Source organism: Chenopodium quinoa, unplaced genomic scaffold (assembly GCF_001683475.1).
Source record: "Chenopodium quinoa cultivar QQ74 unplaced genomic scaffold, ASM168347v1, whole genome shotgun sequence".
Lineage (NCBI taxonomy): Eukaryota > Viridiplantae > Streptophyta > Magnoliopsida > Caryophyllales > Amaranthaceae > Chenopodium > Chenopodium quinoa.
The window spans coordinates 2572838-2717016 of NW_018743175.1; the positions used below are offsets into that span (position 1 = coordinate 2572838).

The 144179-nt window shown below is 34.0% G+C and overlaps 7 protein-coding genes and 1 long non-coding RNA gene across 10 annotated transcripts in view; 3 read left to right on the plus strand and 5 right to left on the minus strand.

The window, feature by feature from the left end:
* Positions 1 to 1144: 1144 nt before the first annotated feature.
* LOC110732447 lies at positions 1145 to 1890 on the plus strand. Its single transcript, XM_021912390.1, has 2 exons — positions 1145 to 1403; positions 1500 to 1890. Exons 1-2 carry the CDS (start codon positions 1333 to 1335, stop codon positions 1612 to 1614), a joined length of 186 nt encoding a protein of 61 aa, XP_021768082.1. The 5' UTR covers positions 1145 to 1332; the 3' UTR covers positions 1615 to 1890.
* An 854-nt stretch (positions 1891 to 2744) lies between these two features.
* LOC110732446 (beta-amylase 3, chloroplastic-like) lies at positions 2745 to 5403 on the minus strand. Its single transcript, XM_021912389.1, has 4 exons — positions 4824 to 5403; positions 4502 to 4712; positions 3902 to 4012; positions 2745 to 3788 (listed from the first exon to the last, which is right to left on the minus strand). Exons 1-4 carry the CDS (start codon positions 5342 to 5344, stop codon positions 3000 to 3002), a joined length of 1632 nt encoding a protein of 543 aa, XP_021768081.1. The 5' UTR covers positions 5345 to 5403; the 3' UTR covers positions 2745 to 2999.
* A 17333-nt stretch (positions 5404 to 22736) lies between these two features.
* LOC110732448 (poly(U)-specific endoribonuclease-B-like) lies at positions 22737 to 27210 on the minus strand. The gene is given in 8 exon segments (XM_021912391.1): positions 22737 to 23199; positions 23951 to 24022; positions 24287 to 24895; positions 25554 to 25622; positions 25709 to 25774; positions 26603 to 26678; positions 26680 to 26708; positions 26812 to 27210. Coding segments are annotated over 8 exon segments (1299 nt in total). The 5' UTR covers positions 26956 to 27210; the 3' UTR covers positions 22737 to 22965.
* Positions 27211 to 28855: 1645 nt separating this feature from the next.
* On the minus strand, positions 28856 to 74311 carry LOC110732449. Of its 2 annotated transcripts, none has more exons than XM_021912393.1 (64): positions 73933 to 74311; positions 71696 to 71799; positions 69887 to 70021; positions 69744 to 69797; positions 69398 to 69492; positions 69207 to 69324; positions 68947 to 69048; positions 68673 to 68861; positions 68432 to 68592; positions 67363 to 67533; positions 66524 to 66610; positions 66100 to 66418; positions 65901 to 66005; positions 65718 to 65810; positions 65090 to 65157; positions 62301 to 62421; positions 62018 to 62224; positions 61598 to 61798; positions 61331 to 61440; positions 57858 to 57960; positions 57600 to 57698; positions 57005 to 57169; positions 56847 to 56921; positions 56345 to 56770; positions 55919 to 56263; positions 55671 to 55802; positions 54968 to 55081; positions 54707 to 54891; positions 54486 to 54594; positions 53527 to 53670; positions 53103 to 53393; positions 51936 to 52535; positions 51645 to 51830; positions 50954 to 51057; positions 50004 to 50293; positions 49836 to 49920; positions 49435 to 49755; positions 48805 to 49158; positions 48234 to 48723; positions 47370 to 47533; positions 46434 to 46596; positions 46005 to 46274; positions 44835 to 45035; positions 44196 to 44238; positions 43463 to 43581; positions 42854 to 43363; positions 41216 to 41998; positions 41043 to 41116; positions 40596 to 40932; positions 40413 to 40511; positions 40172 to 40327; positions 38958 to 39136; positions 38193 to 38699; positions 37522 to 37693; positions 37285 to 37421; positions 36922 to 37048; positions 35298 to 35519; positions 34855 to 35214; positions 33855 to 34013; positions 33455 to 33739; positions 33164 to 33379; positions 33029 to 33081; positions 29975 to 30083; positions 28856 to 29560 (listed from the first exon to the last, which is right to left on the minus strand). In XM_021912393.1, the coding sequence occupies exons 1-64, from the start codon at positions 74027 to 74029 to the stop codon at positions 29216 to 29218; spliced, it is 12945 nt and encodes a 4314-aa protein (XP_021768085.1). In that variant the 5' UTR covers positions 74030 to 74311; the 3' UTR covers positions 28856 to 29215. The 2 variants fall into 2 exon arrangements, with proteins under 2 accessions (XP_021768085.1, XP_021768084.1); XM_021912392.1 differs by having other exon boundaries at positions 41216 to 42013.
* Positions 74312 to 82017: 7706 nt separating this feature from the next.
* Positions 82018 to 83396, minus strand: LOC110732450 (M-phase inducer phosphatase-like). The gene is made up of 2 exons (XM_021912394.1): positions 82921 to 83396; positions 82018 to 82691 (listed from the first exon to the last, which is right to left on the minus strand). Exons 1-2 carry the CDS (start codon positions 83301 to 83303, stop codon positions 82499 to 82501), a joined length of 576 nt encoding a protein of 191 aa, XP_021768086.1. The 5' UTR covers positions 83304 to 83396; the 3' UTR covers positions 82018 to 82498.
* Positions 83397 to 99518: 16122 nt separating this feature from the next.
* Positions 99519 to 104151, plus strand: LOC110732451. Its single transcript, XM_021912395.1, has 2 exons — positions 99519 to 99804; positions 101503 to 104151. The coding sequence occupies exon 2, from the start codon at positions 101553 to 101555 to the stop codon at positions 103905 to 103907; it is 2355 nt and encodes a 784-aa protein (XP_021768087.1). The 5' UTR covers positions 99519 to 99804; positions 101503 to 101552; the 3' UTR covers positions 103908 to 104151.
* Positions 104152 to 120794: 16643 nt separating this feature from the next.
* Positions 120795 to 125455, minus strand: LOC110732452 (BOI-related E3 ubiquitin-protein ligase 1-like). Of its 2 annotated transcripts, none has more exons than XM_021912397.1 (4): positions 124791 to 125455; positions 122313 to 122422; positions 121845 to 122221; positions 120795 to 121703 (listed from the first exon to the last, which is right to left on the minus strand). In XM_021912397.1, the coding sequence occupies exons 2-4, from the start codon at positions 122335 to 122337 to the stop codon at positions 121173 to 121175; spliced, it is 933 nt and encodes a 310-aa protein (XP_021768089.1). In that variant the 5' UTR covers positions 122338 to 122422; positions 124791 to 125455; the 3' UTR covers positions 120795 to 121172. The 2 variants fall into 2 exon arrangements, with proteins under 2 accessions (XP_021768089.1, XP_021768088.1); XM_021912396.1 differs by lacking the exon at positions 124791 to 125455 and adding an exon at positions 122533 to 123374.
* Positions 125456 to 143311: 17856 nt separating this feature from the next.
* LOC110732232 overlaps positions 143312 to 144179 on the plus strand; it is a 3313-nt gene continuing 2445 nt past the window's right edge. The window contains exon 1 of the long non-coding RNA XR_002513453.1: positions 143312 to 143611. This is a non-coding gene — a long non-coding RNA (uncharacterized LOC110732232). The remainder of the gene's footprint in view (positions 143612 to 144179) is intronic.

The window sequence follows — 144179 nt, forward strand, 5'->3', positions numbered from 1 at the left end:
CTATAGAGAGTATTGTCTTATTGAGGTTTTAGGGTTATTAATGCAGAGTATTATTTTTGGGTTGCGAGCTATTTATACAACTTTACAAACTTGTTATAACAAATTAATCGAAACAGTTGAACTCCTTTAGCTACGATCACTTGATCAACCTGTTTAGACAAACTTGATTGCTCACCATTAAGGACAAATTCCAAAATAGATCGTCGCAGGGCCACCATAAGAAAAAGACATGACCACAAACACAAGTAGCACAACAAAACAACACATATCAGCTAAAAGATGAGTAATCACCACTGATCAAAATTCAAAGAACAGTAGAATAATTAATATAATTAACTCAGTTAAACAATGTAGTTCGAAACTACATTACACAACCTGGTTCTGATACCATTTTGTAACACCCCCGATTTATTAACTAATAATAAATAAGAATTAAAGGAAAATAAACAACCTTTAAATAAATTGCGGAAGCATATACAATTAAATCAAAGGTATCACCGCCACACTTTACAACTTGTCAAGTGTTAAGGCTTACAAAATCCCAATTATTACAACTCAATAAACTAAGTGAGTTATTTATACAACTTTACAAACTCGTTATAATAGACTAATTGAAACACTTGAGCTCCTTTAGCTACAATCACTTGATCAACCTGTTTAGAAAAACTTGACTGCTCACCATTAAGAACAAATTCCTAAATAGATCGTCGCAGGGCCACCATAAGAAAAAGACATGACCACAAACACAAGCAGCACAACAAAACGGCACACACGGCAGCAAAAAGTTGAGTAATCACCACTGATCAAAATACAAAGAACGATAGAATAATTAATATAATTAACTCACTTAAATAATGTAGTTCGAAACTATAAAAGGGTTATATAAACAATTTTGTTATAGAATAGGGGAGAAAAAATAAAAGGGTGTCAAGGTATAGTGTGGAAATGAATAAAATATTGGGGGTTTGACTTCCTCTGAACATTTGGCGCGCTTCCCCATGCCACGTCAGCTCCGTCTTAATTACCTAATGTCAGTTAACCAAAGCTAAACTATACTTGGGTTAATTTTAATTAATTATGGCCTGAAATTAAATGTTAGGTCGTTAAAGGTGAAAAAAAAGTAGAAGGTTCTTAAAGGTGAAAGATACGAAATGTCAAGTCGCGTATTTATGCTTAACTCGATTATGGCTCAACTAATATACCTAAATGGTGTTTACAAATAGGCAAAATTGCATCAATAATCCTAATTGTTGACCCAAAACCCGCCATTTCTAAACCCTCACAAATCACAAAACCCCAACTTTCTCCATTTCAGTCTACTTGAAGCAATCAATGATGGAGAGAAAATTCACTCTTCTCCACACCGTCGCAACCGCCGGCCTCTTCTCCGCCGTATCCTTCTGGTAATTTCTACTTTCTCTCTCCTCCAATTTCTTCATCAATGGCTGCCAATTCAATTTTCGATCAATTCTTGCTGAAAATTTGATGGAATTAACTAGGTATGGCTTCATGTTTGGAAGAGAATCAGCTCGGAAAGAGCTTGGTAGTCTCATTGATGATCTTCGCCTCTCTAATTCCAATTCCGCCTCTTCGCCTACTCCTCCTCAATCTTGATTGTGTATTTTCTCTCTCCTCTTTGTAGTTGTTGTTTTTGTAAAACTAATGCTTTGATGAATTAATTCACTAGTTGCTGATTTTAATTTCAAGTTATCAGCTCCTTATTTGTTGGTGCTGAGTTAATTTTTGATTGTTTCTCCTCATTATATGTGTGATTGTGTTTGTTATTGTTATCATTGGCTTTGATGTTTCTTCGGATACATGGAGTACTTAGAACTTAATTATGGAATCGATAAAAAGTTTTCGTTTCTGCTCGATTGATCGAGTTAATAAGTATATTTTTTTCAGTAGTTTTATGGATTATTTTGATGTGGTTTGACATGTTTCAATCAGTTGCTTAGTGTACAATATGGCATACTAGTCATGAGATCCATCTTTGGTTTGGAAAAATAATGTCCTAGTAAAGGTTGTTGGTCTGTTGGAACATCGCTCAAGGCTGCTGCCGTTGGCAATCAGTTGGTGCACATAGAAAACCAGGACCATGCATGGTTTTGTTTGACAGTTTTTTCTTTGGGATTTATGTAGTTGGGCAAGGTTTTAAGCGATGAAGTTTTTTCTTTTCTTGTTTTTGTCAATCATGGAATGGTCCTAACTCATGGTTGAATATAGTTGATACCGTGTTAACTTGTTTGTAACTTCCAATTTTGGGGGAAGCCTGAACTATGGGGGCATGATAAGTGTTGTATGATCTTAGACTAGTCCTTTAAATGCTTTAGCTGTTTGTTTAATTGAAAAGCATTTACATTTCGCTAGTTGTAGATTGGCTCAACAAATACATCTGTTTGATTCCCAAAATGCTTGGCATTTTCAAGAGGCTGATTCAAATTAAGCTCTGCAGATTCTAGTATTTAAGGGAAGTATAAAGGATAGGCAGTCTCCCTGGTACAACTTATTCAGGGGGAGTGTCAAGTTACTTTAGGCTAAAAGTTGATGATTGGTGTCAAGTCTCTTGGAAAAGATGGGTCTGAAGTTAGTTTTATTTGATCTCTGAGTGCATAATTTAACTGGGTTGCTTTTGATAGCCGGGATGGCCATGGCAATGGAAGACTCTTAGGTCGTTTTTATTTTGAGGACATCTCAGTTCATTGTGTTTCTATTGTCTTCTGCTATCTAAGAAAGCTAGGATGTATAAGGCTTTACTCTTATTTATCTCTTGAAATTGCCTTGAAATTGACATGCATACATTGTAAAAATCGTGCTCTATACTACTTGAAGCTAGGATGTATAAGGCCTCACTCTTATTTATCTTACGAAATAGCCTTGTAATTGACATGCATATCTTGTATAATTCATGCTCTATATACTATTTGATCAGTATGTACCCTTCCATCGTATAAGAGTATGCTAGTTTGCACCAATAATTATTGCAGTGCTTGTAAAATTTATACTAAAGCTTGCTCATTTTTCTGAATGCTCTTCTCTTTCAAAAATCCTACATAAAGGCCTGTCCTGCTTAAGTCTTTTGCTGAGTGTCTCTCGTTTTGACCACCTTCAGACATGCTCTTCACAAACTCTACCAAATGCCTCCAATTATCTCCTTCAAATAATCTTTTATTCATCCTTAAATATGTAAAAGCACTCAATCCACTTCCCGTTTGAGACTTGCTGGTTGCTAAAACTTGCCCAAATGCACTTGTATCATATCTCTCCAGTGCATTTTCACCAGCAAGGTCAGCTCCAGCTGTTTGAGTTGCCAATTTTACTTGCTGCACTAGACCTTCAGGAGAACAGTTTGCATGATCTGGTTGCTCCCCATCCTTCATTTCCATGCATGTAAAGTTGAGTACGACTTCATACTTCGCAAACATTCTAGCTATTGGTAGGTAGCCATTTCGATCTCTTGTATTATAATATCCAGCTGTTAATTCAGCGGCATGTGATCTGGTTTTGTAATGCCAATGGATTCCTGCTACTTTCCCGGACAGTTTTGCCCCAGTATCCTTAAATATTCCATGAGCAGCTCCTAGAATGCTCTCACCATGCTCAATTAGTTTTGCACTGTACCACTCTAGGAAGAACTGTCCATATGGTGTTTTCCATGTTCCTTCTCTACGAAAGAATCCTGTGTCTTCAGGATACTGGTGGTACTGGCCTGAATCATGCGGCCCATTTCTTCCCCATTCTTGCTGTCCAAATGCCTCAGCTGCTGCTTGCAATGATGCTTTCATATACTGTTTGAATATAAGAAAAACGAAGTTGAGTCCATTGTCCGAAAGATTCTATTGGCACGTTAATCATTGTCCGAAACATTACAGTAGGTTTAGGGCTCGGTCTAAGATTTTACCTTGTCATAACACTGAAACTCTCCAATCCCTGGAAATCTCCAAGTGCCATTGCTTTCTGGGTAAGATGGATATCTTAGCTCTCCACATGGTCCCATCCCTACTTGAATTTCCTGCAATAAGCATGGAAGTTGTATTAGTAAAGCTAGCAGAAGATATTTCTGGTTATTATCAAGAATTCAAGATATGGTTTTTCTGACCCAATTATTTTTGGATTTCAAACGCTTCTTGCAATCCTCCAATCTCTCTGCCACTGTCTCTTTTTGATTACATATATTGGCATATTTGGCATGTATTGCATTGTTTATATTATACAAAATAATTATCTTTATTTGATATTTTAATGATTTAGTATAATACTTATTCTTCTGTTACCTATCTGTCCAATTGGATCATCCTTTTATCTGAATATATTTACATATTAAGATAGATAAAAACAGAACAGAAATATTGTTTTCCTAACTGATAGCCTGATAGATGGGATCTGTACCCATTTTGTTTCCAGAATATGTTAATTGGTGGTTTTAGGTCATATAAAGCCAATTAGTGATTTGAATTATTTATAGATTTGGGGGAAAGTGCTAGGTAGCTTTGAGTCTTACCACAATAACTTTGCCCAGATAATCTTTGAATTTCTCACGGAAGCTCCTCATGTAGTCAGAGTAGACCTGAATGGGTGTTCTTCCTTTGAGCACTGGCAGCGAATCGCAGCCTAAGGAGATATACTCTGGATTCCTCCTGCCTGATTTGTCTGTGTAGACAAGGTCAGGGTTATTGTCGATTTCTTCTAGTACCCATGGGGGTAAAGGAATACTGCAAGTTGAAATTTGCAAAAATTTTAGTCTAAGACGATTTAGTTCTGTAATCTACTATGATCCTAAAAGAACAGCTAATGAAACACAATAATTATTAGTATTTCCATACCTGCAGGAGTCGCCCACATTTCCTCCGCATTGATGGAAAGACATAACTACTTGTAGCTTTAGACCATGCCTTTGGACCATCTGCACTAGCTCAACATACCCATCCCAATTATACTTCATAGGTCCGTCCTTTTCGACCAACCCCCACCATGCGTCTACCATTACTCCTTCAACACCAGCAGTTTTTAGCGCCATCAGACTGGCATTCATTGCCCGTGGCTTGTTTAAGCTTCCACCAGTAGATATAGTGTCTAAAGGAAGCATCACAAACACCGGCACCTTCGAATCATTCGTGTGAAGATGACCTGTCAATTCATGTAGTTTTTCCCATTTATCACTACACCTGCCTTCTAACACCATCTTCTCAGGCGTAAAATGCTCTGCCTGTAAGGAACTGATTGCCCGAACACGATACGACGGTCTGATTCTTGCAATACATACGAGATTCGGGAATTCTTCAGAAGCTTTAAAGCTTCTGAGACCCTTAAGGAAAGAATTTGTAGAACGTAGAGTTAAAGTCATTTTTGATGGTTGTGAAAAATGAGTTCTGAGGATGAAGAAAGAAAGATGAAGGAAAAATGATGATTTAAGCGCACTATTTATAAGGTGAATCCTACCTTTATTTGCCAAGTTGGGGCCCATCGTATAAACTATTTAGAAAAAAGCGCTTAAAATCGAGATTAGTCAGCTTAGCTTTTCCAAGTCAGCTTCTACGCATCTACTTTCAACCTTATCATAAAATATGGGGATCCGAAATTATTATAGAAGTACATGTTTTAATTAGTGAGTTTTTAAAAATTATTTTTAGTGGCCATTTTTATGTGTAAATCTTAACCACTCGTTTTATCACTAAAGTTATCCGGGATTGGAATTTTAATACTTCATATATTAAGTGCACTTTATTACCAATATTAGGTTATTTTTATAGTACTTTTATAGTGTAACTATTTTCCATTTCATGCTGACTGGGAAGATTTGGTAATTATTAGAAGCCAGTCTGGGAATGATTGCCTTATTATCCAGACACCCAGTAACTATTAATGCATTTTTTTTGGATAGGGTTACTAATACGGAGTAATACTTTAGTTACTGTTGAATTCACTTACCCGTTCAATAACTCAAAAAATAAGCTGTACTTGTATCTTAATTTATGATCAGACCGGACTATTTAAGCTAAATATATTAGATTTCGCCATAAAAATTATGAAAATTTCTTATTTAAAAAATACACATTGATACAAATATAACACCTTTATGTTTTTTTATAAATTGAGATGAAGTTTAGTTGAATTAGAAAATTAGATCATACAGAGTATCAGCCAACAGTTGATATGGTGAATTGAGCACAATCATAACCTATACCCTGTATTCCATAGTAAATGTCAACTGTCATGTGCGTTGTGAATTACTCATTAACAAAATCACACGTATGTCCGACGTGTATATTGCCATTATTTGTGGATCATGTGAATTCAATTTATTGTTTTATCATTAGAGTTTGGAATAGTGGAAGGTATTGTGAAGATTCTCTAAAGTATTAAGTACTTCATATTTCCTCTGTTTTTTTTTTGTTTTTTTTTTCCCTAAAAAATTTACACCGTATAATTTTGTTCTGTTCTCCTGTAATGTTCAAGATTTTAATTGGCTTTGATTTACTTTTGTTAATTTCTCTTGATATTGGATGTGAAGCTGTATACTTTCTCCTTTACAAATTCTGCCATTTATAAGTTATGTGATGAAGATACCCCAATGTTTTTCATTTACTCTAGCCTTTCCTATCGTAACTGTATAACAAATACATGTTGTTTCGGGTGAAAACAATGGGACCTTGTCGAAGGTCCGATGAAGTGGAGAAGACTGAATTCGGTCCAAGTGATGTTGGGCCGAAGGTTTCCTGCACAGTAAACACACGTAAACTAGCCTCGGGGGTGTTGCCGAGGAAGGCCCCTCCGATGCTAAAGTCAGTACAGTGTGTAGAAAGAGAACACTATGCAAGAGAATTAATTGCTTGAGGCTTTGCTTGAATGAATGTACAAATGTAATATTGATGGCTTTTATACCTTTGCATATATGGAGAAGTTGGGCCTTAGCCCAATTGGCTTGCCTTGAGGACTGATCTTTGACTTTAGCACAATTGGAGAGATGAACCTTGACCTTGGGCTTTTAATTGGATCATTTAATGCCTAGGCCCAATTGGACTAAATTGGACCCAAACAACTTGCCCCCCAGACCCGATTTGGAAGGATGACGGGTCGGGTTTGATTTAATCAGAAAAGGAGGGAAGTGAATGATTTAATTAATCCAAAAATTTGAATTTAAACCGTAATTAAACCGTAATTAATGAGATAACAACAGTTAAGGCGGATAATTGTGAAAGTTGGACGGATAATGGGCAGTTTAATCGCAAGGTCGTGTGTTTAACGGTTACTTAGTGGGGTATTTAAGAGAAATTGAAACGCGGACTCCCCGTATTCCCATTTCTGGAGATATACTTAGAGGCGCGTCATCTCTCCTCACTTATTCACCAACACAAACCCAGAATTCTCGAGAGAACCCAAGAACCCGCATCAAAACTTCGCAAATTCCCCGAGCATTAAGCTTAGAAACTGAGACTCGCTACTACCAATTCGTAAATCGGCAACTTTCGCTTCAGATTAAGGTAAATTCCTTTGGTTTTAGTTTATTTTTCTTCGAATTCGAACTCCTTCCCCTTTTTTCGACTTTTTTCTTCGAACCTTAATCAACAGAATATCTTCGGCAAGCTGCCGAACCGGGGGGGCAGCGGCCGAATGCAGCATATCCCGGAGACTTGGCTCCCCGATACGCATTATGTTTTCCAAGAGAACATGCTAGCAGCTGTCGGCCTCAGCCGAAAGTTTAAGGATGGTAAGCTTCTTCGGCTGGGGCCGAGGCCTTTTAATTATCTCTTTTTCTCCTCTTTCACTTCGCTTTTTATGCTGTGCCAACCTAACTGAACTGACCTTTCCCCTTTTCTTTTTCAGAGCGGGACGAGACCAACGTTAGCATTAACTACGCTCGTCTTGGCGTCAACCGAGAACGAGTTGTAACTGATCGGGCCCCGTCTATCACTGAACCGAGGCATAGAGAAGTTCATCTAGACTCTTCCCACTTCCAAATTGAGGCTGTTGCTCTGTATCAGAGGCAGAAGCCTTGGTGGAAGAAGAGAGATCCCTGGTTTCAGCTGCTGGACGAAGAAGCTGAAGCTGCCCGTACGGCCGAAGAGGTTGCACGGGTTATTGAAACTTGTGAAGGAGGAGAAGGGTCCTCCAGGGCTGCTGAAGAAGAAGCTGCAGCTAGGGCAGCTGAAGAAGACGAGGCTTTGCTGAAGACCTCGGTGAGCTTTCAGACTTAATTTTGTCTGTTTCTGTTTGTTTTTTTTTTTTTTTTTTTTTACTCACATTCTTCCTCCCCCCCTGTCTTTTACAGTCTGAAGAGAGTAATAGACACAGAGAAGGGAAAGCCCCTGTTCATCCCGAAGACCAGATACAAGAAGAGTCCTCATACTCAGACATGGACGAGCAGCCGCTTCAGAAAAGGCGCCGAAGAATGGCCATCATCGGCCCCCATGACTTTCAGCGGAGGCCGATGACCATCGGCGTCGAAATAAGGGAACCCGAGGAAGGTAATGGATCGCCGAGGGTTCCCCGGCCACCACCTCAATCACCTCCAAAGACCCCTCCGCCACCTCCCGGGATGGAGGTGGATCAGAAAACTCCCGAACCTAAGGGAGGGGTCCAAGAAGAAGTTCAAGAGAGTGCTGCTGAGCACAAGAATGAGGATGCCGTGATGCCCAGTGCTGAGGGTTTCACGGCAGACATTGCAAGAGAGGTTGAGGCCTTCATCCTCACCCCTGAAGAAGAAGAAGTCATAATAATTGACTCTTCTGAGAAGAAGGAGGATGCTGAGCCATCCAAAGTTAAAGAAGCTCCATCGTCATCCTTTCCTTCCTTCCAGACTCTGCAATCTGGAGAAATGGGTTTCTCGGCCCCCCGAATTCCAATCCCAGATCACATCTGGGACCTCATATGGGGTCAGAACCGAGAAGGTGCTGCAGCCTACTTCGGCGATTTTGCTGGCATGTCCGAAGTAGATAGGGCAAGAATCTGGTCGCTGAAGGCCACTGCTGGGATGGGCGAATCCAGCAGATCAGTTCCTGACCCAGCCAGGTCTAACCAACTGCTGATGATGCAGGTGATTTTCCTTGCCTTTATCTCCTTTAAAATTCAGCTCTTCAATTATCATTATTATTATTATTTTTTATTTTAACTTGTGCTCCTGTTTTCAGTTCGTGCACAATCAGACTCTCACTGTAGAGCTGATAGATACCCTACAAGATAGGGTGGACGCTGCCGAGCACGACAAAAAGGTAGCCGAAGAGGAGTTAAAGCTTGCTAAGCTGAAGCAAGCAGCAGCTGAAGAGAAGCAGCAGAAGGGTGAAGAATATGAGAAAAAAGCTGCTGAAGCCCTCAAAACCTTCTGCGACGCTATGGAGAAGGAAGTTTTTCCCCCACTGATGGAAGGGGAAAAATTCCTCCAAGAGCACATGGGAGAGGACGTCTCCAAATTCAAGGCTGCCATTGAGAGCCGAATTCAGGAAGGAGCTGCTGCACAAGCTGAAGTGCAGCAACGGCTAGAAGCTCTTGAAGCCAGCAGAATGGCTGCTGAAGAGCTGCTCCAAGCCGGGGATGTCCAACTCTCAGAGGCTGCTGCTGCTGCTGAAACTCAGAGAGCTAAGCTCCAAGAGGCTGAGGATAAGCTGATGGCTAAAAAGGAAGAAGTGGCCCAGGCTCAGACAGAGGCTTCCCAAGTTCAGCAGGAGCTGAATGAGCTGAAAGGTTCCTCCTCCAAGCTCGCCGATGAGCTGAAGAAATCCAAGGAAGACTTGGAGGAGACAAAGAAGAAGTTGGCTGATGCTGAGGCTCTACTCAAAGTCCGTGTCTATACCCAGGAAGAATATGAAATGGGTTTCAGAAACGGGTTCAGAGTGTGCCGAAGAGTCTGCCTTCATGCTGAGCCGAAGTTGGACTAGTCCAAATGTGCTGAATGGGTCCAGGATCTCGAAGACCCTCATATGAAGTATGCAACTCCTGTCGAAGCTGAAATCCTTAAGGCTGAGGAAGCCGAAGAAGAAGCTGGGAGAATGGAGTTGGAGGCTGAACAGAGGGAAAGGGAGGCTCGGCAGAGTGCAAAGCCTGCTTCTTCTGCTGCTGGGGATGAGACCACCATGGGGCCCAACAATGCTGATCAGTCTGATCCTCAGGCTGAAGCATAGGAACTCGGGCAGTCGTCTTCAGAATCTTGCGGTTCATCATGCGCTCAACTTTAGACTTGCCGCTTTCTGAATTTTTGCCTTGTTTGTTTTTTGCTTCAGCTTGCCTTGTCGTACAAAACAGTTTATTTTTTTGCTTCTGTACGTATTTCGGCAGCTGTTATTTTCCGCTTGTGGGCGGCTGCCGATATAGTTTTTTAACTTATTTGAACTTGTAGCTCAATTTCTGAGCATGAATTATTAATTTGATGTTCTTTTCTTCAGCTGCTTTGTTTTTGAATGCTTTACTGTTTCTTCAATTCTGCTGAACATAAACTTGCACCGGTAGTGCTTCTTGCCCCCCCTCCAGAAATTGAAGTATGGCTTCAGCTGAATAAACAATTTCTTTATTTCTTAAAAATGGGTATTCGAAACACATGGCCAACTGAAGGCAATGCTTCGGATAATGGCTTTCTGGGATACAAGGCTCAGTTAAGGCAATATCCCAGAATTGTCCATGGACTCATGCCTTTGGAGAACAAATCTTACTGAAGCTTGACCTCAGCTGAAAGACTAGAGTTCTTTAAAAAGACGAGTTTGTCAGCAATCTGAAACCCAGTTACCCGAAGGCGAAGGTTTCAGACGAGGCTGAATAAACAATTTCCAACAGTTGCTGTTATCCTTGATTTTCTGTCTATCATTGAAAAATGGATATCCGAAACACAAGGCCAACAGAAGGCAATGTTTCGGATAATGGCTTTCTGGGATACAAGGCTCAGTTAAGGCAATATCCCAGAATTGTCCTTGGACTCATGTCTTTGGAGAACAAGTCTTACTAAAGTTTGACTTCAGCTGAAAGACCAGTGTTCTTTAAAAAGACGAGTTTTGTCAGCAATCTGAAACCCAGTTACCCGAAGGCGAAGGTTTCAGACGAGGCTGAATAAAAAACCCTTAAAGAGTAGATAGAACCAAGAAAACTTTGAAAGGATAAAAAGTTGCAAATATTTATATAAATGGTGGCTCCAAGGCCTTTCATTAATTCAAAATGTACTTACAAAGATTGTTCTGCCCCGAAGGGTTTACACATGATATTTTTTCAGTACATCAGCGTTCCAGTGATTTTTCAACTCAGTTCCATCCAACTGCCGAAGTCGGTATGTCCCTGGCTGAAGCTCATCACAGATTTCATAAGGCCCTTCCCATGCAGCTGAGAGTTTCCCATGGATTCGGCCTTTCTGAACTGCACCAGCATTCCGAAGGACAAGGTCTCCAATTTTAAGAGGCCTTGCATGGACCCTTCGGTTATAAAATTTGCTGATTCTCTGCTTATAAGCAGTCATTCTGTCTCGGGCTGAGTCTCTTACTTCGTCGAGGAAATCGAGAGATTCCTTCATCAGTCGCTCATTCTCAGCCGAGAAGTGGTGCACTCGTAGGCTCTCAGAGCCAATTTCCACTGGAAGAACGGCTTCGGCACCATACACCAGTTCAAAAGGTGAATAGCCCGTTCCCTCTTTTCCAGTTGTCCGAAGGGACCAAAGGGTTCCAGGGAGCTCCTCCAGCCACTTGGACTTTTGATCTTCCACCCTCTTTTTGAGGGCATTTAGGATCTGTTTATTTGCAGCTTCGGCTTGTCCGTTACTTTGCGGGTGGCATACCGCTGAATATGCCAGTTTGATGCCGAACTGATCTGTATACCGCTTCAGTGGTAAGTTATCAAATTGCCTCCCATGATCGAAGACAAATACTCTCGGGATGCCAAAACGAGTGATGATATTCTGCCAGATAAATTTTCTGACAGTTTGCTCTGTAATGTTCGAGGCTGCTTCGGCCTCGATCCATTTACTGAAGTAGTCAACACCAACTATCAGCCATTTTTTCTGGTACACAGCCTCTGGAAATGGTCCTAGTATATCCAGTCCCCATTGGGCAAACGGGAGTGGATTAAGGATCGGCTGAAGATCCCTTGCTGGCTGGTGGATAACTGGAGCGTATTTTTGACATTTTTTGCATTTCCGGACCAGCTCCTTAGCATCTGCGATCATGGTGGGCCAGTAATATCCAGCCCTCAATGCCTTGTGGGCTAAGGTCCTTCCCCCAATGTGGTTCCCACAGATGCCGAGGTGAATCTCCCGTAGGATATAATCTGCATCTGTTGGTCCCACGCATTTCAGCAATGGGGCTGAGAAGGACTTTTTCAGAAGTTCCCCCCTGAAGACAATGAACCTTGAGCTGGTTCTCTTCATCTTGGAGGCCAAAGCTTTATCTTCGGGAGTTTCTCCCCGAAGTTTGAAAGCTAGGATGGGGTCCATCCAACTAGGCTCTGGGTCAGCGCAGCACACTTCAGGTGCTTCGTCGACACTTCTCTCTCGACGCACTTCTACATATACAGATCTGTTCAGCTCGGTAAGAGTTGAACTGACAAGTTTGGAGAGTGCATCGGCTTGAGTATTCTGACCCCTTGGGATCAGCTGAACCTCAAAAGTTTTCAGCTTTGCAATGACTGATTTGGTCTTGGCAAGATAAGCTATCATGGAGGGCTCTTTGGCCTCGTAGCTGCCGCTAATCTGATATGCAACTAGCTGAGAGTCTGTTTTCAGGCAGACAAGATCGGCTTCCAGGGAGATGCACAATTCCAGGCCGGCGATTGCTGCCTCATATTCGGCTTCGTTGTTCGAGGCCTTAAAAGAAAATTTTAGTGCATACTCGAAGGATTTGCCTTCGGGAGAAGTTATCACTACTCCTGCCCCCGAACCGTTTTCGGTGGAAGATCCATCCGTAAACACGGTCCAGACTTTCTTTTCATTGTCTAGCGCTTCTTGGTATGAGCATTCGGCCAAGAAATCCGCTAGAGCTTGAGCCTTAATGGCAGCCCTCGGACGGTAGCTGATGCTGAATTCGGTGAGCTCAAAAGCCCACTTGGCTAGCCTACCAGATTTTTCAACCTTGCCGAGAACTTTTTCCAACGGCTGATCAGTTAAGACCACTATCTGATGGCAATCAAAATAGGGCCTCAGCTTCCGAGCAGCTACTACTACCGCGAAAGCGACTTTCTCGAGTAGAGGGTAGCGAGTCTCGGCATCCGTCAGTGTATGACTGACAAAGTAGATCGGTTGCTGACTTTTGCTTTCTTCCTTCAGCAGTACTGCACTGATGGTGGCTGGGCTAACGGTCACATACAGGTACAAAGTTTCTCCTTCTGCTGGGCTAGCCAACGTTGGGAGTTGAGCCACATGCTCCCGAAGCTGTTTAAAGGCGTCTTTTTGCTCTTCCTCCCAAACGAGCTCTTTTGTTTTCGGGAGTTTCAGGGATTTGAAGAAAGGTAACCCCTTATCCGAAGCTCTGGAAATGAACCTCGAGAGGGCTGCCATTCTTCCGGTGAGTCGCTGAACATCCCGCTTTGTTTTCGGCTCAGGAAGGTCGAGCGCTGCTTTGACTTTGGAGGGATTGGCATCAATCCCCCTCTTGCTGACTATGAACCCAAGGAATTTCCCTGACTTCACGCCGAAGACACACTTCTTCGGATTCAACTTCATTTGATGCTTTCTTAAGGTGGCGAAAGTTTCAGCCAGGTCCTTAACATGGTCCTCAGATTTTTTGCTTTTGACGATCGAATCGTCGACATAGACTTCCATGTTTCGGCCCTTTTGATCGGCGAAAACTTGATCCACCAGCCTTTGATAGGTTGCCCCCGCATTTTTCAATCCGAAGGGCATCATTTTGTAATTGTACACCCCAGCGTTCTTGACGAATGCCGTCTTTGCTCGATCGTCGGGGTGCATGAAGATCTGATGATACCCCGAGAATGCGTCCATGAAACTAAGCAAGGCATGGCCACTTGTCGAATCGACTAGCTGAACGATCCTCGGCAAGGGATAGAAATCCTTCGGACAAGCCTTATTTAGGTCCGTGAAGTCAACGCACATCCTCCAGGTACCATTGGCCTTCTGAACCATCACCACATTTGCCTGCCATTCTGGATATTGACAAGGCTCGATGAAGCCTGCCTCCAGCAATTTTTTGACCTCGGCTGCGATGTCTCGGTTCTTATTAGCGGAGTAATTCCGCTTCTTTTGCTTAATTGGTCGACACGTTGGGTCAACATTAAGCTTATGGGAGATGAGGTCTGGACTTATCCCGGGCATATCAGCTGCCGAGAAAGCAAACACATCTCTGTTGTCCCGAAGGAGCTGAATAAGTTCACAACGGGTGTTCGGATCAAGGTCCATCCCGATTGTTACACATTTCTCAACGTCTCCTTCGGCCAACTCAACTGTTTCAGTCTGTTGGTCCATGTCCATTGCTGATGGACTGGACTCTTCAGAATCTGGCCTGCTGCCTATGTCAGTAGGTGTCCCAGTCTTTTTGTTCTTCGGCTGGCTCTCTGAGTCTTGCTGTTCAGCTGAAGAGCTAGCCTTTTCCCTTTCGGGCCCTTTATCTTTGGGTACAGATCCTTGGGCCGAAGCACTTAGGCCTTTCGGCTTTTTTGTGCTTGGCTCTCTTTCTTTTTCTTTCTCCTCCTCATCCTTGTCGTCATCTGGGCGACTACTGGATGGCTTGAGGTAGTTGCACCTTCGGGCGTCGTGAGGGAACGTTACCCCCCGGCAGTCGGCGGCTGTGAACGTCATGTTCGGCACCGGCGATTGGGGAGACTGAATGTCAGCGTTGTTCACCTGGTGAGTCAAAGCCCTAAGGTGTCGCTTGTGCTCCCTCCGAGAGCATATTCCTCCCGAGATAACATTGATCGGAGAGAATTTCCCCTCTGGCTTTTTACTGTTCTTCCGGGGGAAGTCGAGGTCTTGCCGAGAGTCCTTTGCTGACTTCTCGGACACTTTTTTCTCGCGGTGATCCGCGATGTATTTTTTCAAGTATCCCTTCCGGACCATGTCCTCTATCTGGTCCTTCAGTTGGATACACTCCTCAGTGTTGTGTCCCGGAGATTCGTGGAACTCGCACCACTGATTTTTATTTTTTCGCTGATACCACTCTGGGAGTGGTCTCGGCTTTCGGTAACTCTGCTCCTCCTTCGTCACGCTGTAAATTTTGGCGCGTGGAAGAGAGAGCGGAGTGTAGGACTCGTATCTGCCTGTGCATGAGGCAGATTTTTCCTTCTTTGGGTCGCTGGCCGAAGATTGCTCCAAGGCCTTTGACTTTCCCTTTGCCTTATGGCCTTGGCCTTCAGACAAGGGTATTTGTTTTTGTTTCCCTCCCCCGAATTGAGGTTGGGTTTTCGCTTTGTTCCATTCTTCTGCTCGGATGAACTTATCCGAGGCATTCAGAGCTTCCTCCAAGGTCTGCGGGGTATGCATGACCATGAAGTCTAGGGACTTCCCGGGCTGAAGGCCATTCTGCATTGCAAAAACGGCTAGCCCCTGGTCCAGCTGAGAGACGCTGGATGACTCGTTACTGAAACGGGTCAGATAGTCTCGGAGGCTTTCGGTTTCCCCCTGTTGCAGACTCATGAGTTCTGCAGTAGTCTTCTCTCGGCGGTTTGCCGTGGAAAACTTGCTCCTAAATTTGGAGGACAGATCATCCCACCCTGTTATGGAGCCTTGCTTTACTCCCTTGGAGATCCACGCTTGCGCGACCCCCTTGAGAGTGGTTGGGAAATATTTGCACCAAGTCGCTTCGGATCTGGGGCAAAGATGCATATGAGTCTCATACGAGGCCACGTGGTCCTTCGGATCCGAGGTCCCGTCATATGTGATGTGCGACGGTATTTTAACCGTGGGCACGTGCTCTTCCAGTATCCATTGCTCGAATGGCGAACTGGCGGGTAGCATAACGGCCTTGCCCTTGTTCCTGGCCGAAGGGACCGCGCTCCGCCCTCTTAGAGAGGTAGGAGTGGTTTTCGTCCCTGGATGGGAAGTCTGGGCCTCGGCCGCAGGGAACGAGAGGCGACTGTGCACGCTCGGTTCCTTGCCGCCGAGTCGGTCGAGGACGCTTCGGCGAACAGTCTCAGGTTGTTCTCGGTGAGTAGATTCTGGCCGAGAAGCTGAGCTGCTGCTCTTATGCGTTTCTGGTCGGGAGGTTGAGGATCATTTGAAAAATTGAGGGTTCTTTTTCCTCTCTTTTTCAGTTTTCCAGGTATCCTCTTCCCACTCTTCCAGTTCCCGGAAGGAAGGAAGCTTCCCACCATCATGGTCTAGCTTCCTCCGTTGATGCCGGGTATGCAGAGGAGTTCGATCACGAGGTGGTGGCATATTTTGTGCCCTCATTGCCTCCATGAGCACTGCCAGCGCTCTTGCCACCTCCTCCGAGCTGGGCCCCGTCAAAGGGGTCCTCGGCCGAGTATGGGAATGAGAGCGCACAGTCGATGGTTGGCTTTGGGGCACTGAATGTGTCCTATGATCACCCCTGCTAGACCGAGAGTGACTCGGCCCTGATGAGAGTTATGAATTACGGGAGAAAGGGAATCCTCCCTGTATGATCCTCCCCTCGAGCTGGCACCCTTGGGAGAGTTCCGGTCCGGCGAGGGTGATGGTGTAGGGGTTTTAGGCTTTTCGCCTGCTCCTTGACGGAGGCCTTTGCTCTTGCGGTTCTTAGCCATGCTACTAAGATAATTGCAAGATGGTTAGAAATTTGGCTTAAAGATTTTTGAAAGTCCTCCCCACAGACGGCGCCAAATTATTTCGGGTGAAAACAATGGGACCTTGTCGAAGGTCCGATGAAGTGGAGAAGACTGAATTCGGTCCAAGTGATGTTGGGCCGAAGGTTTCCTGCACAGTAAACACACGTAAACTAGCCTCGGGGGTGTTGTCGAGGAAGGCCCCTCCGATGCTAAAGTCAGTACAGTGTGTAGAAAGAGAACACTATGCAAGAGAATTAATTGCTTGAGGCTTTGCTTGAATGAATGTACAAATGTAATATTGATGGCTTTTATACCTTTGCATATATGGAGAAGTTGGGCCTTAGCCCAATTGGCTTGCCTTGAGGACTGATCTTTGACTTTAGCACAATTGGAGAGATGAACCTTGACCTTGGGCTTTTAATTGGATCATTTAATGCCTAGGCCCAATTGGACTAAATTGGACCCAAACACATGTTTTTGTTACACTTAGGGTTAAATATAGAAAGATTATCCATTCAAGTCAAATATGACTTGTTAAATGCTCCGTGTTATCTTAAAATTTTTGATATTGTTTTCAAATACTCCGTATTCAGAAGTAAACATATTTATGTATAAATGTTTTCTTTCTATCTGTCCTATATATTCCTTTTAGTGATAATAATTGGGTGGCATTGTTTTGCCACAAGCATTACTTCTAACATTCCTGTCCCACAAAAAAGTGCAGTGGACACTTTTGCTTCTGGTGTGTTATTGTTTTTCGTCACATGTATTTATGTGGAGGCTAAATGTGTTGCAAACTTCTATTATCTTTGGTCATTGCTAACTATGGATAAGGGGATTGAGGGTTTCAGTTGTAATGGTAAAAGGCATGTGGGGTTGTTTTGGCTCCATTAGAGATGCTAAGTTGATTGGTGTTGCGAATTATTCGTTGCGTGACTTGCGTCGGTTTGAAGTCTTTTCTGTTCACATGGTGTTGATAGGCACAATAGAGGAGGGATACTTTGAACTTTTCTTGTTAGAAAATGACATAAAATTTTACCCAATTCAAGTCTAAAATATCAAGGTTGTGCCTCTTTTGACTCATTTATTTACTCCCACTGTCCCATAATTTCGTACCTATTTCTCAAAAAACACGGTAATTAAGGAAAATGGTGGAATTAGGGGAATATTCTATTGGAAAGATAAAAAGTAGAGAATATTGTATGAGAATAATAAAAAGTAGAGAATATTATATGAAAAAGATTAAAAGTAAGTAATGATTTTTTGGGTATATGTGTATTTTGTATGGAAAAGATAAAAGGTAAGTAATAATTATATGCTATTTTTAGAAGCATGTACAACATTTTAGGACACTCAAAAAGAAATACAGGCACGAAATTATAAGAGGGAGGGAGTAGATATTTGTGTAGTTTATGCTAGTAGTAACAATTGTCATTGTTGTTACCATAGCTGCTACATTCGTTTTTCTCTTCTGTTGAGGACTTGAGGGCCTTGCCCTTGTGGCACAAGGTAGTTCAGCTGATAATTTACCTCCATGAGCCAACATATGCCCTCGGACTGAATCTCATTGCCTGGAGGCGGGGAATTCATAGTTTATGCTAAGCTAGTAAAAAAATGAGCATAATTGGCTTTTAGACTTGTTAACCTTCCTGAATATCTGAAATGTAGCTTGGTCAGATAAGGTTGATATGCTTTGTTATGTAGCGTGAAATTTGGGTCAGATGGGTTTAGACTTTTCGAACAATTTAAATTAAGGCTGGTAACCTCGGAAATTAAGAGCAAATTGGCTATGTTTTTGAATCCTATTCTGAGCATTATTTCAAGTTGGTCCTTTTGGCGCGCTGTATGATTCTGATGCTTGTTGATGCAGATTTTAGTGGAGGTAATTGAACCTTATCTTTTTGGTGACTCACTTCCTTATTAGCCTCGCCCCACCTTAAGGAGAAATGGAAACCTGTTTTTGTTTTCCTCTGAGAGGACATAGATGTAACAACTATATTCTGCCAAATTTCATAAAGAGCCCGTAGCAAACAAGCTGTCATCTTGGACCCATTTTTTTTTTTTTTTTTTTTTGTTGTCTGGCTAGGTTTATTTTACTCTTATTAATTTTACTCTTCCTTACGCTCCTTCCTTATGAGGAAGGGGGGGGGGGGGGGTGTTGGCCGTGTTGCTGCAAGGCAGGGTTTTGTTCGCGGTAAAAAGAATAGGCAAAAGTGATACTGATGGTAAAACTAAATGTGATTTAGATTAGGTTATACAAAGTATGTAACTAGATTATCTTCAGATTCCATTTTTGAAATACTTGGTGAGTACGCATGTCATATTGTTATGGTTAAACAATTTATGAATGAATGAGTCTATGCAATGCATGGCTCTTGGGTTTGAGTGTGTTTTACAATGCCTACCGTTGTATATGGAGGACTTGATCTAGTTGATTCCCCTTGTTCTGTAACTATAATGAAATAATCGATTGATCTAATGATTTGTTTTAGAATGATTTCTTACACCGCGTTTGTTGCAGTACTGAACGCATATGTGTTATTTGTGTAATGTAGTTGGATACTTTTAATGTGTTTATTAACATTAGTGTTATCCTCCGTTACATACTATGCAATGGGAGGTGGAGTTTAAACTTATTTCTGCCTTTCACTTGTTGGGTTTTTGCTCTCCTTAGCACTCGTGTTGAAGGGGGTTCTTACTTCTGAGTACTCTTTTTGATGCGGAAGGTGACATTTGATACGAAGTAATACTCTCTTAATTTGTTTCCTTATAATGAATCAATTTCTACGTCCACTTTCGACCTCAGCAAGCCAATCTTTCACTCTCTACTAGTTTACTGGTCTATGTCAACAATTTCTGTAAATGAATGCTTTTTTTGATGCAAAATTAACTTTTTTGAATGAATGTGAAATTTTTAGTGTGTGCTTTATAATCTCTTTGAATGCAAACTTTATCTTATGAAAATTAAAATAAATCAAATTATCAAGTACAGTAGTACTTTATACTCTCTCTATCCCTATTTGTTTATTCTATATTCCATTTTGAGATATCCTTTAAAGATTGCCCCTTTTCCTAATATAGTAATATGCCTCCATCACTAAATCCACTTTTATACACTCATAAAAGTGAAAAAGACAAATACACCCTCATCCACTAGCAATCTTTTGGTTCAGTTCTTATTAAAGCACATTTTACCTATGGAGCAAACAAATAGGCACAGACGGAGTATATGGTTTGCATATGCATGAATATTTGGAGGGATCTTGCTAACAAGCGTCCCAGGGCGTTAGATAAAAGATTAATATATTATTTAAAATAGTATTAAGTTCGGAATGCATAACAAAATCACGCGTCGATCGGTGTAATTAATGTTAATTTTACTATAATATTTTCATATTTAGCTCTCTTATCTAATGTTCCGTGGACGCTCGTTAACTTTTGCCTATTTGGAGTTCCTACTTCCTAGACATTTTTTTGAAATTAAAACAAATAAATTATTGTAATAGGAGATTGTCTCTTTTGAAATAATAAGGGTGCTGAGTCACATGAACTACTTCTATATAATAATATGCACATGACTTGCCTATTTTTCCATTTTTTGAATCATGCTGATTGCCGAATTATCCGATACAAAATACTTTATAATTGGTACAAACAGTTCATGTGCTTGAGAATTGTTTTTGAATTTTTTTTGTCTTTAAAGGGACAGAAGAAAATGTGGATATAATCCATTAATTTATTGAGGTATTGATAATGTTTCTAGTCAATCTTTTCATGACAATGGTTTGGATTTAATTATAGTGTACTAAGATGCTTAAAGGAAGCCACATTCAAGTTGTGCATAAATAAAGTGTCAGTCATGTAAAATGAGAGTCGTCAATGCATGTACATTATGTTACAAACCTATTGCGCAGTTTTGCACACCCGATTAACTCAAGTGTACTAAATTAGATGGGCAAGTGTGGCAATGTATGACATCCACATTAGTGAAGGGGTTATCATACTACAAGTATCAAAAGAGTTGGTCTGTATTTGTTGGTATATAATAAGGGTATAATGATTAATTAGTATAATAATAAAAGGTGATGGGACTACATTTTGTCACTTTATTTTTCAAATTATAGTGTACCACTGTGATAATGTAGTCATTTTACAATCATTTATAATATCATTACACCATCAATATCACGATTTTCTAATCTAATACTCATAGTACATTTATTAGCTTCAAAAGTATACCATTGTAACAATCTTTAGTACTATCATAACCATTTACAGTACTATTCCACTATAAGTAACTTTCTCATTTTACTCGTTCTCTAATTTTACATTTTAATTCATTACTACTATCACAAGTATTACAGATGTTTGGACGAAGTTTGTTGCTTCCAAGATTCAAACATATAGTAAGTGAGGTGGAAGACTCATTTAATTGTCAAATCTCAAATCTCAAATACAATACAACCACTCTTGTTGTCTTGTGGCTTTTAATTTATTTATGAGCTTTTTGAAGGCCCTCTCTTGAGAATGATGATGGTAAGACGTTATTGTAAAAGTAAGGTTGTTGAGGAAATATCTTCCCAGATGGCAGTATAACAGAAATATTTATGTTTTTATTGGTCAGTTGACATAGAGATATTTATAGAGCAACTAGTAACGGTTGAACTGATTATTTTTCTTTATACTAATATATTTTGATGTCAATCATAAAATCTTTTTCAATTGTATTCGTAGTAGTTAATACCGACTATTATAGAGTATGCCAAGATACTTTGTGTTTGCATTCAAATGTCCTTTTCGAGATTGTTTTAGATAGAAAGATCACAATGTAACATGTCGATCGGCTATTATTGCTTGCCAAATCAACAATTGAGTAAAAAAGTAACACGTAACTCTAACTATACCTGCAAAATGGGAAGACACGAGGAGTACACAAAGAGATGGACCAATTATGTATGACAATATGACCCCGTATATTTGTTCATTGTGTTTTTATTTGTGCATTATTTGTTGATTTTTGAGCTAAACGTTTCTCTTGTACACGATGTTAATGTAAAATTTTGTCTAATAATATATTTAATTATTAATAAGTAAAAGCTATAATAATTTATTAATAAACAATTGAATTAGACAATTTCAACGAATATCCACAAGACTAATTTTATTTACATGTATACTAACGTTACTCAAAGTGGATTAGGTGAATAATGTAAAAATTAAAAATGTTTTACTTGCAAAATTACGTAGGGAGTAAATCCAATCAACTCACATTTTTATTTTATTATGCTTCTTTGTTAGGATAATTTTTGGACAAATAAAAAGGGAATTATGCTTTGTCGCAACAGTCTCTAATGCCATCTAATAAATTGTATTTTGAGAGAAAATATCCTACTTCGTATTTTTAAGGTGCCTTAAGTATATGGACCCAAAGTGCCATTAGATATTTTGGGAAAGACTTCAAACAAAAATAAAAAGTCTAATGGAATGTCGGTTGTGATATATTCCTTAATTCATTGAATTTTGGTCTTCTTAATAGTGCAAATTTGTGTCTTTATGAATAATGATTACTTGAAATTTCTTTTCTCAAAAGCCAAAAACAGAAATAGAAAAATATTGTTATTTAGGCTTTGTTTTTCTCACCTTATGTGTACTATGGAGTATTTATTTACTTTTCGTTTGATTATAACACAAGAATAAATTCATTATTCAATTAGCATATACTTGGTACTCCGTAGTAAATTCTTCACAATAATAATGATACTCAGTAATATATTCTTCAATTAGCATTTTAGCATTCTCTTGCATAAATTGTGAAGAACTATAAAATCAAACCTTGAGAAAAACACTCGACTCATATTATGAAAGTGGTGCATCAAAGGTCAATTCATATTTTTAAGCTTACTCTCTAAGAGCTGATAAATTAAAGAGATCAAAGTCTTTGGGGGTTGGTTTTTGTAGAGCTGATAAGTAGTACCCTAATTAGTTACAATAATTTGAAGACGAAAGGAGTAGCAAATAAGCAGTGGACAATAATTGTTTGATATATATCATTTAATGTTGATTAATTTGAACTGTGATGCATGCTAAGGAAAATTCTTAATACAAATGGAGTAATACACTTGAATAGCATAGTATAAGAGTAATAATTTACTTAGGGAGGCACATGCTTTCCTTCCTGTGAAACTGCTGCCATCAATACTTTGTAGCAGAATAATAGTGTATCAAATAGGGATTTCAAAATACAAGGGAGTTTTTAGCTTCTTAAGTACATTCAGAGTTTACGACTAAGTGCAGCGTTACACCCCTTCAGGCCTCAGCGATAGGAAATGCAGAACCAATTTTGTTTCCTAGACGATAACACTTGATATTAACTGGGTATGGACCGACCTCTATGTGGTTGTCCTCTCCTCCTGCAAAGAAACATAGTGTGTAGAGGGCAAGTTCAAACTCAGGGCTTACTCCTATGAACATGCTTGAGAGAGATTTGAGGACTCCATTCCATTCAAACTGAACAGTAAGCAACTGTGTCTCGGCATCTGGCTGCAGAGAGACATAAATAATTAGATATAGACAAATCACTATAAGTAAAGGAAACAAGAAAAAATGAAATACAATTCAGTATGTATCCAATAGTGAAGTTTGTGACATAATTAGCTAATCAAATTTGAGTATATTATCAGTCTAGGCACAATAAACTTAATATATATGAAAATTGAAGCCTTAAATCTTGAATGTATTAGAGCTTTGGACATTGTACTGTATTGAAATAATCAAAGACTTATGAAATAGAAATAGGAAGCAGTTTTCTTATATATGTAGGCACTTTTTAAAGCCATAAAGTGTAAAGTGTATATGACCTATACTGTTTCTTCTCCAATCAAGATTTACTAAGCTACATATTAACAAATACACATAAATATCACAAAAGATGAGCTCCACTTCTTACATTCACCCCTTAAGTGTCCTAAACACATGATTTTACTTATGCACATAAGCAAATCCGACCTATTGAATATATACTACTCTTTAGCACCCAGTAATATTGTGGTACTGAAGGTGGAAGAAAGTCCAGTCACACATGAATGATGGTCTTCTCGTAGGGAAATTTGTATGACAGTTTGTCACAAATATAATGAATTACGAGCAGAAAGTTCCCAAAAAAGTGATCAACAGACAACAGCATAGTGATTATATTGACTGAGAAATGTCATTTCTATTTCTTATATAAACCATATTTACTGCATCTTTGCTCCAAATGAAATCAAAGGACACCACAGTGTTAGTTACTTACAAACTGCCTATTTCTGCGAGGCAAGATATAGCCTTGATAGTCTGCCTTCCCCTTCGCCTCCTCAAGGTAAAACTGCAGAAGGAAAAAACAAAGTTTAATATTTAGTCAATACTGAAGTACAGACACCATTGGAAACAGAAAAATCGGTAGTTAATGGACCAAAACTAGTTAAGAAAGAAGGGGATACAGAAAGGCAACATATGATTGCATGTTAAAACACAATGCATATGACAAAAGAAAGTGCTTAACTAACATAAACATAAATGGAAATGCAACTTTATAAGAACTACTTCTGAACTCCTAGTTATGACTAGTGATTGCAGTACAGGCATGTACCTGAAGCCAGTTGTGGAAGCCTGAGACCTGTTGTTCTCCACGTGACTTGATTTGTCCAACAAAGACATGTTCAAAAGAAGATGAGCATCCAGAAGTACCACCTCGACCATAAAGCGTGAACCAGAGATCTTTTAGCATATTCTTAAATTCCTGGTAATTCTCAGTGAAGAGACCTGTGCTTGAAAGATACTTGTAAAGATACTTGATAGGCGCAGTCCTACTAATCTCTTCAATAAATGCAGCTTGTTCCCGTCTTTCTTCCTCTGATACTTTTTCCTTACATCCTTCATATGGGTTGTAGTTGTCAAGCAGGGCACAGAACCGAGAAAAAGTAGGTTTTCTGAAAACATTTTCATCAACCCATGTAAAGAGACTGGCTTCTGCCATGTCTTCCCTCTCATGGACCCTCTTCCCCTCACCAATATCAAGTTCATAGTCCTTTCCAGGATTCAAGCGGTTAAAATCGAGTTCCCAAAGCTTTGCGCAAGCACTTATGTAGTCAGAAAGCTCATTTTCAGATGGCTCCATTTCAGCAGCATAGTTGACTTCCTCAGAATATTGCTGCTCACTTGGAGAACTTTTATATGAATTCCAATGGTCCATATGAACCTGTTAATCGAGCTATAAAGTTAGACAAGAATTGAAGTGATCTATCTATAAGCAGATTTTTGGGACTAAGGCTTTGTTCTTGTTTGTTTAATTGTAATCATAATTGGGTATATCAATCAACGTTGTAAGGGAAACAGCAAACTGAGACAAGTAGCAGTCTAAGGTCATCAACTAAAGGAGGGAGTCTGGAGCCATCATCTTAAGTCTCTATCCACAGCAAACATTGGCACATTGCGATACACAAGGTATAAGAGGGGAAAGAGCAGTGGTGAGGTAAACGGTAAAGACAAGAACAGAAGGTCTCATCTTTGCTTCAAACTCCACCAATGCTAAGCATACAGTGAAAAATATCCATTTAAACTTAAAAGACCCCTTAACAATTTCCTTTTCCATTTCCTTACTGCCGTTCACAGTTCATTCCTACAAAAATAATGACTTCAAAAAGTATACTATTTTGTCTATTATTCTTGATCAATGTACGACACAGATCCCTCTTGCATCAAGTACCACCAGAATAGACTGCGATTGGTTATCTAAATCAATTCCCCTGAAAACTACTTTAGTGATCACCAAACTGATGAAAAGAGAATGTCTTTGCCACTAGCAAATCAAAATATGAAGTAGGGTAACATTAAGATAAATATTGGAGGTGTCATACCCTCTGAGGCCGCTTGTGATGCTTCTTGTGGGCAGTTTGCCAACCATCAGTGTTTTCCTCTTGTTCATTCTACACAGATCAAAACAGAACAGTTTACAACCACAAGATTGACTTCTTAAAATGAATGACACAATGAAGCTGCATACAAAACTAACCTCTTCATTTCGATTATTACTAGGCCTCTCATAATCATCATTTTGTTTATAATTCTCATGCGTAGCCTAGATGCCATCAAAGCAACACATTAGTACAAATGCATCCCCAAAATGACAGATTTTCGCGATTAGGAGTTATGGACTACACTCAACGCCGCAGACAGGCTGTGAAATATTGAAGGCTGAACATGTATTACTCAGTTTTTGTTTCTTCTAGCATACTCACATTATTAAAGTAAGATTCTGATCTCTAGACAACCTATATAAGTTGAACAAACATGCTGATATCCATAGCCAATAACAATGTACTGAAAACTCGATATCACTAGCATACTCGGGTTAACAAACTTAAAAGTACCATATCAGTACAACAAACAACACCAATAATAAGTGAAATCACACCGAAGAATAATAAGTTGAACTCTGTTTACACAATGATGTACATTTGGCAATGTTTGATACAATTGACGGTTAGAAATCACTAATTTACAAGTAAATTCATTCGACAACTATATCAACATTCGTACAGCATTTGACCATTCTGATCAACCCTAAAAATTAATAATACTTGTATGCAATAGAATTTATATGCCAGTACTTGAAATTAATGGTTCAATTTCAAAATTCTATAGCATGGATCATTCTGTATTCTGTTAAATCCATATTTTCAAAATCTAATATAGCAACAATTTCATCCATACTTTAATCAATATAATATCCCATATAGCAAGGATCATTGTCTTCCATCCATAATTTCAAAACCCCACATAACATAGATCATTATATTAAATCCACATAATTCAGATTATACTATACTCCCTAAAATTAAAATTCCCCATTATTCGGATAAAAACTTTATCAAATCAAAATCAAATAGATAAATAAAAAACATACATGCTTAACGTATTGAGATTGAGTTTGATAACTATGATCAACAGTAGCAGCAGCGGCATAAGAACTGTGTTGACCAGTTTGATAAATCCTGCTCCCCTGACACCACCTGCGCATTTTAGCCAATTCCCATCATCAGATCATAATTCATACATTACAAATTCCATTATAATTTTAAAGCAGTAAAGAAGGAAGAGGGTAATTCTGCTAACCTGCGCCCAACTGGATCTAGAACGTTCTTCTATTTCTTCAGAGTTGTTGTTGTTGTTGTTGTCGTCGTTGTTATCGTCGTCGTCGATGTTGCGACGATTGTGGCCGATCGCGACGTCGACGAGACCCTTGATCAAACCCTCCATTATTGATTTTTCTTTTTCTTATAAATGAAACCCTTTTTTTTTTTCCCTTCTGGGAATTATCTTCTTTTGATTGTACGACAAATGGAGAAAGTGACTATAATTAAAAGGGTGATCTTTATTTTCTTTTATTTGAAGATATAGAAAGAGAAAGAGAAAGAGAAAGAGAGGGAGTGACAGTTGAAAAGTAGGGATTTAAATAATGGATAAGAAGTAACGAAGAACGGAAGGTAATGTTAGTTGTAATAATTAATTAATTTATTGTCTATGCCGGGAAACGGACTCATCTCTATGCTTTATGCCGATACACCCGGATCCGAAAACATCATATCAAGGTGTCCACTACATAATCGAATTATTATTTGAAATCAAGTATGATATACTAAAAACTATTTGTATTTTTCATGATATATGATATATGTTAAATCGTTACCCATATACTAAATGAAGTGTATATAGTTGTCGTAGCAAATAATTGATTTATTGGTATATGCCGGGAAACGGACTCATCCCTATGCTTTATGCCGATGCACCCGAATCCGAAGACTTTATATCAAGGTGTTTATTATATAATCGGATTATTGGATTATTAATGTATAATTAAGTGTGATATACTAATATCTACTTGTATTTTACTTCCTCCTTTCTAATAATATTGCAATAAGGATAAAATTACGCATCCAAAATACATTTTATATGTTAAATATTTATAATTATGTAAGAGTAAAAATTATACAAAGTTGATATTGTGAAAGTATTTTATCAGACAAATCTAACAAAATTAATGTATAAATCATATTATATGGTCAAATAAGAATAATGAATAGTGTTCTTCAAAAAAATAATAATAATAATGAATAGTGCAGAAGTTCAATTGTTGCAATATTATTGGAATGGATGAAGTATACGATATAGTAGTATGTGAAATCGTTACCCATTTATAAAAGGAAGTGTAACGAAAAATGCTAATTTTGATTGGATAGTTTAAAGAGCAAGTGGACTGTTCCAAGTCTTTCAACAACCTTAATGGACTCTGGTGTCTTGGGGTATATCGAAATCTTATCAACCTATTTTCTTTTTGGTCCAAAAATGTCAAAAATTGTTCAAAACTAAATATTATATAATCAACGCTACTGGCCCAATATTGGAAATTTTTTCCAAAATTAAAGTGAATGTATGGGGGTGTTTCTTATGATCTTATAAGTTGATTTAGAACCATAAAAGACCTATACATAGATGATAGATCTATAAAGTCCAAAGAACGTGCTTAATACATTTACGTGTGTTGCAATCCAAGGTTGGTCATATAAACTTTTTTGGATTTCATATTATTACTCTCTCCATTCGTAATAAATAATAATCGCAAAATTTTCCTTTTATTTTTATTTTACAATACTTGCAACATTTTCCTTTTATGTTCGTTTCATAATAATTGCAACACTTTTCTTTTATATTCGTTTTGTAATAATTGCAACACTTCATTATTTCTCTCTGCTACCAACCCACTTATATTTTTTTTTTTATTTATCATTTTCTCTCCTACTAACAATTAAATATATCACCACTAATACTTTATATTATATTTCCATTTTAATTCCCACCCTATAATTATCTCAAAACTATGTGCAATAGTTAGTGTTGCGATTATTATAAAACGGAGGGAATTGTAGAGTGTAGTGGGAAAATGAAAGATAATGGCATGAGTATTAAGTATTGACTATTTGGCCGGATTTCGTGATTAACATGCTATTTTTACAAGAAATTTTAATTCAAGGTATTTTCACAAATTGACTTAAAACTTAGGTATTTTCTATAACTTTGCCTAATTAATTCAATAAAATTACATTACAATATTAATAAATATGGTAAATGCACAAGGTATTACATCACAATTACTATGAAATTTAGAAAGCTGAATCATATAGTTGCCACATGATATACAAATACGAAATATCAAATATACAGTGTATATGTAGCACTTTGGATTGACCAAAGTGTGTTCCATACATTTATTGATGTATGTATGTATTGTTTTATACTCATAAAATTGATTTACAAAAGCAACCCCTCACGTATTTATAAAAGTTTATCACACATTTTTTTTGCAGCTTTAAACATTACTCCATAATTTCTACGTGGACAAAATTTGCTATGGACAATGACTCCGGCCAATATATCACATGTACAATAAAAGAATCAATAGAGGGGTAAAACTGAAAAATTATTTTCAGATCAACATTTCAAATAGAATTACGTCAACTCCTTAAGTCTCAGATGAGTGTGATGAAGAAGCCGTATCCTCGCGCACCTTTTTTGGTATCCATCCAGACTCTTCCCTAGGCTGTCTTAAAGCTACAAACTGAAGAGCAGCACTCTGCACCTGATACAAGTGACATGCCCATGGATATGAATCCGGTGCAGACCAAATCTTTTCCCCTTCAAATTCTGCATCTTCAACTAATGATTCTGCCACACAATAAACTACATTGGTCTCAGGCTCATTAAACCCTGGCATAGCCACGCATCCTAGAGATACAAATCCTTCTGGAGCCCGTGGAAGCCATATAGATACTGGAGTTACATAATCGTCTGCACAGTTCCTCCATACCTACACCAACCCCAAAAGAGTATAGATAAAATATCAAATACTAGCAGGTGCTAATTCTGTAAATGATGAAATTCTAATATGGCCTAAAGGAAATGCATAAAAAGCCACAAATATGTGCCAATCTACTACTTTGGACCAAGAAGTTCGGTGATTTCACATTCTAAGGAACTAGATGTCAAAAGCCGTTGAAAGAAGTTGGTTCTGAGGTGTTGCTATGTACGGAGTATAGATGAAAAAAGTAGCAACTGCATACAAGGCTACAGCCAAAGTGATATGCTGAAAAAGATGTCATATACACCCCTACACCCAAAACTTTGCTGCATAAGATATTTCTAAAAGTTACGGATGTTTTCTACAATATGAGTCATTTAAACAAGAAGAGATACTGCAGTGTGATATGTAAATCATTCATACCAGGTCAAATCCCAGAGGAAGTGCAAACAATTGGTCATCATAAAGATAGACAGTGGCAACACTGGGTGGGTGACCACCAACATGAGCTATGTCACCAATGGACAAGTACCTGAAGAATAGAAGGATACATGAGAAATACATACAAAACATTGTAAAACTATAAGCAAGACGATTCAGATTGGCAGAAAATGAACTAGGCTTAAGAGCACAACTATGGATCCAACATACACTACCAAACAGAAATCCAGTCAGCATGAAATGAAACTAGAGTTCAATTTATTTCATCACTTCTCCATTGAAAGGGGCTTTGAGCAGGGATTAGATGGGTGGGTTGGGGAAGGTGTGTGCTAAGTGCTTATTGTACATAATTCTAGAGAATTTAGGGGGCGTTTATTTCAGCTATTTTTGAGAGTCCGCTATGACTTGGAGCCTATGAGATTGCAATCATTCCAGACTTCAAACGCACATGACGTTTGTTTTAGTCTATTCACCAAAAGATGGAATCTTGGAGAGTCATCCTTCAAACTCCCAAGGTATTGGGTTCCCAAATGCGTGGAGAAAAACCTCACTCTAGGAATCAGCGGAAATATAAAAGAGAGTACCATTTCAATTCATGCCTTTGCTTAACCATTGCCCCAATCTCTATCACCCACCTTAACCAACACCAACTGCAACACCCTCCACCAACCCCATTAAAACAATCATCTAGATCACGATAATCATCACCAAGCTGCCCAAATTGCCCCATTGCTGTCACCACCACCACCATCACAAGATTCAAAACCCATACTTTACGGAAGATGTGAGAAAGATCAATGTTTAAGAATACAAAAATTTATGCGATTCACTAGCACTGTTTGAGCTACATCCACAAGAAAGCGAGAGGAAAAATACAGAGTTTATATACCAAATGAAATAGGCCCAAACATTCCTTTTTTCTCTGTGTGTGTGTGTTTGGGGGGGAGGGGGGAGGCATGTTCTAACACCTAAAGCCAAATTCCTTTTTTATTTTTCCGAACATCCGCATATCCTTAATCACCCAACCACCATCGTAGCAACACAAAAACAAATGAAAAAACAAACCCAAAAAAAAGCTTCCATTCATGCATGATTTCCATCTTATTTCCATATTACTCCACTGTTTATTTTTTTTTTCAAATTTGTTTTTTTTTTCGCGTCTATGTATTGATTTAGGTAAATTTTAGATATTCAGAAATTAGTTGATGCAAGCATGGAAAATCTGGTGTAGTAAAGATCAAAGAAGTAAAGAGCTAGAACAAGAGAGCAGATGAATTTGTGTCAAAGAAGCACTACTTGTCTGTGTCCTAAAGCTTCAGTTTCTGCCCCAGCCCCCAGCAAGATCAGCTTGACACGTTCATGTCAGCATATCACATCTGGAAATTTTCAGATATCAGCAAAATCAACTTGACACATCCACATCCAAGAAAGGTGACATGAAGTGGCAGTTGAGTCTTCTTAGTAATCTTAATCTTAGGATTTTTTTTTTTTTTTATTCTGGCTGTCTTGACATGTCCGTGGTACTCTGAGGAGACATGGATGTGTTTGTGGGTCTTAAGGTGACTAGATTATATTTACTTAAATTTTCAATTGTAATAGTTTCACTAAAATCTTCAAGAAAGCTTAAAGTAAGAGAAAGAAAGTAAAGGAAATCCTAACAAGATGAAGACTATTAGGGGCCATTTGGTTCAAAGAGGGTAAAGGGAATGGAACCAGGAAAAGGGTTAGGGAGGGAAAAGAATTTGATATGCTATGTTGTTTGGTTTGAGTAGCTACAAAAATTCAGTAAATACATTCTCTTTGCCTACCATTTATACACCAAGTACCGATACCCACCATGGCCACCAACCTCTCTCCTCTCTCATCATTTCTCAATTAGCTTCTTTATTCCTAGCACATCCACCATATACCCTCGCTAGTGGTGTCGCAAAGCCACCATCGCTTCTGCCCCTATGTGTCTCTCTCATCTTTTAAAGTTTTTGATAGTTAACATAGGTTTTAATAGTCAAATTCGCCCATTAAAACTCCAAGAATTTTAGCAATTTTCTTATAAAGCTTGTTGAGGATATAAATCGTGACGAATCTAATAAGATTCCACAAGATTGATAAGCATTAAAGATATTAATCACCCATAAAAAATCTTTAATAATACCGCAAAATTCGCCCATTAAAGAAACGTGTTTTTATAATTTTGTTTTTTGAGTGGAAAAGGCAAAATGGGAAATGATGGTAAAAGATGAAGGCCCTACTCTTTAAGAGCACCAACACCCTATTGGATAGTTGACAAATACACAGTATTGCTAACAATCTAACTTTTCCTTGCAATTTTAGGTTTTTTGTTAGATATGAAATTTAACTCAAGGTGAAGTAACAATAAGAATCCCAATGAATGGTTTAATTGTTTTCTCGAAATTATCATGTGTCTAGTCAAAATTTTCATGTAATTATTGAATCACTTCGTACTTAAAAAATAATTCAGAGCAAAAATGATGCATATAGGATATAGCTAATACTTGACACTTATTACATTGATTTTGAGTTTTATAGTTTTTTGGCTGATTAAACTGCATTAGATTTTTGGGTATATTTTTCTTCTCCTCCTTTTTATTAGGATACTTGCAGTATTATTAAAGATTTTAGCAATTTTCTTATAAAGCTTGTTAAGAATTTTACTTTCTCAATGTTCTCATTGCTATCAGTAATTATGCTATGACTAAAATATTTCTGAAATTGCTTCCTTAATCATGCATGCTATTAGAGTTTCTCTTGTTATTTTCAATGAGATATTTAGTGAGAAATTTTCTTCCTAGGGCTTGTAAAAACCCCGAATATAGTTATGGTCCTTATAAATTACTCCTTCAGTCCCTTTTTGTTTGCACCATGGGCCCACTTTTTGTGAGAGCTTTTTGGGTCAAATGGTGCAAACAATAAAGGATGGAGGGAGTAGTAAATTAAATTGGGTTTTTCTTTTGAATAGTCATTGAATACTTTAGGATAGAATGGGGCCAGGGCCAGAGTAGGGAGTTCCTGATTTACCCAGAAGGACAAGCTGGTCTCCAGATGCTGCATATGCCATGATCCTCAATAGCCTGCATAAACAATAAATTACAAATAAATTCTCAATTAAGAAAAAAAAGGCACAGTAGAAGTAGCCTATTATCCTGTTCTCACCTTCTTTCTACACAGTGTGCATCTGCTTTTAGATTCTTGTTCACTACTCCAAATCTTATCAAAGTTGACGCTGTGTTCCACAAACCTCCTTTCATGGGATACACAACTAGATGATGATGCTTCCCTAGACATAACAATAGCTTTAGTCTGGCTCTGCATATCTCTCTTATCAGCTTCAGCCCAAGAGAAGTACACACGTTTCTGGCTTGAAGGTACCTGCTAATGTACAAATTCGTAAGGACAGATTGTAACCCAGAATGAAGGACCAGTGAAATAAAATCACTTTTTAACCTTTAAAGCTAAACTTTTCAAATCAGATTGATAGGCTTTCCACATCGTCCTCACTGTCGAGCAAATTTTAACTGCCAGAGGTTCTCCGCCTTCTGATTCTTCCTCGGGCTTGCATTTTATAACCCGAACAAATGGCTCAGATCTCTTGAAAGTTTTAAGATGAAAAATCAAATGAGAAGGTTGAAGTCTTCCAGGTTTGGCCAACTCAAGAGACAATAGCTCTTCCCATGGCACATCCCACATAATCTTGCTAGGTCTTTTGTCCATATTTTCTGAAGCTTTAAACTAGATCCAAAACACAAACACAGACACAGACACACACACACACACACATCCATTAGTCCTTTATATTGATAAGATAGTGCTAGAAGCCTAGAAGGGCCACTTTTCTCTTATATACCTGAAGAAGCATAACCCTTCTGTTTGAAACCAACAAAATCCTTTGCGGAGGCAACATGAAATGAGCTTCATAGTAATCAGACAAGGCGAATTTGGAGGGTTCTTTGAAGATTTTCGTGCATCCCAAATTATGACTTGCTTCTGCAAGCCATAGAATCATCTGAATCAAAACAAGAAAAGAACTTTAAATTAATTTAACTCCTTTTAAACTGAAACAGGAATCATCTAGATGATATCATATACTTTATAACTCCTTTGATTTTTTGCCAAATTAGAAAACTGTATGGAAGAGAAATAAGCCATAACACATGATGAGGAAATTTAGTTTTTAAGGGGAGAGCTTGGGCGGTAATTCTTTTCGGAACCTGAGTTACAAAAGATTTCTGAGGGGTTTTCTGTAAATGATTTAGAACCCTCATTTAGTCTAACAATATGATTAATGGCACAAAGATGTAAGATTCATTATAACATTTTAACAAAATCAAAGTTGAAACATTTGCTTTTACAATACAGCTATCAACAATCGAATAAACATAGATTTCTAATCCCCCTATCCCGGAATAAACGCCCCACTTCTCCAGAAATTCTAGCCCAAAAATAAAAGCCCCATTTCTAATTTGGGTAGGGTCCTTCGTCCATTAACTTCTTTAATTTATGCATAATAAATCTACAAAACCCCTTTAACCCCACAATATCTTTCACTTCCCCTAAAATAATAAATAATTTCCACCACCTTCCTTATTCAACATTATCAAAGTACCCCACTATAACTTCTCTCATAAAAACGTATTCCCAGGAAAATTGGGGTTTTATGAAAAGGGAGCAGATTAAATGTTTAGTGATAGCTTAGGGCCATAAATATATTTGTCTTAAGCCCTTTTTTTAAATAAGGGTGAAACCCCCTTGGTGTTTTTCGAATATAATTCTTGCACTAAACAAAATAATCAATTACAAATACCAAGGCTTGCTGATATCAGGTACAATATCAGATATTTTTGTACCTGTCCAAGAGCTTCTCTTTCATTGTATTCTCGAAGAATACCATCTGCATGTATAGCTCGTGGATTACGGACCCTTTGGAGGGAGGTTCTATTGTTTAAAACTTCAAAGCATCTGGCACAACTTGCACCAATTCCATCAACAGTCAATGAAAGGAAATCTAATGCACCACTCATTGGTTGGACTATAAATCCCACGAAAGCTCGCCCGAGCCCATGAGCAAGTCCTAGAACGCCATTCTGCCTAGCACTCTCAACAGGTTTCCTGACTACTCCTGACACACCAAATGCAAAACCTTGCGCCAGAGCTTCAGTTCCTTGGATAATTCCATCACCTACGCCTGTTATTTTTCTAGACCAAACCTGAAGAATTTTTCAATTAAGTTCAAGATATCCATATTAAAACCATAACCTTCATATGGATTAAAGAGAAATAAGGGAAGAACCTGCTTGGAACGTAACTGCAGGAACTGTCCATCTGTAGAAAGCTCAGCAAAACCTTTGCTTAGGGAGGCTAATGTAGATCTTGTCATGCCAAGTACATCCACTGAGAGGATTAAATGCAGAGGATTGTGTATTAAGTCCCTCCAGATCCGATTCGTAATGGCAGGAACCACAGCACTTTTTCGCATGAATCTGTCCCTGTGCATAACCTTCCGTAAGTGAATCTGCAAAATATACATATTACAAAGTTATGGCCATGAAATCATGTTAGGATGATTTATATAGTGTAAAGATCCAATTTCCAAGAATCCAGTAGTATCATGTTGCTTAAGCCTCCAGATCCAATGTGTTAAAGATTGGAATGACACACACATAAATTGTAGTATAATTTCAGAGTCCTCAAATTAAAGGAGGGCAATGCATTTCATGAGAAGCGTTCAAGTAGAATAAAACCCGCATGACTCTTGAATAAAGTAGTAATTTAACATCAACATGAATCTTATTATATGGTCTTGCTATAACATGCAAGACTTGGATGGTTAAGGGATGTTAGGAGTAAAAATCTAGATGGGACTCAGAAGGTATGCAAAGAACTGATTGGAGTGCAAGTAATTGCGAGGTAGGCCTAAAAGGAAAGGTGGAAACTTAGTTCTAAAACCTAATAATATGTATTATGTGACTAAAAATATTGATGAATATATACATGTGTTCTTTGCTTTGGTCAGCTGTGCAGTTTCGCCAATTGTGTTAGGTGACATATAATCTCCCACGTTGGGAGACATAAGCAATAGCGCTTATTGAAGTGCAAGAAATCACCAATCTAGGTCATGGGTTTCTTCATCCAAAATTAACCACGTCAAAGTAATTAATAAAGGCCTCAAACTATGAGACGCAACTGCTCCACCATATATTTAATCCATGGGCAAGACACTTAATAGCAAACCCTGGTCTTTCCCTTACCTGCCCTAGGAAGTAGCCTTACCAGGATTTATGGGTAATGCTGTAATGATATGGTAAAGATGCTAGATGCAGAGCTCCTACCTCCTCCATTCTCACTGTCTCTCCATTAATCAAGTTACTCAGAATTATAAAAAATCTGATCAAGCACTTTAAATCAGCTTGATTTTATAATGATGATAACTTTCACTAAGTGAATCAAATTTCAACTCACTAAGGCAATTTTACAAAAAAAAATAAAAAATAATAAATAATCCCTCAGTCCCAAGTACGTTGGGGTGGACACGTAGTTTAAGAAAACTACAAGTGGGTCCATTTAAAACATTTGTTTATTGTATAAAAGATTCTCTTTTTGTATTTTTATATTGCAAGAAAACAAGAGGGGTGGTAATGGGGTAGGTGAGGAGAGAGAAAATGTGGGAATTTTTTTTTTTTTTTATTAGTGGTCCCATTCCATATTTAGTAACGTGTCAAGTATTGTGGGACGGACGAAAATGGGAATTGTGTCAAGTATTCTGAGACGGAGGGAGTAATAATTATGAATTGTAAATTTTTTTCTTGGGAAGCTCTGAAGTGGTTGAAACCTGAAAGTAATAATCATACAAAAGATGCATTCACAACGAGAAAGCTTTAATCTGCAAGTTACTAATTCCAGTCAAGCAAGCTCACCTGAATTTTAAATGCACTGCCAATGGCTGACAATAAGGGGCTCCATACTCCCAGCACACCATGTGGTCTTTGAGCTGGTGCTGTTTCCAGTGCGACTTTCAATCTTACTTCTGAAACATCTATGAGGCTGCACCGATTTTATAAATGTCAGCATCTCTTAGTTGAGAATATGTAACAAGTCCAAAACTATAACAAAGTGTGCTAATGGAAGTAATAAGTTAAATCATCATGCAACTAAAAGTCACCATAGTAACGTCAGACGCAAGTTCCAAAGTTGATCAGCTCAATACTTTAAGCGACCATAGATAGGGTTTAAACAAGGCAACCAGACACATAAGTGATGCCAAAAATTTGAATTCTTACTCAATACGTATCTCTGGATCAACTTGTGTGACATTTGGATTTTCCGGAAGACGATCAAGCCGTAGCTTATTGTAGAAATCCATTGCAGCCCAAATAATTGGTTCATGAATATTTAGCCTCCACCAGTTCTCGGTTACCTGCCGAGTCATCAAATTCATCAGAAATGGATACAGACTTCTTATGAAAAGGGAGGGGTATTTTTTTTAAAAACTAAAAAAAATAAAATTAAAAAATTACCCTTATGTACACTTCTGGATATACTTGGATGCCATCAGTATTCTCATTTAAGACGGTCAGGGTTATTTTGAATACTGGTTGCTGACCAATATGCTCAGGTGCCAATAATACAGGCATCGATGTCAAGGGAAGCTGATTGTCAAGCTGCAAATGACCCAAGCTCATCTTGAACCTGGATTACATGAAGGTTATCCAATCAGCTCATGAGATACACTAAACTAAGCTGTCAATTCTAAAGAATTTGGAGATCGGAAATTAAAAGATTAATTTGTATCAACCCTGCAGTTACAATAAGTATTTATCATATAGTTAATGATACTTTTTCAAGCCTCTTTAAGTCTTGATTGAAATGTGAATAAAAAAATATATTGTTATTACCACTCCTGCACCCCCAATCTCTGGAAACCAAATATAGGAATGCAGTACATAATTTGTAAAACTATCAGGACACTTTCTTCAAACAGTCCCATCAGAGACTGAATAATTTCTTTTGCATAATAGTTCAGTTTTTATTCCATCTATGGAGCACTGATTGTGCCAGAGTGGCTTCTTATAAGATAAAAGATCTCACTAATTTGAGCTAATTTAAGACCAAGTGATCATCTTATGTCTTAATTGCATTATATAAGACAAACATAAAGATACAGACAAATGCGATTGCAAAGCCTCACTTGTTTGTAGTCCCATCATCACAGCCAGTGGAATATGCTACATAAACCCTCTCCAAGAATAAATAGGAAAGTTCTTTAGGTCTGTGATCGATAACAGAAAGACCAAGGACCCCAAGCTCAACAGTGAGTTCAAATGGTGGAACACTATTTCGCATTTTTTTCTGCATCTGAACACTCTCCTCATCATCAATCATTGCCTGGTCATCTCCTTGTGCATTCAACCTGGATGGCTGCTCCTCTGTGAATCGAGCGACTGTGATATTACCAGTGTCCATCAGTTGAAACTGCACTCCTGCTCCTTCTAGTGAGCACATGGAAGCACTTTCCAAGTTGAGTGTTAAGGTGCTCACACTATTGTCACTATAAATACTAGCATCAAAACATTTATGACCATATGGATCATCCCAAGCGAAATTTGTTGTAGACAGAGGTGTCAAATGGATCAAATGATCATCACCAAATCCACTCTGGCAAATGCTAATTTTCTTCCTTGTTCTATTTTCAATCCTGTATAAAAAAAAGTTATACTTGTCAAAGTTCAAGGGGAATACTCCTCAAAACTGGGAGTAAAGAAGTTGATATCACAAAAATTATAACAGGTTCACAGCCACAAGCATTAATAGACATGCTACCACAATAGTAAGCCAAGATTTACGGACACCTGTGCAGAAATAATGTAATTTATGTACACACAGGCCCAAGTACAAGGTACAATTCCTGATGGATTATTTGACATGCATTATAAAATAGGTTAAAGAATAATACCTGATGGGAGTTCTTGAGCATAGACGAAAAACAACAATGAACCGTGATCCTTCCTCATTGCCGCGAATTTCCATCCTTACAAATATCCGTTCACCGCATTCCTTTCGTAAAACAAGGGAGAGTGTGTCTTCCTTAAGGATTTCAATAGGAAATGACCATTTGGTATTTCCTAGGCGTACCTACAATATTGACCATTTTACAAAAATTAACATGGTTCTCTTACCAAAGAGGCAAAGACCCAATCTTAAAACAAGGTCTATCATTAGAAGAGAAAGCTTAATATCCTTATTCAATATACACTTAATTAAAACATGTTAAGCTATGTTTACTGTACCACTCATTGAGAAAATGTAAAAAAAAACTATCGAGTTATATGAAAAAAGCACTCAAAAACAACTTTTTTTTTAAAAAAATAAATAAATAACATCAAGCAATGCTATATCAACACAATACACATCTAGAAAACATGTCAACATCATTGAGGACATATCCAATAACATTTTGACTTGAAATTAGTAGGGCATAGTAAAATAATTCAAAAACCTGATCCACTATATCATCTAAAAAGTAGGGTACTTGATCTAACCATAACCATAACGGTTCGGGTACCCGATTTGATAAAGTGATAGTTATAAGGTATGGTTAACCTAACGAGTATCCGATAATGATCCAATAAGCATTTTTTTTATCAACTAAATATATTAATCCCAAACCTAAACTCCGACATAGTTTCATAATCACTTAATAATTTGAATAAATAATAATATTATTAGTAATTTAGTAAAGACCATGCGGTAACATTGTTAATTAGTGTTAAATATTGAAATGTCAAACTTTTCATTCATGGATATCAAATCAAGTATCCAATATCCGATCCAAAAATACAGATCTCCGAAGTTATCTTATTGGTTCGGTTCATGGACATCATTTTTAGTGTTATGGGTTATTAGATACCTGATCCAATAACGATAATAGCTTGGGTACCCGATCCATGCTCACCCTTAGAAATTAGGTAGCTCAAAATAAGTTAAATTTTGGCGCTTAAATGTTAATTGTACAACTAAAAAATACATTAATTTCTCCAACCCTTGAAGCACTCAAATTACCATGCTCTACTTTACAAAGAAGTTAAATACGAGCACTAACAAAGCCCAATGCTAAAAAGAAGGGTAATACCCCTTGCCAACATTGATCATTGTATAAAGTCCAAATACCTGGAGTTTGTTACTATCACTTGTTTCTCGATAAAGGAAGCTCACTCTTGAATCCGATGCCCTTAAGATCTTTGCCTCATCATGGCTGCTCAATTTTATAAATACATCCTGACCTGTTCTGTTAGTGAATGTCATGTATGGTCTAATGGAGACTACCTGGAAAAAAAAAGGAATAAAAGAAAAGAACATCATCATTTATAGTGTCCCCACAAATATCAAAGAGTTTGGCTTTTAAAAATACCTTCGTGGGAATGGTTTGGTAAGGGCACGGTTTAGTGGTGATGAACAATCGAATACAATTACCATCAGAATCAATAGCTGACAGATCCAGTGATCCATCCTACAAATCGAACAAAGGCATTTAGCAATATTACCCTCTTTTAGAGACTAACAGACCAAGCAATCGGTTACAAATGCAATTTACCATATCACTGAGTGGAGAAAGATCTTTAACAGGTCCAAATGAATTTTCTCCAGTAGGGGCAATAGATGCTTGTAATCCCACTGATTTGAAGTTCAGCGATGAAGTAATAGTGAAACCCTCCTGGAGTTCTTCTTCTATTATATGCCCACTTGTTTCTGGATTGTTATTTCTTGACTTCAATGGTGAAGATGCTTTTTCTACCTTTCTGTCAACTAGCCTAAAAGTCAGAGGAGGACACCTGGAAACAGCAAACCAAAATGGGGCATATATTCGGACAGCCTTTGGCATTGCCGGCTGTTCCTTGTCATGAAATTGCTCCAGAACAACTTGGACCATCCTGCACCAATAATATTATTATTTTTTTTTTTTTTGAGGTTTGGACACTAGAGAGGGGCATTAAAAAAATAATACAAGGTGTAAAGCAAGTAATAATGTGTATGAGGCGACCTTCCGGAAATTAGATTTTTTAAGTTCAACGTTGTAGATGACACTCCACTAGGCTGAGATATGGGAACAGCTTCCTGCAGAAAACAGAGAAGGCTTAGAACTATGATTGAGATATAATACCAGAGTTAAAACCTTTAAAGAGAAAAGGAACATTATATATTTTTGAAGCTCACATGCATTGGCAGCCACCCTTTTTGTGGAAACAGTGATAAGAATAAGCCTTTTGTAACATCAGCAGCATAAACATTTACAGCTTTTCCAGGAGAAAAAATGCCTCTAGAACGATTCACAAAGTGACCACTCGATTGCATTTCAAAAACTGAATACTCGACCCTCAAGGGAAGATAATTAGCAATAGTTAAAGGAGATTTAACCACAAGAGTCCAATCCTGGATGGGATCAGAACGGATATCTTTTGCAATATCAGTAGCCAGCACACTCAAGCAAAACCAAATTCCACTGGAGCCAACGGTGCTACTGGAGGAGGTTGGAGAATTATGTTCACAGTGCAACAATTTTTCAGATTCCTCTAGGTCAGATACACAAATCTCAGGTTCTTCTTGTGATTTGCTAGAACCTTGTAATTGAGCAGGGTATTCAACGACTTTACTCCAAGCATATCTATCTGGAATACCAAAATTTAAAGGTCGTAGAAGCAAAGAAAAAGATCCAGCATGCGTTAAGCATGCAAGTGGAAGGGGCGCAGAGTCACCAGGCTTAAGTAGACCAATGGATACATGTTGTTGTGCATCACTTGCGATCAGTTTCCTGTTTCGTATCCATTTTCGTTGCCGAGCATGATTCACGTAACTTCCAGCATCATAAGACTCTGGCCACTTAAGACTTTCTTCATCTGGAGCATAAACCCATCCACCAGCAGTGCACACTGACGCTTTATCAAGATGCCAATCATCAGCCCATACCCAGTCAAATGACGGCTCTTCCCCAGAAACTATCTGCATATTAAAGGTCTTAGTAGCATTAAGGTTAGGAAGAAAGTACAGATTAAATATGTATTATAATATAAAAGCAAACATCCCTTAGAAAACTCAGTCCAAAATCAAGCAGAATTCTAAAGTTCTGCAAACAGAATCACCCCCCAGCCTCTCGCTTTCAGTGTTATAGAATACTTTTATACAACTAACTTCCACAATAACTATTGACTTAAAAATAACTAGAATGTTATAATTGATACCATAAGTATATAAAAAAAAAATTAAAATAAATAATAGATCTAAAAATGAAAGATAAGAAAATAACTGCAGCAGGTAGCTAATTACTACTCCGCAGAAGATAGAGGGAGTATGATATCCTAACAGCTACACCCAAGGGGTGCTATATGTTTTACCTACATTCATTTTTCCTAACTTCACCCTTTGAGCTTAAGGACACCCATAATTCTTTCTAGGATATTGTACTAACTTACCAAATACTGTGACATTAGAAGTGGAATTTTCTCAGTACTAGCTCATCTTTAGCTTGCACAGTCATTATTGCAAAAGAAATAACAATAAAATAAGTATGACAATGATACGCATACTATGAAAACCAACGAATCAAATTTCTTTTAAAGGTTGCAGATACAAGACAGCTGATGATTCCAATCAAATCAGAACAAGCTGCTCTTGATGACATCAGGACAAGCTACTTATAGTGTCGATTTATCATCTGTATGACAGTATTCGCATATGATGAATGGCACTCAATATATAAAAAAACATCACCGTCAAAAGAAGTGACTTAAGAAGAGAATTAAAACACTTGACCAAATTATCCATTCAAGCAAAAAACACAATGTTAGGGTAACTCACCTTGTCAGGCCCTCCACTAGCTGATAGACTATTATCAGGTTTTCCAGAGCAACAAACCCAACCAACATCAGGTATGTATCTTTCTATTTCAAAAAATTCCACTGTTTCAATCTTTTCATCATTCAATTTTGACTTGTTAGCTGTCCATGGATTATTCAATGGTCTCTTGGACTCAAATGGGGCCTTGGCTTTCAGGCACAAATCAAGTGTGAAATCAGTATCATTACGTACTGACGCTAGGGATCTAATATTTACGTATCTATTGCCATTCCGAACACTAACTTCACTTGCAACAACATCATTGCCTAATCTCCAACAAGCAGCAGGAGCCGCATAATTCAACCTCACAGTAGTCCAAGGTCCTTCCCTGGTAGGACTAATCTGGATTAACCCAGGCTTCCTGCCATCAGCAAATGACTGCTTGTTTTCAACTTCCAATTTTGATGCAAAATGAACAGAAACTCTTAATCTTCCTTGTGTTCCCTTTGAAGTATCTCCCTTAGACAGCATCTGCCAGAAATAATCATGGTTCAGGTTTACACTAGTACCGCCAACTTCAGGATCAGAAAACTTAGGCTAAGATAAAAGTGACAAATCAACGAAAGGAACCTTTGATTCTGGAGGAAATAGATCAATCCATTTCCATTCATTGCCATCATCATGAGAATCAGCAGTTTTCATTGTTGCTATCTGCTTCAATGGAGCTGAGTAAAATCCAACCAAATCACCTGCCGGAACAAAGATGGTAAATTCATAGAGCATGGAATATTACATAAAGTATTAGCAATGAACTTTTACATACAAGGAATTATAAGATTAATAAATTCTCTTGTGTGAAATTTGATAGTGTCCACTTCACAAATTTTCTAGTTCATGTACGGAATTGGTGCTAGAAAAGTAGAATGGCAGTGCACACAACTACTGACTTCAAAAGTAGATTACCAGAGTGTTTAGAACATGCTCAATTCATAAACATTATTTGCTCAATCACAAGGTGACACCAAGAGATGATACAACTGCCTGATTCCGAATCGTAAATTGTAATACCCGAGTATTATATAATTTTATAATATATTTATAGATAAAAATAGGTATTGTAAATTATTAAGTAACTTTCCTAATCTAATTAGAATTTATTTATAGTTTGAAATGTTTTAAAACCTATTTTAATTTTACTTGGTCTCTACGTTTTTAGATCCTATATACTATATAGATTGTTTTAAATCCTACAAGTATTATATATAAATTACAAAGTACTAAATAGTGCAGCCTTGGTTTATCTTAAAACTTTGAGCTTTGCAATTTGCAATTTCAAATCAATTAAAAATAATAAAATATATACCTTTTCCAATGTCAGTCATAATAAGCTCCAACTGGTAGTTTTCCTGCTCAAAAAAATGTGTAAATTTCAGAAAGATAAAAAAAATAGACACAAACCATGAGTAGTATTGTAGCACATGGTTTGGCCAAAGTAACAACTCTTTAGGTTTCCCCGTTCAAAACATAGGCACATGTACTTGTACCATTTCAATAAATAGATAAAAGTCAAAGAACCAAGAATAATCAACAGTCCATACTCATGAGGCTATCCATAGGTGCAATTTTTTATGAAATAATGCAGATCTTTAAGCAATAAAAATACTACAAGATTGTTTCACCTGAGTAATCAGGCAGGGGTCATAACCCTTCCAAAATCTTCTCTTGGGGTGGGGCGGGGATGGGGAAAGGGAGGGTTGAGGATTTGCAGCTTGTTTTAAAATCATCGACCCCACCAACATTCATGATAAAAATCCACATAAGCTATACTATTATTAAACTTAAAATGTTTCTTTTCCTGAACTTAAATAGATATGTAGTCTGAGACAGAAAAAGTTAATAAGACAGAGAGAGTGCAGGGGGAGGAGGTAGGGGAGCTGTGAAAGAGGGAAGGAAAAGATACATAGTAGTGAAACTCAGATAAAGTGAAACACTTCTGACATACCGGAGAATCAACTTTAAAGAAGAAAACTTCTCTCCATTTAACACATTCGAGCTTCAAAGAACTGCTAGACTCAGAGCAACGCCCACATGTACGAACACTTTGCAGCTGATTTAATGCTGTAGCATCTGACAGAATAGGTTCTGGACTAAGGCGTATTGATACAGCATACTGACGAGAAGATAGACCATCCAACTTTTTAAACTGTAATTGAAAAAATGAATTAAATAAATGAGAAGCCATACTACCAACAAACAAACATTAAATTCTAGAAATAAATTTCCATACGTTGCTATAGACATGAAACTTTCATCTAATGTAATTGCAATAAACTTGGATGCATGAAAAGAATTAGATTTCCAATTTCCAGATCACTTAATCACTTGGTCCAGTCAGATATTTAGAAAAAAAGAGAATTGCAAAGGAGCAATATCACTTCTTTCACCTGATATGATGCAAATAACCATCAGGATTATTAATTGCTTTGCCATTGGTAATAATAGTGAGAAATTTTCCAGATGTTTACCGAGAGAACAAAAGTCTTCAAACATGGAGATTATCAAGTCCAACTGTCCAACTCCTAAATATGCTTCTTATAGCAAATCACTATTCCATATACAATCAGATAAATTGATATTGCTCGTGAGTAAGCAGCAAAAAAAAAAAAAAAGAGAGAGAGAGATAGGATACAATGATACATGATAAACAAATCCACCTGCTTTTGCGCTACGGGCACTATTACTGCTTGACAAATGAAATTTGTTACATTTTCTTGTCTATAACAACACTAGTAAACCTATAATCAAGTGAAAATATGTCAAGATCAAAGTCCGACAAAAAAGAGGAAACATGATGGCTGTTAAATTATGTCCATTTATTGTCCAGCCTAGCTACTAAGACATGATGGCTGTAAAACGTTCACAGCATCAACCCTTCAACTATGGAATGACAAAAAACAATTACACACATCATATTTTAACAGCCTGATCCAAGTGAGGCTGCAGCATTCACGAACCAATAATACAAAGAGTAAGATGTAAATTTATACAAACTATACACTTGTACAAAACTATGCTACATATCAAGTAGAACTCTGAAATTAAATCAGGACAATTTTCTTTTCTTAATTAAACTTTTTCTGATCATTTTCTAAAGAAGAATGAATGATCATACCTGTGCTTCTGCAATCATCAACGTCACCATTGTACGGATATTCTGGCCAATATTCCCTCGGAAGTGAGAATCCAGCATATTTTTCAGCACGGGAACTTTAAGAGGCTTCAGATCCACTGACGGCATCATGAATACACTTGAAAGCTCATTAATGTCAGTAACTCGGATGAAAATGTCCTGGCCGAGCTTGTTTTGTGGAATGATGAAATAATTTCTTTTATGATGCACACTATCAATTGATGTATCCTTATGAGTTAGAGAAACAATTTCCTGAAGAATAGGGTATCACCAAATAAATTTACAACACAACAAAATATCATCAAGAAATGGTCCATAATATTGAAAATAAGTGGCAAATATAACATATATGCATGAAGTAGCTTACAATAATTATCATACACTAATAACTGGGAGAAGTAAAGAGCATACTCTAGTAACGCAGGACTCTTGGATTTCACTGAGGCTATTCCAGCTTGCATAAGCTTGGAGAATCATATTTATGTTAGAACTAGAAACATTCACATTAAGATCTTTGGTTGAAGTGAGTCGTAACTGTGAAGCAGCAACAGGAGAAGACATATCATACTGATACCTGCATATTTTAACCATGAGACAGCAACCAAAATCATGCAACATAAATAAAAACAACCATTTTTATTAGAGAAGCCTTCAAACGAGTTAAGAAATTACATCTGACAGTCTAACAATTGTCAACCACTAGGTGAGATTAGTTCAGTGTGTACTTTTGAAAAAACCCAAAGACTAAGAGCTAGCCACCACATACAATGATACAATTCAATCACACAAAAAAAAAAAGAACTAAAGACACTCAAACACCAATTAGCACAAAAGAGCTAAAATATCCACTCTTAGACATGTTAATCAAGAATTGAGAAAACTTAACACATTATGTAGCACGTAAAAGAGCAAAGGTGGGGAAAGTGAAGCTCAACAAAAGTAAGGAAGGCTAATAAAGGGTGAGTTCCATGGGTCTTTTGGAAAACTGATGAGAGAAATCTAAGGTGAGTTTAGATTTTATCTTACATGCAATAAGAGTGGATTATGGCCAATATTTTCTGCAATGTTACTTTTAAGACTGCCATTTAAATTTTTAGCCTTTGCCCTCGCTGCAAAACTAATATTCTGTGGAAGGAGTTAGTGTGATATAATATTTTGGTGAGATAGGTGTGTGAAACATTTAATTCCACTGCAAGATGTCAATCCTCACGTGTGCAATACCTTTTTTTTCATTAGCAGTTTCTTCAGATATGGCAACCATGCCAAAATTGAGATCAAGCCTAAACATTCGTTAATCACAAAGAACAACTGTAACAGATAATCTGCGACATTAAAATCAATACTTACCTCAAAAACCCATCAGCTGCCTCTACCACAGGCTCCCAAGACTCGTATTTGTCATTGTATGACCTCACCGAAAGAGAGAAATTTACATTGGAGATTAGGTAGTCAGGCCTTCCTTGTAATTTGAACCCAATACCACTCAAGGACACATTAAACAACGGAACCATCTGCAAATATAAAATAAATAAGCAAGAACAACATCAAATGATTATGCAAGGGAAAGGACGCTGCATATTTCAACAACAAAGTGACATCAAGAAGAGAAAAACAACAGAAACTTTCAACATCATATTTCTCATTCTTGTGCAGATAAATGCCCCAACCATTAGCATTAGGCAAGTATCTCTAACAGGTGTATGTGTAAGTGTCCCGAGATATATCAACCATATAACCAAAAAGTAATCCTTTAGTCTTAATTATCAGTACACTTTTAGACAGATGTTAGAGATTACAACTTGGAAGATTAGATGTCATTCATAAAAAATGTTTACCATGAAAATCAGCAAAAACACCTCAGGTAGCCCATTGGCTGCATGACACATTTCAGATAAATTATAGATTGTTTACTTCCCCCGTTTTTAAATAAATGCTCCATCTGGAGTTTTATGCTTCCCTACTACATACAACTATGACCATTAATATCTTTAATTCCCTATAAATAAACGCTATAAAAGGTTGATATTTTGAAAGTATATACATAGAGGCAAATCCAACAATAGCCCACGTGACTATATATTTACTTACATATAAATCACAAAAGATAGTTAGAAGAATGTAAGTGAGTAGTGTAAAATGAGGAATGGAGCAATTAATTCAGAACTGAGGAAGTATCGGATACTTAATGATCTCAAATAAGGCATCACTTACCAAGCCACCATAGTCATCAAAGCATGCAACAGAAAACGTTCTAATTTCTGCATCGATGACTGTATCTTCCTTGCCATCTGTTACATATTTATGAGCAAGCTTCACTGCATATCTTTTGGAAGGCCTCTTGTTTCCACTCCGCACCTGAAAAGTTCCAAAGTCGCCACCAACTGCCCATATGCTAAATGGTTCTGCTCTAAGACCAGCATCATATGTATCCCACAAGCTTTCTTCCGAATATTGATCCCCAACAACCATGTCACTCCGTATGCATCGCAATGAGCCACTAAAATCATAATCCTTGGGCGAGCCTTTACAGGAAATACATCCCAGAGGAACATAACCAGGCGGAGCTTGAGGCAACCAAAATAACATAGGATCTACTCCCCGTTGCTTCTTAATTCTACCAACCATTTGGTATCCTATAGGTAATTTGAAAATTTCATCACCAATGTCTTCAGCAACAACACAAGCATTTGGACGTTCAAACCTATGGCCAATACATTCTCTCAGTCAATAACAATAAAAGCAACAAACATAAAGATTAAAGTCTATTACAAATCTGAAATACCCTTTAACTGCAATATCGCCAAAGAATACCATCCCTTGTGGGACCACTGGACGCCATATTGATAGTTTTTTCTTTGAACTGGAACCTTGATTGCTCCACACCAGATCAAAGAGCGTCACAGTCTCAAAACGCCGACCAGAATTTCCAATTGACGGCTCCACAGGGAGGGGTCCATCACGCGGTGAGGCATGATGAGGCTTACTCTTAGGAACATCTTGTGAGAACTCTGATATCCCAAAGAAAATATGTCGCAAGTCATATGCTCCACCAACCAGCTTCAATGAATTAGGATCTGTTGGTAAGAATGTGCCAACAGAATTATCCACACGCCAGAAGGGCAAAGCCATTGAGGACCTGCATTACTCCAAAGATTACATAAACCAGATAAGTTTCAACAAAATAAAGTTACAGATTTACTCCAAATTTCTAATTAATTGATAATTAATCAAAAAAATTAAGAGTGAAAAACAAATTGCAGAATTTCCAAGATCCCAGACCCATCTTAGTAACATACAAAAACATAAAATGCCAAAAATAAATGCTATATACTGCTTGACAATACTGATTTAATTCATTTCCCCGCAATTCTTAAGTAAAATAGTGCCAGAAAGGGTTCTTATAGTCACGTACTCATTGCTTGCTCCAATCACAACACAATCCCTTAATGGACAAGAAGAAACCAAAGAAGCCAAGATACAATACGAAGACGACAACGGAGGAGGTGCTGTTCCAGAAGAAACCACACAGCCCAGAGCAATATAACCTTCTGGGGCCACAGGATACCAAATTGAACAGCTTACGTTGCCCTCCTGAAGAATAGATGGCAGTCTGTTGATGCCTTCGGAGTCAGAGACATCAGTTTGTGGCCATATCAACTTGAACGACTCAGGTCTCTTGAGTCTTACAAGGTTCTTATTTACTGCAAGAACCGCTTTGGTAGGTGGCTTGTCTCTGACACAAAAATTTGAGTTACAACAGTCAAAAGCAATATAAAATTACACTGGCAGAGAAATAGATGAGACAGCACTAACAGTGGAGTCATATAGTCACCGAGGACAACAAATCCAGGGGGTGCACGAGGCCTCCAAAAGGCAAAAATGAGGTCATTCTTCGGGTCTGAGGAATCAAAGGAATTATTAAGATGATAGAGCAGATAACAATACCATGCAACAACAAATGTCCAAAAGTGAGAAACTCACATTCCATAACTGCTACTTTGTCAAACTCAGAACAACTGACAGTCATCTTCCTTGACGTCATTCTTAAGAAGGACAAAATATCTTCTTCAACAGCCAAAAAAAGACGCAAGATGCTGAAGGAAAAATTCATGAATATATCAGAAGATGAGAGATGTATGTTTGTCTCTCCAGCAACTTTTGAAAACTTGACAGATGTATCAAATGGCTCCAAAATTCTGACTCCATTGCTTTCCATTGTCAATCCAAGTGCATTTGCAGTCATTTCCATGGTTTCACCCTTTAACACAATCCTAAAACCAAATATTTACTGCATTACATAACATCGAAGCATTAAAGCTTCCCTTCCTTAAAATAGGAGGGAAATATTACAACAAAATCCACAACAATTCTGAATTTTAAAATTAGACAGACAGTAGAGACTAGTAGATTTTAATAATAGCATAAACTTTTTAGAACCAAAGGTTAATTTTCCAGTGCATATACCTTGAGCATACAGAAGGATGAAATCATCTCTTTGTTCTTAATAAGATAACTACTCTCTGGAAATAAATTGTTTTCTACATTGGGTTAGCGACTATACAGAATAATCACTTTTGGTTCATGTAACCGACCCCACTTATGGGATTAAGGCTTTGATTGATTGATTGATTAAATTAAATGGTGTTCAAAGGTTTACTTGACTTCTGCCCACCATTGACTAATAATTTATATGAGATTGGGGAGACATAATAGGAGACAGGCTCTAAGAAGATGGACTCATTTAACTATTCTTTGGTTTCAGAGTGAGAAAGAAACGATGCAACAACTGCAGGAAATTATCAGGCGTTCAAAAGTTTAATTGACTTCTGCCCACGAGGCTCTCGTGAAAGCAATACATTTCACAAGTTTTCTTTTAACTTCAAAAGCAAGGACTTGACCTATAGTGGCTTATTTACTATGAGAAATCTAACCTGGAGAATGCATCCAGCTCCGCATACAACAATTTGTTGGATAAACTTGCCGAATTTCCCACATCTTTCGATGAGCTATAAAAAGTGAGCTCTGGACTAATTGCCTGAATATAAACACATATCAGAATAATATTTAAAAGCATATAATACCTCTTTTTCTTACCTAAAACTGATATTGGAAGATAAAAACTCAGTGTAATTTTTGGAAAGAAATTTGAACAGCCCTACCCTACCCACCAAAATAAGTTAGACAAAAATAAAGAAAAAAAATCCAAGTATAAATTATTCAGATTTTCATTAAATCTACAACTTGCAAATACGTTAGCTTGTAAATAGGAGAGATTCATCCCCTGGTAATACGTTACCCTGGTAATAATTGATCGGTTCTTCCCCTCTTTATTAACATTAAAAAGATTTGCAACAACAACAAAAACAACAATAACAAAGCCTTAGTCCCAAAATAATTTGGGGTCGCCTAACATGAATCGTCATAAGGAACCGTACGATATAAAGAAAGGGACATAACAAGATAGTCATTTTAAGAGTTTGATATATATATATATATATATATGGTGAGTAAAATGAGCAAAAGAAAGAGCATCCAAGAAAATTAAGGGAGTTTTAAAAGAGAACCAAGAATGAAATTAAAATTCCATGTAGAAAAATAAGGGAAAATTGAACAGAGCATAACCTGCAACTCAATTATGTATTCTGGAGGTTCGCCATTATCAGTATTTTGGTTCTCTGTAACTTGAAAAGTCCCAGAAGAATCCTTTAAAGGTTCATCTTCATACTCCAAAGCAACGTGATCATCCTCAGACACCGAATAACTACTATTATCTCCTAATACAATGCAAGAGTCCAAATAACGTCCATCCTGCAACAGTATACACTAATTAGATTAGTGTTTCTTCCTTACCTTACACAAGCTAATATATAGTAAACAAAAATTGAAAGAAATTAATATAATAAGGCTGGCCACCTTAACGACAACATTTTTGAATTGCAGTCTTTTCCCATTTCCCACATATATTAATGCTTCTGTACTGGAAGATGAAATAACAGAACCTTGTCTATCTTTCAGCAATAGTGTCCCACCATTGCCATCATAGATAAAATGATCAAATCTTTCATTATCAATAATAAGGGGTGTCTTTGGAGAGATAGAAGATTCATATGAAGGTTGGGTGTAGGTAGAATCATTCAAAATGATTGCATCAACTAAACTCATGGGCATGTCATCCTCTTCATTTGACAAAATGCCACGAACTGTTGGGACAAAAAACTCAATAACGGCCAACAGGAAATCAAGTGCAACGAGCAATTGAGGCCTTTGCAAACACAAACATATAGATGATGATTTTTCACTCAGTGTCGCATCAACAACAAGCATCGTAGCATCTATCTGCCTGATTTCATTCTCTAAAGAACTATACTCAATGCTTTTTGGCTGCCCAATTGCTAGTCTAAACTGTTCCTGAGTACTCTCACGATCATCCAGTACATTAAAACTTTGGAGCGTGACAGATAGAAAATCTTCTCCGCCTGTGGTAGACTTGTAAAGAAGCCATGCAGTGTTGATCTGTCATAGCAAAGAATATTAATGATCCCAGATTATAAATGAAGCAAATACAAAAAGCCAAAGAAACAAATAACAAGTGATAAGAAATTAAAAGGGATTGTATACAAAAAGACGCACTATAAACATATTGTGTGTATAACTAATAAACAATAATGGCCAGATTAGCTTAAGAGCAGTGACATATAACCTTTATTTAAAGGGGAGCAACAGTTTTAACCACAATAACTATCTCATCCTAGTAAGATGGGAAACAACCACCGAACATGAAAATTTGAATTCTGTATTCTGAATTCTGAATCATGTAGATGAGACTATTTATCATAATCATGTTCAGCAATTACTGATTGCACATATATCATACACAATGTTTTCGGAACAAAAAATTTACATTTCAGAATCATTTCCATTTGGTTCAATTAGGCATTGCCATAAACTACATCTAAGTTCTATCATCTGCCACTAAATCAATCATCTTTAAATATCAAATTATTCAATACAACAACAACAAAACCTTGGGGTAAAAAAGGAGACAATGTATTCGTTGAAAGTAAATACAAGAACAGATACCTGAACGGTTCCCAATGGTGCATCTCTTGCAACACCTGAATGTAAGCTCAATTCCACTAAATTAATAGCAACAATGACTTTCAAGCTGATCCAGACCTCCCTAGTATGAGAATCAACTTCAGTAGATCCTAATTTGAAAGTCGCAGCAGACTCAATCATGTCAATGGAGGGCATCTTTTTCTTCCACTGCAAGGGAGGCACAATATTTGGAGGCTCGGATAAATTAGACTGTGCACATTCTGTAATGATCTGGTATTCTTTGTTAGATAAAGAAGCTTTCAGTACATCCATCTACAAACACAAATTAAGAAAAAAAAGTTAATAAGAAAAGCACAATGAAGTTGTAACCAATGAAATAAGATAGGGACTGCAAAGATTTGACTTTGCTGTAGAGCAAAGTGTGTAAGAACGTAGATGAAATGACCTCTATTGTTGCTTCGGTGCTTGGAATTTGATGTAACAAATCTCGAAGTGATCGCCGAAGAACAATGGACAATCCATTGACATCCTGAATAATGCTATCACCCACTTCTTTTCCAGTTCCAACATTCAAATTGATGTCTTCAACCTACACAGACAAAATGGACTTGAAAGCATTGCTAACAACAACCCATACTGACTATTCAAAAAAAAAAAAAAAAAACCACCCATACTGGTGCCCCAATTCCTCTAACAAGGCTCCTGTCTTAAGATGTTATAGGAGATAGGCCCTAAGAAGATGTAATAGGACGGCTGCTTTACAAAATAAAAGTAAAAAACAAAAAATCTAGCGAGACAGATTTAGTCCGCTGAATTAGGTCGAACAGCAGATTCATCAGAGAGGTTCAGCTTTAATGCTTGCATAGTTACATGATTAATTTCTGAAAATTGGCACGGGAACTGCCTCAAATGGTTTCATATTGTTCTTTGAGCAGTTCGCTTTGCGTCCTTTCATAAAAATCTTTTATCTTATAATTTGTAGAAGGATAAAAGTTATTTTAAAGTGTTGTTCCAAAGTAAATCAGCTGGGGCTCAAATTATAACTTGGTTAGTCAAACTATGTTAATCTGCTATTTTGTCATTGGAGGACACCTTGTCCTATATACCCTCCTCAGCTGAGAACACAGTCTATTTTTCTTACCAAAAAAACCTGGCAACCCCAAGAAACTTCAGCAAATCAATTCAGTCATTTTCATAGGGAAGAAAAGACATAGCAAAAACATTATATGTATCCATCAACAGAAGACTTAAACTTATACACTATTTAAACTTTACAGCCATAGAAAGGAAACTAGAGGACCAAACGACAATGGATCCAGTTCCAACATTTGGAATTTGAAACAATCACTGAAAAAGGAGAGTGAAAGAGAGAGATATCAAATGTTTGATATGGACATAACTTACCATCACAGTCAATATTTCCATATGAACAGCATTCATCTCATGTTTACTGCCATTGAACCACTGGAAGGTGTTCTGGACAGTTATATGTACAACATCAAGCTTCAGGAAACTGCAGAATAGAACCCATTACATCCAATATTGACAGGGTCCTCAACATCAAGGACGGGATACTCTATCTTGATATGAGAATAAATAAATAATTAAATAAGATAAAAATATACTCGAGACTGTCCGTTCTCCGAGGCATTATTATAATTGGCTTTGTAAGTGATAAATTGAGCTTCATAGCAGGTGAGCCCTCAATTTCACTGGTAGTAAACCACTTCTCAGAATCAGTAACCTGATCCCTCAATTTGACAACGCCAGCAGAAGCGTTGGGAGCAAGACCCACAAAATAACTAACTACCTACATACAATTTCCAACCATTAGAGCAAGATACAAAAGAAAGCTAAGCAATCGAGATAAACATAAAATTGATTACCTCTTGAATAAAGCGATTCAAGAACACAATCCTTACTTCAGAAAGTTGACCAGAGAGACTATAATCATACCCCTCATAATCATCATCATCAGAATCATACGAAGAGAAATCTATCTGCATGCAAAGAGTCAAACTGTAAAACAATGATAAAAATAAATAAAAAAATAAAAAAATAAAAAAAAAAAGAGGGTAAATGGGCAGTAAATAATAAGTGACCACATAAAATTGTGCTAAATGTATCTAAGTTCATGTAGCAATTTATGATTATGAATGAGACAAGATTAGACAACCCATTAGATTAAAACAAAATTTTAGTGTTTCATTGATTTTAAAGGGGGGAAAAACATTACAGAACATCATTTACACTAGTATCTACCAAAAAAATTGTTAGTAGATAGCTAAATACAGCAAATCTATGCATGTAATGGAGAAAAACTTCAGTTTCCAAGAGAGATGAAAAAAGAAAAAAAAAAAACACAAAAAAAGGGTTACAAGTATGATAACCATTGTTCCTTCTGTTTCATTCTTTTCCACGTCTAATTAAGAATAATTACTTCTCAAAAAGAACACACGCACGCACGCAAACAAACAAACAAACAAACAAACAAACAAAAGAGTATTGACATAAAACCAAAATGACAAGTAATGACACCCAACCAACAAAAGAATCATGCTAGCACAAAAATTCAAAATTGTGTAATACCTCCACAAATGAACTTCCCCCTGGGTTCCTCATGTCACAGGCCCAAAAATAAAAGTGCTCCAGGGAAAGACTGTCATCACTTATTCTCAGATTACCTATGGAAGCTTTGATACTGAATGATGATGGAAATACCTAAACCAAAGGAAGGCAAGTTAGTTTAAATCAATTTCACAAAAATAAAAGTATGTCATATAGCATAATACAAGAATAAGATAAGACTCGTAAGAGGGGGGAAAGCTCAAGTAAACCTTAATATAAGTAAGGAAATTATCCTGAGACAAAGTAGCGAGCTTAGTTTCATCCTCCTTCAAAAGAACTATCTGGGCACGAGCCATATTCAAGACTAAATAAAAAATAATTCTGGATTTTCCCTTTCCTAAGAGACCTACAGCAACAGACTGCGCAGCTACAGTTGTATTTTGTGGATCATCACCTTCAACAGGAATTTCATGCTGTTGAGTGGCAGCTGGTGAACTGTCACTGAGAGATACAGAGCTTGCATCTTCAAAATTAATACCACTCACAAAATCCATAACAGCAGCAAGTGTAGGCCTACGGCAGAAAAACGATAAGGTGGCAAGGGTCACCACAACCTGCAGTCACCACAGAAAAAATCATTTTGACATCAACAAACCTATCAGACTTCACTGCCCAGAATAGAGACAGCAACTCACCATATTATCGGTTTTACTATAGAAAGGAGAGTTCTGATCATATATAACTATTTGAGCTTTAACAAAACTTCCCAACTCATCATTTTGCCCAGATTTCTCTGCTATAGATTGAAAGGAGCTATCAGGTAGAAGACCAGGCACCCTGCTAAAGCTGGGAGGTATAAATGCTGATACTTCAGGGATGGTGAAGCCATTATCCGGCAGATTCTCTGGAGCCTCGTAGAATTTATCATCACCTTCAGCAGACGAATCACCATTACTGCTCTGCCTAGTTTCTTCAGAAATCATACTAATTTCAGGGCCCTGTATGAATGATCTGGCTAAATATTGACGTTGAGAAGTTCCTCCACATACTAAATCTTCTATCTCCAAGGATTGCAAGAGAGTTCCTATGAACATATCATTATCCTTAATCGCAATTTCCACCTGTTAAAACCAATATATATAACTATGATGATAAAGTAGTATATAGAGCGCAAAAGTACAAGGATAACAGACATACCTGACCACCAACAGCTCGAAATTCAAACAAATGCTTCTCTTCGGATAGTAACATCTTCATAAAACTCTCGTCATACTAAGTTTCAAGGCAGCACAAAGACAAGTAAGACATCTGGCAGCAAAAGATCTAGATTACAACATAATGAAATGTAGTTTTACCTCCTGGTTATAGTTGAAGCAGATTTTTAATTCATCTAACACACCAGTAACAAATATTTTCTCCATGTTTATAACATTATCAACACCGTTGTGTTCAACAGCCTCAGATTCCGAGCTTTCAGCATCCGATGAAGATTCAGAAAATGTACTGATTTGAGCTGAATTCTAGATTTAACATAAAACCAGAAAAATATGCAGCATTAAACAGATATTGAAATGCAAAGAGCAACGAGGGGGAAATGGAGTGGATATAGGACTCAACCTTCAACAATAATAGATTTATACTGTTTTGAAAATAGAATCAAATTGGATAATCACATTTACTGTCCCCCAGCCACATATTAAGAGGGAAATCTTACAGCCAAAGGATGATTTAATAAATTTAAAAAAAAAAAAAAATGAATCAGCAAAGCAAAGATAGCTTAGCCAACAATAGAGGCCCAGGAATAATAAAATTGACAAGAAAAGTGTACTTAAAAAAGAACAAATTGATATTTAACAAAAATAGAAAGCTCCTACCCCCCTCGGCACTTTTAATCATAATAGATAGCCGGTGAACCAAAATAAAAGATACAAAGAGACAATTTCTACATACTGATGCACGATATATAGCATTCCGTAGTTGGGTATACCAAATGCTTTCAGATTCATCAGACTCGAATCGCAAGATCAATGCATTTGCTTGCTCAACAACCTGCAAATGCAAAAATGGGGATAGAATGAACTGCAACAGCAGTGGAATCAATGATATAAATGACAATCACATAAATCAACACTTCAAATAATTAACTTCGAAAAAAAAAAAAATTGCTATTTTGCAATTAATATATAAACAAAAAGCGAGTATAAGGACCTTGCCAAGAGCATGGACACGTGTAGCATCAAGGATAGCAAGTATATGTTCCTCATTACCAACATTCTCTGCAGGCACCTTATGCAGATGTTTCCCTCTCAAACTGCAAAAGGCCAGTGAGTTGACCAAATCACCATTACAAATTAATCTATCAAAGTTGCCCAACAAGTCCAATGCATTACTATTCAAAGCTGATTAGTAATATATTATAGGTAAATCAAAATTGTAAATGATACTGTATTGGGTTTTATAAGTGATAAATAATACAGAGACAAAACTATGAATTTAGCTAAGCAGCCGGACACTTAAAAGAGGAGTGAATATGATTTCAACAATTAGTAGCAGAACGATTGATATATTTATTTAGAAATTTTGATTTTATTAATCCCAACTTTGGCCGATTCACTTTTATTAATCCCAACTATGAGTTAGTTTTTAATTATCCGAACTTTGGGGGATTAGCTTTATTTGGTCCATCAGGTTACCGGTTTTCTTGGCACGTGTCAACACATAATTGGTTAAATAAATAATTTTTTTTTTTCAAAAGCCTAACTCCTCTCCTACCCTACCGACATCCCCTGCAAAACCACCCCTTTTCCCTCCACCACCGTCCAGCCCCCCTCCACCGAAAACCACCCTTCTCCTCCTCCTGAATATAACCGCCTCCATTCCCCCCACCACCAAAGCCATCTATTTTCCCTCCCCACCACAATAATTCACCTCCTTGCCTTTCCACCACTAAAACCCGCCTATTTTCCTTCCCTCACCATCGAAAGTCACCCCCTCCCATCTCCACCATAAAAAAAAATACCTCCTTCCTCCCCCACAATCAAAAACAACCCTTAGTGGTGGTCTCAATGGTGTTGGCTGTCAAAGGCTAGTGTACTAGTGTTGATGGTCAAAAGGGGAAAAAAAAAAGAAAATGAAAATATTCATCAAATCACCGGTCATCGAAGACCAAAAAAAAAAAAAAATGAAACCCCCCAACCCCAAATCTATATTATTAAAAAGGAAAATTTGTTCAGAAAAACCTTTTAAAGTATTTTTGGCTGTTTATAAAATTTTTTATTCAGGACAACCAAGTGGCACTTTCCGGCGTTGACCCCCTTTTTCCCACATGTGCGTGTCACGTGCCTCCTATTTTTCTAATCACACCCTCTTTTCCTAATTCCACTCTATTTTCCCTCCAATTAAACACTCTCTCTCCTCTCCCTCTCTCCTCTATGTGAACAAGCATCGATACAACACAAACACAAACCAAATGCCTATACTTAATCGAATCACCCTTTTGCAGCCCAGATTCATTGTTCCTTGCCCTAATAATGCTAAGATCAGTAGTAAGGCTGTGCTTCTCTGCTATCAGGACATCAGTGTCAAGAATACCCTCGTCAACCCACTCAAATTTGTCACAGCCCCTCTGCCAGTTTCATGGTTATAAAATTTGAAGGCAATGAATTTCCTCCCAGGAATATCATGGGTCCATGAAGTCCTCTTCGCCACATGAAAGCCACACCCACACCTCAAATCACCACCTCGAACCATAATTGTTGCATAATTGAGAAATTTTAAAAGGGGAAAAAAAAACCCTAATTTTTTATCAACTATCGAAAACATGAAAAATTGATAAATTAAGCACTTAACTGTGGTCGAAACTTGTTGGGAAAGCCTTCAATTGCTTTGAATTGACTGAACTCCAACAATGGCTGGTTCCCAAGAAGAGAGAGAGAGAGGAAAGGGGAGAAGTATAATTGGAGGTAAAATAGAGTGAAATTAGGAAAAGGGGGTGTGATTAGAAAAATAGAAGGCACGTGACACGCACATATGGGAAAAGGGGGGTCCACGCTGGAAAAAGGCGAGTCAACGCAGGAAAGTGCCACTTGGTTTTCCTGAACAAAAAAAATTTATAAAACAGGTTTCTCCTAGCCAAAAAATTTTTAAAAGGTTTTTCTGAACAAATTTTCCTATCAAAAACTAACTGATAGCAGGAATTAATAAAGACGAACCAGCCACAGTTAGGATTCATAAAAGAACCAAGTGTCTCACATATACTATATAAATTTACCAACTATATATATATACCAACCCCCATTTTTTTACACTAGTCAAATTTATATTTGCTATAAGTTTATTAATGTCTACATTCAATGTTACTATTTAAACTAAAATTAGAAAAACATTACCTAAATTAGACCTTCATTTTCGGTAGGGGTCTTCCGCTTTCTCAGTCAGATTATTCAGTAAGATATGCTTTGACCATTTTGCCTTTTTTTAGTCTTGAATTTCAGGTTTAAAACAAAGCTGGGTTGCGTTTTTTCCCAAAGCTAGTTCATCACCACTTACAGCGTACGGCAGGCATAGAATTGAGTGAGTCATAGTCGAACGATTCATTCAGACTACTGGATTGCTCCCATGGATTTTTCCCTTTGTCCCTCTTTTATGGGCACTCAAAACCCCACGGACCTTTCTTCTTGCAAGATCAACACTCTTTTCAGGCCCTTTGTGCTTATTCTTCTTTAGAAACATTCTTTGGCGCAACATTAATCTTTTCATTGTAATGCACACTTATTCCCGAATCTCGCTAAATCAGAATGTGGAGAAGAATATGGAGAAGAAGCAAAGCAGAATTATGGTTCTTACATGGCTGTTGCTAGGGGCGACAAAATCGGATGGTTCTTTTATTGCATTGATAGAAGTCACAAGAAAAATATCTCTCTAGTACTCTGACAAAAAAATGATTGACTGGTGAACTACGTGAGAAAAATGGTTCAAATAATCTCGATAGTGGTTCGGCGTCATCTCAGTCATTTTCCGTTCCACTTGACCTTTACCAAGAGGTAGGATTCTTACCTAGTGTTGAACCAAATAGCAGTGTCCTAAATCATAAAAGTATGTACATTGGTGTGAGCTCTTACCTTCTCTCTCTACCTTTTCTCTCAATACGATACACCAAAAAAAGTAAAAATCTATATTCAAAAAGCCCTGACAATGATGAACTCTTTCGATGAGCTCTCTTGTGGTCCCAAAAAAACATACAAGATTTAGTACACTTTTCAAGCATATAGCTACTCCATAAGTATTTAAGTGGCTCTTGGGGAAGAGCCATTCTCATGTGGCTCTCCATGGAGCTCCATCCAAGAGCTAATTAGAAACCCCATAGTTGGGGAAGATTAAATTCTTAATTTCTCTCTCCTCCAAAAGCACATTAGAGAATCAGTTCAAGAACCCTAATGTACATGCTCTCTAAGTGTTTCCTCCAGGTCCATTACACTAGCCTATCATTAAATTCCATTGCATCCACTAATCCAACAAAACCCAACTATCCAAGATGTCACTCTTAGACAACCTCTAAAAGAAAATTGTCCCAAAGGGAGAGGACAATACTAGAAGTTACAGACGTATAAACTCAAAATTCAGCATAAAGCAAATATTGAAAGAAGAATCACAAAACAGAACAGAGTGGTAAGAGCCCCAACCTCAGATATTGTTTGTAGGTTTTGGAGTCTGGATTTTCAAGTATGTAAAGGAATGGACCAACTAAACAAAAGTATCTTCGCTGCCAAACAGCCTCCCTGTTTGCTACTCCCTATAGTTTAAAAGCAAAAACCAGGTGCAGTAAAAGGTTAGCACTGGAAGTGAAGAAACAGCCAGTAAAGATTAGTTTCCGTTATTAATTCTTTTTAACAAAATAATCAAAGAACCAAATTCCAAAATTTCAAAGCGATTAATATTCAAGTAGAAACCTTCCAAGTCAAAAGATACAGCCAACCCGAATAATCAGCTTGTGTCCACGGAAGCAAACGGTTAGCATTATCGTCATCCTCCACAAAAGATTTCACTACTTTCATCAAACGATGGTAGCGAGCTGGGGAAAAATAAAATCCCAATGACGGCACCCGAACAGCCAACCTCGTTGATGGATATGATGGGTTTTCCACCCTTATCTGTATGTATCAAGGCATCAGCAAGATGATGGAAAGCGTGAATATTCCACAGAATGAAGATTGCTGACCCTGAATACTACAATAAAGAAGATATGCAATCTGCCAAAGCACAATAGAAAAGATCTTCCACAAGGTCTAACAACACATGGCAGGTGAGCTTAAATCATATTTGCATCTTCTGTATTTTTGAAGATCTATAAGCCAAAAAACAAACTTTACCTGTTGAAGCCTAAGAACCACACCACATTTGTCCAAAACAGGCAATAAAACATCACCGGGTAACTTGGAAGAGCCAAGATGCCCACCCAATGAGGCTTCACCCCAGCAGTAATCACCATCCACAAGGAAAGCAGATACATCACTCAGCACCATATCAAATTGCAGGTACAAATTCATGATCTCAGCTGACTCTGATCCATGGTCATTCTAAATTTGCAGTAGGCATATTAGAAAACTACATAACATGCATATCATGTACTATTAAAAGTTAAAGTGAAACTACCTTCGTTCGTATTATCAGATTCCCCAAGTCAAGCATGAGTTTTGTTGAATGATCACCATCTGGACAAAACTCAGTAGGAAGAGTAATCTTGGGAGCAGCAATATCCAGGTCGAGCATAAACCTAAAAGCAAATATTTAAGCCAACACTTCACAGTTTCAGAAAAAAGTGAACAAGAATAATCTAGGGGCTGATGTGGAAGAAAGGAATTATTTACATAGATTTAATCTGTAGTCCATGGGTTTTGGTGTCTATCAATAACTAACTTTCTATAGCTAAGGATGATCAAGAGTAAGTTCAGTCTTTACACAAATCGCTGCGATGCGCTGGCTTGTTCAGGCTTTTTAATCTAAGCAAATGCAATTCGTTTGAAGGCATCTTTCCTTTCTCCCTTGGTGAAATTCCAATTGGTTAACGGGCAAATGTGAGGATTTCAGAAAATTCTTGGGCAGGATAATTTGGGACTCTTCAAAGGGTATCTACACTTTATTATGTTCACTATCACAAAATTATAACAAATGCTAAAAAGATAATTTGAATCTCTTCAAACGGTTTCTTCAGTTCATTTTCATAGAAATGATAGTAGTACAAACTGTAATAACCTGAATATTAAACAAGGCTTATTAGATGTTAGTGATATTTTATAAGCTATACAACATCTCAAATAATTTGAAACTGTTTTGAGAAATATTTGTTTCTTACTAAAACTATATTCATGATTACTGATTATAGAATAGAACGATTGAAATAAGTTCGAAATATTATAATGTCATTGTGCCAAAATAATAATTTTCTACTAAACATTTTAATTTTAATTATTGTCCATCATATTTTACAGCCCAGAAGACCAAATCTGAATTTGATCACAATTTCTGAAATGATGATTTTACCCTTATCACTCCAAAAAGAGAACAAACCAATTTTTTCCATGTTCCATGTGTACAGTGTGTAGAACCTCAATGGCAGCCATTATTGGCATACTATCTCCTCAGAAATGATCTCCTGATCTATGCTACCCTACTGAATTCTTAAGATCCAATACAACTATCCCATTTGCCTAAAAATTTTCAGAAATTTGTCATTTGTAATTGCCAAGATTTACATAGTCCAGCAAGAATCTAAATTCAACTTGTTTATCCAGTTTAGGTTTGTAAAATGTCTACAAATAGCACTTTAATATCCAATAAAATTCCAAGCCCATAACTCATTTCAAACTCTGTTTATTCATTAGTGAAGCTAAATTTTCTCATCATTCTTCATCTATCTTACATAAGCCATGGCTGCCATTGCCAAGCTTTCAACACCACTCTTACATAAACCCAAAACCACCAAGTTAAACCTTGAATTTACAAGCCCAAATTCTCCCTCTTCTTCTCACTCTTTTTCTCTCTCCTCTGTTGGGATTCTGTGCAGCCACCTTACTCGTTATCTACCTCTATGGCTCTACCTAAGCTCAGCCACAAGAAGTGCAGTGTGGTGCTGCAACCTCACCGGAACTGCAGGCTACCACTGTGAAGCTGTGGTCCAATAGGCTGCTGCTCGCTGTTCTGTTTCTAATCTTCTCAACTTCTCTCTCCCTATTGTCTTTCAATCAAAGACCGAAGTCCAAGTAGAATTAGAAGAAAACTGACATTCACAGCAGGCCCAAATTTTAGGAGTTCATTTAATGTAAATTTTCTAAAAAAGAAAATTGCATAATTAATAATTTAATATAAATGCTTAAAAGTAGTATTTAATTAGTTTAATTTTCTTAAAATGAGTTTGCAAATATCAAACTACCAACAATGCCAAAATTTGAGCAAGTGAAAGTGAAGTCAATTCAAAAAATAGCAAAATAACTCACCCTAATTAAACATTAGGGCACAATAATACTCCTTTCATCCTAATTTGACTGTCACGCTTTCATTTTACTTCTGTCCCAGTTTAATATGTACTCAATAACATTCTATTACCAAAAGTTAAGGTCTCACACAGTCACCCCCTCTCTCATTCAATTATATATTCCTCCACCATTTCCCATCACATCTACTTTTCAATTAATATATGCACCCAATGTCATAGATGACACACTTTTCTAATTAACTCATCCCAAATTACTTCAAACACTTATATAAATGGTAAGGATACACCATTTTTTTAAAAAATTCCATCACTTCACTATGAACCCACTACCTATCATAAAGAGAAACAAAAAAAAAAAGAAAAAATGCCCTACTACCTAATAAATATAGTAAAATCACCCTACTGCCCACTTAGTTTAAAAAAAAAAAAAAAACCCACAAACTACAATTTTAAAAAAAAATATCCCATTATCAACTACCCCCAGTAATGTACATAGTAATAACTTTATTGATTTACCTAAATATTGTGCCGGTTAAAGAGGTGCGACTAATCCGGAACATAGGAAGTAATAGATAAACCAACCACTTATCGCATAAAACTACTTGAAAAGGTTGGCATGACAATTAAATTGGGGCAGTAAGGTCAAGTCAGGTTTCACCAACTTGGTGCGACTAATCCAGAACATAGGAAATAATAGATAAACCAACCACTTATCGCATAAAACTACTTGAAAAGGTTGGCATGACAATTAAATTGGGGCAGTATGGTCAAGTCAGGTTTCACCAACTTATATTTAGTTTTTTAAGTTCAGTCTTTTTTGAGTTTAGGATTCTAATGTCGTCTCAAGACCCAATATTATCAAGTTGGGTCAAATTTTGCCAAGTCTAATCTAAAGCTAGATATAAAAGCAACCCAGCAATGTGATATTAAGTTTACAGTCAAAGCATACCTGCTTTGATTTCTCAAAGCCCTGGACATTTGCTCTTGTGCAGTCTTTTTCATTTCATCAATAGTCATCTGAAATTAACAGAAAGAGATTCAGCAATCAGTAACATATAGAAGAAAATAACAGGAGATCACAAAAACAATAACAATAACTTGCATTGGAATTTATAAATAAAGTTACACAGACCAAAAATATGACCTAGCCAGATTTAAAAGCCACTTCTGATGAACTGGAACAAAATTTGCATGAAAAATTCAAACTTTTAACCATCTACTTAAATTAATCCCACCTACATAAGAACTTAGATCACACTCAGCTTCTGTAATTGTATCCTCAAATTATATCAATAAATCTAATACTTAGATTTTAGGACATTATCTAACACTATCTGAAAACTAAAATAGCAATTGGCATTATTAAGAGAATACAACCCCAAAAGTTGGGATTATTTAGAGTTAATTACAATTTTAGATCATCCATGTCACTCAATTCATTAATTAAAAAACGTTGTGTAGTTTGTACTCTGTACAACATGCACATTTAAATAAGAAAAGAGGAATAACATTAGAAAAGGAATATCTATGTTTGACCCCGACTTCCCACTGAGTTGTGCAAAGAACTACAGGAATACCTGTACAGCGGCTGCGGTCTCTACAGCTAGTGTCTGACTGACAGTGGTGCTCTCAAAAAACTTCACAATCTGATCGACGGAGTCTTTAAGATACTGTAATGAAAATTACTGATATAACTGAACGCTGCACATTTATAGTAAAAAAAATTGATTTTAACATTTTACTTGGGAAAGCATTCTCACAGTCACATAACAGGGAGAAGCTTTAGCGATGAAACTCCAATCAACCTCCACATCAAAAGGCTTGTAAACAAATGTGCCGGCTAGAGAATCATGAGCTGTAGCACTCTGGTAACAAAATAATGCATCCAGTCATCAGCATGAAAATAAAAAATAAATAAATAAATAAATGTCACATGAATCAGAGGAGTCAGGATCAGACCTCAGCAAGAATTCCTTGTGGTGATGTCAGACGATATGAGCCTAACTTCAGATCAAAATTTTTTGCTTCTGCATACAGACTACCAGAGCACTTTAGGCTCTCACACGACAATTCAGCGACACATCCATCGGCATCAATCAACTTTGATGCATTACGTCTCATGTAGAGTTCAAATGCAGTATGTATAACATCCTTTTTCACATCAAAAACTTGTCCAACATCGCTTTCCTTGTATCTTATGATTTTATTCAAGCGCTCCCAATCTTCATCAGTGAACTGTAAGGTTTCAGTCTCAGCTTGAGATGACTCACCACCACCCCTAAAAGAAAAGAGTTAACTGCTACTTCAACCACTCTGAGGTTCATTCGACACAGTACAAGAGCTTAGCTTCGACAAAAGTAAGAAAAAGAAAGCAAGATTTTACCACCCAAATGACCACCATGATTTTTTTTCTCGTTGTTTCCTCAGGTCTGACTCTATGGACTGCTCCACAAACCTGTGAGCAACCATCCTGGACAACAGAAATATCAAGTTGATCACAATATTAGAAATCAATAGAACAAACCAGATATATATTTTCAAAAGCATAAGTAGGTCCTGCTTTTAGACCAAATATAGGGTGTGTTATGCACCACCCTTCTAAGTAATACAATCGTAATAATTTACAATGATGTAGTGAATTAATTAGTGATTAGAGGTTAATTGATAGGTTGAAGTAACATTTCATAAAAAATCTGGTTGTAGACCACTAAAATAACAAAAAGACAGTTTTGCATAAAACACTTATTTGCTGTGATTGCTATTTGCTACAAAAACACTAACCACTATCACAATCGCTACTCTACTAGCAAAAAATAGAAAATCATTTCATATTCAGAAGCTTTAGAAGGCAAATGACCATTAACCAGCATACCCAATTGTGGATATACATGCCAGTCACAAGCCATAACACAACTAGAAGTCCAGGGGAAAAAAAAAAGGGGGGAAAATAGATAGACAAGTTCCACAGCTACTAAAAGTTGTTTAGATGTTGCATGAAAGCATGAGCGCATGAGAATTTTTTTACATCAGCCCTTCTTTTGCTTATGAGTAAGTGGATAAAGCCCCCTTGGTGCCTTTTAAAGTTTTAAAACGTGTCACAAATACATAATAACTTATCCACAGACAAAAAATATCGTGAAGAAAATACAAGTTATACTTTAGCTTAAATAATCACCAGACAAGTTATATCAAAAAAAATAGACTTTAACCTTCAAATCTCACCTCCACTGCACAATGAGATCAATATCAAGTTCAAGATCTAGTTTTTCAATTTCTTTACTGTCATCAATCACCGCCTGACTTGGATTGGATTTCAGTAAAGAAGCATACAAAGATATATACTTCTTCCTTAACCTCGCAAACCTCAGCACTCGATCCCAAGATAGTTTCCCACTGCAATAGAAAATCAAAGGATGCAAAGCACATCACATACATATCCAAAAAGCATGCATATATATACATTAACTCACCTGCCTCTCGAAGGATCCGACAATAGTAGTAAAACGTTCAAACAGCAAACAAACACAAAAAATAGCAATATAGTTGGAAATAAACCGACTATAGATCACTGCAGTAGCAACTCACATGACTGTTCAACTCTACATCATAATACAGTAGTGAATCTAGCACGGCATTCTTCGGCACGTTAAAGATTGACGGATAGTAATAATGTCAGGTAATTGAAATAGATCTAATAGAAACACTATCAAGAAAGGACAAGCTGTCACTAAAAAGAGAAAAAGGTGGGGAGAAAGGCAACAATTCCTGGCAAGAAAACTTTGAAAAAGGTTTAAAACAAATAAATAAGTTAGATACAGCATTAAAAGATAAAGTGTTCAGAAGTAGACAAATCCAACCATGTCATTTCCCTTTCAATAAATAACATATTGTGTATGTTATAAACATATTAAGCACTTAAGGGACCAGGGAAGGGAGGGGGGGGGGGTGGAATCTAATCCGCCATTTTGAGGTTAAATTAAATTAAATAATAAAAAATCAATGCTTATTATTAGGCTACGATATAGCAAGCTGCAATACCTCAAAAACTATGAAAAAATTGACTTGTGGAAAGTAAAAATTTAAAACTTACCACAATAGTCCTCAAAATCTATGAAGAAAATCCTTACTTAGATTTTTGTGCGCACACACACACACACACACACACAAAAGCCAGATAAAAGATACAAGACAGGAAAGAGAAGCATGTTTAGAACGTGCCCAAAGAGAAATTGCTCCTATAATTAAGAGCAAGAAGCCCAAAAGAAAAAAAATGTAAGAAGATTTTCCAAACCTAGCCATCTTCAATTGATCTGATACAACATTGTATGCATAGTTCCACCAGGACCTGGGATCAGATTTCACTGGGACAACTGGGCGATAGTGCGCATACTTCAGACGCTGATTAAAAGCAGTGAAATTGTCGGCTAACTTCAGCATATCTCTGTAACCATCCTGTAGTATGGCATCATAAGGTCCTTGGCACCATTCACATCAACCCAAAACAAAATAATTTGTTAATCAAAAATATCTACCTTCGATAAACAGATTGTCACATCATCCAAATTTACTGCTGCCTTCTGCAAAGGTTGACCGGTAACAGGAGAATCATACGACCGCAGTTTTAAGTACTTGGCATTTCCAGATATTGGTTCCAAAATGTAACTATGTTTATCTACAGGAACAGCAGCCACTTTTCCATCCTTTGTTCCAAACTTAAAAACCTGATACTCATCATTGTGTTAGTAAATTACAATTCTTAGTAATAAGAGAAAATAACACGTACGGGACAAGTACTGCAGTACACACCTGAGACCACTCAGAAGGAAGTAAATCCTCCCATGGTTTGTCAAGACGCCATGGAGACATATCAGAATTGAAATAAAAAGCTAAACGCTCCAGTTCCACAGACTAACAATATTCAAAAAGAAAAGCAATAATGGAATTTAGAAACATGAGTAATAATTTAAGGACAAAAACAAGTGCACAATCATCTTAAGATATCATGAGGCTAAAAGTGACTAGCTCAGCCAATCGGCTTTGCATTCTGCTACTGAAAATATACAAACCTTCTGGATATTATCCAATGCACCCCCAGTGACAAAAGTTTCATTCCCATTGTTATCAACAGTGAAAGCTGAAAGTTTGTCCAAGGTAACACCAGCTGCAAACGGGTGACCAGCATTGCTGAAGAAAAACAACATATTAAGAAATGTATAGTTGACAAGAAATTTCAGGTATTGTAAGTTGTTGCAGATACCTTTCACCATCTTCATATCTAATGTGGATATTTGAAATTGAAAGCTTCAGGTTTCCGATTATAGTGCTAATCAGTGACCCCAACCAAGATTTATTCTGATACAAGGAATGGAGTCATTGAATGTCATCAGCTATATATATATATATATATATATATATATATATATATATATATATATATATATATATATATATATACCTCATCCCTTGTGTCTATTTATGAAAGAGACTGAGGCAGGGAGAGAGTAGGGGGATCCCAAGTTCCAAACCCCTAATTGACCGAGCTTTCATGTGGTCATCAATGTATTTACATGCTCAAAAAAAACAATAAAAAGATCATCACATACCACTTCATCAGTCTTTAAGCGTTGTGCTCTTTCCAACAACTTCATTTCCATCTCCTATTGCAACAATTACCAAAAACAATTTTAAAATTCCTAACTCAGCATTCAAAAACATGAGCTCAAAAGGAAGATCAATGAAGTCGTACACGTATTCGATTTCTTTTGGCCTCCTGTAAAGCATCTTCACTGTCTCCATCAACATGTGTGGCAGGTTCAGCTAACAAAAAAATTTCATCTAATTCAACTATCACTGGATCTTGGCCAAGCTTACTCCAAGGAACCTGAAATTAAGATCCATCATAAGAAAATTCAAAATAACTAAAAACTGAACCAGCATCCTAACACAACCATTCCATCTATATAAAAGCTATCAGACCAGACTGTGTAAACAACAACTCTTGCATAAAAATAAACAAAGCACCAGATTATATCAGGAGAAATATCTATCACTGCGAAACTGTAAGGCATGGCAAATTAAAGGACCAGGAATCCTCAAAATCAAGTGAGGTTGAGAAAAATTAGTGTACTTCCAGAAATATGCCATGGATCATGAAGATGCCAACATTAACACCCAGAAACCCAATTGCCATCTTCTGCTCTCTCTTAATTCTCTTCCTATCTTCATATTGATCATGACTCCCTGTCATCCCCCTATCTATACGTGAAAAGATCCTGCTCCCAAGTCAGTCTGATATGGGAGTGAATAATCAATTCAAAAAGATTACCTTGGTTATTTTAATTAATATGTTAGCTTGGATTATGACGCAATTTAGAGTAGAATTTGCAGACATAGGCATATTATTATACGATTAAATGGGCCTCAATCCATGGATGTCGAAACACGCAATTGAGGAATTGAGACCTTGTGAGCATCAACTAGAAGTTGTGCATACAAGAAAACAATTGTAATTTGGTGTCATGCTTTTTTCTTAGGATAGCATTGTTTAAAAAAAAGTCAGTTACGACATTATAGTCATTATTCGGTGTTTTATTTTACACAAAGCAACTAATGAGGCAGTGTTTATGTGGTTCTAATATATGTTATTCACATAAATTAGGAGTTCACTTTAATTACTACCTCCGATCTTTTCAATAAATTAATATCGATACATAGTTTAAGAATGCATTAAAAAGGAAAAATTGATTTTAACTGTCCCAACTTACTTTAACCTGTACGCTAAATAGTCCCACTATTAAATAATCCTACAATGGGCCAACCTTGAAGGGTTCTTCCCAACATGATCCCTAACCCGTTGTAACCAGTTTAAATGGTTACAATGTCGCGTTTTAATTTAGCGTATTTCTCCACCCATCTCTTCCTTTTTCACCACCCTCATGTCACCTGCCCCAACCACCCCCTAACCATCGACCCCTCTAGCCACCATCCCCGATCACCCTAGCCTCACCAAACCACCACCCTACGTTAATCTGACACCCTATTGTACGCCTGAGTGTCCGGTGTCGAATCCTCCGACACTTCAACACGAAACAACACTCAAATATATAGTGGCCTTATACGAAATTTTATAAAAACTGGAGTGTCGAAGGATCCGACACCGTGTCAGACACGACACCCAAATTCGAGCCTATGCAACATAGCCACCACCTTCTCTCTTTGTCTCTCTAAACCACAAGAACCACCTTCTTTCTTACATATACACTTGTCAGAAGAAGAAAAAAAATATATATATACATTTTCAACGAGAACAAAATTATTAAAATGTATTCCACTAAACCTTACCATCTATTCCTCAAAAAAATAAAAAAATAAAATAAATAAATAAATAAATAAATAAATAAATAAAAAAAAAAACTTACCATCTAAAATTTATTATAATTTTCATTTTTCCCGGTCCTAGACTCCTAGCATACAGCTTTAAAGGCCAGTTTCAAATTTACATGGAGAATGTGAAGAGCAATTCCCTCTAAAATTATGGCATAGAAATATAACCAACCTTGAGTGTGACAGATCCAAGGAATCCTGCTTTAACTTTGATGGGCAGTTTTAATGCATTTAATGCCTCGGGCTTTAGTTGCATGTTAGTTAGCACCACATTACCTGTTCAAAAGTACCAAATTACTATCAGAAACTGACATAAATTCATGTAGCATAACTAAATAAAATCCATGCAAATAAACAGTTTATATCTAAGCATTCGCCAAAGACAAAACAAATACTGAGCTTATGAAATCTAGCACAAACCAATCACAAAATAAAAAGCAACCTCAATAACATAGGAAAAGAAAGAACCTAAAGTAGGGTCATCAGTGATTAACACCAAGTGAATCAGATAGTCTGAAACAAACCCACTAGGGCAAGAAGAGAGCAAGAAAAGGATATGGTGATCTTGAGAGTCAAACTCCCAAGTTTCAAGCCTTGATGTATCATACAAGACAGTTATCTCTATCGTGAATACACATGCATAAAGCGGCAGCCTATTGCCTTATAGGCTAAAAAATCCTAATTATATGAATTATATCAGATCTAAAACCTTGAAAAAAAAATAAAGGCTCAGATCACATTAAGGTGTCACCAAAAGGAGAAGCTACAGGTATAAGTTCATGGATGTGTAGCAGAGCATGCTGCTGGAAGAATGAGATAAAGAGAGAGTAAAATTAAGTTAAATCATTATTGATGGAGAATTTTCTAAAAGAGAAATGAGAATTGGTTTCAAAAGGCTAAGAATTCATAGAGATATAATTAACAAAAAGAAGATACTTTTGGCTCTTTGAATAACATTAGAAACAAAGAAGTAGTTCTATTGAAGTGAAATTTCAATTAAGAGTAGTTATTCATAATCTCTTACAGCTAAATAGTTATCATTTTGCATAATAAGGTCGATTATGAATAATTTCTTTTAGAATAAGCTAATAAGAATCATAAATAATAATTATTTGGGTGAAAAACATGATGTTCAAACTTTTTCGATGAAAGAGTAACAAATACTGTTTCAAAGTACATAGTATAAAAAGAAAGTTATTTGGAGATCTATTTGCAAGTACCTATTCCAATCCTGACTAAGCAAAACATTATAAGTTCCCTTCCAAAAAAATTACTTCGCACTAGTTTTAATTGGGTTATTTCCTTAAGTTATGTAGCAGAAAAATTTTAATATGATGCGGAAGCCCTAATATGCTGCAGCACAACTCAACTTCAAATGACCATAGCTCATTAGCTCCATCACTAAAATTGAGCATAAGGCCCCTTGCTAACTCTCTAAGACTTCCAATTTCAAACGTAGATAATTTCTATGTACAATGCAAAGAGAGTGTATTATTGTTCAAGTTTGACCTTGATGAATCAGCCAATTCCAATACAATGTATCCATTGGACCAACCATTTCCATTTTTGCCTTAGAACACTGACAGAAAATTCATAACAGACCATAATCTCATGCTAGTGCCCGATTGATTTCTACCCTTAAGTCCTTCAAAATCAAGTAATATCCCCCAGCAGAAGGAGCAAAGACTCATTCATGTTTACATGATACTAAGTATAACATAAATTTTGTAAAATGGCTGACTTCAGTATATACTAAAAGTTCAAATATATGGCTCATGCATTTGCTTAGTCTCACAATCATAATTTCTATGGCTATTATCGTAGGTAAGCAATACACTCCATATGAGTATGGCTAAGGTTTATTTAACCGCACTTCGAACACTGCATTGAAAATCCTAAATCCATCACTGGTCTAAAATCTAAACTGGCAGACAGGCTAAACCACTACCTCCACACTGAAAGCTGATTATAATCAGAATACTGTTCTCCGTGTAATAACAGCTTAAACAATTTACAGCCGCAATCACAAGAAAAAACTTAAAAATGATTTAAGGTTTATCTAACCACAATTCAGACACAATGTTTTACAATTCCTGAATCCGCCACTAGTCTATACGGAACTTCCAGCCGAATATGCGACTACCACCACTAACCAGTCCCCCACACTGTAATCTAATTATAAATTTATAATCCTCCTTACACTAATAACTGTGTTATACAATGTCCGGCATCGCATAAACTAATAAGTTCAATTTAACAGTCAAACACAAATAAATTTATTCTATACCACAAAATTCAATGAACATTCATCGTATATACTAATTTTAAGCAACAAGTAATGCAAATTTGATCAAAAATTCACAAAAAAAAAAAAAAAACAAAAAAAAAAGGGAATTAATTGATGATTACCTTGCCAGACGCTGATTTTGAGAGCGTCTTTGTTAAGACCTCTAACATAATTGCCTAAATACCTCTGCAGCAAATAAGCTACTTGATCCTCTAACATCTTCTTCTTCGATCAAACTGCAATCAAAATCTCATCCAAAAAACAAACAAAAAAAAAAAAAAAAAAAAAAAATCGTAGAAATAAAAATTGTATTAGTTTCATTGAAGCAATTCGTCGAACACCTAGAGTGCAGAAATGATGAAACCGCCAAAAATCTAACAGGATGAAAGAGAAAATGGAGAGAGATTCGAGGATTAGAGGACAAGTCTGACAGTTTCTAGAGATAGAGAGAGAAAAAATAAAGATGATTTGCTTTTTTCTTTTTTAAAGAAGAGATATTTCAGTGAGAAGAAGAGGAATATAGAAAGAGTTTCACCTGCAAGGCAGTTGACACGTGGCGCATTTTTTGGAGATAAAGACGGGGAAATTCTGCTAAGTGTACTTTGCATTTAAGAATGGCACGTGTTTATCATAAAAATTTATGAATGGCACGTGCTTCTGGGTAGTGAAGTTGCGGGGTGATGGGCTGGGCCGACTTGCCTTTTAGCTGTTTGAATGGATCAATCCACAATCCCACGTATGAGTAATATTGAACAATCGATCATATTAGAGAAATTAACGCGTTTTCTGTGTGGTTGGCTGACATACACCCAATCTCTGACCGAATAATCTCTAATTGAGTAATATTTGATCAAGTAATCTTAGCCACACGGTGTGATCAGTCACATATGAAACTTTGTTTAGAGAAATTGGTTAAGACATGAGAAAAAAAATATATTTGTCACGATCTTATACTTCCTCCGTTTTTTTAATTATAGCACCACTTGTTCTTTAAGAAAGTTTCACAAATATTGCACCATATCCATTTAAGGAAACAAAATGTTTCTTTTCACACTACAAATACCCAATATACCCTTACTTTTAACACTTTTCTCTTTAGTTTATACTTACATCACATGGTTAATTTGTACTTCTACCCCTCTCTCCCTCTTCCTTTTTTTCCACTACCAAAAAAATTGTGTCCAACCCATATGGTATGATAATAAGATAACAAAGGAAGTATGACAGATGACGTGTACAAAAATGGACGATGAGATGGCAAGTTGTGTGCAACTACACTAAATGCAAATAAATATACCATTATGCATCCCCAATAATGTGCTAATTATCGTATTAGTTTGCTATGCTACATAGGATTTCAAGTTATCTTTCTTTGTACCTAATTTATACCCCAATAGATAGCAAGTAGCATGTTATTTAAATGAGTTTAACTTTCTTTAATGGCTTTTTAAATTTCATTTTATTAATATATTAATTTCCCATATTTTAAAAACTTTTTCTCCAGCAAATTAGCTTAGCCAAGCTCGTGGCAAAAGCCTCCCATGGTCATGCACAAGACACTCACTTTGTCAATGAGGCAATAGGGCTAGCTTGGAGGCTTGGAGCCTTCACATGGTGTGCTTGTGGATAACTTTGACACGTAGGAGCTCGTGGGCTGCTTTGACCCAAACATCTTTGATGTAATCCAAAAACTTCGAGTTCGTTTGGCATTGTTGTGGTTTTCTATTTTTTGGTTTTTTTATTTTCAAAATCATATGATATATGTCATATAATGAATAAAAAATTAGTCAAACTTACTAAAATCCTGACAAATTAGAAAACTAACAACAAAAATAGTGAAAACACCTGTTTCTTGTTTCCTGTTTTTCGGTTTTGGTTTTCAAAAAAACAAAAAACAATGTGAAACAAGCCCTTAATTCTTCTAGCAAGTTATTCACAAATGAAAAGATATTGAAAGAAACGTATTATACTTGTATGAAGAACATATAATTCCTTACATAAAGAGTAAAGTAACAACATACTTAGTACTTAGTTGGATAAAATGCTAGTTAGAAATTTAGAATGACTTATGAATCATTATATACTGATATACCTCTCTATCTAAAGAGAACTAGTCTTAAACTCGTGTGAGCACGGCTGTATAATGTTTTATAATAATTGTATTTGTATTTGTATTTTTGCTTAGTATTTCAATTTCGTATAAGAATAGTAATACGTAAAAAAATATTTTAATAGTAGTGTTAAATAAGGACTCCATATTTTAAAAGCACTAATAAAAAAAAGTATTTTAAAAGTAAAACATAGTTAAAAGTCGATCTATCAAAATTTTTACAAAAAAAAATAATTTAAAAAAAAAAAAACGTATGTCATATTGTGAAAAACAGCATCTTATAGCCGTTTAGTCGAACTTGCAAATTTTATTTTTCAATATTAATATTCTTTAACTTTCTCTAATTATTAGTATTCTATAATATGCATTGCATATATGTAAGGTTTCTTTAACTTTTGTTTTCTTCTGCCATATGCAATATTGTGACTTATAAGGGCAGATAAGTTTTTGAGCCTCTAACTATACCATTCTTCTGCCATATATATGTAGAATCAACCATGCATGCAAAAAAAAAAAAAAAAATATCATGTATTCCCCAATACAATATATATAAGAGGGCTACAAATTAAAATTTTCCAAGTTATTAAAATTGCATTAGACACCAAATTGAAGAAATAGGCTCACCTAAACATAATTTGCAGCCCTCTGTAATCTTCACTTTCACTGTTGACCCACAAACACCTTTATGCAAATTAAAAATAACAATTTTATTAAATTTGAAAAACAAATTGATCATACATAATAACATAAATGAAACTTAAAATATGAATACATAAATAGTGGAATGAAAAATAGAAAGGATCTTACTATTTTCAATAGGGTGATGGGTCTATGAACAATTAACTTCCCTTTATAAAAACACTAATCTTTCATTAAAAATAAAAAATAAAAAAAACTAATTTTGGGTTTAGCATCTTGTATTTACATTTTAAAAATGTGTTGAAGTGACACTTTTGTAAGTTAGAGAACACTTTTTTCACACAAATTTTTTAAAATAATAGTTAAACTTAAATCTACACTTAGTTTGAAAAAGTTTTTTTTTTTTTTTTTTTTTTGGGTAAAGGCATGATCAATTTTCATGTATAAAGTTAGTTTCAAAATTAAGGTATTTGTAAAGGCATGATCAATTTTTATGTATAAAGTTAGTTCGAAAATTAAGGTGTATATGCATGAAATTATTTTTTTTTTGTTAAATATTTTTTTAATCAAAAAAAATAGGAAGTGGATACGTCATACGTGTCCTTCCAACTTCCTATTTTAAAATAATAAAAATAAAAATGGACACGTATCCTTTCAACCTCCTATTTTAAAATAATAGTATAAATAAGGACATAGGAAGTTTGTATAGAGCAAATGCCAAGGACCACTAAAATCGACTTTCAGTAATGAACTTAACAGTCCATCTAATTTTCAAAAAGTAGGCCCAACTTTATTTCTTGAAATGGGGCCGGTCAATTATTTAGATGGCTTCAGCTTCAATCCTCCGTATATTGGTCCATTGTACAATGTACACAGTTTTACGGTCCTTTCAAAATTACGGAGTATAAAATGTACACAGTTTTTCGAATTATACTATATGACCCAAGATTGTGATACAAGTACATCAATTCAAAATTATGTTTTCGCTTTTCGCCATTTGAGTATGACTTTGATGATCAATTGTTATACGAAGTACTAATAAAAAGGTACTCTTCTTTAACGTAGTTAGTTTTCATCAACTTTGCTACTCATACATTTGAACATTTGAAATGAATGTCATAGTGACTTTGCTCAAATTTTTTTGGTAATATACTTTTTCTTTAATAGCTCGTAAAGTATACGAAGTATGTCAATATAGAAAGACAAATAGGCAAACATATTTTTAAGTGAACAAACTCTTTTAAAATGATTCGAAATAGTATTAGACAATTTTAGTGAGACAAAGAAAGTATGTTTCAGCCTTCAAAAAAACAAAAAAGAAAGTATGTTTCAAGAAAAAATGTGGTAAAATTCGTAAGTTACTTAATTTCTTTCATTCTTATCCTCCTAAACAAACACTAGTAAAATTTAAGTGCAAACACAATCCTCTTTAAAATTAAAAAGAAAAAAAAAGACTTCTAGCAATACTACTCTATTCAAATGTGCTAGAGTAGACAAACTTAATACGTTCATCACTAGATGCATGTAAAAAGTTATTTTGAGTATGGGGGGAACTTGCAGGAAATTTTTTCTCTTTCTTGAAGAATGTCGAGTAAAGTTATTATTTAGATAGATAGACGAACATTACCCTCCATTAACATATATATCAATGACTTTTAAATCCAAGTATAATTTTTTCAAGGTTCGTTAATTAGTGCTTCATCCAATAATTAGTATTTTATACTTGTTTATATTTTAACTCAAGCGATCTCACATAAAGTGGTTGTAAGCCTTCTAACTAGTGAGCTCATCTCAACCATTTTTTTTTTCCAACATATTTATGAACAATATTTCTCCAATTTATAACTCTAATGTGAAACACTGGTTATCTTATTGAACGTAGCCTATTAGTTACTCATGTGTGCCTTAGCGTGTTTACGTGAAACAATCCGAACCTCTCCATCCCTCAGTCCCTCTCTTGAAATCCTCTCCCACGTCCATTGTATCGTGCACAACAAAACAATTGAATAACACGACCACTATTTCAATTGAATAACACTGGTCATTGATCGTAGAAACACCTCATGATATAGACATAAGTCCCACATGACCACATATAATTGACATCCCTCTTATTGTAGACAACCATTAACGTAAAGTGGCCCCCACAGCTGAGCTTGTTCCAGCTCAATCCCCACACTTATTAATACTTCATAGTATTAAAATGGCCAATCTATGTTTTTCCTAAAGAAAAAGGTTTCCTCCTTTTCTTTTGCTTTCATTTCACCTTTCATTTAACCAACTTTTTAAGTGTATAATGATCTAGGAGTATTGAACTTGTTGCTAATTTTATATTTCGTGGCTAGATTTTAATCTTAGTTTTCTTTAGATGATTGTATTGAAAAGCCTATGTGTAAAATTGAAGATCGGAGGTAACAGTAAAAAGATTTATTATTAATTAAATATAAATAATTCGGATTGACAAATAATTACTCAGGACTACTCACTCTCCAAATTTTATAACAAATTTGAATTTTATGTTGTCAACCCACAACTTTTATTATGAAAATATACATTAAGTCTAATGAAGAGTATTACAATATTAACCTTTATTTTTTGCAATTTTTAAAGATTGTAATGATCATTTGAACTCGTAGCTATTTTTTATTATTACATGACCGAATTTTATCATTTTTTTTTTACATGACCAATATATTTTCAATGTGGTTTAAAATACTCATGTGTGCTTGTAATAACGTAATGTATCTTATCAAAATCAAAATCAAAATCTTTTAGAACCCCTTAAATAAAATAAAAAATTAATTAAAAACTTGAATGAAACATTGCTATTCTCTAACGAGATTGTGCATCACACTTGTCTTGTACTCTAGTAGTGGACAATTTAAAAGGATTCTCCTCGAGACTCTCTCCTTGGAACTTTCATGACAACTACTTTAATTATAGTAAAGCTTGATGAGCACTTGTATGATGGCTTTAATGGGTTTTAATTACTTTTGAGGCTTTTAATAAAGTGGCAAAGGGGTTTGAGAGATTTTCTCTGAAAAAAGTGAAACTTTGAGGGAATTAGGACTGACACTATGATTCTAAAACAAGAAAATCATTCACATCAAGACACCGTAAATACGGAGTAATCATATGTACAGTACCCCGTATTTGAGTGTATTCCATATTTAATTAAAGATGATATGTGGACGGTGTATGTTAATGTAAGATTAACACTCGAACTATGTTCAATTAATCCTATCAAACTATCATTGCATTACAGAACTCTAAGAGAAGTTTTAATACATATGGAATACGATAATTGAACCCTTAATATTATTATTTTATGTTATAAACTTTGTAATTAATACACTATATTAAAAAGAGTCATGCAACTCTACATATAATTTCAAAGCATAGACATCAATTAATAATACTATAATTTTCAATACAACTATACAAGCATGCGTTAGACTAACATCATTGATTTTCATTTAGAAGCCTTAATAAGAACCATAATATTGTCAAGGTGTAGCATCAAATAAAATTTCAAATATATAGTTTTACTCCGTAATTGTTATCAATAAATGGTTGTAATCAATGACAATAAACCCCTAATTTCATATAGAGTAATAAACAAAATGTCACTCACGTGCCACTAATACACTAGATCATCTAGTACTCCGTACTCTATTTCAGGCTTTTCATTGACCAAGCGTTATTACATTTTAAAAAGAAAAATAAAAAAAATATATATTTTTTACAAATTAATTTTTCATTTTCATCAATTAATTTTATACGAAGTAAATCCTCTTCTAGACATGGATGGTTAACTACTAGAAACACGCCACAAAAGTGGTCCAAAATTGTAATGGTAATTGTGGTCCACTATAAGGATGACCAAGAAAGTGGCCAATATTTGAACCAATTGCATAAATTAATCGCTACCAACTATAAATAAATTTGTCATAAAACTACTATTTTGGAAAAACGCCCAAATAAAGAGATCTCCTTTAATATCAAACTTTGCAGTAAATTGTACTCCGTAGTACCTAGATCTTTGAATCTCGCAGCTTCTACTTGCTACATCTTACTTTGCATTTTTCTGCCTTAATTGTTCTACTGCTAGCTGCTAGTACTTCATTCATTGACCACCTAATACCTCTTTCAACCTAAGGCTACCTTCATTTCATACTCGAGTACAAAGTACTTGTATAATTTGATGGAAACTTACTTTGAATACTACAGAGTGCTTCGTGATACTTTCAAAATACCTTGAAACTTATCGATATACTTCCTCCGGTTTTTTTAGTTGACACCGTTTGACTTTCTTAATATTCACAAATTATGCATTAACTACCTTTTATGATTTATAGCTATGGTAAATTATAGTCAAGTGAGATCTTGTTTGAATCATCTCAATATATATTTTATTAATATCTACTATTTATAATTTTTTAATGTCGCGAATTAGAGATATTAATCGTTAAAATAGTGCGTTAGCAAGTGTGATAAAAAAAAAAGTGTCAACAAAATAATAATGGAGGTAATATTAAACTTGTGGGTTGAATAACGCAAAAGTAAAAATAAAGCGGATGTTAGAATTGCCTTGCACCGGCCAAACCCCTCCCCCCTTCCCGGAGATGGAGGGACCTTCGCTTGGTCCACTAAGTCTTTGGTCGAATCAGACCAAGGTGATAGAAGGACCATATAGCCCAGCTGCCTAGCTAAGGTTAATTAAAGATGTGAGAGATCTACTATTCTTTTTGTTGGCAGTCTCAATAGTTTGCTTTCTGTGTCTGAACTTGTCATCTCTTTTACTTTGAAACCTTCTTTTATGGCCATTATTATCATAAAGAACTAACAGTGACAATACATCTAAGAAAAAATAAATAATACGGAGATAATCATAGTCCATTTCTACTTTACTTTATGCAAAAGACACTCAAACTTAAAGTCTAATATTGACTTTAAATAAATATCTAGCTAAATTTATATAAAGTCACTATAGTTGAAATTACGGGGTATTATTTATGCCGTTTACAAAAATTAGATTTTTAATTAAATTCATAATCATAATAATACAAATCAAAATTTCAATTAACAAATCAAGGTGCCGAAATACAGTACAGCATTTTTAGAAATATCTGTAGTGTGGTAAAATTTCAACTTTATAAAGTCCCGAATCTTTTCTAAAAATTGACAGTAGAATCTCTTTTATTTTTTTATTTTTGAGAATCAAAATTTCAGTGAACTAACCAAATTTTATTTAAAAACATGAAGAAAAAAAAAAATTCATGATTTGTTCATACAAGTTCAAGAATAATCTGTCAATTTTCTCAATTAACGGACCTTACCTTGTCATGTAACATAGACTCAAAGTAATAACAAATTAACAACAAAGATCAAGACAAAAATAAATTAAAAAAATTCAAAAAACAAGAACAAATTTTGATTATTTTTTGTCATAGTAATATGCATCTAAGTTTCATAGATTAGTAAGTATTATATCAAAAAAACTAAAGAAAAATTACAACCAAAGTAGCCAAAAATTATTTTTCTTTTTTCCAACCCCTTTTTTGGGATTATAATTCAACCAAAAAAAAAAAAAAAAAAAAAGAGCCATTCATAGAGTAATTTTTCATCTAAAAAAACCCATCCATAATTCCATATGCACATCACTCTGATTTCATCTTCTTGTTATACTCCTTGCATAACACTCTCATGAGCTCTGTTTTCTCTCCTTTCCCTCTGATTCCTCACTTTCTCTCTCCTTTGACTGTAAACCAACAAGGTCAATTTACATACTTCTCCCCAAAATAGATCTTTCTTCAAGATCACCCTTTAAGAAAACCCAAAAAAAAAAACCTATTTTCTTTAGATTTACTATGTAACAAGTTCTTATATTTTTCCTTTTTCCCTAATTAAGAACATTGATGAAGGAAATTAAGTGAAAATTAGGCTGCCGCAACAGTACCGGTGCGAAAAGGGTAGTTTGGGTTTTTACTAGGGGTAGAAGAAGTTGTTGAAGTTGATTTAGCCGATTCTTTCTTGTTTCTCAACGCCTTCACTTTTCTGTTCTTCTCTTTTGCTTCGTCTATATCCATTTGTTCTTGTCTACACTCTTCGCTACAAAATGGCGTATCCCCTCTGTAATAACAACAAATTACAAACACAAATCAATAATCATACCCAAAACAAATTCAATATATACAAGTTTATAATAATTCATATGCCGTCTTAAGGACTAACTATCACCCGTTCGTCTACCGGTGTTATTAATAATGTTTCGTACAGATAGTTAGTCCTTAAGACGGGTATGTATTAATAACACCGATAGACAGGAGAAACAAGGTAGATCCGGGGAGGTTAGACTGACCTGTACATGAAGATGTCGCGGTTGCCGCCGAGGGGTTTTTTACAGAAGAAGCAAGATTCGAGGAAATGAGGGGAGTGAAGCTCTTCAAATCTCGCATCAAAAAGACGACCGGATCTAGGAGAAGAAACAGGGGAAGAAGAAAGAGAAGTAATGTTTCTAAGACTATTTCGTCTTCTCATCATAATACCAGCACCATTTCCGCCATTGTAGAATAAAAAAGCTTGATTCTGATTCAGATTCTGATGATTATTGTTGTTGTTAAAAGGAAACCCATTATTATTTATGATATGATTTTGAGTGCCGGAGAATCCAGCAATAGAAGCTAAACCATCGTCTTCTGCTCTGAAACAAGGCCTTCTCATAGTTGATGATGATGATTCCATTTTAATGGAGAACTTTGGATTTTTTTGGTTTGAGAGGAGAGAGAAAGTGAGAGAGAGTTGGGTGATGGGGTAAGGGAGAGAATGGGGGGTGAAATAAGGGAGTTTATAAAGAGGGGTTTGGTGGAAAGAGAAACTAATCAAATTTTTCTTTAAAAATTAATTAATTAAACTAAATTTAAATTAATTAAATTGAAATGAAAATGAAGAAGAAGGAGGAGAGAGAAAATATAAACCACGAGCGGGTGTATGGAATCCCGTGCTACTGAATCCATTGGCTGTTTGTTGTGATGTGGGGTGAGAAATGACTGATTTGCCCTTAGATGTCTTTGAGAATAGGGGGTTTGAGTGAGGGTGTTTTGGGGAATTCGAAGGGGGGGTGGGTGTGTAATTTTGGTGGGTATATGCTAAGTTTTCTGTTTGCTTTCAATTAGGGAGGGTGGGGAGCCACAGTGGGACCTACTCACGACTCTTATAGCTTTTCTTAACGTCACTTGAGCGGACGGAGAAAACGACAACTACTTTGTTTTTCCCCTTTCTCTTTTTCTGCCTCGTGTATTTCACGCGATTTTTCATTTTTCTTTTACATTTTCACTTGTACGGAATACCCCTTACTATTTGTATTTTCTGCTTCTGTACGGAGATATTGGTGAAAAAATTTACCTGTAATCTCGAGGTAACATAATCGAATCTTCCGAATCTTCCTAAGTAGTGGCGGATTCAGGATTTCCAATTAAGGGCAGCGTCAATAAAGAAAATGGGAATTAAGAGGGTCGAACCCCTGATGTGCCGCACAACACCTAAAACTTAGGTAAAAGCCCATTTACCATTGCAACAAGCATTGAAATTAGTTCATGCTGAGCAGTTTTAAATTTTATACCAAATTTGCTACCCTTAGTTACTTCGTAGATCCGCCAGTGCTCTTAAGTACGATACTATGATGAATTGTATAAATACAGGTTGCACCTCTTATGTACCATCAACAAAAAAAACTAATTACTCGTACAAATTTATCCATCTATTAAGTTTTGCTCAAGGTATATTGGTTAGATTGAGTTTTGTTCGAGTTGAAAATCATTTTGGGCAAATCATAATTAGTTATAATTTTGCAGTCAAACGCAAATTAGCTGGCTAACGTAAGCTAGTTTTGGATCGAGTTATAATTATATGAAGTGATATTGGTCAAATTATTTTTTCCTTCTAAATTAATTTTGCTTGATATAGACTTGAATTTAACCTCAAATCAATTCTTCAAGACATAGGATTGTCACCACTTGACTACTCCTTCCTAAATTTAAAGCAAATCCATTGGATGTTGGATTATACCCAAAGTATGATTAGATTCTAATTTTATCCAAAGAATTAGAGTAACTTGCAATCAAGCAAGGTTTCGTATTTAGAAATGTAATTCTCTTAAAAATTTGTTCATCTTCTTAGATAATCCATTTTATGACTATATATAGTATCCCTTTCGAACTTAGTCAAATGTCAGCTCTTGTATTATTTTTATGGATATTTATAAAATCCATACACTTCATTTCTCGTGAATCTAAAAGTTGGAAAAAATTTATAATCATATCCATGCACAACTGATGGCTCATCATCGTGCCAAGATTATAGCACACTCCTTCCGTTGTAGGCCATTTACATCTTGTGCCCCCAACCCATGTCCAATTCTACACCCATCCGAGTGTATCGTATAATTTACGCATTAAAAATTACAGCAAAGACATAAAACATACGAAAGCGCGTGATCATACGTCACACACTTACACGTACACCTAAAACCAACCCAATCAGGCACCCAAAAAATACGTGTAACTCTCACAATGACCCAGATTCTTCGATCATAAATAACAGGAGAAAATAAATATTTTTCCTCAAACTCCGTTAACCTTTTTCTTTTCATACTTTGTTCACTCACTTTACTAGGCACAGTACAAAACACAGGTTACGTCATAAGCCCCCCCGGCCCCCTCACTTTTTGCCATATTCTTTTGTCGTTTTCCCTCCACTGGTGTGGGACCCTGAGATTCTATTGGGCCCCACCCTTTTCCCTTCATCATAACGTGGGCCTTACTTTTTCACCCTTCTATATTTGTTTAGTGTTTACCCCCGGTCAATACTTCTAGTAGAAAAATCACAAATCAACATCCTTTTTTCTTCTTATTGGCTTTTTTCGTATTTTGTACTTGTCAGATTATCAATTTTTAAACTTTGCTCCATAATTAGTACTCGTAGCTACCGTGTACATTATTTACTGCGTAAGTTTTATATACTATTACTCCCTCCATTTTTAAATACTTACTCCATTTTTTTATGTGCGAAATTTTAGAACAAATTAGATTAAGTAATAAAATATGGAGGTAGTAGGGTAGGTGGAAAAATAAAAAATTATAAGAAGTAAAAGTAGTAGAGAGAAATAGAGAAGAGATATTATGAAATTAATAAATTATGATTTATGTTGGGTCCACTAGCTAAGAGAAACTGAATTAAATATTACAAAAGCTTTCAAAATAAGAAAACTGAGCAAGTATTTAAAAACAACCAAAAATAAAAAGTGGAGCAAGTATTTAAAAATGGAGGAAATAATATAACGTTAGACCTTGAGTTACGAAGACTGCTTATTAGAAAGGTCTTTCAACTCGTGTAGAAAAGGGCGATCTTTTAACCACAAAATCATAAGGGTTATGGAGAATATTACTTCGTACAATGTCAAAAGCGAATATTTATTTACCTAAATTACCTTGATGTGTATATCTTATAAATATGCAACTTACTGTTATAGACATTGAATCATCATAAGACCCTATTCTTTTGAACTGTTGTGGTCTGCCGTGATCTGCTAAAATCTGATCTGCTCTAACCCTGCTTTACTGAGTATTAACAATCTGTTATGTTCTGCTGATACTTGCTCTGCTCTACTGAAATCTGCTCAGTTTAGAAAATAAAAAGAACATAGCTTAATTGTTAAATTGCTTAAGATGACACGTTAAATAGTCGTTGACTCGTGGTGGTACATTTGACTTATATTAGCTCATTTGACAGTTCACATTTATTTATGCGTGTCCTTAAGAAGTTATTCATGTTAATAATAGATTACTTAAGTAACACTATGTATGGCTTTAAACACATTAAATTGGCAATGTAAAGAAACACCCTAGTTATTGAATTATGAATTTCACCTTTCTTTGATTTGTAGAGTACATATATGATTATTTTCTACTTCGTATTTAAGAATGTCATATTTTATACTATATGTCACTTACTCCATATTTAAGAATGTCATGATCCTCCTCCTTTGCCACCCACCTTAGCAATTTTGTTACTTTTGGTCCAATTTCATTAGTGAAAACATACAAATTTCCATTTAAAATAAATATTTTTGAAATTTCATTAGTTCACTATGGTTTTGAAATTCCATTGGACAAAATAAATTAGCTGAACACTACACCGTACAATATTTATAAAATTGTTATTCAATTTGTACAACGTAACTCAAACAAAAAATTCTTGTAATAGTGGTTATATAATTAAGAGATTTTCCAAAGGTCTTATTTTGTGAAGCGTATTAAGCCGCATAACCACTACTGATACATTATTGTATTCAAAAAATAATAAAATAATTAATAATACTAAAAATAACATAATATATGAAAAATAGAAAAAGAGAAAAGGAAGGCAATAATATAGTGTAGCGCAAAATGATTTGCCCAAAGAGGCAAAGAGGAAGGAAAGAGAGTGGGCAGTAAGGCACGAGAAGCGAGGCAATTGTTTGGTAACGCGGAGGCTCTGCCTGCCCTAGAATCACGGGCAGGGCAGGTATCTGCCCATAAGTCATAAACTCTGATTCATCACCAAACCACGTGTACCGTAAAATGCTGTACCAGCGTAGCACTGAATAACTGCTTACAACTGCCACGTTGCTTATTTTGGTTCATTTTTTATCGGAGTAAGTTAAGTGTAAAGTACTACGCTGTGACTCACTGACAGAAGAAATCAATGGAAGAAAATGAAAAACTAAATAAAGGTCTTTAATTTTTTATCATGGGAAATTAACGGGTGGTGATGTAATTCATGATTTTCTGTCACTTGATTCACCGACTTGATATTTATTTTTTCTCCACCGTTCATTAATTTTGTGGTTGGTTAAATTTAATTACGACTATATTTATTGTTTTATGAAGTCAATTGACTATTTTTTTCACTTAATATTTTTAGTTGTATCATTTTCTCAATTATGGTGCACAATTTCCTACCTTCTATAACACGTCCCTTCTTGTAGTCTACAGTCTCAAGTAAAGCTTTGATCGTTGTCTCTGGCCTCTCCTCTCCTCTTCTCTCCTCTCTCATTAGGGTCTCTCCAAATTCTTATGTGTTAGAGATCGAAAATAGTCTAATTTCTTCGAAAATTAGATTATTTCCGACCTTTTCCCCTTAATTTTATTTAGTTTTCATATTAAGCGATGTGTGCGAGAGATGTACTTTCAACGATCGTAGCTTTGATGAAAGAAACTCTAATTTGATTAAATTTTATGTATTTGTTAATTTAGATTTCCTTTATAGATGTCGTATGGCTTTTTATTAATGAATTGATTAGTTTAAAAATAAAAAAATAAAAAAAAAATAAAAAAGAAAAATTAAGGTAATGATATACGTAAGAGGCAATCATTTCTAATGGTAAGCTACAATACTATATAGCTTGCTTTGCCACATCAATTTTTAAGCTATAACATTTTTTGGCTTGTAAGTGTTCCAAATTTTCAATGGTAAGCTTGTAGCTTGTTTGAGCTGCACTAGCCTGCATGTTGCCCAATTTTTTGTTTTCCAATAGTAAGCATGTAGCTAGATATTTTATTTATATTTGCAAGTAAGTCCTTACAATTAAACCATTGAAAATGCTCTAACCTCATGACTAAGAATACTCATTCAATGAATATTATTCTTAATTTGGTAATATTAATTTAGAAATGTTTAATATAATCACGTGTTAATCGGTGTAATTAATGTTATATTTTCTTTTTTTCCCTCTTATTTATAGTTTCTTATATGTAGCTCTAAGGAGTATATATATCTTTTATTTTTCTAATAGTATTAGGAGTATCTATGAAATGCAACAAATGAATTGAATTTTATATTCTTTTAGAAAACAAAAATAAATTATAAAGTGGCACTTTTTTAAACAAAATAGTAAAAGAAAAAACTACTGTATTAACCTAATAATATTACTTATTTGAGACAATTTACTCACTATGATTATTGGACAATAATAAATTGTTGCATAAATTTATGATTAAGGTGAACTTTCATTAAGTTATTGTGTAAGACGGGTTATAGTTACCCTAAAAGTATTTAAAGTTATCTTATAAACTACAATTCTACAAAAGTCATTATTTTTTAACATCAATTTTACCTTTTAAAAACACTTATAATGTATTAAATTAATTATATTAGTCTTTATTGCATGTATCTATTAGAAATTACACATTGAAATATAATCAAACTCATTATAAATTAAAAATTACCATTAAAGAGATTAAAGTTACCCTTAAATTGACCATGTATAATAAAATTAACGTACTCCCGCCTTATACAAGACTTATTAAAATTGTTGAAACTAAAATTAAAGTGGAATTAATAAATTCAAAACAGAATAGACAGAAACTATGGGGGAATAAATAACGAAAAAGGTTGGAAAGTACAAATCAATAATAATTTCATTCATGCACAAAAAAAATTAATAATTTGATTCAACCTCCACTTTTCTCCTTGGCATTATTTTGTTTCTTAAAGTGGGAAACTAACCATGTGATGGTTGAGTAGAGAATTAGAAATCAGTATGCCGGAATTATTAATTGCTCATTTTCGTTCATTAGCTATAAGCTTTATGTAATTATTTTTTGTTTGGCTTCTTTGATTAGCTCGAGATTTTGCTTCATTTCTTTGTATTTAAATATCTTAATGAATTTTTTTATTATGTGTCATATACTTGTTCACCAATTTTTTTAATATAGTTGAGAATTAATGAATTATTCTTTACATTATTACTTCGTATATTAAAGTATAAACACGAGGTTGGAATTTTATGCAGAATAATTTTATTAGTTGTGCAACAGGCCAACGGCTATACGCCTATACAAATGACAAACGCATAATTAATTCTATAAATATAACTTAAAACATACTATCATACAGTTTGATCGTGTAAATGCGGCGCTTGCAAATTCTAGCTAATCATCATTACAGATCTGTATATAACTCTCATTTGATACGGAGTATATAATTAGGGGTGTTAACAAGTCAAACCGAGACTGAGCTTAGGACTAGTAGCCTTAAAAATTGAGTTCATCAGCTCAAAATGGGGACTTCTAAAGATGAGATTGGCTCAGCTTGGGGCTCAGCTTGAAGCTCGATAGCTGATTTAATGCTCAATGATTCTGAACTACTGGGTTTACGAAATAGTTCAATAAGCTACGAAGTAGCTAGTTTATTTTAGTCCCAAAGATTCAACTAGTATATAAATAGGTCGAAAAATCATTAATCTATGAAAATCTCTAGTTTATTTATCATAAGAAGGATAGCTTAGGCTTAACTCATTTAGATATCAAATCGAGCTTTCTTGTGTTCGCCTGATTCGAGTTTGACCAAGCCAAGCCCTACTCAGTTCACTAATAGGTTTGACTATAGCTATCTGATTTTCTACATATATATGTAGAAATTCAGATCAGCTATAGTTTACTTTTCACATTAAGATTTACGCGTAGCACTGTACCTCTCAAAGGAAATCGATAAATGAAATTAGAAATTAATACACTAACATAAAAACTACGGAGTCCAAAATAAAAGATGAAAGAATTCTACGTATCAACGTAGCAGTAGAATCTAAGTTGCACTAAAACTTAAAAATGTTTGTTAGCATCATAGCATCTTGTTTTATCCTTTAGCCAGCTAACAGTATAACTTAATAGATATATGCAGCAAAGATATTTGGTCGCGTTAATGGCTACTATATTAAAAATGAAATCATGCACTTGGAATTTATAATGCAATGATCGATGCAAGGTTTAGCGTAATCTTTAGCTTTGCCTCATTAATATATAATGTGCTATGGGATCAATCGTTCCAACACAGATAGAGATACAAACAAGCAACTAAAGTGATATTATTCCCCCTGGGATCCACCACTAGAGTGATCATTACACATAATTAAATAAAAGTAGTTGTTTCGTTTCTTTTTACTTGTCTCATTTAACTTTAATTTAAACATTTGAATTAAACTACTATTGAAAGTTACTCTGTATTATTTTGTAACTACGGACAAGCGAAATAAAACCTAAATGAGTATTATTTATTTACATATTATTAATAATTATAATTATTATATAATATGTAAAACTCTTGTCAAAGTTTTTATCTTCAAATTAAAATGAATAGAGAAAGTATATATCATATCTTTTTTAATCTATTATTAACATTTTAAAAAGAATAGTACTTCAAATAAATTCTTGTGTATAGTGTGTGATGAAAATGACAATGTCATACTTTCTTTTCATTTTTCTTAGTGCAAGTCGTTGTCTTGAAACATACAAGAGGTATTAAATTAAAGTTTTGAACTATTATGCATTTATATGATTGTCGTCAACAGGTCTTCAACTTATGACTTTTTGGGCATGGAAATTACTAATCAAGCATTAGTAATTGTCAAATGTAGACATCACTTAACGACTTTAAAGTCGCTAAAACAAGGACCCAGCCATGAAATATAGACATTACATACACATACATTATTGGAATTTCTGAGAAAAATATTATGCCTATGTGTTTCTGGAAAAAAAGTGCTGGTGTAGAGGTATTTTGGAATAAATTCTCTACATAGGAGTCCTGCTTTAGGTATAAGGAACCGAGGACTATCCAGCCTCCGAGGTGTCAAATCAAGGCCTTTCAAAGTAGCCGCATCCAGCCTCCCATTCCGCAATTTATTAAAGGAGCTGACTTTTATTTTACACCCGAGTATACCTGACAATATATACAAACATAAATATAATAGTGCAACATTCTAGCACATCTGTACTTAGGACTTGTACTTATATACTTCGTATTGTAATTTGTAATCAATCTAATCAAGGGTATATTGTACTAATGAATAATACTAGCTTTGTTAGAGTACATGAATTATTATGTGACATTTAGATTTTTACGAGGACATATTGGGTCCGATAATTGACTAGATCCAAATAGTTTACTATGTACATTGGCACCTTTTATAATCACCTGGCCTCTAAATGGTCCAAAAAGATTTAAATAATTTCCTAACTAAATAATTAATCTTCTGTTTTTAATGAGTAGTTTATTTATTTACTACTTCGTATTTTTTCTAAAAAAAAATCACTTTTTTTTTTACTACTATGGGCCTGAAGTAAGGCCACCATTTGAAAAATTTATATTCCCTCCATTTTTTTAAGTATCTTATTGGGACTTTTTGCACTATTTACTTAACCCATTTAAATCAATGTTTGTGAATTATATATAAGAAAAAATATAGTCTTGTGAAAATTTGTTGAAATCGTCTCAATAAATAGATTATTAATATTTAATTGTTGTAATTTATACTTAATTTAAAATATTATTGGTCAAAGTTTGCATTAACATGTGTAATAAGCTCCAATGAAGCACTTCAAAGAAGTAGAGGGAGCAAAATTTGCTCTAAGTCAATATACGTTAATACTCTTCTTATATTGGGTAAATAATCTATATATGTTATTGCATTTTTTTTGAATGAAGTTAATATATGTCAAATGGATCAAGTATTGCTCCTATAACGATCTCAATTTCAATTTAGATGACAATTTTGCTTTCAGTTTGTCTTTTTAGGTGGTGGCCATGTATAAAGAGACAACAATATTGTTGTTCATCATCTTGTTAAGCTAGTTTCTTTTGATACTGAATAAATCTAGAAAAATCACTGTTTTCATTCCTATATGTATTTATGGATAAATGGTCTTCTGATTGATGAACAAGCTTGGTTTCGTATGGGAAAAATAACTGCAATGAGGTGTCTTTCCACGTACTATAAATCATAGATAAATATGTGATGTTTTATAAAATGTGTGTATGTTGAGTAATCGCAGAGTTGTAGTTATTACAAGAATTTAAAGATGTTATACATTGCATCAAAAAAAAAAAAGTTACACTACCTCTACTTCATATTATTTACAATGATTAGACATTTTTTACTCATACTTTATGTCAAATAGTTGCAAATAATATTAAACGCATGTAATATACTATAATGTCCAAAAATACATGTAATGGTATAATAAGTACTGTAGCTAAATATAAAAATAACAATTACTTGTATAATAAAAAATTAATTACACTAATTGAAGTGTTATTTTATCATTTTCCTAAAAAAAAAAAAATTGTAATTTTATCATACTTTTTTCCAATATGATAAGTAAGAAGTACGGAGTAAAAAGAAATTACTAGTAGTACAAGAAACAAAATGAAGGATTAAGGAGCTGAGTAAATTGCACTGCTCGTATAGTGAGTGACCGGTAATAGAAGTTATTGTGCTGTAGCGGCAAGGGATTTGATTCTGAGCATCGACGCCAATGATCAACACAAGTTTTTGGGTGGTGACACGTGGAATAGTTATCTTGTCTCCAATTGGCCGGCATGTTACTGAAATCTCAAACTTCTTCATATTCTCCCCGTATCTTTTATTTTTTATTTTTTAAATTTAAGGAGAGCTTTTCTTTTACTCCGTATGTTTTTCTGTTGGTGTTTATTTTTCTTGTATAGTTGTATGTTTATACACACTCTTATTTTTTTCCTTAGTCGATATTCATATGGATTAGAGCAGATATGGCCATATTCTTTTGAGTTTCTAGGTAAATAGAGCAGATTTCAGTAAAGCAGGTGTCAACGAAGTAGAACAGAGCAAAGCAACTCATTTATATTCAGCAGAGCAGAGCATGGCTCAGCAGAGCAGTTCAAAAGAACAGAGCCGTAATCATATCATATCCTATCTTTTAGAGCTAAGTAAATAATACGAGTAATAATAAAAGTAATATGATCAAATAAGATTATAAAATTTCATATAGAGTGATAGTTTAAGTAACTTGAACATAGTCAGTTTAAACATCAATTGTGATTTTTCATTATTCTCCTAAATTGCAAATAAACTTTTTTTTAAGAAGATAATGATAAATGCATTTCCCTAAGCATTAACAAGACTTTATAAAATGAAATTAAGTTAAAAATTTATGACAAAATCATGTGTAAATCAGTGTAAGTGTATAACTAGTGTTTATCATATATACAATATTTTATTTTTAATTTAGGGATATTTTATTTTTAATTTAGGGTTATGTTTATCAATTTTTTTTTAAATTTTTTTAATAGGAAAAATAGTTGTTTCAAAGGTGTATTTAGATTCCATCAATCATGAAATTCTGTGTCTCAACCAATGGACATTGGTGGCACACGTGTTGACAATGTGCTGCCCAAGAAAGAACTAGCCATAGAATACCGAGTTAGATTATTAGATTGGCATACAAATATTGTTCTAGTGGTACCTCGATTTGTCTACACATTCCGTAGTTTACAAATAAATGACAGATTAATTAAGTATAATTAAGCTAAGCTTTTTTATTAGGGTTGGCAGGAGTTGGATGAAACTAGCTATAGCTTATAGGCAGTTGTGGACCTAGAATTTTTGAGGTGGTGAGTCACCATCAATTATTGATCATTTGTAAAAGTACATTTTTATTTTTCCAAATCTTATTTATAATTAATTTCAATTCTAAGATTATATATATATATATATATATATATATATATATATATATATATATATTTCACCAAATTGATTTCAATACAAAAATAGGACGCAAAAATCCATATTACAACAAAATAGTACTTAAAAATTCAATCTTACAAATCAAAAGTATTACAAATAACATGTTACAAACAAATTATACTATAAAATTATTACATTAACTTTATGTTTTTTTACTTAATTGATAAGCTTTGGGGGATATAAATAGAAGCAAAAATTATTAAAACTAATAATAATGATAATAATAATAATAATAATAATAATAATAATAAGTGAGATAACTTAAGAACCGATCTCTTTAATTATTAAAGAAAGCAGCACGATACGCAGCAACACCAAAGAGATCCGTTATCTTAATAACTGGTCTCTTTGATATTTAACAAAAAAAACACGTTGAGAGAGTGATAGGTGACAGAGTCAAAGTTCTTTTGATATTTTTACATCAAAGAGACCTGTTATTTATATTAACGGGTCTCTTTGATTCAACATTATTTTTTTTTTTAACTGGTGAGTCACGTGCACCACCAGACACATGAATAGGTCCGCCCCTGCTTATAGGGAAGGCATGTGCTTCCTCTTACATATTTCACATAGAATTATTCCACAAAATATACAATTAATGAAACAATTGCTTTACAAATCTTTTTAGTTAGTGAAATTTATGATGACTTTCCATCAAATTTTAATACTGTATTAGATTTATACTTTGGATATTCATTATTAGTGACTTTCTTCAAGTTATAATATTAGAGTTGATTGATGTTTTTGATATGAAATTATTATTTAGTGCTTTTGGTTGTTAGGTGCAGTGAGCTGACATTACTACGTACGGCATTTTTTTTTCATTTTTAATATCGATTAAACTTATTTTTACTGAATCATTGTTTATACACTTCCTTCACGTTTCTTTATAGTTACAACACATATTTTATCGTAATATTTAAGAAAAGTGGACATCACATGATTTAATATACTTAAAATAGGGTTAAGAGGTTGTTAGGAGTATAATCAAGTGGGCCATGAGTTTTATATAAAGGTAATAATACAATTTTCACCATAAAAACCTTCCTTTTATAGTGTGTTGCAACTATTGTAACATTTTCATTTTAGAGAAATGTTGCAAATATAAAGAAACGGAGGAAATATATTTTTTGTGGAAATAACATCACAAATACCCCACATATTGCACCTTATTATTTGTTGTCGTTTTATCGTGTTTCTTCTTCGATGGTCTACCTACCATGACTAACAAGTCTTACAACAAACTATAACAACAAAAACCAATATTGAGTTAATGTTTATACTAGTTCGATCACCCCCTTTAAGTTTATGAAACTAGTTGTGTCTATTTTTTATTTTTTGGGTGTTTAGAGAGCCAGAAGGGCGGGAGGTGAGAATCGATTCCAGGATCTCTTAGAACCGGGAGAGAAGTTATAATTGTGTATAACTACGTAGTATGAAGTAGTGTAGGTTGAAACGTTTTTTTAGTGGAGTGGGAATAGACATTCTATAAAATTACGAAGGTATAGCCGTATAGCGCAGTCAAAACACTAATAAATGATTAAAATTTGATAGGTAACAACTAACAAGAAATGAAGTGCCCTTTAATCAAGAGACGAGAGCATATGAAATTCAAGGTCATTAGTGATTCATTAAGTCAGCTTCGTCATCTAAGTCTAGTAAAATAACTACATCTATGATACTATGACGACCCTTTTCACTATAGGTGCCCAGGTGGGTTACTTGTAATGACCGTTGAATTTAATGGTATTTATGCAACAAAATCATGGCCGCAATCGTGTCGACAACAAGCTACTCATTTTATATTTGAGAAATATTTTAGGGTAAATCGACTTAACTTTCGTGGGGTTGGTGTTCATGCAATCATGCATATATAGAATAACCTCTGTATATTATAACCTACTTCGCATAATTCACATTATATATCGACCTTGACCTTATATCAATATGCAGCTAGCTAAGTGTTCCTATAGGGCGAGGTTTGGTCACTAAATCTTGCCAGGTTCATCTGCACAAGATAAGATTTCGATTTAATTTGACTTTTTTTTTTCTATAAGAATATAGTTTTCTAGTTTTATAATTTCATATATATATATATATGTCGATGGCACTTAATCAAGCTAGAATTTCAATGACATATGTAAATCTACGAGTTTTGGGTTGATTAAACTATAAGGGGGCTACTCAAAATTTAAAATCAAATTCCGATTCATATATAAATTTTGTTCAATGCAACTATCTCTACACCAAAAGGAGAAGGAAAAGTAAAATAAATACATACTCCAATCCGTATAATATATTAACGTCAAGGCCAGGAGTGATATAATAATATAACTTACGAACTATTATTTAACTGTCCATTAAGAAAGAAAATAAAGGAAATCTTGTTAAGATGTTGGCGTCTCACTCCCCCAAGCGAGACATTAAGACTCTTTGTACTCAGGTTTTATATATCTTAATATAAAATTAAGGAATAACATGTATTATAATTAATACCTAAATTATCGATGAATGTGAGTGAACGGCAAGACTAAGCCACTTGGTGATCTAGAAGGAACCATTCATATCATGGATGACGACGAATATTAATACATTATTATGTATAATTTGCAACTTACAATTAATTAACGAATAATACACGTATGAACCAGTCATTGTCTCACATATTACGATTGATGACTGATGGGGATATCTATATGTTTTTTACTCATATTAGTCGTAATATATATTATTAATTAATCTAGAGATGAATTTTTTTGTTGCATTTTTTCCGGTATGATTGATGGGGATATATATTTATATTACTCTATATCTTATTATTATTATTATTATTATTATTATTATTATTATTTATTATTATTATTATTATTATTATTATTATTATTATTATTATTATTATTATTATTATATTTTGAGATGAGATTTTTGAGCTTATTCTAGTATAAAAACTTGGCATATATACATACTTATTATTCAAATATAATTTTAGAAGTATTTTTTAAAATTTTATAGTAGTGTATAATATATTTGATGTGACTTGTAGGTAATATACAAGTTAGAAATTCTTAAATACAAAACGTCTAAGGAAGGATGATCTTATTGAAATGTATGAGGAATGATGTTAATATGTGGATATGAATATACTACTTCGTATTAAAAAAAGCCAAATTATTGACACAAATTTAATTGATAAATAATATGACAAAATATAAACAAAGTTGGCTACTCGCCTACTCTCTTGACTCAAAAGCACAGTATGGTGCAATAAAAGTACAACTATTGGCATAGTTAAAATGAAAGGTTGGTAAAATCCACTGCACATGTCATAGTTAAAATGAAAGGTTGGTTAAATCATTTTCCTTGAGCGTTATTGGTTATTAGTGCAGACGTAAATCCAAGGACTTAATTAAATATCATGATAAGCGTACTCAATTCTTATTGCACAACCATCATAATCATAAATGCAATTGAACAATCAAGTTGTAGTAAATATTGTAACGAGAATTACAAAATCTTGTTAACTTGAATCGTAAAAGAGTTGTAACTAAGAATTGTAGTGTCTCTTCTAGATAAGTTCGTCAAATTGCATGCTGGGTTCAAATCGATACTAGTTGGATAAGTCAATTTTGATCTGAGTCATCATACAAGTTGAATTTTAGTTTTAGTCACTTATCTAGCTCAGTCGTTCCTTACTTGAGGCACTATGAATAGGGTAACAAAATTCAACTAAAATTTTTGGGTCAACGTTTTAGTAGGGCTTTTAGCAGTCAAATTATGATTGGCCTTTTAGCAGGGCTTCCATTGCAACATACGATCATAGATCCATAGCAGGGCTTCCACGTTGACCCAAAAAAAAAAAAAAAAAAAAAAAAAAAAAAAAAAAAAAACTTTGGCATGGACCGGTCATAGATTCATAGGACATGTTCGATCGTATGTTGCAATGGAAGCCCTGCTAAAAGCCCAATCATAATTTGCAAAAAGATGTCGAAAGACAATGTTAGGTTGAGCCCAAACTTGAGGGTTTATAAATTATAATAGTGGGGCTTTTATTTACGGACGATATAAGTAAAATAGTAATTGTATTATTTTTATTTTCCTCCATTTCTTTTTAGTTGCATTCTCTAAAAACGAAAGTTTTAAATTAGACGTGTCATCTAAAATGGAAGTTTTAAATTAGTTGCATCACTTTTTTTTTTTGTTAATAAACTCTCTCTATCTCTATCCTTATTTTTTTTCTCTCTCATCTCCAAAAATTACCTAAGAGTCCGCAATTTACAAAGTAATGCAATTAAAAAAATATAGAGGAAGTATAAAAATACATATTGTTTGAGTATGATTTTGATTAAGTTATGTTAGTATAAATTTGTGAATCGGTATTTAAGCAGAGTTCATAATGTTCAGGATTATTTTGTCAAAGTAAGTGGCTAATCTCAGGCAAATGGGTCTAGGCTGGGCTCTAAGCTTTAGGCATATAAACCTAAATTTAGGATAGCCCACCATTTAATTCAAGTTGGGCCCAAACACTACCTGGTTTGAAAAAGTTGAATAATTCTACTTCGAGTACGATGTTGAAGAGGTAACGTGGATAGTGTAGACATGTAGTGCAAGTTATCAATCTTCTTGGTTTTGAAATGGAACCGTATGAGGAGGAAGAATGAGTTGTTTGAGTGTTAAATTGTTGCAAAACTTATCCGATTAGGATTTACATTGTTAACGGAGAAGACAACATGGGATTCTTAAGAATAAAAATTCCGTATTATACATACATGCTTAACTTATCTTGACTAACTCTTATTTACCGTATTTGACAACCAATTCTAAACCGAACTATACTTAAACTAAATATCCAAATTTAAACATCTGATTTTAAAGTCACAAAGTTATTTTCCACTATCTGCATCCAACATATTTGATTGTCTAGCGGCGAAGACAAGGGGAGGACGGGTGGAGGCCCGACCTCCCCCAGCCTAGTTCCACAACCTTTAATTTCTATAATTGGCCAATATTTAAAAAAAAAAAAAATATAAATCAACTATTTTACCTAAATGTTACTCCGTATAATATAGCAGTTGCCATAATGGCAAATGAGCTATGTGATTTTTTTTTGATTCCCCAACGATTTAAAATTTTGACTTATGTGATTATAGATAATGATTATGCTAATCAAAACCCTTCGATGATTATCAATAATGATTATGCTAATCAAAACTCTCAAGTGATTATCATTAATGATTATGCTAATCAAAATCCTTATTCGAATGTCTTGTTTACTCACGACAAGAGAATAATTGTATTGAGAATAGTTGTATTTAGAAAAATAACAAAAGTAAGAGTCAATTGAGTGGAATAGTGATAACACATCGTGTGATATAATGGTATTGCTAGCATACCACTACCACCACCCTACCGCTATGTTATGAGTCTACTCCCACCTGTTTGACAATTTAAAATTCCTGAAAAGAAGGGAATTCAACCTCCATTTTTGGTCATTCATTATCTTCCCAATAACCTCTTTTTTCAACCTTCATTTCTTCTTACGTGCTCCTCATTTTCTCCCCTTTCCACTTTTCTTTTTCTCTCTCCTCAATTCTATCCTTAAACTTCCATTTTTTTCTTGCGATCACATATATATAATTTATGAAGGTATGCTCTATTTTAATCTTGCTAATTTTTTTTTCATTTCTGGGTTGATTTTAGCATTCATTTTTCGTTTGATTAGATAGAAAACAGAACTTTCGATTGTTTGAATTATTTATTACAATGACTGTCGATTGTTTTAAGTTTTGGTTTTGTGTTTGTATTATTGTTGAGTGTTGACATTCATGCATAGTTTGATTGTTGAAATGATTTATTGCAATTGCGATTATGTTCAAGTCATTAAATTGGTTGATCTTTATATATTATGAATTGAGCTGAATTTGTGGAATTTAGAATATTCAACATTGGTGATGTATGATTTTTGTTGAATTTTACTTCGTATGATCTTAGAGATCACTCTTTTTTTTTTTGTTTTTTTTTTTTTTTTTTTTTTTTTTCAATAAGCCAATGTTAATGTCTATTACTCTATTAAAATTGATTTACCTTCTCAAACAAAATAACTGTCACTTCTTGAACAATAAGGTTAAAGAGGTGAGCAATTAGCGTGCTCGAAAATCTGAATGATCAGTGATGAGTTCGGATGAAGGGATTTGGAGGGAAGGGAATGAAGGCAAAGGAGCAATTAGTGATTAGTTAGAATGAGGGAAGGGAAAGATTATCATTAATTCACTTCCTCGTTTCGAAAACAATGACTTATATTACATTAATATATCTTTTCAGGAGAAAGATTTAAGCAAATAATTTGTGTACTTAAATTGATTAGTGAAGATTATAGTGTGTTTGAAGGAAGGGGTTTGGAGGGAAAAGGATGTGAAGAAGAGCAAGAGATAAGAAAATCTATTTATCCTTCCCTTTATAGCAAGTAAACTTCTCCAAAAGTTGAATATGTTCGGAAGGAATAGCACCTTCCTCTCATCTTTTGTGTTATTTAAATGCGTGAATCTTTGATCAAGGTTCTTTCTCATGTGTTAAGGTATATTGGATTTATGACGGGGGATCATACCAAAGGGGCCAATGGCAATCTCAATATGATTGTATATTTGTATGTAGGGTTGATATGGTTTTGAAATGATTATCTAGATTATCAGAGCATTTGAACCCTGAAAAATGTATTTCGGTCATAAGATAAATGGTTGAATGGAAGGAAACCATGTGCTAAAGTGCACATCAATTATAAACGTGCCATAAGAATGCCAAGATGGATGTGAATTTTATATAATTATTATTGAGGTTGTTTTTACATGTATAATAGCTTCATAAAATTATGGTAATTGTTACAAGTTAAAGCAAATATGGATTACACTAGGTGGCCTAAAATTGTACGGAGTATGGTAAAACTAGATGATGTTTCTCATGGATTTTATTGCCTATGTTTGAGTGACTTTCTATTTTCTTTTGTTATCGAGTGCTCTGTAGTAGGCTATAGTCACGTGTGTCATGATTATTTAATAATCCAATGTGTAGTTTAAAGAAAGAAAGATAGAAGGAATCAGCTAATGTGGTATAGTTTGCTGTCATCATTCGAATGCTTTGTGTTTGGTGACCACTTTCTCAATGTTTATGTTTCACTAAAACTCTAGTTTACAGAAGTTATTGCCATATATGCTGAGCACAATGTTCGGTTTGTTTTTCATTCTTCAATTGTACTTGAATAATGAATGGAACTTTAAACATATAGTTAAGAAATCGTTGCCACAGTGTCTCTTTTAATCTGTTTTTAACGTAGCAATCTTACTGTTTCAGAAACATATTGGGGTTCTATACACAAAAGTATTCAGAATAAGAGAAAATAGATGGCAGTTGGCTCTCTGAGACATCAGTATCCAAAGGGAAAATCCAAGATGACATCTTTCCGGAGAGTTTGTAGATCAATATTAGATCATCCATTTATTATTGTTATGCTATTATTTTTTATATGTTTACATCGATATTTCCCTTTCCTATTCTTTCTCCTGGTGTCTGCTTCCCCAGTCATTATTAGCGCTGCTGTTTTGCTGGGAACCTTATTAATCTATGGGCAACCAAATGACAGCAATGTAAACTCTCATGAAGAAAGGAGTAATACATGTGTGACAACTGAAGTTAATGATCATACTTATTCTGCTGATAGAGAAGGAATCTTAACTAAAGATAGATTTTCTGAGGTCAGAAACGACATAGTAGAGAAGGGCATGAGAGCGTCTGGGATGTTGAGTTCTGGTATTAGTGTTACTGGAGACTTGGCTTACGTAGTTGACCAGGAATACTGCAATGCAGAGCGCAGTAAAGGTAGCACAATTTACAAGGAAAAAAGCAATAATAATTTTGGGTTTGCTAACTTCGAAAAGGCAGATGCTCAAATACCCTGGGATCGAGAGTATGGTGATTCTATCAAGTTGCACCATGATGCTGGTATGCAGAAAAAACATACAGATGATACTGTTAATCATGAATATTCCGATTGTGAGTCTAATGGGGCGGAGAAGTCCTCTTTTGATGCTTTAGTTGCAGATGTTATTCCAAGTGCTCAGGAGACTCACCCACTTCTAGACTCCGAGGATCCATTACATCCTGATGCTTCTCATGGTGCCTCCCTTAAGTTTGGTTTGCAATCCCTTGTTACTGATCACAGTAGTGAGGATTCAGGCGATGATGGTAATGATGATGACATTGATAAAAATGAAGCTCTCAAAGCTAGAGATGATGAAAATAAGGTGGCAGGTTCATGGATGGAAATGGAGAAGAGCCAACATTTGGAAAGCCTGTTTACTAGAACAATTGAGGAAAGAGATGAAGAGGAAGAAGCAGAAGACGATGAAAGTAATGATGACGAAGTTGATGATGAATATGACGATGATGAGGAAGAGGAGAACACAAATGTGGAAAAGGATGAAAGCAAACAAGTCACTATGTGGACAGAAGAGGATGAGAAAAATCTCCGGCTTGTAGGAAATTCTGAGTTGGAAAGAGATTTACGTTTGGAAAATCTTTTAGCAAGGAGAAGGGTGAAAAGGAATTTTTCAATGATTTCGGAGAGGAATTTGATAGACTTGGACCGCCCTGAAATTCCTTTCCAAATTCCACCCATTTCTACAACAAGAGTAAATCCTTTTGATACTCCTGTCAGTACATATCAGCAGCAGTTTGGCATTCCACCTATTCCTGGATCTGCTCCATCTGTTAGTGTACCAAGGAAAAATCCATTCGAATCTCCGTGTACTTCTCCAAAAGGTATTCAGAATCTTGCAGAAGAACATATAGAGGAGACCACGGAAATGAATTTGAATGATGCAATATTTCACGAAAATGGAAGTTCAAGCACAGGATATGATCCCTTGGGGGACATTTTGAAACTGGACTTTGTGGAAGTAAACCGCAAGGACGCTGTGTTCCGCCGGTATGAAAGTTTTAGCACCGGATATAATTTCATGGGTGATACTTCCAGACAGGACTTCATGGAAACAGACCGAAGAGAGGCAGTACTCCGTAGGCACGAAACCTTTAACACCAGATCAACATTTCGAAACATGGTTACTACACCAGAGAAGCTTGCCTATCTTAAAATGAAACCTGTGTTTGTTCCAGAACAAGTGGGAGATCATGAAATGAGACCTCCTTCTTCAGGGAGAGAATCAAGCCATGACAGCGAGTCCACCGTGAGCTCCTCTAATTCCGATCATACTGAATCCCCAACCACTCTTTCAATGCATGAGGACGTGGAATCCAATAAAGACTTGATTGCTGAAAGTGATCATGCTTCTATCCGCTCTGAAGACTCGAGAAGTGAGTCTTCTGACTCGGTAGATTCTCTACACGAAGATCCTGAAGAATTTGTGGGAAGTTTGGAAGCAAATGCAGAAGTACATGCTGATCATATTCATCAGAAAGCAGATGCTGCTCATGAGAACAAAGATGATACTTCGAGCAGTACTTCAACTACATCAGAAGTGGATCAGAGCTCTGAAAAATTAGGCCAAGGTGAAGATGAAGCCGTCAATGATAATTTTGTGCACTCACCTAAAGCTTCTTCGACCATGTCAGACGTCAACCCCGTTAACATGGAGGAAGACCATGGGATTATAGAGCCTCCAGTCTATGATTCAAGCCCTTCAGGTACTGATAAAATCACGCCATTTTCTATCATGCTCAAGAGTAATGGAGAAATTTGATTACAACTGGCGGTTTCCAACATGTAATTAGGAGGATAACTTTAACATTGTTCTGTAAAAAAGGATCATGCTGTACATGAAACTCACGACAATATAGTCACATACGGAGTAATGTAGAGATAGTAGAATAGATCATTGTTCTTATGAGCCTTCATAAGTTGTAGAAGTTTTTTCGTCGTGATTTTACCAGACATAAAATCATATCATTTTGACTTTTTGAAATGCTTTGGAGTGAAAATATAAATCTTCTGTTAGTATTAGCTTTACATATACACGGCTTATACGCGATTCTTATTGTCCTTGTGGCCTTTCAATCAAGTAGGCTTGCATTTCTTCTTCCATGTGTTGGAGGGGCATCCAATATATTCAAGAGAAGGAAGCTTCACTATACTAATGCTTCCTGAATATTTTGAAATTGAATTTTCCATGCCTTTATTGTCCAAGAATTCATTCATAATGCTATTTATAACTTGGGCCTAGTTTCTCTCTCATTCGCTCCTTTCAGCTGGATTGGCCCAATCTTTCTAGTGTCAGACATGGCCCATGGGCTTCAATGGTTATCGTTAAATTTTAGGGCCCATTATGTTGTGGGTTTCGAAATCAACAAATGAGTTCATCAAATGGCCAGAGGGCTAACTTTTGGGAATTTGATTGTAACACTCATTAAGTTATATTTTGTTGGAAAAAAAAAAAAAAAAAGTTATACTTCGTATTTACTATAGAAGTATAGAGTACTTATGTTGATTAATATAGCCAACTAATTAATGTTCATGATAAATTTTCTATTCAATATAATCCTATTCTTATCTTTTTTTATACTTATCATACAATACTTGACCCCAAACTTTAAGTACCACCCCAACTATTTTAAAAATAAAATTAGGCGGCATCTAATCAATCCATCGATTGAGTTTCTTCTCGAAAAATCTCTTTATATCTCGCATGTCCTCACTTGAGTACAAAGGATCAACTGTAGAAATCCTTCCAAGCAAAGGCTTAAAGTCTGAGCTTCAATGAGTGGTCCATTTATAATTTTTTTTTTTTTTTTTTGCCTTACACCTTCATTTCATTAGGTGTGGGAAAATTAAGCCAATTATGAAATCTTTGTTTGGAATTGAAAAATGGGTCCATTTTTAAATAATGGTCCCAACTTCCCATTTTTTTCTTACAATATAGTTCCATGTCCGAATAATAATAAATGGATTATACATACAATCACCCACTCACCCACCCATTATGACCCATGCATCTTAACCTTATCAACCAAATAATCCCCTTTGCTTTCACCTAATCTAATCTTTGTCACACCTTTTTATTATTTTTATTTTCTTTTTTGTTTTGACCCAATGATGTTACTTCTAAATTTTTATCGTCTCACTTTATGTTTTCTAATGTCATCAATTTATCTTGGATGTATTCTATTTTGGTAGTTGATAATGAAATCCATCTAATTCTCTCCTTTTGAGGCTATTAGTGCACCATTTAATTATGGTGCATATTTTTGGGTTTAGGGGTAGCACCAAATTAAATTTAGAGGCTTGAAAATGCTAGGGTGAAAAAGAACGGCCGGTCTTGAATGAGATATTCTCAAATTAATCTATTGTAAGATCATGACAACTTTAGTGAAAATTTATTTTTAAGTGATATGTAGAGATATTTATAAGCGTCTCATATAAGATAATTGTACACAAAACTTTCTCAATAGTTCCAATCTACTACGAAGTACATTTGAAAGATTATTTCTATAATGTGAATTGTTAGAACTAATCCACGTTTTCATTCTGATACTTATTTATTTCATTATCGTGGTTTGAAAATTAAATCTAATGATATGGTCCATCATCTAAGCCAAACATATTAGCATTATTATAAAATATGGCATATATATATTATCCGATTGCATTGCTGTAGAAGAATAGTCACATCTCAACGTATTATGTTACTTATTATCATTGTTTTTGCCGTTTCTTTTCCAAGAGAGAACATGGTTTGGAAGTTGGATACTTGAGTGTATGTCAATCATATATTCATATAATATACATACGATTATATTATAATAAAGTTATTGTTATATAACATCTACACATTTTTTTTATGAAAAAAAACAGGAAGAAGAAAGTGATTGGTATGTAGGACTTGTTTGGCATGGCTTTAACAAGTAGAGGTAACATGGAAAGCTAAACTTATGAATCCAACACCTAACAAGAAAACTAAAAACTGAACAAAAACAGCTTTACCTAGCTATCCCTTAACTTTGATCATAGCAAAAAAAACAAAGCAAGGTACTATATTAGATAGAAATCTTATACTATACATTGTTTTATTTTATTTGTAACTTTCATGTCTTGTATCATTGTCTAACTTGACGTATCATATGGCATCATCTCTAGCTTTGCTTTCAAGGGCCCTTTGCTAGCATTCATTTTAGTTGGTGATCCTTGTGTGTGTAAATTAAAATATACACATGTATGTACAATAATACACATGCATCATGGCCGGCCTTCCTGTTTGCTTATCGTTTTTTCTTCACAAATGATATGACATGTAGTGTTATTTTCGTCCCTAACTAAATATATGTTCAATCATATAAAAATAATACTTAATAATCCTATATTACTTTGTAAATGTACTAAATTAGAATTTGAATATAAAATAGTTTAGCTTTAGGGCGAATGTCGTTGGATCAAATCTCATCCTAATCAAATTAAGAGGATTTCACTAGGGTAAAAAAAAAAAAAAAAAAAAAAAAAAAAAAAAAAAAACCCTAATTTAAAGGAAAAATTACTAAGTTTGGAGTAGCAAGACCCTCAACATGCTTTCACACACACACACACACACACGTTATTTATGTAACTTAAATCACCAAACAAAAATCTACCCAATTATTCTGTCAAGAAATTAGTGTTTTCCTTCACATCGATGATCAAATATCCTAGAAGCAACTAATGTAAGTACTATCTTTGTTGATACGATTCTTCCTAATGTACCATCAAAATGTAATGCCCCATTGTACAATTTGCATCATGCAATTGACACAATTTCCTCCAATTTACCAACTACCACGAGTCTCATAAATTAGAAACGCAACTTGGTACTAGAGAGGTAGAGATGAGTATAGACAACATTGACATTAAGAGGGACATAACATTATGGCTACCTATTTTTGCTATTCAATCACATTTAAAAGGAAACTATGATGTGGTATTGTTTTGCCGATTTCAATAATATTGTTGAAATATCGTTGCCTTAAGAAAATCAATCAACGGAAAATTTCCATTTTGTTGTCGTCATTGTTTATGTCAATTCTTTTCTACACGGCTTTTAGGGAAATACAACTAAGAAGTAATGTTGTATGTTAGATGACAGTATGACTTAACTATAAAATATTCATAATTTTTTATTATTTAATTTTTTGTATCTCAAATACTTTGTATTAGATTAGAGAGTACGTAATAATTTGGATACTAACCACCAAAAATATCCCTAAAGAAAAAACCAAAAAAAATCATCAAAAATTCGCAATGATGACTGATGAGTTATGACTACCTTTCTACTTATTCTGTTGCAAAAGCAGCATGTATTTTTACTGGCAATGTAATTTTTCTGTGTGGTCTCAACCAAAAAGAGTCTATATCCCGATCACTAATTATTTTTTTTTAGGAAGAAAAATGCATGAGAAAATTTTCCAACGACAAATAAAACATTTACCATGAAAAAATTTCATTATTATTAACAAGTTTCATTTTACTCTTAGTTAAAAGATACAGTGTCAATCACTTCATCAATTCTTTGAATCAATCGACCCTTTTTTTCGTGGGCTATTAGATACGGCCCAATAAAACATTGCCGACGATTCCTCGTGCAATATGGCCCAATCACCAACTCTTTATATTGAATAAATAATGTATGTTTTGTTTTGTTGTGCTTTTTCACCCCTTTCCTTTTGAGAAAGCACATAGTTGTATAAGTGACTAAGACCATCCAACATGGATCCAAGGATGAACAAGAAAGCAAATAAATTGAAGTTATATCCTTTAATCTTTGCTATTAAAAATGAAGATCTTCTCAAGAATCTCAACTTTAGACCAAAATCATTAAAATTCCTTTTAGCCACTTGAATGAAGTTTAGTTCTAAAATCTAGATTCCACACTCATCGCTCTGATTTTGGAAATAGTACGACATTACACAATAGAAAGACATACATACATGTATAACAATGAACATTGATTAGAACGATTATAACTTAACGATAACAGTAACATACAAATAACTAATTGGGTTCGACGAAATTTTCTCTAATTTAGACCTTGCTCAGATTAGTGAAAATCAAATGAATTGAATACACCCTTGAAGTATGAGATTAAAGTGATGCTTTCGTACCTTACAAGTTTGAGAGTGACCACCTATAAGCTAGTAAAATGTTAAGTCTCACTCAATATCTTACTTCACCCGAAAAAAGAAGGTATAATGAGTTACGAGTGTTATACATAAGTAGTCGTATAAGTAATAAATAGTGTGTGTGATGGGTGAAATTTCAGTTATTGAAACGGTCATCCATTAATAGGTCAAAGTTACCGTCCACTACATATCACATCACGTCGGGGCCAAATGCATGCGAATAGCATTGCATTGTGGTACTTTGGTACTATTCTTTTTGGTACGTAACATAATTACAATTTACTATTATTCTTGGTTTAGTATTATTATTTTTTTATTATTATTATTATTAATATGTATTTTGTTAAGGAAAATAAGTTCGCTGAAATATCGCCGTGATTGTTTGAAATTAGAAGTCATTAGCAAAGCTATAACTATGGCTATAAAGTTAAGTCAGACTTTGTTTAATTAGCTGCTAAGTATCATTAAATTACAAATCAATTTGTCAAAACTCTTCAAAGTTTGAAATCTACTCTCTTTTGAACTTTGTCCTATAAATTAAATATACTCTCTGTATATATATTTTTTATTTTAGAGAAAAAACAATTTGTTACATGTCAAATAATTAATTATCAAGTGTTATTTAATTTACTCGTATTATTTTTAGTTCAGCTAAAATGTTTAAATCAACACGCATTGAAAATATAAAATGCTTGATATTTTAGGTGGGGGACTTAGGTGACATGAAATCTTAGAATTATTCTCCGTTGGTACTTCAACTCTATATCAAGCACGTACATAAGATGTAGAGAAAATACGCGAGACAACACACACCAACAAGGTCAAGACATATACCGCGAGTGCAGTGTGCTTGAAACGTGTCCGCATCAACGTAAACACCATCATTCTCAATGCTCATAGAGTCATAGAGATACAAGTAATGGTATATTGGTATGCATGGGTAATTTGCAGTTTACAAGACTAGTAAATTCAACTGTTTTTTCATCCTAACGTTGGGTAATTATGATCATACGGCAATCTATATAGATTAGCAGGGCGATTGGACACCTTTAACAGGTTATAATGTTATATAGGGACTATCTAAGGTAGATCACAATGATCCACAAACACATAATAATAACAATAATAATGTAAATAAACTATTTGAATATATTTCTTATTTGTAGCTTTATTGCAAAAGGCCAAAATAATAGTATAAAAGAGAAAGAGAGAGCATAGCACTATAATAATTGTAATCTGAATTAGGCAAACCATGCAAATGGCAGTACCCTAAGCTCAGAAAAGTCATGTGACCACCCTGAGAACATGGTACCATGTCATGCAATTCATATTGTTAAAAGTGGTTGCACCCCAAAAATTCCTATTTATTTTAAATTATACAATCTCTAGATTTGATGCATTTTTCTTTTATTTCTGACTAGGTCAACTATTCAGATTGTCCATCACTTAACTGTAATTATTTGTTCCTGAATACCGGCAACAATTTGATTTTTATATAATTTATATAATACGTTAATTTTATTGACTAGATAGATTATTTTCTTAAATATAAGTAATAATACAATTGCATATACTTGTGATTAATATGTATATATTGGCAAATATGTGTAGTCAAACTATTGCAAGTATAACTTATACAAGTAGAATTCATGGCACGATTTATGTAGTAGTATTATATGTTTATTTGTTGTAATTGGAATTAAAAGATTGGGAATACCAAATACATATATATATATATGTGTGTGAATCAATTGATTAGTTAAACTCATAATGTGATCTGATTATTAGAATCTTTACAGACTAAAAACAGACAATAATGTTTCCTTCAAACTATAGATTTAAATTAATTTGTACTTAATTGAATATGAACAAGGAGTTTTCAAGGGGAATCATCATATCATCAGCCACAACCAAAAGTCACTTGAATTGATGCATTGGGGAATGTGGTATACACACCTTCAAGTGGCCTACACATAATATAAATCTTAGATTCCTGCTTATATCCAACTAATTCAATGATATTAATTTTTCAAAAAAAAAAGACATTTTTTCTTCGACGATTTCTATTTAATTCAGGTGATAATTACACACCCTAATAAGATACATACACTCATTGTAAAGCTTAATTGGGCTTTAAGGTCACTTGAGAGTATTTGTCTAATACAAAGTATATTTTCATTTTATTTTTTTAATCAACTAAGATTTGAGTCCATTATTTTCTCGTCACCATCAACTTTGATACTATGATGTCAAATAATGATCAACTCAATCAAAAAATATTAAGGTTACGATTAGAAGATCGGGATTGGTTAGTTTTATATTGTCTACAGAAGCTAATTTCCCTTGCAACATTCACCTAGGTACTAGCAAGGAGTATTGCAATTTAGCATTCATTTAGGCATCCTATTTTAGTTTCTTGCAAGCAAATGAGAATAATTTATTAAATCTTAATTAGACAAGTAATTATTGACTTGAGTGAATGAGTGATGACCCTACTTAATCGTACTTGTACATTATCATTTTTTCATGAGGGGTGTATACATTAGCTATGAGACCCTCATACTAATAATGTAAAAACATAATCAACATGTTATACTCGGTAATATGTAGGCTAGGTAGGTTTTTTTTTAACAATGTGAGATAGTATGACCAACTAATCGTATATTCAACTTCACACAAAAACATGAAGCCATCATATTAATCATGTATAACCATTCCAACTAATTAAATACCGTCGATAACTAACACCGACCTACAAAATATTATCTTAAATTCTTAATCATAATAATTACCCTTAATTTTTAAATTATTATATTACTACGTGTAGTATAGATGCATTCATCTAATTTGTAACATATTCAACCCCAATTCTCATATAAGAAAGCTTCCTTAAAAAGAAAGTAATTTATCCGTTAAAACAATGTGAAATTAAAGTTTATACCAAAGAAAAAAGTTGACAAAAAAAGCTACGTAGATAATCCCACTTTTTTGCAAGCATAATGGAGTTACTTTCTCTTCAAAATCAATACTTATATATACACTGATCTCAGTTCCTTTTTATTTAAATTATTTTTATTAATTCATTTATTTATATTAAATTTGTGGTTGATCAATTATAGTAGTGGTACTAAATTCAATTAGCACTGTACTTATTGGGGGATAAAAGTCATCACCTTCCCACTCTTGTTGGTTGTGGGAAGAAATCTCGTAGCAATGTACTAGTTGGGCACTTATAATGGTCATTTGATTTATTTGCATCATTTAATTTATTTTAATTTTCTATATTTTAGGTGAAGCTGAAACGGGTTGAAAGACTTGAAACTAACCTATTTAAGACACCGCATCCCTTGAAAACCGTTTTTATCTAGAAATAATTAATTTTAATAATCTCACCTTTCTTCGGTTCGCTGTTAATAATCACACGTTTAGATTATTATTTAATAATCCCATTTTTATAGGGGATTTTCATCTATTGGTCCTTTATAACCGGTAATCTGTACATTGGGTAAACTTTTTTTTTTTTTTTTTTAATTTACGTGGCACTAGATAATTGGTCAAAAAAATAAAAAAAAACTAAAAAAAAATTTGGTCAAAAAAAAAAAAAACCTAATTTTTTTTATCCCCAACGACCACCTAACCCCCCAACCGGCAGCCCCTCCTTGGCTCCTCCCCATCCCCACCGCTGGAACCCCCATCCCCACCACCGGAACTCCCATTTCTACCACTGGAACACCCATTTCCACCCCCTCCCAGCAGCAACCGACCCAGCTCCCCCTAAAACCACCCCGATTTTCAATAAAAAGTAAAAATAAATAAATCAATAAATAAATAAATAAACTTCAAGAGCAGTTAGAGGGGGTTTTCGGTGGAGTTTCAAGGGTGTATGGGGTTTTTCGGTGGAGTTTCGGGGTTTAATGGAGGTTTTCGGTGGAGTTTCGGGGGTTTATGGCGATTTTCGACGGAGTTTCGGGGGTATTTAGTTGTGGTGGTTTCGAGTGTGGGTTTGGGTCAGGGGTTGATTTCGGTGGTGGATTTGATCGGTGGGGTGGTTTTTTATTCTGGACGGCCGTTTTCTGGGGTTTATGGTGGAGGCCGGCTGGTTTTCGGTGGGGCTAGGGTAAGGATTAGGTTTTAACGGTGGGTGGAGGGGTGGGTGATGGGGTTTTGTTGGTTTTTTTTTTTTTTTTTTTTTTAGTTTTTAATTTTTTAAATTTTCTTATTTTTCGACCAATTACAAAATGACATATGGCATTTTAACGTATTAAAACCGGTTACCAACAAGTTAGGAACCAATAGAAGAAGTTCCCCTATAAAGGTGGTATTATTAAATAATAATCCAAAGGTGGGATTATTAACAACAAACCAGCTAAAGGTGGGATTATTATAATCAATTTTTCCTTTTATCTAGTAGTAACTTATATTTTATGGATTGTGAATTTTGTTGAACTTTTACTCCCTTCATGTTTAAATAAATGAAATATTTCCCTTGTGCACATATGTCAATGCTACATTTTGACTGATAATATTTTTAATTACCAGTAAATTAAAAATACAACAATGAATGTTAATAAAGTATTCACTGAGACAATTCCAGCCAATACCAACAAGACTATATTTATTCTTACGTAAAAATCATAAACTTTAATCAAAGCGAATTAGATGAATAGTGCAAAAAGTCAAAACGTTTCATTTATTTAAACGCGAATTGAGTTTTTTTTGTTTTTTTTTTTTTTTGGATGGACATGAAAGGAGTATTTATTTTAAGGTTATTTTGATTTTTACCACCTTCAAATAACGACTTTATTGAATTTACCACCTCCAAAAAAAAAAGATTTACTTTACCACCTTATAAAAAAATTAAACATCAGTTTTCCCACCTAAGCCTAACTCTGGTGACGGAAACCACCAGTGGGGCCCGCCATAACAGCTAGTTTTTGAAATTATCCCCAAATTCTCTCGATTTTCCTCCTATTTAAACAACCTTCTTCATCTCCACATCAAATTGTTGAAGATTGAAGTTTTTTTTTTTGCAATTTTCTTTACAAATCCTTAATTTAGGTAGTAAATGAGCCAAAGTTCATCTTATAATTTGCTTATAGCTTGGTTTTTGGTCTGATTTGTATCCTTAATGGCTTAAGGATTGCAAACAAAAACGTGTTTGATCTTATAAATACCGAATCCGTGGATGAGCAACAACAATTACTCGTACCTGAGCTGCTTCAATTTCTATTTCCTGAACCTGATTGTTATATGACAGAGGTTTCAGAAAACAAACGGCGACGAAGAATAGATTCGACTTCTGGAAAAAAATTGTTCTCGTAATTCGGAGGTAGTGTGACCATTTCTACTGCCAAATTTTCATTGAAGTTAATTGTATTTGAACACAATTACCATAATCTAACCCTAATTTTACTGCCTAATTGAAATATCAAAAACCCCCAAATTAATTTACACTTACATGAACCCTAATTATTTACAATATGAAATTGGGGTTGAATTAATAACAGAAAACATGCAATTTCAATTATACTTAGCAGTTGTAACATAATCACGCAAACAATTGCAAAAAATTACAACAGAATTCATGAAAATTGCTTACCTTTTCGCTGTTTGTCGTCGAACAGTTCAATTGATTCAGGGCCGAGTACAATCTTCAATAATTTGATAATTTGAGGATGTGGGATTGTTAAGGATCACCCAAAATCCGAATTTGTGAAGAAAATGGCAAAAAAAACTTCAATCTTCACGAAATAGATGTAGAAATGAAGAAGTTAGGTTTAAATCAATGGGAAATCGGGAGAATTTGGGGATAATTTCAAAAACTAGCTGTTATGGCGGGCCCCTCTGGCGGTTTCCGTCATCGGAGTTAGGCTTAGGTGGGAAAACTGATGTTTAATTTTTTTATGAGGTGGTAAAGTAAATCTTTTTTTTTTGGAGGTGGTAAATTCAATAAAGTCGTTATTTGAAGGTGGTAAAAATCAAAATAACCTTATTTTAATTTAGCTTTACTTATATATATATAATTTTTTTTACTGTCGATTTATTATTTGATAGTACTCCGTTTAAGATTTTACTTATTTCACAAAATCCCTCGATTTTATGATGAATTATTATAGTTTACCTCAGCCAAAACTTTAACAATCTTTTAAGTTCATCCTTATCGTTGAAAAGTAAAACAACTAAAGTTGAAACTTTCCTAAAATCCGCGTGATCAGCATCAACAAATTGGTGCATGCATCGTTCAACTTAAGTTTGTGAAGATTTTAATCAATAAGACACGTGAAGTAGTGAGTGAAAGTGAATCTAAACACATCATGTGATATTCAATTTTTAATTATTGCAGTATTGTTATTTGATGCCACGTACGTATCAAGATGAATATGGGGTACGTTTGAAATTTTTAGTACTCCTAGTAGGTTGATTAATTATTTTTATTTTTAACCCAAAGTGAAGTACTACGAGTATGTAGTTGATTGTGATTAATTTAGATAATTCTCATATGAACAACCTATTATGCTTTTGTCGACTAATTGAACAACACAAAATTGTTGGCTAGTGAAAGTCATATAGCACGAGAGAGACATTTGCATATGGTGATCCAATTTCTCTAATTGTGTCATCACATTATAAGTTGAATAGTAGACGAAATCCATTTTAATTGATGGCATGAAATCAATCAATATGATGTGGTTTTAGCTAATATAGCTATGTATTTGTGTTGGTAGTGTAGTGGCGGGGTTTGAGTTCCAACTAGCAATTGCATATTTAGAAATTATGAATAGGATAGATAATTAATTAAAGCGTATAATAATTCATGTATGTTCATTAACATAATATCTTTTTTCTTAATGAGTTACATTGTTACCTATATGCACAAGTTAAAACATAACAATAGTTTATTTACAATTAATATTAGAAAATTAAAGACTATGTATGATTATACGGAAAATTCAAGACAAGTTGATTGATACCTAAGCATGGACATAGAACTCAGTAACCCATGACCAATACAACAGCATCATTCATACTAAAACATGTGTGTAATGCAAAAGTAAATGTCACCAAATTGCAACCTACTTCTTGCCTTTTTCACAGCAAAGTAATTTTACAGTCGAGAGAGTAGACAAGTGTCTACCCTTATTCCTTTGTAATTCTACGTGACCATACAAAGTAGAGATAAATTTTTTTCCTTATCCAAAAAAGTATCTCTTATTTAATTTTGTGGAGTTGACAATGATACAATAAAAGGTAACAAACAATCAACTATACGTACACTACGATATTATTATTAGACTAGGTAAGAATTTATGTTCAAATAGAGTTTGTATACAAAAACAATTTGTTATTAAGCATGCATAGCTGTATGTAGATGATAATCTAGAAATTGGAATAAAAATTCAAGGTGGAAATAAGTTGATGACAAAAAAAGTTTGAATGATATATATTGATTTATGGGTCAGTATTCATCAATATCGCAAATAATGTTTTGTAACTACCTATGATATGAGAAGAGACAGGCAATGCCAGTAAACTTACGTCAACTTCTAGTTTGTTGTCAGTGCTGTTTTAATGTATGCATAGATATATTGGATCATTTTCACGATTTCCACTATATATGGCCTAGCTATGGGAACCATATGCAACTGACCTGTTTTTATAGCTTAATAAGAAAAATACTTGTAAAAATTATCACAAATTCAAATTTACAATAATTTGAAGTTGTCATCTCCCTTTTGTGGTGTAATAGAATTGGTGGCAAATTAAGTTAATACTCGTAGTTGACAATATAATGTATTCCTATGTAGATTTTAACATCAAACTTCAATTCCTTACAAAATCAGAGAGAATCCAATACATCGTGGACCCTCTATATTTTCTTTAGAACAACTATTCAACCTTCAATGACCTAGATAGAAAAAACTACAAGGGTATTCTAGTCATCAAGTCATTCTTAAAGATGTTACATACACAATCATCTAGGCCATTCTAATTAAGCATGAATTTTCTAGCAAGGCACACAACTAAACAATTCATTTCTAGATTATTAGAGATATACTAAAATTCCTCTGAGCATAAATGATTCTTCACTTGGAAAACTGAAGAAATTTAACTAAAAATTGCTTTAGTAACGACAAATAAACAATGTAGAAGTTTATTTAGTTATTGAACCAATCACCAACATGATCAATTATCATAATATACTTTGTTATTAATTAAATTATTTTTCATTTATTAATGAGGCAATTGGCAAATCAAGAGAGGAGTTTAATGCCTCGTAAAGATGTATAATTGTCCCTTGAATAGCAATTTATGAATATTAAAATTCAAGTAAGTCTAAGAGAGATTGGATCGTCATGATAAAAGGATTCTTGTTGTCTATATATGCCACCCATATCATACAGCTCCAATTTGCTTTTTTGATAGTGCTAGCTTTTATTCATTATCAAAAAAACACCCACACAACTCAATATGACATATATCTGGCCCTTTTGCATTTTGTGATTATTGTTGTTGTTGAATTATATGGATGCTAGACACTATGTTAGTTGATTGTTTCTTTTAAAATTGCAAGGGACTATGTATTCAAACTGAGTAGGTTTAAACTTTAAAGTATTGAACCTAAAAAGTTAGTATCGAATAAAAATCATCCTAGATTTTTTAACATAAGAAATTTACATGCAAAATGAAGAAATTAAGGTTTTCATTCATTGAGGAGTCACTTTTGGGAATTCGAGTAAAGGATATAGTCATAACTCATTAGTGCATTCACATTCCTATAGAAAAGTTTCAATATCTAAAGATTGAGATTTTGATTATGAAACTAGGAAATGTTTCTCTAAGTCTCTAACCACGAACATGAAATAATTGATAAGCATTGAGCCTCAAATCTTATACTCGTTAGGTGATAGTTCAATTTATAATCCATTAAAAATAATTGTGTATGGTAAATTTTTAACTTGATATCTAAATTTAATAATTTCATTTATGGACGTTAATATTTTGCTTAGCCACACACAAAATTTACCAATAATTTGATTTTTCATATCGTGGCTTTAATTTTTTGGTGTAATTTATTTTGAATTATCAAGCACAGCAATATTTTGTGGCCAATATAAAAGTGATTTTACCTATAAGAAAGAAAAAAAATAGAAACCGGTAGAAAACAGCAAAATCAATGATATGTACTAACTTGCTGCTCCTTCGAAGGGTAACCGACCCCTATCATGCATGTGCAATGAATAGACCTCCGACATTGGAGAGGCCAACACAAATATGATATCCTTGCCCATTTCAAGTCATATATAACACCTTCCAATTCTATCCAATGTATTAAAATAATAGAGGACCTTATAAATAGTAGAAGATTGAGCAAACTAAATTGAGACGGATGGAGGATTAAAATGTTACAATTTTATCCAATGTATTTGTCAAAAACTAAATCGGATTCGGAGATCGAAATTTTACATTTCAGTAGACCTATGGAATTTGTTATATACACCAGTATGCACCGTACACTCAATTAACCCAAGGTTAGTTTTAGCTCTTCATTTGATGATTAAATGAAAAACAATCATCAAAATGAGAGCAAAATACTCATGGTATACAATGCATCTGGGTGTATATAACAATCTCTCATATGACCTATAGGAGTAGTTATTGGTAGGCATTTACTCGAACCTACAGTGTCTATCAAGCTTTCAAGTTCGATTCGAATTTAATTTTTATCTTAGTTGTGATTTTGCTGTTTATAAAATATTTTTTGCGATATTTTTTACATTCAAAATACTACCTGTCATTCAAAATACTACAGTAGTTATTGCTGTTTATAAAGGTTTGACTACGCGATTATTATTCATTTGGTCTAATTCAAATTACGTAATTTTTTAGGATGTATTCGTATTTTATTCTCCTTATTTTCACTAAACTTATTAAAACTTATTTTAGTTGTAAATTGTATTTGGATAACCCTTATCAAAACTTTTTTTTGAAATGAACTAGTCTTAAACCCGTGCGATGCACGGATGGCTAATGTATTATAATAATTTTTTTTTTGTATTTGAACGTATGGTGATTTATTGATCTAAAAACTCTCATAAATGTTTAAAAAATTCAACAATATCATTTAAACATTTATCCCTAAAAATATTAATATATGAAACCGAAGTTCTTTAAATTAGAAAAGATGTAAATTTTTACCCAAAAATATTAATATATCTAAGCGAATTTCATAAAACCAGAAAAGATGTACATTATTACCATATAAGCATTGCAAAGAAAAGGATAATCAGACGATCATAACAATTCTGCCTAATACTCACAATTTTACGGAATTTATGACAATTGGATACGAAACTTGTGACAATTGGAGATGGAAAATAAAATAACTTCTTCTCAACGTCTCACAAACAGATTAGTCGTCAGATACCATAAACCCAAATTTTTTCATGCAAATAAACTAAAATCTGACCAAATAAAACAATCTCACAAACTTGACGACCCACAAGTTCTTAAAACACAGTAAAAAGAAGCATTAATGAACAATGATAGACAATGAGAGTGAGAAAATATAAATTCTGAAAAAATAAAAGAAATAATTCATAGTATCACAAATCTTTACAAATAAACTCACCACTGCAACCCGATTTCAGATCTGAAACCAAAAATTTAAACTAATAAAAATACAAACCTTGTTGTAACATATCTGATGAAATCGATCACGAAAACCCAATTTCTTTAAAGCAAAAACTCAAAATTTGGTTAAAAAGATCAATTGCATGTGTATTGTGATATAAATAGGAGAGTGGAATATGGAACTGACTATTAAAGAAACAAATTCTAGAAACAGATGAAGAACAATGATAAGAGGAAAAGAAATAACAGGTTTAAAAGGAAGAAAAAATTGAAACGCTTCACTCTGATATTTATTTTTTTTGTTTTTTTTTTGGAAAGGAAAAAAAAAAGGCAGAAAATGACACAACTCTGAGATTAAATTTTTTTTTTTTAATCAGGAAAAAACAGGATGTGGAGACATGTCCTTCTAGCTTCCTATTTTAAAACAATAGTATAGATTTATTTGAATAATTAGACTTCAAATAATTGAAAATAAGGTGAACAAAATCAACCCCTGATTTATACATATTCAAAATACAATCTCAACTTTTTATGAGCCCTTTCCCTAAATAATGCTGTCAAAAGATCTAATTCCACAATGTTGTCATTTTTTCCCACTTTACCGTCCATGTCACCGGTTTAATCTATTTTTTTATTTTTTTTTTACGGTTTTTATGAAAACCGCTACTTGAAGTGACGGTTTTAGGTATTTACAAAATAAAAAAAGTAATAAGAAAAAAAAACTTTCATACTCTTTTATTCTCTCTCACCTCACTAAACGGCTTCCCCAAAAACAAAAACAAAAACAAAAAAAATCTTCTTGTTCTCAATTCTCATATTGCTCAAACACACATGATGAAAAAACGTTCAAGTCCCCCACCCACCTGGTTCCGTTGCCGCTCGGAGCCACGCTTGACGCCGGAGAACTGCTACCTTCACCGTTTATGTAGTAAATTAGGGATGGAGGGTTACTATTTTTTACCTAATTTCAATTCAATTGAATTGTTAATTTAAGCCCTAATTTCGTTGTTATTTTTTCAATTCACTTGTTAATTTTCAAAATCCGTAATTATGAAATCTAGATCTAACAAATTAAGTTTTAAATATTTTTTTTTAAGTTTTGTTTGGTTTTATTGGAGTAATATCAATCTTAAATGGCCCTTTGTTTTCGTCTACTCCGTAAGTATTATCAATCTTGAAGTAGTATAGTTATGTGAAATTTGTTTTTGTTTTTTTGATTATTTGTTTGCTGAAAGAATCATATTGCTAGATCTATATTTTTTTTTTAAGAAAAAAAATTACGGCAGAAACCGCTACTTGAAGTAGCTGTTTTCAATTCTAAAAACCGCTACTTTAAGTAGCAGTCTTCAATTTTTGAAAACCGCCACTTTAAGTAGCGGTTTCTCACTGAACCGATAAAAAAAAAAAAAAAAAAAAAAAAAAAACCCCGATTTTTTTTCCACTTGCTCACGTGGTCTGTATTTAGGAAATTTATGAAAAAATGGTTGTAATTTGAGAATTGAGGCTTTTGACAACATTATTTAGAGAAAGGGCTCACTTTTTATAAATAAATTTAACTATTATCACTTAGTATTAAGGTCCAATATATAAATGGTCAATTTACACATGGTAAAAGTCATAATGTGTTTGAAAAAAGCACGGGGTAATACAAATTGCATTCTCTAACCGACAATCTTTACGTTTATGTTTGTTTTCTTGTGTTTCATTAGGTAAAACAATGCATTGTTCATTTACCAAGTAGAATTTGCATTCATTCTTGATGTGCATATATTGCCACACATTTGTACCAATCTAAAAAACCAACCATAATAAAACTTAGTCAAAAACCTATATAATCAAAATTTCGTGCACATATAAATTATCAAATAAAAGAATTTTATGTATCAATTGAATTTCAATAAAGCAAAAAAAAAAAAAAAAAAAAAAAAAAAAAAAAAAAAAAAAAAAAAAAAAAAAAGAGGAAAATTGCCATTATTTGGCCATGTACATCATCACCATTCACCACCCAAAGTAAAACGAACCAAAATAAAAGTTGCAAAAGTCCATTTTTGTTGTCATTTTGAGGTTTTTTTTTTCAAATATTGTCAAAAGACAAAATAAATTTTTTTAAATAAATTTTTATTTCTACCATGACTAATTATCTTTTTTCTTTTTTTTGTTTGGTCCTTTTTTTTCTTTTGTTTGGGTCAGATATTATGGGCCTGAAATTCGGTAATGGGCCAGGTGGGCCAATCTTAAGTGAGGTAGACCTCAACACTGGCACTTCGAAGAGACAAACAAAGTGGGCAAGCTTGAACGACGTCGTCACACTCCTTACACACACACAAATGCCGACACGGCAATAGCACCACCGTCGCGACACGTGTCCGACACATCTTACAACTCGGTGACGTCACTCTCCGGTCACTCACTGGGTCAACATACGCTGACTCAGCATCCTCCGCGTCTCCTCCACACCCTACCCCACTCCCTTCCTGTAATACGCCGCTACCATTTGCTGGGCCTGGGCCCACCATTGCTTGTTGTAATTGGGCCTGAAGAGTCGCTGCTTGGACTCCTTGGGCCCGAGCTTTGGCCTGCCATGCTTGGGCCTCTGCGCTTAATTGGCCCGCTCGGGCTTCCAACTCGGCGTTTCGTCTTGCTGCTTTTTCTACCTCCGCTTCTTTCTCTCTCATCCGTCGTGAAACGGCTTCTTCCGCTGCGCCTAGTAGCGCACGATAGTGCCTCTGCCTTTTGTCTGCTAACGTGCGCCTCAATTGGTCCCCCTGAATTTTTAATTGTAAAATATTAAAATAAATAAATAAGCAAATAAAATCAGTCCAAACCGTTTCCCAGTTGGTAAAAATTGAAAATAAAAAATAAAAAATCAAAATATAGGAAAATGTTTTTTTTAAAGGGAGAATTACCTGGGAATGGAGAAAGTAGGAGATTTCATCACTCTGTTGTTTAAATTGAAGGGCAAATTCTTCAGAAAGAAGAGACATAATTGTATTATTAGATTGTTGTTGTTGCTGCTGTTGTTGAATTTGTTGTTGCTGGTGTTGTTGAAGTTGATGATTTTGATCTCCAAATGATAATCTAAGACCAGTTGATACCACATTAGGTTGCTGTTGCTGTTGATGATTTTGTAGTTGACAAAGATCGATCAACTGATGATTCTGATTTTGTTGTTGTTGCTGCTGATTTTGGAGAGAGAAATTGAATGAATTAATTGTCGTCGTTGTTGTTGTTGCTGTTGTTGCTCCTGCAACCTCTCTGCTTCTTTTCCTTTGATTAACCCCCACTAAATAATCATCAAATCAAAAAAATTTAATTCACCCATTGATAAAAATACCAGGAACTTGATATTTTTGGGAAAAAAAAAAAAAACCAACCTCCATTATTATTAGTAAAAAGCATATGATTTTGATCAATGAATCCGCCTCCGCCGCCACCACCACCAGGTTGCTGTTGTAAAGAATAATCGTTGGTTCCTTGAACGTTTCTGCATTCATATATTCCGAAATCAATCATTTCATCAAATACTTGTAATTTTACTTTCATTCATAAATATCTAATAACAAGCAAAACAGAGAAAAAAGAAGAAGAAAAAACCTGTTTAAGAGGAGAATATTAGAATGGTATTGAGCTTGAACAGCCATAATAATAAAATAAAAAGAGGTATAAAAAGAGAAAGAAGAAAGAAACAATATGAATTTATGGGAGTTGATGAATGAAGATATAAAAAGAAAGAGAGAAGAGTATGGAGCAATGTGAGGGGATGAGGAGGAGAAGGGTGGTAAAACAAACACACAAATAAAGAGATGATAGAGAAAGTTAAGAGAGAGAAAGTTGTGGGAAATTAAGGCATACACAGAAGATGCATGAGATAGATGAGAGATGTAATGGATCAAATCAATAGACAAAAAAAAAAAAAAAAAAAAAAAAGAGAGAGAGAAATTTATTTTTATTATCAAAATAAATCAGGAGAACTAAGGCGGACTCTTCAATGCCTTTATTTATTTATTTATTTATTTATTTTTAAAGGGGCTGTAAATATTGGAAGGTAAAATTAAACGGGTTGATACGATGACATTTTGATGATGGACAAGGAGGAAAGAGATAGAGAGAATCATGGACATATGAGGTTGGGTTGGGTTTAAAAAGCAAAGAGATTGAATTTGTGGGTTTGTTTTCACCGACTTTAAATTGGGTGGGAAGTGTAAGTATTTCCTTATAATTATGATGCTGAAAGAGAGAAAGAGGGGTTGAAACGAATCAGTCCTTTTTAGAGAAGTTTGTAAAAAAAAGATGAGAGAGAAAATGAATTTAAAATAAAATTATGTTCTCGTGGGGGGGAAGATGGGTGGAACTGGAGATAGAAATGGCTTATCTTGAGGAGGGAGTCTCGTGTTTGGTTACCATTATTAAAGGGAAATTTTGATTAATGCGATTAACTTCTTACTTACTTTAAGTAGTAATCTATTTTTAAAATAATTATTTATTGTTGGTTTTTTTGAAAAAAAATTAGTCAATTGGTCTAATTTGGTAGGAGCGTGGGAACTGGGAAGGTAGACTGAGTTGCAGTCCTCCTCTGTTTGCATTTTCTCTATTTTCTAATTTGGTCCATCAATTATAAATTTAGGCCTTATTTGATTTACATAGAAATTAAATTCTCATAAAAAAAATTACATTTTATGGAAAGTTATTTTCCTAATAAAATTCCTAGGAATTTTCAAAATTTGTTTGGTTGGCAAGGTGAGAATTTAGAAATCTCATGAATTTTGATTGATTTAGAAGGGGCTAGGTAATTTACTTTCTTTGTTTTGTGGAAAGTTGAAATTCCCCTCATTTTTGTTTTTTTTTTTTGTCAACCAAACAACTCATCAATTTATCAAATCCCATGAATTTCCACTTCCCCCATTTTATATTGTCAACCAAACAAGACCTTAGATTACTTATTTATTTCATTAGATTACTTTGTGTACTGAAAATTTGAAATAGGTATATTATATTGTATACAACAAGGTTAATCATACTGTATAGCATAGAACTCACCATTTTACGAATATAGTTTTTGTTATGTTATTAAGGATTTAAGAGTAAAGCATAAATACAGTCCCTGAAGTTTCGTATAAAAGCCGTTTTAGTCCCTCTTTAACTTTTTTCATCAATTTAGTCCCTCAACCACCCACTTTAGTGTTTGTCAGCCAAAAGTTTAGGGACTTTGCTGACTAAGCAAAAGTTGAGGGACCTTGACTCATCAAAAAAAGTTTAGGGATGTTGATTCATCTAAATTTGCTTTTTTTTTTTTTTTATTTATTGTACCATAACTTATTATAGTTTGTTTTTTCTAAATTAAATGTCAAATTAAAACAAACACAAACTATCTGAATATGAGACCGTTAATTTTACGGAAAATCCAAAAGAATTCTCAACATCAAATTAACTTAATTTGTGACGTTTTTACCCTGGGATTTACTCCTGTCAAAAAAAAAAAAAAAAAAAAAAAAAAAAAAAAAAAAAAAACAAACAACTTTGGGATTTACAAATATAATCTAATTTGCCTTATATAAATGATGAGATTTTCGGATAAATCTCCTTCACATTCAATCAATTTTATAAATAAAGATGAATTCAATAAATCATAATACAAATTTGACAAAGAAGATTTAGTTGTTTCAAAAAAAAAAAAAAAAAAAAAAAAAAAAAGAAGATTTAGTAACAATGAAAATGAACTTCATACTCGTAAAGAGTAGGATCAAGTGTTGGATACTTGGATTATACGAGTATATATTTCATTAGATCATCCTCATCAAACACTAAGCAATGCAATTAAAGTAAAAAATTAATTAAAATTCGATTATGGTCACCTTTCACCTCGCCGCAACCGCAGCTCCCACCACTGCGCCACCTTCCCGCATCTCCATTCTCCACCACAACAGCCTCCACCTTCGCACACCCTAATTTGCGTAGTCGCATTCTCCACCGGTCCACATTTCCAACACAAGATAAATCAAAGGCTTGAATTAAAAGATCATTATTCCTGATGAATGTTGATGAGGTGCAAAGTAGGGGATTGTTTCCCCAAGTACAACATTTTTTTAATTTTTTTGGTGCTTTTATAAATACTATTGGATAATCTCACCAAAAAAAAAAAAAAAATACTATTGGATAAAATGCTTTTATAAATACTATTGGATAAAATGATTGTTGATGAAGTGATTCGATGAACGTATAAATGCATTTGATGCGTATAAATGCATTTTATAAATAGTATAGTGGTAGAACATTGGATAAAAGCATTTATTTGAACATTGGATTAAAGCATTTATTTCCAATGTTCAAAATCATCTCATTAAAATAATAAAGCTTGGAGAAGAAGATTACAAATTTTATCCTGAGATTTACTCCTGTCAAAAAAAAAAAAAAAAGAAAAAAAAGTTAAATTACAAATTCTGACATCAAGTCCCTAAATTTTTTGATGACTCAACATCCCTCAACTTTTTTTGATGAGTCAAGGTCCCTCAACTTTTGCTTAGTCAGCAAAGTCCCTAAACTTTTGGCTGACAAACACTAAAGTAGGTGGTTGAGGGACTAAATTGGTGAAAAAAGTTAAAGAGGGACTAAAACGGCTTTTATACGAAACTTCAGGGACTGTATTTATGCTTTACTCAAGGATTTAAGGGTAAACAAGTCTTTTAAATCCGATGTACGATGTACATATCAGTTTCTTTTTTATTTTTTTTAAACTGTAATTAGATAAGAGGAGTTATAAAGATAATAATTTTTTTTTATTATTATTATTTTTAATAGTTGGCGTTTCTGTTTCTTGACTTTGAACAAAAGTGTGCCACAAGAAAAATCAAGATAATTGAGAAGAAATAGGTGGTGTAGTGTATAATATGTATATCCATTGATAAATTAGTTATATGAAAATTTGGACTTTCAAATCTTGATGCACCTAATAATTTGCTCAAAGGTCACCAGGAAAAGGAGGAGTTAGTTTTAGGTGTATCCATATGAGATGTAAAGATAATAATTCAAAGAATGAATAATAAGTGGTAAACTTCCTCCATATTTGGGTGATTCTAGTTAGACAAATGAATAAGAGGTTATAGTAACTCGATGAATCCATAAACGATTTACCTCATAGTCCCTTTTTTGGGATTAATTGTCACTATTGTCAAATTGTAATGCCAAAAATTATAAATTATATTTTATTCACGGTAAACCTATTTAATATTTGAATGAGACAACTTTTAAAAATATGTTGTTTTATCATTTTGTTTAAAAATAATTTTCCTTTTTTAGCATATTGACATATAATAATGATTTTACAATCACAACTAACACTAGCATAATTCACACATGTACAGATTAATTCCTAATAGATTAATTGCATAAAATTATAATAATAGTAATTAATACAACACTTGAGATCAAATCTCGTCAATAAAAGGTTAGGAATGAAGAGGATAGTTGAGGAGCCCCTTAAGTTAGCCCCTTGCCAATAGCCTAAATTTAGTGGGGGAATTCGAATTTTTTGACCGTTGATAACTAGTCCTCTTCTTGTGGGGCCACACGGACGTGGAAGATCTGCGTGGCTGCGTAGGTGGCAATTCTATGAATGGCTAGATTGGCTACCTTATGCTTTGATTTTTGACATTTTTTTTTCTTCCTTATATATACAAGTAATTTAAAGTTTTAGTGTCAAAATCATTTGATTAGCCGCCCATAATTCTTGCTAATCTAGTGTGACGTAAAGCAAGTGATTGCCTTTGGTTCTAAAAAAGAGAGGAAACTGCTGGAAATTTGATTACAATCTAATAATTTTAATTAACCGTAATTAATTAATTAACTGTGATTAGAATCATATTATTACTTCTTATGACATTTCCAATCAAAAAGCAGAAAGAAATTGATGGATCTAGCCTCTAGGAAGATTAGATGGTGGAGGAGATGAATGAAAAATTAGGTCTGAAATTAAACACCCAACTTAATTTTTTAAAAATTAAATTTTTTTGGAGCTAAAAAGTCTAATGTCTTAGTCATGTATAGTATGATTTCGATCTCATTACGCGGTAAATTTGCATAAAGAAGGCTCAACAAACAAAGGATGATAAAGAAAGAAGATTGGTATTTGGTAATCGTATGAAGAAGAAGAAAATGTAGGGTGGGAATAAGACACAAAATCTTTTTTATGAGTTGGAAGTCAATACATGCTTTGGAAGATTGATTGCATGAGATTTTGATAACTTGTTACTTAAGTTGATTCAAGAATCATATGGGAAAAATAATCTATTGTATGAATTCTATGTTGTATGTTATGTTTAAGAACCTGTCAAGCTTAATTTCAATCTAAAATCAAATTGACTATACAACTATCAAGTGATCAAATTGTAACCTTTAAAACTTTATTTATTTTAATTAATACGGAATAATAATTTAAGTACGTAGTAAAATACAATACGATTAAGTTTCAAAGCAAGCTCTATACAAATTAAGTTTGTAATTAATAATATTTATAACAATAAAATTGCAATTATTATATGTATACTTTGTATTCTATAAACAATTTGTGATTATAAAGAACTAATGTCATATTACTGAAGAAAAAAAAAATTCTTATTAAGATATCAAGTGCTTTGAGTGAACAGTAATAAAACATAGAAGGGTTTCAGTTATATTGTTATAAATTGCAGGCATATTCTCCATGTGTCTATAGCCTTCTATATCTTTTATGTATCTAATTTAATCACGCCGACGAAAGACAACAAACTTCACATTAACTCATCTAATTTTTTTTATTTTCTAATTTAATTTTTCTAGTCATAATAAATTACCTTACGTATATAAGAATATATACTCACACATATATTGAGTAATTAGGTCATTTTGAAAGAAATTTTTTATGGAGGTAGTACCTACAATATCATGTGAGTAATTAAAAGAATCTTTTGTGACTAGAGTCTAGGAGAATTAATTGAAATATGTGACACATATAAAAAGATTAGCTTATAATTTGCGCTACCAATTACTGTTATGAATTAGTCATCTGGATTAGAAGAAAATAAAATATGAAGGGCAAAATCAGATTCACCAAATCCTTGTGAAATGGAGTGGTGCATCACACCATTAATTACGCTTCATGAAAATGAAAAGAGCGCTCCCACCCCACTCCCCACCAAAAAAATAAATTAAATTTAATATAAAAATATATTTGAATTAAATAAAAATAAATCAATGAAAGTTTAGTTGAGAAAGAAAGAAGGGATTGAATCTCTCAAGAAAAGTTAAGTTTGGTACTGGTGATCTTCCCAGAAATCAAGATGTATGTATTGGTAACTTTAATTAATGAAACTGACATACAAAGAAAACAAACCCACCAAACAGAACACAAGAAATCGATTTTTATACAGTACTATACTAACCAACAAAATTGATTAAAAATACATATACATTATGGATTTTTTATACGTAATCATAAATTCCATGTATAAGCATTGATTTAGGAACCCTATAATATGTAATAAACCGGAAATTATAACTAAATCGAGCTTAATTCATTTTTATCATTGGAGTATAGTTTTTGCAATACGTAATCTTAAAAACGGTTTATGATTGTATATATCAACATTGATTTAGATTTCTTTAAATGATGATCAAACGGGTAGGATTTAAAAATTATGACAAAATCACGATTTATTTAAATGTTTTTCTTAGTGTGAAAAGAGTCAAAGGGAAAATTATGTATACGAGATTTGATCCCAGTCTTGAGTATCTGTCACTTCTACCCCTCTAGACTTTAATCAATTAAGATACTCGTATATAACTGTTTTTCATGCATGCGCTACGTTTAATTGTATCTATGCTTGCAGTCGGTGTATAATAGCAATAATAATGCATGACTTATGATTTGTAAAAATAATGTAAGAGTAATGTGAGGGAAATAAAGATGATGATAAAAAATAGGTAAAAGGGGAGGAGGCAAAGGCTAGAAAATTGGCATGGTATCATCTATCATGCAAAATGTCTTGAAGGATGACCCACCATTACGGCAGCTGCTTCAGCCCTTCTTACCTCCCTATTTTAACCTAAATAAAGCCCTGCACGGCATCACTACTCGTTTGTTTTTGATGGGTCACCATGCATATAATTTTTATATTTATTTATTTATTTATATCATTTTCATATTAATTTTGATATTACATACTTCCTCCGTTATTTTTTTATTACATCATAGGAATTTTGGAGGCAAAATTTGATACTGGAAAAAAGTAAGAGAGAGAGACGTAAAAATACAAAATTGTCCATGTAATGTAAAGATAAAATAAAAAGTAAGTGTGAAAAAGTAAGGGTATGTTGGGTATTTGCAGTGTGAACATAGATATTTTTTGTCCTAAAATGGAAGTGATGCAATATTTGTGAAACTTCCCTAAAAGACAAGTGATGCGATATTAAAAGAACGGAGAAAATATACAACCTAAGTTTGTTTTCACCACTATGGTATAACTTATCATAAGGGTGATAATTTGATAAACGTGTATTATATTATGTATGCATTGAATTAGAAGATCGATTTTATGGTCATTTTGGTAATTTTAGGTAGTTTATCAAGACATGGACTTGACTTATGATAGAGGGAGGTTTGGTATCTATGGAATCATAACAATTTTTTGTAAGGTAAGAAAAAATTTACGAAGAGAATTGGAACTCGCATAGATTTACTTGATTCGAATCAATGTGCTAGATAATTTGAGGAGGGGAAGGGGGGGGGGGGGTGTGTTCAGGAAGGGACAAATGCCTACCCTCAAAATGTTCCTAAAGGATATTGAACCTCTAGCTCTAGGGTGAAAGATACAGTCCTTACCACATGCAAAATCTTGGTTTGATGTAAAATCTTAACAATGTCCGGATAGTGGACTATAATTGAAAGAAATGCTATATCCAAACAAAATTTCATGTCTAAATTATGTGGCTATCTATATACAAAGTATTTGTTATTCTATTGGTATATCACACGAGTAGCTTGTTTTATTATCACTTGGAGTACGTACAAGTTTTAATTTTATAAATGTTTCCAAAGAAAATAGTTTAATAAAAAAAATTATACTATGCATGTAACAAAAGATTGAAATTTGTTATGAATTCGTGTACATCTAGTTCAACCACATGTTTAACCTAATGAAACTATTTGACACCATAACACATTGAATCTATCTCATGTTCAATTCACTCTTCTTCAACGAGTGTATTTGAAAAAGATATATCATATGATTCATATCAATATATATCATGCCCTCGACTTTATTTCTTATGTGGTAATCAACAAAATTAATTAAATTCTTTGATCATCAACAAACTTGCTTTGAAAAATATAAGAATAAAATGTATAAACTATTATGCAAGACCTAGAAGTTTTCTCAATCTTTAAATTAGTTGTCTTTCTTGATTGTCTATGCATCTACAGACTACACAGAATGTTGGGATTGTCAAAAGATGACTCCTCTCTAATTTAATCAATACAAGTATTATTTGTAGTATTATTTTATTCTTTACTTGGTCTCATAATACATGTTGCACACTGATCCAATATATCATGCTTTATTTAAATTAAACTTTATGTTAATTGCATTGAAATGTAGCTTATTGATCACGATCATGTCAAATTCAATGGTAAGAATCAATTGATTATACTAATTATAATTATAATAATTACTTTTAACATAATTAATTAAAAGTGGAATTCATTGGCTGGTGTGATGTGAGTTGGCCCATCTATTGAATGTGTTGTGGTTGGGTTGAGCCAGCTTTTAACCTCTTTTCGTGACAATTGGTTTTGCATATTTTTAGCATATTATATAAACATTAATTATGCAACTAAACTTAAGGGTAAATTTTAAAATAATTTCAATTATATCAAATATTTGGAGGGTAATTATGTGGAGTCAATACATAAGAAGGGCAGGTCAACCCAACAGTGTTTTCATAGGAATATAAAATAATAATAATAATAATAATAATAATAATAATAATAATAATAATAATAATAATTAAATAAATCAATAAATCCTTAATTTTAGTATCAGGCTATCAAGCACATCTGCCATGCACAAACTTTGAAAATTTTCCTATGCTATATTTCATTACCAGTCAAAAATGGAATATCTATTTTTTTTTTGGTTTGATCTTGCTCATCAATGTTATACTTGGAAATTACATGTGTAGCTCACACATTGAGGAAAATTAAGGTCTTTGGCTAGTTTGATAATGAATACAAAATTGAAAACTCATGTTTGTGTAGGAGTATGGCGTTTCCTAACTTTTTTTGTTTCAAAATATATGTGTAATGTCATGTTAAAAGATGATAAATTGATACTACTAATAAACCGAGCCACATCGTTGACACGATTTGACTTAACACGAAATAAATTTAGTACGATAAGTCATACCGATGGTATATATCTCAAAATGTGACCACATTTTCCTTTGAAAAAATATAACAAGACACAACATAATAGCACGTGGACTCTGGTTGTTCTTTTGAAAATTTTGACACGTCAAGAACAAGTAGGCTCAACATGATGAGCTAGGTTTAACTAAGTCATAAGGGATTGTCATGACTATGGTTGTTAATGAGCCAAGCCTGTTCGTGAACTATTCGAGCTTGGCTCAGTTAAATCTCGGTCAAAGCTTGGCTTGGTAGGGCTCGGCTCAAATTCGAATTCGGCTCATGACTAAACGAGACGATAAATAAGCCATGCTATGCTCAGCTCGAAAAGCTCGCGAGCGGCTCAAAATATTCTATTTTTTACATTTATATTTAAATTAATAAGCACAATAACAGAAGTCCACTATTATACTTAGGTAGTTTGAGTACGTTATGTGACATAGATTATGTGTTTATGGGCCTAAATGAGTCAAATTTCAAAATCGAGCTTATAACGAGCTTGATTTTGAACCCGAGCCAATAACGAGCTCAAGTCGAGTCACGAGCCGAACTCCACTTTTGAGCACTCAAGCTCGAGCCGAGCTCAATTTTCAAGCCTCGACAAGCCACGAACTCAAGCCTAGCCTCAAATCCAAACTCATAAGCTCGAGCTGAGCCAACCTGTATTCGGGCTCGGCTCGACTTAACTCATTAACAACCCTAGTCACGACCCACAACGCTTTTTAAATATGTTACCAAAAAGAACAAATGAATTTGATAAAAATCAGGTGAATAGGCTAAGTGTAACTCTAAACTTTTTATTGATAATTATGCCAGTTATATTAAACATTTAATACTTAAATTGAATTTGTTTGAACCTTAAAAGGGGATTAAAACATCCAATAGAAAGAATCAAAGAAAACATACTATCACCATATATATGTGTGTGTGTTGGTGGATAAGTGGTTTAATTGCTACTATATATACATGATAAGCATATAAGGTGGCAATGAGAGGTTGCCTAATTCTCAACTTAATTAACAAATAATGAGTTGATCAATTGTTAGTTTGTTTGTTTTATACGTGAAATCAACTCATGCTTTCTTTTTCATTCATATGTAAACTTGTATTTTTCTATATTAGCTAAAGTATGACCAATCTTAAATTACAACCACTTTATGTTAATTAGTGGATGTATTTAATCTATTTAAATGTTGTCAATCAATTCAATAATGTTAGCAATATATATCTAGTGTAAGAGGGAACGAAATAGACGGGTGAAGTAAGGGTAGTGTTGAATTAATGTTGATGTTGTATATAATGAGGTACATAGTCACATAGATGGTGCCGTGGAGGTTGAGTTTGATCGAGGTGGCGGGTTGGCTTTTGCCACATGGAGTCTATAAATATCTGGACGTATTCCTTAATTTAAGATAACTACTGGCGGCTCTTGTTTTTTTATTCCTAAATTATACTTGATGATAAATCGATATTCCCTCTATCTTTTAAAGACTGGTCCGTAAAAAAAAAATTGCATTATAAATTTTTGGTTGGGTAGATTTGAATAGGCGACAAATTTGGTAAACCTAAAAGTATTACTTTGTATATATGAGATTAATAATATAGTAATTACTCATGATGATCGTTTATAGCATAAGGCAAGCTTAAAGAGACATAATAACAATTTTTAAAGGTCTAGGCCCGGGACAAATATGTACGGACTAGTACAAAGTACAATATATAATGCGAAATACATTTCAGCAATAGTAGTTAAATGAAGGGAGGGAGTAATGAGTACGATAAGTCACATGTTCAAATTACACAAACGTCAAACTCATTTATTGTTTTTTAGGTGCAAATTATTGCTTTGAAACAATCGTAATAGAGCTAATAACTTGGTGGTTAGCCTGTCACACAACCACAACCTCGAACCTAAGCTAGCTCCCCTACCACATTATTAGCCTCTTTAAGAGGCCATTGAATTGATAACCTACATACTTAACCTTGCATAGAATCTTCATTGATTTTGTTTTTACAAGTATGAATGAATTCTTTGTCAAAGAAAAAAAAAAAAAAAAAAAAAAAAAAAGGCATGATTGAATTATTACTCCATTTGATAGAGTTTTCTGGCTTAGCCATGCACTAACACTATTATTTACGAGTATATATATTTCTACTGTTTTACATATGAGAGACTTTTGATGGTTAAGATATTCGAATTAAGAGTTTATGCATTTTCATCAATTACTCAAATCATTCAATATCAAACTCGACTTTTATCAACTAAAACTAGCTCACCAGAGTTTATACATTTTTCAAAAAACGCTCGTTCTTTTCACCTTATAAAAATAAGTTTCTGGTTTAATAAGTTCAGATAAGTTATAATAAGGTCTAACAAGTGTAATAAAGTCTAATAAGTTCCAATAAGTAAAATAAGGTATAATAAGTTCCAATAAGGTCTAATAAGGTCCAATAAATTTCAATAAGATCTAATAAATTCTAATAAGTTCAATCAAGTCTAATAAGTTCCAATAAGTTAAATAAGGTCTAATAAGTTTAATAAGTTCAGATAAGTTTAATAAGTTCAGGTGCAATAAGGTGAAGAGAACACAAAGTCAATCATTCAATATGAAACTAACTTTAATTAAATTAAAACTAGCTCACTGATACTAATTAATGTTTATGCTTGTTTAAAAATTTATATAATAATTAGCAATGATTTATAAAAAGTCATATGGTTTTAAACTCTTAATTAATATTTTATAGTAATTTGTTTTCTTGGTGAAAATATTTTTTAGTAATGTATATACAATATATTTATATTTCGTATAATGATTGGACTTAGCTTGTTATATAATAGGAAAGTTGTTACAATTTTTTTACAACAATTTTAATATGAAGAGAATATGAGATACAAAATCAAATCTATAAATTTAATCGTTTTTACTAGCTTTCAAGTTTTGATAATATTTATATTGTTAAATTTTTGTAAGTTAGTCAATTAATTAATTGTAAATAATTGTTGCATCTTCACAATAAGACCCTTTTCACTTCACCTTAAAAAAATAATATTAAGTAAAAATAATTTAAGTTAAGTAAAAATAAGTTCAGGTCAACAAAATTCAGTAACTATAAAGAAGAAATAAAATAGAAAATCGGTAAAAATAATTTCAGTTCAGCAAAAATAATTTCAGTTCAGTAAAATTAATTTCAGTTCAGTAAAAATAATTTAAGTTCAGCAAAAATAATTTAAGTTCAGTAAAAATAATTTTACTTCAGCAAAAATAAGGTGAAGTAAACGGAGAAGTATTACAAATTATTGAAATTTTTCAATTGCCTAAATTTCTTTTCAAGTTATTTAAAAAAGGAAAATAAATGAAAGGGGTTAAGCATTCCACAATTTAAACTCTATTCTACTCCTTCGCCCTTTTTCATTCACTTATATTATATAAATTTATTTACTCCCTCTATCTCTATTTTTTTGCTCCATTTGACTGACTTTTCACGATAAAAATTATAAAAACTTAATATTAATAAACTATACCAATAAAATATATAAAGAGACGAATCTAACAATACCCCACATGACTATATTATCTTTTATTGATTAATGGGATTTATGGTCAAAATTTTTAAAATTTTGACCCATTTATTTGCATTGGTGCAAAAAAATGAGGACAAAGTGAGTATTTAGTTATGGGTAATGTTATATGTAACCCTTGGGCTATATATAAGCATTAAATACACTCTTAAAAATTGTATAAAATTAGAAATTCATGACAAAAATACGCGTAAATCAGTGTAATTAGTGTTTATATTTTTATGATTTCCTAAATTTTTACAATTTTCTAGTGTGTATTATTGCATTTTCCTTTATTTATTTTATCTTTCATGTACGGTGTATGCAGGTTTGGAATGGACGGATCAATCCTTTGACACAAAAGCTTGGAATTTAGAAACAATAAGTAATTAATTTGTGTGAATTTTGATGCTCTCTTTATGTGGTAAAAGTAGAATAATTTTGACATTTAAAGAGTGAGCCATCATTTCCAAGAGATGTCACTAATTTAGGCACAAAGTCCTTGGTTTTGAGACAACTCATCAAATCAGTTGCGTCTTTTTTTTTTTTTTTTTTTTTTTGGGGTGCAATGCTTTTTCTTTCTTTGTGGATCTTACTCGATACTCTAGTACAGTATATTTCTTTAATTTTAATCCATCCAAGTTAAATAAATGCCAATCCCACTCCATTAAGCCACAAAGTCCTATAACATCAAATCCAATTTCTAGGGCATCATCCTAGATCATCTGATCTATTACCTCCTATTTTCCCATCAAAGAGTATTTTACTATTTTTACCTTCATTGTTCGAAATTCGAATTTAGCTGTTATAAGATGTAATTTAAACTAGTATAAGTGATCAGAAAATTTTATCCAAAAATTCAAAATTAATTGCCACACACAATAAATTTAAACTAATAGTATGACCATAATATTTTTTAAAGATAGTACAGATGCGGTAACTATTTTCTATTTTCTTTGGTTGTTGTATACTTGTATATGAGCCTTTGTCTTGCTTTCTGATAGTACATTGCACCATCCTCCTTCCATATCTCCACCATCACCTTCTTTGCACATATATACCCACTACCTTCAAACTTTTCTAGCAACCTTTAATTTACTCACACTAGAAAGCAAGTTAAGCGAACGTTACTCCACTATTTATATATTTAATTTTTACCTATCTTTTATTTTCCCTTCTTTTTTGGTCGGTTAATTTGTCACTTTTATAGGCCCCTCCACAAAATAGTGCACTACTATACTCAACCAATGCTTATATTTTTCACAGTAGAAAAAGAAGGGAATTACTTGATGCTTTATTAGGTTTTGACTTCTTCATGGGACCTTATTTCTTTTTTTCTATCCAAAGGAAAGGAATAAAGAACCAAAGTTTGGGACACGTTTAATTTATTTATTTATATTTATAATTCAAAATTAAAAATAAATTAAAGTAGGGTTGGCAATTATAAGCAAGGCAACTAATCTTGTGTTGATGTCATTTAATTAGTAAAGTTTAAGCTAATTGAATAATTAAATAATATATACTATCATATCATATCTTATCTTAGCATATACACAATGGAGAATCAAGGATGTGCTTAGGAAATTGTCAACAAAACAAAATTAGTGAGCTATTACCTTCACAAAAAACATTGATTAAGCCGTTTATTAGTCTTCTCCATGATATATTCATTATTGGGTTGTTCATCCAAAACATTATCTAACTAGCTAGAATAAACTTTATTTTCCATTATAAAGTGCCGGCCTAATAAAAAAAGAAGGATTGAAAATTGGATTTAAACTAATAAGTATATGGTGAACTTGCAATATACATCACCACTTATTATATAGTTCTAAAAAGATGTCTCTATTTTAAAAGTAGATGATGCATGTATTGATGTCCATTCAAGTTGCATACAACTTGACTTTAGGAAGTGTCTATATGAAATAATTTGTTCATCGAAATGGGAACTAAATTGAATTGAAGTGTTTTATGTGTTTCCTTGATAAAGCTTTACATTTACAATTTGCACGAAGTAATAAGAATAGTGGATATATATAAAGGCGGAAAAAAAAGAAGTGGTGACAATGGATAGAGAAAGACAAGACGGGTAGAAAGGGAATGCATACATAAATGATGGAAATTTTCTTATTACACTGAAATAGAAGAAATATACTCTGGTTTTTAGACTTTCCAAAAAGAAAAATAAATTAGAAGTTACAAAGGCCTTAGGCTGAGTTTAGAAATACAATCGATCTCTTACTCTAATAACTTTGATTTTGATAATTGGACCATCCAATTACTAAAAAATATTTTCAACGTACTTTAAGAACCGCCCTTTAATTAAACTCTCTAAAGATATACAACACATAAGGTATATGACACAGAATAGTATATTATAGCTTATTTTTCTACGTCGATATAAGTTGCATTGCACTCATATACTACTAAAAAAAATAATTCTTTTTTTGACCGGTCGAAAAATAGTTCTCATCTTTAATTTATTTCTAGTGTAAAAATGTGATACCATCTTCTTATCATAGATATAGTATTGACCATCTAACCTATTCTTGGGTTGCCTTTATGCGAAGTAAGCAACATGTTTTTCCAAACTATACATCATCTTTGAAGGGAGGGATCTTATTATATGAGCTGGCGGTAGAGACGTAAGTAATAATTCTAATAAGTATATTACTATATGTATTAACCCAATAATTAATCCCCTTTCAATAAGGTAATTGTCAGAAATAGTTGAAAGTTTTAATTAGTTTGGACTATGATAATACCACTTTAATAGCATATATCATACTTCGGCATATAATATGATATCTTTAGCTTAATTATTCGAGTTATTCTTTTAATCTTTTCTTGAGTCACGGCAAGACTAAGTTTAAAAAGAAGTGAAAAGTTTCATGTAAATCTAGAGAAAAAAAATTGTCATATTCAATTACTCAAAAAAGTCTTTGCTTAATAAGTGTACATTGTAATCTTGAATACCATGTTAGTTTGCCCTTCTTTTGTGCTCAGTTGCTCACACATGCGCGAAAAGAAAGATACTTATACGAGTTAATTATTCACATTGTAACAGAAACATTAAATCTTCCAACATACTACATTCACAATAATACAATATATATTACTCCTATTTTGTATTATATTAAAAGTAGATATTAGGAATTCTATTGCATGATGAAACCAAATTTCAATTTCCAACGTGTAGATTGAAATAAATTTTAGTGTTTGTTAGCTTATATGATGATGCAAATACATGCATGATAATCACTCTTTCGACATATAAGATAAATCATTATCATGAGAAATCTTTACAATTCATCTTGATGTATGATTTCAAACTATATTCTTCGTAATTTTAAATTACTAATACATAACTAAATATATTTTTACTAAAAAATAAAATAAAATAGAGCATTGAAAAACATAAATAAACAATTGAGATCATCAATTTGGATTCGGATTTCTACCACTAAGTTCAAGTCGAGTTATCGGTTGGGATATAGGTTGCCAGCTCTACTTGTAAGTTATATTTACATACTCTCAAGCATACTCCTTCCATCTCACTTAATTGCCTCATTTGATAGACAACGCGTCTTGTATGCGGCTAGTCACACCGTGTGGTTGCTTGTAAAAGAACAAAATCCCTAAAAAACTGATCGAGTAACCCTTGTAACACTGATTGAGTAACCCCTATAATACTGACAAAGTAACCCCTATAATACCAACAAAGTAACCCTTGAACACTGATTGGGTAACCCCTTTAACACTAATGAAATAACTCCTCATTTGATAGACAACGCGTCTTGTATGCGGCTAGCCACACCGTATGGTTGCTTGTAAAAGAACAAAATAATCCCTAAAAAACTGATTGAGTAACCCTTGTAATACTGATTGAGTAACCCCTATAATACTGACAAAGTAACCCCTATAATACCAACAAAGTAACCCCTGAACACTGATTGGGTAACCCCTTTAACACTAATGAAGTAACTCCTATGATTGTTGGCGGCCATATGGTGTGGCCAGCCACATATAAGAATTTGTGTTTGACCGATTAATTCTTGTAAGTTTTTTTTTTCTTCTTCTTCAAAATATGACAAGCAAAATGAGACGAATGAATGAAGTAATCTCTTCATCACTAGAATTCATTTATCTTATATTTTCTTATTATCTTACTACTTCCGTTTCTTATTATTTGCAACAAAGGGTATTATTTGTGAGATATAAAATATTCCTTTATTGTAAATAATAAGAAACAGAGATAGTATCAGTTTTGAACTTATCTTATCTAAACTTATCACTTGGTTTTACTATTAGTTTTTTTTTAAACCCTAGCTATTGGTTATATTTCTAAGCTAGAACAGAATTTGGATGTTATGGTCATTGAATTAAATTCCAACAGCTCGAATATTTCCAAGAAAAACAAAAAAGAAAGAAATGGACCCCCAAAATAATTAAAAATGATGAGAAAAAATAGTAAGGTTGAAAGAATTATATATGGTGTGTTTGGGTGTCAGCATATGGAAGCAAGAAAAGGTGGGGAAGGTAATTATAATTTAATATAAGGTCTGAAATAAGCATCATACATGTTATTGTTGTTACACTACACTTGATTTTGGGCTCATTTATGTCATATGTTCCAACCTTTTCAAAAAACATGTCGATTAAATTAACCTTAGTGTGTATAAGATACGAGTATGTCGTATATTATATATTGTATTTCGTATGTATGTATGTTATTAATGGATGTCAATTATGTTAGATGATAATATATATATATATATATATATATATATATAAAAGTAGGTGATTATAGATTATGTTTAGTTTCAATGCTAGTGTGATACGGTATCATGTACTCAAATTTATTAAGTGTCAACATATATACAACATGCATGCTCATATCAACTAGGCCAATTAGGCAAAATATGTTATGATCGTAACTAGTTATAACAAATTATGGCACAAACAAACTGAATGATGATCGATAAGAGGATACTCATATTGAGATTCAATTAGAAAAATAATAAGATCAATTAATATAAATTTTTGGTGAAATGTGTGTTACTGTTGCAGGAATGTGTAGGGTTAAGCCCTTGGACTAAAAAGAAAATAAATACGAGTACTTTATAATTTGCATATCACCCTTGTTGAATTTCTGTGGCAATACATTTCTCTCAATTTTAAGATTGTTAATTAACTAACTAAACATAAAACACAAAATGATGAATTTCTCATTTTAAACATGATTCTAAACTATTTTAATGTCAATTCCTTTTGAAAATTCATCAGATATACTATGCTATGTATATAATAAAATTACTCAATAATATTCACGCATCAAACAATTTGAATCAATGATTATCTTTTCCTTCAATAAGTATCAAAAGTACTGTAATATTAACTGTGACAAATTTACAATGATAACAGTCCTAATATGATCGAGTTGCAGACTGTTTAGTACTACTAGAATTGAATGTACGTATCAATAGTTGCAATAAATACATAGGTACGTAAATTAAATAATGTTGATTGGCATTATTGTTTATTTGTTTTGAGCAATATAATTGCCAATTTTCTTAGTCATATATATAAATGCATGAAAATTATATACTTCTAGATCAGTGTGAACGTGTGGGTCAGTTGTTGCCTGTGGATGACCATGACCAACCGTACAACAAACTGCAAACAACAATATATGCATGAATCTGAAAGCGTTAGTTCGTTGTTGAGTGTTGATGAGCTACGGTGTATGTGTATTATTAGTCGGCCAATCTATCGCGCTTATGTGAGTAATCACCCTTATGCATGCTCTTGTATGTTGATAGTGTTGTTAGTATTTTACTGACAATCATTTTTCCAATCCATAATTTTAAGATTATCTACTGACATACAAGTGGACGATATCTGATATACGTTATCTAAAAACACGTTTTTTTGAGAATGAGGAATAGCTTAAGTGTTTAGAGCTTCCCTCTCGATTTTAAGAAATCCTGAAATATTATTCTCATCATCTTCTTTTGTGACTCTCTAAACAAAAAAAAAATGTAAGTGGATGTTATTCCTTTAACAAAATCTAAGTGCAGGAGCTGTAATTTTTAGGAAAATGGGTTGTTGGCAGTTAAAACAAAGACACAAAATCTAACCCACCATGGTGCTAGATAGATAAGCATTGACAAAAAATAATAACATGCATTATATATAAATTTTCTCGATCAAAATCTCAAAGTTCATGATATACGTAGTACATGATGATATGCATGCTATTAGCCTATTATAGTTGGGCAACAAACAACACCGTCTATCTTAATTAGTTGCATCTATGTGAAATTATTGCTTTAATTTAGATGTGGATCCACCAATCTAATTGCATCTAATAATCATCCGGTCAACATAATAAATGAATTGACTAAATGCATCTATTCTTTATTTGTGTTGTCTATTTTAATTAATTACTATTTTAATAACACCGCACTTAAATTTCTATTAAAAAAAAAAGTAAAAAATAAGACAAAGGTATTTAAAACATTGTAAGCTAGCTAGAGAAATCCATTTAGTATAGGGGACCCAAATTAATAAGTGAAGATTGAAAAAAAGCCCTAAACCTAGTAACATATATAGGAGAATTAAAGCTTTTTTCTTTATTTTTTTGATAAAGGAAAAAGGTGACAAATATCAATCGGGTACATTCTTAAGGGAATTACTCTCAAAACAAATAATAATGCATGCGAGCTCATATACATCTCAAGATATATTATACTTTGCAGAATAAAATGATCGATTTATCCATTTTTTTTTTATAATAATTTTCAATCTAATAATGGATAATTTATGGAAAAGTTACATGATTTTAAATAATATCACTCCATTAAAATCTAACAAAATCTCCATCAAAGAAATTACATTAATTAGTGACTACGCACCGCCCAAGTAGAGTTGTTTATCGATCTAAGACTGGACCAATCCGGTCCGGACCGAAGACCGAAAAATTGAATTTCAATAACCGAAATCCGGACCGATTAAGCTAGGACCGAACCCGGACTAGACCGAAAAATCGGTCCAAAACCCGAACTGGACCGGTTCGGACCGATTTAAAAATTTTATTAAAAAATTTATGGAAATTTTCGAAAAAAAAGGAAAAACATTATTTTTAACGTCTGTTTTTTAAATCTTTAGTGCAAAAAGGCTCATACAACTAAAGTTTTTCGAAACTTTTTAAGGATAATCTTAATCATTATTAAAGGTTTTATGTATAATATAAAGCAAAAATCCAATCCGCTCCAAGACCGATTTTTATAGGGTTTTACACCGAACCGGACCGAAGATCGAAAAAATAAATTTCTCGACCTGGAGACCAGACCGATTAATTCGGTCCGGTTCGGGTCAGTCCGGACTTCTCCGGTCCATTTTTTCGGTCCACAACAATTTTTGAACACCCCTAAATACAAGGGTCTTGTTTGACGATTTAATTGTTAGTTTGATATTTTTAATTTGAGGGGAGATTAATTTTTAGTTGCTCATTCACTAATTAATCTAGCTTGTTTAATTTGATGATCAAATGACAATATGATATTGGTATTATTTGCAGATTGACTAATTCCTGAATTTACAAAGATATTTGTTAATACAGTTATCCATTGATACTGCAAATAGATCTTGCACCAAATTAGTTAAGTCAATTTAGAAAATAATTTTTTTTAATAAGACTGTCTTATATTACCACTGTAAGACCAATTTGTAGGTAAAAGATATGAGTCATTTTTGCATTTTTAATTGTTTTATCACATAATATGACCAAAAGATTTACGAAAAACAGTTTACAAAAATGGTAAGATTAATGGTACATTCACGTCATAATTAGGGTTGCCTTAGAAGACAACCCCAATGACTATAATAAAGTTCATAAACAATTAAAGCATTAAACCCTAAAGAAAACAAACTCCACTGGAAAAATCTGTATGTATCAGAAGAGCAAATTGAAGGAGGAGCCACAAAAAAGGTTGTGTTTGTATTATGAAACAAGCTCAATAAATACAATATAAAATTAATAAATAAATAAATAAATAAAATCAATGCATCATTATCAATATATTCAATACGTACAATCAATGAGTGGTCCCCTAATAACGGATCATGGGCTCAGGTAACACGAATTAAACTGCACCTACATGTACCCATCACAATCGACTATCATCATATATTATACCCAAACAAATCTCAATCCTCATTTTTCCTTTCTCCAATTAAAACTATACTATATATGTTCCTTATTTCAATTACTTGCCATAAAATAAAGTTAACCAAAAAAAAAAAAAAAACCGTAGAATTTTTACGTGTGTGTCTATATATATATATATATATATATATATATATGGGATCCGGTGAGAACCACCCTTTATGTGAGAACATATTATTTATGTGAGGACAAATCTCAGCCATTGGATTGTAATAAATCCAATAGCTGAGATTAATGATATAAACATTCTTTAACAAACCTTCTCTAACAACCATGCTTAACTGTTTCTAAGCTTCTGCTCTGCTCTCTCTCTCCATCACGAAACTCCAATCTCTGCTCTGCTCTCTCTCCACCACGAAGCTTCAAGAATTTATCAATGGTGTCTTTTCAAACTCGACAATTTCTCTCTCCTCTTCTTGTTCACGGGTATCAATTTCCATAAATTATTGAGGTTTGTAATTCTTTTAGTTTTGTAAATTTTGTAAATTCAATGATCTTAGTTTAATCTTAGCATCAAAATTTACAAAAAGTTTTTCAATTGCATGTTAATCTTAGTGTTTGAGAATTTCAAATTGTTCGTTAAATTTCTTGATAATTTTCGTTAAAAAATTCGATTATATTCGTTAAAATTCAATGAGAAATTTTCGATTTGAGTATTTAAGAACTAATAAATTGCCTGTTAATGTTATTATGTCCAGTTGAATGAGCTTAATTTTCTCTCTCCTCTTGTTCACTGCTGCATAATTTCAATTAGTACTTTTCAGATTTTTCTTAATTTAATTTTAATTTTGATAATTTCAATTGAATTCCCAATCTTCTTGTTCTGATTTTTGTAATTTTATTAATTTCAAATCATCTCGTTCGAATTTTGATGAATTCAAATCAACTTGTTCGAATTTTGATGCATTTTTATGATACTTATGAATATCCTGATAGTGCATACAAGGTGTTTGATAAAATGCTTGTTAGAAATCTTGTGACTTGATACTCTATTATCCATGAGTTTGTTTTGAATATCC

What these genes read in the sequence shown, in the direction of transcription:
- LOC110732447 (XM_021912390.1), top strand. Translation starts at nt 1,333, where the DNA reads ATGATGGAGAGAAAATTCACTCTTCTCCACACCGTCGCAACCGCCGGC. An exon ending in TTCTCCGCCGTATCCTTCTG is followed by an intron (nt 1,404 to 1,499) that starts GTAATTTCTACT and finishes GGAATTAACTAG; the next exon opens with GTATGGCTTCATGTTTGGAA.
- LOC110732446 (XM_021912389.1), bottom strand. Translation starts at nt 5,344, where the DNA reads ATGACTTTAACTCTACGTTCTACAAATTCTTTCCTTAAGGGTCTCAGA. An exon ending in ATCTGGGCAAAGTTATTGTG is followed by an intron (nt 4,013 to 4,501) that starts GTAAGACTCAAA and finishes TGCTTATTGCAG; the next exon opens with GAAATTCAAGTAGGGATGGG. An exon ending in AGTTTCAGTGTTATGACAAG is followed by an intron (nt 3,789 to 3,901) that starts GTAAAATCTTAG and finishes ATATTCAAACAG; the next exon opens with TATATGAAAGCATCATTGCA.
- LOC110732449 (XM_021912392.1), bottom strand. Translation starts at nt 74,029, where the DNA reads ATGTTAGAGGATCAAGTAGCTTATTTGCTGCAGAGGTATTTAGGCAAT. An exon ending in GGCGATATTGCAGTTAAAGG is followed by an intron (nt 48,724 to 48,804) that starts GTATTTCAGATT and finishes TATTGGCCATAG; the next exon opens with GTTTGAACGTCCAAATGCTT. An exon ending in TGATGATTGCAGAAGCACAG is followed by an intron (nt 45,036 to 46,004) that starts GTATGATCATTC and finishes TTTCAATTACAG; the next exon opens with TTTAAAAAGTTGGATGGTCT.
- LOC110732450 (XM_021912394.1), bottom strand. Translation starts at nt 83,303, where the DNA reads ATGGAATCATCATCATCAACTATGAGAAGGCCTTGTTTCAGAGCAGAA. An exon ending in CGCGACATCTTCATGTACAG is followed by an intron (nt 82,692 to 82,920) that starts GTCAGTCTAACC and finishes TTGTTATTACAG; the next exon opens with AGGGGATACGCCATTTTGTA.
- LOC110732451 (XM_021912395.1), top strand. Translation starts at nt 101,553, where the DNA reads ATGGCAGTTGGCTCTCTGAGACATCAGTATCCAAAGGGAAAATCCAAG.
- LOC110732452 (XM_021912396.1), bottom strand. Translation starts at nt 122,579, where the DNA reads ATGGCTGTTCAAGCTCAATACCATTCTAATATTCTCCTCTTAAACAG. An exon ending in AATATTCTCCTCTTAAACAG is followed by an intron (nt 122,423 to 122,532) that starts GTTTTTTCTTCT and finishes ATATGAATGCAG; the next exon opens with AAACGTTCAAGGAACCAACG. An exon ending in CCTACTTTCTCCATTCCCAG is followed by an intron (nt 121,704 to 121,844) that starts GTAATTCTCCCT and finishes TTAAAAATTCAG; the next exon opens with GGGGACCAATTGAGGCGCAC.